Source organism: Hordeum vulgare, chromosome 5H (genome assembly GCF_904849725.1).
Source record: "Hordeum vulgare subsp. vulgare chromosome 5H, MorexV3_pseudomolecules_assembly, whole genome shotgun sequence".
NCBI classification, from domain to species: domain Eukaryota; kingdom Viridiplantae; phylum Streptophyta; class Magnoliopsida; order Poales; family Poaceae; genus Hordeum; species Hordeum vulgare.
Genome location: NC_058522.1, coordinates 302,562,192 through 302,706,370, shown reverse-complemented (window position 1 = coordinate 302,706,370; position 144,179 = coordinate 302,562,192). Strand labels below are relative to the sequence as shown.

Below are 144,179 nucleotides of genomic sequence, written 5' to 3'. Positions count from 1 at the left end.
CGAGCTCACGACAGAGTTGTTGCACAAGGGGACTATGCCTGTCGGCAGCCTAAATTTTCCCTTAGCCCTGAACAGCTTCTGGCAGAGGGATGTGTGTTGCATAACCGTCAGGTTGCCGTTCAGCCCAGGGCACATCCTCATGATATTTGTTGCGTTCTTGAACTCCCGAGCCGACCTCCCCTTGTTCAGCAGAGGGGTGATGCGCCGGTGAAGGAAATCTGCACCCACCATCTCTATGGTGAGCCCGGCAGCCTTGAGGCGCATGATCCTCGTGACTGCGACTGAGAGCTTATCGTCTTGAGGGTCGAGATTGCTCCAATCATCGTCGCGCATCATCTTGGTTGTCCGCAGCAAGCAGAAAGGTTGGGGCTTCCTCCACGATCTAGCACCACTTCCCACGCCATTTCTCCCACTTCTTGTGGAACAACCCTTCTGGGTATATCTCCTTGCTCCCTGGCCTCGGGATCCAGGTGATGGAACCACAGAGGGCGTCTCCCTTCTGAATCAGGGGGACGAAGTAGTGGTGGAAGAGGGCCGTGTTGGGGTGACTCAGGCGAAGTTCTCGTAGAGTTGGGCAAAGACAGACATACACGTTACGCATTCAGCGTGAAATCTAGCAGCCGGAAGCAGTACGTGTACATAACATTGACGAAGAAGTCAGAGAAGGGAGAGCACAGACCGCAGTAAACATAGTCTGCGAATAAAGGAAATTTATCTCGGCCGCCATCGATAGAACCTGGATGCACGCAAGTGGCGGGGTGCTCCTTCGTCTCCCTCGCCCACATGAACAAGTAGCGATCCTTCAAGGCTATCACATCAAGCCCTGGGGGAAGAAAGCCAGCTTCTTCCGCAGATCGCTCTCCATGAAGACGCCTTTCCCCTTGCTTGGCTTCAACGCCATGGCGACAATGGGGGCGGAAGCCGGAGATGGTTCGGGCTGGGAAACGACGGAGAAGTGGAAGAACTCTGCTTCGTGCTCGAGAGAGGAAGGTGACGGCAGCTCCAATATTGGAAAGAACAAGAGGTAATGAGTAAGGGCCTCTACTGTTTCCCCTTTATGTGGAGGACGCAGGGTCGCCTCTTGGCAAGCCAGAAACCGCCCCTGCATGCGTGCAGGCGTTTCGGCCACTCCGCCCACATCCCCCACGTCGCGCATTCAACGTGTGTCGTGGGGAGGCACGGGCGCACTAACAGTAAAATATTTACACACACAGATCTTGGCCATGCGTGCACGTGCATTGTTTGGGCCTAGCCCAACAACGCCTCACATTCATATATGGCCTAGGCCCGGGGCTCTTGTCGCTGCACTAAAGTTTGAGCCTTTAGTCCCCCTTACTTGTGCATGGGTAGTCGTAGCCGCACCCGGGCAAGGCTTGCCAGGAGACCGCGGAAGACAAACCCGAAGACATCCAAGTCAACAAGACTGAAGACTGAAGGCTCGGACCCCGACAAGATCCTTGCCGGGGGAGGAGCTAGCAAAGCCTCGGCAAGGCATGCTCCCGGAAAGATTTCACTCCGTCACCGCTCCAGCACAGCGACCAGCTGTCCCTTTTTCCCTTGATACGTGTCAATCCGCCAGGACGCGTGTCAGGGCATTAGCAATAGTGCGGAGTTGAACAACACCGATGGGACAGATCTCTCTCCCGTGTCACGAAAGGTGTCGGAACCATACGAAGGACTTAATGCGCTTGCCATGCGCATCAGTAGGCATAGTAAGCATTGTGCACCCCGTATGCACCCTGTTTCGCCATTGTTGGTGACCCCTTTGGCATATAAAAGGAGGCCCAAGGCATAGCTTAGAGGGGGGCATCAACCATATGGCAGTTAGCATACGTCGATCAACCATCCACTCCAAAGGGTTTTAGCTTTTCAGTATGTAGTTGTTGTGCATGGCATAACGCTCCTGTAGCTCGAACCCTAGAACACACACAATACACAAAGCAAGAGTAGGTTTTACGCTTCTCAGGGGCCCGAACCTGGGTAAAATCTCCCTTGCGCTTGGTTGTTGGTTCTGCTCTTGGTGCAACTCTCTCCCACGTCGAACCATAAAGGGATCTACAGATCCCATAGGTGTCGTCTGCATTCGTTGCCCCGACAAGGGGTTGCATACAACCAAACACCATGTCTTGGGTTTGTCCACTAACATGCAGGCAACCAAACACCACACAGTGTGGTTCAGCCCATGCGGCCAAGAGGGCATGCAGGCAAGCAAACAACTTACAAATGGTGCATTTGAGGCTGTTTTTTCTCAACCAGGGTGAGTTCAGAAGGCTATGCAATACAGGTAATGTAGATGAAAGAAACCAAACACGCCCTAAGATACCTAATGAAAGAAGTACAAATACCCCCTGAACTGTCAAATTCTGAATAGATCACCCCCAACCGCAAAACCAGAATCTTAATCCCCTGGAGTGACAAATACCACGCAAATCACTCCCTGAGGCCGTTTTGGTGGTTTTGAGCACCCGGTTTTGCATGCGTGGCAGGGTCAGTTGAGCACTTTAATTGAGGGGGTTGCCAGAACAGCAATACTTGGTCTAACTCGCCCCATCCACTGCCTCGACCGCTCCGCTTCACTTTTTCTCCTCCCGCTCCTGCTCCCCTCTCTCTTCGAAGACACGGCGGTGATTAGGGAAACGACGATGGCACGGCCGATGATCGTCGGCATCTTTTGAACAACTGGAACGGCGACGATGATCAGGTTAGTGAGCCGTAACATTGTTGTGCAAATTGTACCTTTTTGTTCGCATTGGTCCTGTCCGATTGGGGTTTCTATTGATTTTATTTGGGGGCTAGGGTTAGTTCATGTTTTGGGGGGACTTTGTATACATGAAATCGATGTGCATATGCTCTGTTTTGATGTGAAGAAAGAAGACTGTTTTTTGTAGAAAACTCCAGTACTTGTACTTAGCCCTGTTTTTGTGTGAATTTTTGTTTAGGAATGGATCCACTGGACTATCTGTCTGTCAGATTTCACTTCAGTGGGGATTTTGAGAATGATGGAAATGATTGGGTGTATTTGGGAGGAAAAACTAGGATGTCCAGCATTGAGCACACAAATTTATCACTGTCTGAACTGAAGAAAAAATTTGTAGATCATGTAGCCTGCTTTGAATCTGTTTTAGAAAACACCAAGTTGTAGTGGAAATATCCAGGTGGTGATATGGCAAATGCTTTGGTTGTACTAGATGATCAACAATCAGTGGAGATGATGGCTAATCATGTGACTGGTGCTGGTGTGATTGACATATATGTTACCATTCCTGCTGAGGAAAGTCCTGAAGCAAGTGATTGGGAGTTTGAATTTGTAGAGGATCACCAAGCATAGCAAACAGAGGAGGTGCAGGCACAGGAAAGAAATGCAGAAGAGGATTAATATAGAACCAAATTTCATGTGTTTAGGAGTGCAAGTTCAGTATCTGAAAGAGAAACAGGTGTTGCGATTGAGGAGGTGCAGGTTTCAGGTGACTCACACAGTGACAGTGATAGTGACAGTGACTGTGTTATGCCTCCTGCAGAGAGCAATAGTTCTGCTGAAGATGATGAAATTAATTAGCATAGAAAATATGCTAGAGATTTCAAGTTGAAAAAGAGAGAGAGGATGCTTGGGGAGGAAGAAGCAACAACTTGCAATGTTCTCGAGCAGTTCATTGTACCAGAAACCTGTAAGTTGGATGATGATGTAGATGACACTCCTTATTCTGAAAGTGATGATGATCTCTCGTATGATGAGGCCAATGATGGATAGGTTAATGTTGTCAGAAGGAGAAAGGCAAACCATAAGGTGTATGATGACACTTCAGATGCACCCCAGTTTGAGGTTGGCATGGCTTTTTCAGACAGCAGAGAATTCAAAAATGCTTTGGTTAAATATGGACTGAAGAATTTCCACTATTTGATATTTCCCGAAGATGAGTAGCTGGAAAGGTTGCAATTGGAGTATATATGGGTCAATAAACAGCAAATCTGACTGGCTGATAGTTCACAGGTACTACAATGTCCATACTTGTGTGCCTAGAAGAGATAATAAGTTGGTGACAAGTACTGTGATTGCTCGGAAATATTTCAGACAAATCAGAGATAACCCAACTTGGAGGGTGGATAAAATGCAAGAGGCTGTACTAGAAGATATGCTAGCTAATGTGAACATATCCAAATGCAAGCAGGCAAAGAAGCTTGTAATGGAAAAGCTCATAGATTCAACTAATGGTGAGTATTCTAGAGTATTTGACTACCACCTGGAGTTACTTAGGAGCAATCCTGGAAGTACTGTTGCACTCACATTGGACCCTGATGTACATGATAGACATGTATTTGAGAGGATGTATGTCTGTCTAGATGGTTGCAAGAAAGGTTCTATGGGTGGATGTAGAAGAGTTGTTGGGTTAGATGGTTGTTTCCTCAAGGGGGCACTGCATGGACAAATTCTTTGTGCTATTGATACGTCCATTTTGCATCATGTTTTCATGTTGATATTTATCGCTTCTTTGGCTGTTATTTCACTTCACGGTACAATTCCTCTGCATTTTCTCTTATTTTGCAAGGTTTACATGAAGAGGGAGAATGCCGGCAACTGGAATTATGGCCTGAAAGTGGAGCAAAGTTGAGATACCTATTCTGCGCAACTCCAAACGCTGTAAAAATAAACGAGGATTTTTTCCGGATTTATCAAAAATACTGGGTCGAAGAAGTGCCACAGGGGCGCCAGGGGTTGGCCACAAGCCTGCACGGCGCGGCCACCCCCCCCCCCCCAGGCCGCGCCATGAGGGCTTGTGGGCAACCTGCTGGCCCACTTGCCCCCCTCTTTTTCTATATGAAGGGTTTCATCCAGGAAAAAATCAGGGAGGAGCTTTTTCGTGGATTCGCCGCCACCACGAGGCGGAACATGAGAAGAACCAATCTAGAGCTCCGGTAGGACGATCCTGCCGGGGAAACTTCCCTCCCGGAGGGGGAAACTGTCGCCATCGTCATCACCAACACTCCTCTCATCGGAGGGGACTCGTCACCATCAACATCTTCATTAGCACCGTCTCATTTCCAGACCCTAGTTCATCACTTGTAACTAATTTCCGTCTCGCGACTCCGATTGGTACTTGTAAGGTTGCTAGTAGTGTTAATTACTCTTTGTAGTTGATGCTAGTTGGATTACTTGGTGGAAGAGTTTATGTTCAGATCCTTGATGCTACTCATTACCTCTCTGGTCATGAATATGATTATGCTTTGTGAGTAGTTACTTTTGTTCCTGAAGACATGGGATAAGTCATGCTAATAGTAGTCCTGTGAATTTGGTATTCGTTCGGTATTTTGATATGTTGTATGTTTTTTATCCTCTAGTGGTGTTATGTGAACGTTGACTATATAACACTTCACCATTATTTGTGCCTAGAGGAAGGCATTGGGAAGTAGTAAGTAGATGATGGTTGCTAGAGTGACAAAAGCTTAAACCCTAGTTTATGCGTTGCTTCGTAAGGGGCTGATTTGGATCCACTAGTTTAATGTTATGGTTAGACTTTGTCTTAATTCTTCTTTCGTAGTTGCGGATGCTTGCGAGAGGGGTTAATCATAAGTGCGATGCTTGTCCAAGTAAGGGAAGTACCCAAGCGTTGGTCCACCCACATATCAAACTATCAAAGTAACGAACGCGAATCATATGAACATGATGAAACTAGCATGACAGGAATTCACGTGTGTCCTCGGGAGCGTTTTTCCTCCTATAAGAATTTGTCCAGGCTTGTCCCTTGCTACAAAATGGATTGGGCCACTTTGCTGCACCGTTGCTACTTTTGTTACTTGTTGCTTGCTACGAATCATCTCACCACACAATCACTTGTTACCGACAATTTCAGTGCCTGGAGATTTTACCTTGCTGAAATCCACTTGTCAGATCCTTCTGCTCCTCGTTGGGTTCGACACTCTTACTTATCGAAAGGACTACGATTGATCCCCTATACTTGTAGGTCATCAAGACTCTTTTCTGGCGCCGTTGCCGGTGAGTGAAGCGCCTTTGGTAAGTGGAACTTGTTGAGGAAACATGCATATAGTGTGCTGAAATTTATTGTCACTTGTCACTATGGATACTAATCCTTTGAGGGGCTTGTTTGGGGTATCTTCACCTCGAACGGAAGCACAAATAGTTGCTCCTCAACCTGTTGCACCTACTGAAAATATTTGCTTTGAATTTCCTTCGGGTATGCTTGAGAAACTGTTGGCTAATCCTTTTATAGGAGATGGAACATCACATCCAGACTTGCATCTAATCTATGTAGATGAAGTTTGTGGTTTATTTAAGCTTGCAGGTTTGCTCGAGGATGAGGTCAAGAAGAAGGTCTTTCCTTTATCTTTGAAGGATAAGGCGTTGACATGGTATAGGCTATGTGATGATAGTGGATCATGGGACTACAATCGGTTGAAATTGGAATTTCATCAAAAGTTTTATCCTATGCATTTAGTACATCGTAATCGGAATTATATTTATAATTTTTGGCCTCGTGACAGAGAAAGCATCGCTCAAGCTTGTGGGAGGCTTAAATCAATGTTATATTCATGCCCCAATCATGAGCTCTCGAGAGAAATTATCATTCAGAACTTCTATGCTCGGCTTTCTCATGATGATCGCATCATGCTTGACACTTCTTGTACCAGTTCTTTTATGAAGAGATATATTGACTTCAAATGGAATTTATTGGAGAGAACTAAACGCAACTCTGAAGATTGGTGATGTCCCACAAGCGTATGGGATCGCAGCAGTTTTCGAGGGTATAGTATTCAACCCAAATTTGTTGATTCGCACCACGGGAAGTGAAAGAATATTCTCAAGTATTAGCAGCTGAATGTGTCAGATTCAACCACACCTGAAAGATTAGTGTCTGCAAGAAAAGTATCAGTAGCAAACTAGTATGATAGCAACGGTGCCAGAAACGATCTGTTGACACGGCAGACTATTCCTAACTGTTGTATTAATGGCGCCAGCATGTTGACGGGAGATTATTCTTGAGAAGAATGCTTCCCCGGCTACGGCTCCAAAAAAGTCTTGCAACAAGTAACGGCGGAGTAGCAAGGAACAGCAATAGCAGCAGCAGCAAAGTAACAAGTAACAGCAATAGTGACAGCAGCTGCAAAGTGGCCCAATCCCTTTTGTAGCAAGGGACAAGCCTAGGCAAAGTAAAGTAGCGAGGACCAGTAGTAAAAGACTCGTAGGCAGTGGATCGGTGATGGATGAGTATGATGGATGTGATTCATCATGTAACAGCTATAACACGGAGAGATATGTAACTAGCTCCAGTTCATCAATCTAATGTAGGCATGTGTTCTCTATGTAGTCATACGTGATAAGGGAAAAGAACTTGCATGACATCTATTGTCCATCCCTCCTGTGGCAGCGGGGTCCTAATGGAAACTATGGGATATTAGGGTTCTCCTTTTAATAAAGAACCGGACCAACGCTTTAACACGCGGTGAATACATGAACTCCTCATACTATGGTCATCTCCGGGAGTGGTTCCGGCTATTGTCACTCCGGGTTTGCCGGGTCATAACACATAGTAGGTGACTACAACTTACAAGATAGGATCTAAAACACACATATATTGGCGACAACATAATAGGTTCATATCTGAAATCATGGCACTCGGGCCCTAGTGACAAGCATTAAGCATAGCCAAGTAGTAGCAACATCAATCTATAACATAGTGGACACAAGGGATCAATCCCCGTCAAAAACTAACTCGATTACATGAATCCAACTCATCACCGTCCAGCAAGACTACGATGATATTACTCACGAACGATGAAGAGCATCATGGAATTGTCGATGGAGAAAGGTTGATGATAACGATGGCGACGATTTCCCCTCAAAACGGACTCCAGATCTGCCCTCCAGATGAAGAACAGGATGTGGCGGCGCCTCCGTATCGCAAAACGCGATGAAACCTTCTCTTTGTATTTTCCAGGCAAAACGGAAGATATAGAGCTGAGTTTGGGGCGATGGTGCCACGTGAGCCCCACAAGCCTGCACGGCGCGGCCATAGGGGGTGGCCGCGGCCTGTGGGCTTGTGGCCCACTCGCACGCCCCCTCAGGTGGATCTTTGTGCACATATTTTTCTTTTATTCCAGAAAAATCTCCGTAAATTTTCAGGACATTCCGAGAACTTTTATTTCTGCACAAAAACAACACCATGGCAATTCTGCTGAAAACAGCGTCAGTCCGGGTTAGTTCCATTCAAATCATGCAAATTAGTGTCCAAAACAAGGGCAAAAGAGTTTGGAAAAGTAGATACGACGGACACGTATCAATTGGGAGCTTGAAGAAGGTAAGGAGTCAAGTATGAATTTCACGTTTGATTGTGTTAAATCCTTTGTTGAGACAAATACCTTTAGTGATTTTAGGGCTAAGTATGGACTTGACTCTGAGATAGTACCTTCATTGTGTGAATATTTTGCTGCTCATATTGATCTCCCCAAAGAGAAGTCGTTTAAATATCATCCTCCTTTAGAAGTCAATGTAGTTAAACCCACTCCAGTTGAAGAGAGAGTCATTGCCTATAATGATCCTATTGTTCCCAGTGCTAACATTGATAAACCACCTTTCCCTGTTAGGATAAAGGATCATTCTAAAGCTTCAACTGTGATACGTAGAGGCTATATTAGAACACCAACACCCCCTGATCAAATTAGAGTTGAACCTAGCATTGCTATTATCAAAGATCTTCTGTCCGACGATGTTGAGGGACATAATATTCACTTCTGTGAAGATGCTGCTAGAATTGCTAAACCTCACGTTGGAGACAAACATAGGCATGTTGTTAGCATGCCTGTGGTTTCTGTTAAGATAGGAGATCATTGTTATCATGGTTTATGTGATGTAGGTGCTAGTGTTAGTGCAATACCTCAATCCTTATACGATGAAATCAAAGATGAGATTGCACCTGTTGAGATAGAGCCTATTGATGTCACTATTCAGCTTGCCAATAGAGATACTATCTGCCGTGTGGGAATTGTTAGGGATGTTGAAGTCTTGTGTGGTAAAACGAAGTATCCTACTGATTTCCTCGTTCTTGCTACCGCACAAGATAGCTTTTGTCCCATCATATTTGGTAGACCTCTTCTCAATACCATCAATGCTCATATTGATTGTGAGAAGCAAACTGTCACTTTTGGCTTTGAAGGTGTGTCACATGAGTTCAATTTCTCTAAGTTTGGTAGACAACCTCATGAAAAGGAGTTGCCTAGTAGGGATGAAACTATTGCCTTAGCCTCTATTGTCGTGCCTCCTACTGATCCCTTAAAGAAATACTTGCTTCAGCATGAAAATGATATGCATATGATGAAAGGGATGAGATAGATAGAGTTGTCTTAGAACAATATCATATCCTTAAGAATAATCTGCCTGTTGAACTGCTTGGGGATCCACCCCCACCAAAGGTGATCCTGTGTTCGAGCTTAAACAGTTGCCTGATACTCTTAAGTATGCCTATCTTGATGAAAAAGAGATATATCCTGTTATAATTAGTGCTAGCCTCTCAGAGCATGAAGAAAAGAAGTTACTAAAAACTCTGAGGAAGCACCGTGCTGCTATTGGATATACTCTTGATGATCTTAAGGTCATTAGTCCTACCCTATGCCAGCACAAGATTAAAACCGATCCTGACTTCAAACCAGTTGCTGATCATCAAAGGAGATTAAATCCTAAGATGAAATAAGTAGTAAGAAAAGAAATACTAAAGCTTCTGGAAGCGGGTACTATCTATCTTGTTGCTCATAGCGATTGGGTGAGTCCGGTGCATTGCGTCCCTAAGAAGGGAGGCATTACCGTTGTCCCTAGTGATAAGGATGAATTGATCCCACGGAGGATTATTACTGGCTATAGGATGGTGATGGATTTTAGGAAATTGAATAAAGCCACTAGGAAAGATCATTACCCTTTGCCTTTTATCGACTAAATGCTAGAAAGGTTGTCCAAACACACACACTTCTGCTTTTTAGATAGATATTCTGGTTTCTCCCAAATACCAGTTGCACAATCTGATCAGGAGAAAACCACTTTCACCTGTCCTTTCGGTACCTTTGCTTATAGATGTATGCCTTTTGGCATATGTAATGCACCTGCCACCTTTCAAAGATGTATGATGGCTATATTCTCTGACTTTTGTGAAAAGATTGTTGAGGTTTTCATGGATGACTTCTCCGTTTATGGGTCTTCCTTTGATGATTGCCTCAGCAACCTTGATCGAGTCTTGCAGAGATGTAAAGACACCAATCTTGTCTTGAATTGGGAGAAGTGCCACTTTATGGTTAATGAAGGCATCGTCTTAGGACATAAAATTTCTGAAAGAGGTATTGAAGTCGATAAGGCTAAGGTTGATGCAATCGAGAAAATGCCATACCCCACAGATATCAAAGGTATAAGAAGTTTCCTTGGTCATGCTGGTTTCTATAGAAGGTTCATCAAAGACTTCTCTAAGATTTCTAGGCCTCGTACCAATCTCTTACAAAAGGATGTTCCTTTTGTTTTTGACGATGATTGTGAGGAAGCCTTCGAAATACTTAAGAGGGCTTTGATAACCGCACATATTGTTCAACCACCTGATTGGAACTTGCCTTTTGAGATCATATGTGACAGTGATATGCTGTTGGTGCTATTCTAGGGCAAAGAGTTGATAAGAAGTTGAATGTTATTCACTATGCTAGTAAAACTCTAGATAGTGCCCAAAGAAACTATGCCACTACGGAGAAGGAATTTTTAGCAGTCGTGTTTGCATGTGAAAAGTTCAGGTCATACATAGTTGATTCCAAAGTCACTATTCACACTCATCATGCTGCTAGTAAGTACCTCATGGAGAAGAAAGACGCTAAACCTAGACTTATCAGATGGGTTCTCTTGCTACAAGAATTTGATTTGCACATTGTTGACAGAAAGGGTGCTGATAACCCCATAGCAAATAACTTGTCTAGGTTGGAGAACGTTCTTGATGACCCACAACCTATTGATGATAGCTTTCCCGGTGAGCAATTGAATGTCATCAATGCTTCACGTAGTGCACCGTGGTATGCCGATTATGCAAACTATATCGTTGCCAAATATATACCACCTAGTTTCATGTACCAGCAAAAGAAGAAATTCTTCTTTGACTTGAGACATTACTTCTGGGTTGATACTCACCTTTATAAGGAAGGAGTAGATGGTGTTATTAGACGTTGTGTACCTGAACATGAATAGGGACAGATCCTACAGAAGTGTCACTCCGAGGCCTACGGAGGACACCATGCGGGAGATAGAACTGCACACAAGGTATTGCAATCTGGTTTCTATTGGCCCACTCTCTTCAAGGATGCCTGCAAGTTTGTCTTGTCTTGTGACGGATGTCAAAGAATAGGTAATATTAGCAAACGTCAGGAAATGCCTATGAACTATTCACTTGTCATTGAACCATTTGATGTTTGGGGCTTTGATTATATGGGACCTTTTCCAAAATCCAATGGGTATACTCACATCTTAGTTGATGTTGATTACGTCACTAAGTGGGTAGAAGCTATCCCCACTAGTAGTGCTGATCACAACACCTCTATCAAGATGCTGAAAGAAGTTATCTTCCCTAGATTTGGAGTCCCTAGATATCTAATGACCGACGGTGGTTCACACTTCATTCATGGTGTTTTCCATAAAACTCTTGCTAAGTACGATGTCAACTATACAATTGTGTCTCCCTATCACCCTTAGTCCAGTGGTCAAGTAGAGCTAAGTAATAGAGAGATTAAACTAATTCTGCAAAAGACTGTCAACAGGTCTAGAAAGAATTGGTCTAAGAAGCTTGATGATGCATTGTGGGCTTATAGAACTGCCTATAAGAATCCCATGGGCATGTCTCCGTACAAAATGGTGTATGGGAAAGCATGTCACTTACCTCTTGAGCTAGAGCATAAAGCTTATTGGGCAATCAAAGAGCTCAACTTTGATTTCAAACTTGCCGGTGAGAAGAGGTTATTTGATATTAGCTCGCTTGATGAGTGGAGAACTCAGGCATATGAGAATGCCAAGCTGTTCAAAGAGAAGGTTAAGAGGTGGCATGATAAGAGGATACAAAAGTGTGATTCTTTGCAGGCAAGCTTCTCTCTAAATGGGAAGGTCCCTATGTTGTTGAGGAAGTATATCGTTCCGGTGATATCAAGATCAACAACACAGAAGGTAATTGTCCGAGAGTTGTAAATGGGAAGAGAATCAAGCATTATATCTCAGGTACTCCCATAAATGTTGAAAGCAATATTATCAATACCATAACTCCCGAAGAATACCTAAGGGATATTTATCATCCTGGTTCAGACTCCGAAAACAAAGAGGTATGTGATTCGGTAAGAAAACAGAGTCCAAAACTTTTCCAGTAGGAAATTTTCTCCGTTTTGGAATATTTGAAAAAATACAAAAATTGGGAGTAGTCCGGAAAGTCCACGAGGAGGCGACAAGCCTGCACGGCATGGGCCCACCCCCTGGTCGCGCTGTGAGGGCTTGTGGCCACCTCGTGCGCCTCCCGGACTCCGTTTTCGTGCAGGGTACTCCTGGTCTGAAAAATATTCATTAAATATACTTCCATTTGGTCTGACACGTGCATCAAACAGATTTCCTCTGTTTTTTGTTTCGAGCCTGTTTCTGTTGCAGATCTAGATCGCCATGACTTCCCCAAAAGCTCCGAAGGAGAAGATCTTCGAGAAGGTCATCAATCCCTACCTCATGGGAGTGCTGCAACACCCTCAATCTATCGAGATGCGTGAGGGGTGTTGGAATTATGCCCTAGAGGCAATAATAAATATAGTTATTATTATAATTCCTGTATCAAGATAATAGTTTATTATCCATGCTATAATTGTATTGAATGAAGACTCATTTGCATGTGTGGATACATAGACAAAACACCATCCCTAGCATGCCTCTAGTTGGCTAGCCAGTTGATCAATGATAGTCAGTGTCTTCTGATTATGAACAAGGTGTTGTTGCTTGATAACTGGATCACGTCATTGGGAGAATCACGTGATGGAATAGACCCAAACTAATAGACGTAGCATGTTGATCGTGTCATTTTGTTGCTACTGTTTTCTGCGTGTCAAGTATTTATTCCTATGACCATGAGATCATATAACTCACTGACACCGGAGGAATGCTTTGTGTGTATCAAACGTCGCAACGTAACTGGGTGACTATAAAGATGCTCTACAGGTATCTCCGAAGGTGTTAGTTGAGTTAGTATGGATCAAGATTGGGATTTGTCACTCCGTGTGACGGAGAGGTATCTCGGGGCCCACTCGGTAATACAACATCACACACAAGCCTTGCAAGCAATGTAACTTAGTGTAAGTTGCGGGATCTTGTATTACGGAACGAGTAAAGAGACTTGCTGGTAAACGAGATTGAAATAGGTATGCGGATACTGACGATCGAATCTCGAGCAAGTAACATACCGAAGGGCAAAGGGAATGACATACGGGATTATACGAATCCTTGGCACTGAGGTTCAAACGATAAGATCTTCGTAGAATATGTAGGATCCAATATGGGCATCCAGGTCCCGCTATTGGATATTGATCGAGGAGTCTCTCGGGTCATGTCTACATAGTTCTCGAACCCGCAGGGTCTGCACACTTAAGGTTCGACGTTGTTTATGCGTATTTGAGTTATATGGTTGGTTACCGAATGTTGTTCGGAGTCCCGGATGAGATCACGGACGTCATGAGGGTTTCCGGAATGGTCCGGAAACGAAGATTGATATATAGGATGACCTCATTTGATTACCGGAAGGTTTTCGAAGTTACCGGGAATGTACCGGGAATGACGAATGGGTTCCGGGAGTTCACCGGGGGGGCAACCCACCCCGGGGAAGCCCATAGGCATTGGGGGAGCCACACCAGCCCTTAGTGGGCTGTTGGGACAGCCCACAAGTGCCCAATGCGCCAAGAGAAGAAAAAATCAAGAGGAAAGAAAAAAAAAAGGAAGGAGGTGGGAAGGAAGGGGGACTCCTCCCACCAAACCAAGTCCAACTCGGTTTGGGGGGGAGTCCTCCCCCCCTTGGCTCGGCCGACTCCTTGGGGGTCCTTGGACCCCAAGGCAAGGCCCCCCTCCTTCCCACCTATATATAAGGAGGTTTTAGGACAGATTTGAGACGACTTTCCCACGGCTGCCCGACCACATACCTCCATAGTTTTTCCTCTAGATCGCGTTTCTGCGGAGCTCGGGCGGAGCCCTGCTGAGACAAGATCATCACCAACCTCCGGAGCGCCGTCACGCTGCCGGAGAACTCTTCTACCTCTCCGTCTCTCTTGCTGGATCAAGAAGGCCGAGATCATCGTCGAGCTGTACGTGTGCTGAACGCGGAGGTGCCGTCCGTTCGGTACTAGATCGTGGGACTCATCGCGGGATTGTTCGCGGGGCGGATCGAGGGACGTGAGGACGTTCCACTACATCAACCGCGTTCTCTAACGCTTCTGCTGTACGGTCTACGAGGGTACGTAGATCACTCATCCTCTCTCGTAGATGGACATCACCATGATAAGTCTCCGTGCGCGTAGGAAAAATTTTGTTTCCCATGCGACGTTCCCCAACAGTGGCATCATGAGCTAGGTTCATGCGTAGATGTCTTCTCGAGTAGAACACAAAAGTTTTTGTGGGCGGTGATGTGCGTTTTGCTGCCCTCCTTAGTCTTTTCTTGATTCCGCGGTATTGTTGGATTGAAGCGGCTTGGACCGACATTACTCGTACGCTTACGAGAGACTGGTTTCATCGTTACGAGTAACCCCCTTTGCTCAAAGATGACTGGCAAGTGTCGGTTTCTCCAACTTTAGTTGAATCGGATTTGACCGAGGAGGTCCTTGGATAAGGTTAAATAGCAACTCATATATCTCCGTTGTGGTGTTTGCGTAAGTAAGATGCGATCCTACTAGATACCCTTGGTCACCACGTAAAACATGCAACAACAAAATTAGAGGACGTCTAACTTGTTTTTGCAGGGTATGATTGTGATGTGATATGGCCAACAATGTGATGTGATATATTGGATGTATGAGATGATCATGTTGTAATAGAAATATCGACTTGCACGTCGATGGTACGACAACCGGCAGGAGCCATAGGGTTGTCTTTATACTAACGTTTGTGCTTGCAGATGCGTTTACTATTTTGCTAGGATGTAGCTTTAGTAGTAATAGCATAAGTAGCACGACAACCCCGATGGCAACACGTTGATGGATGATCATGGTGTGGCGCCGCTGACAAGTAGATCGTGCCGGTGCTTTGGTGATGGAGATCAAGAAGCACGTGATGATGGCCATATCATGTCACTTATGAATTGCATCTTTTATGCACCTTATTTTGCTTAGAACGACGGTAGCATTATGAGGTGATCTCTCACTAAAATTTCAAGACGAAATTGTGTTCTCCCCGACTGTGCACCGTTGCTACAGTTCGTCGTTTCGAGACACCACGTGATGATCGGGTGTGATAGACTCAACGTTCACATACAACGGGTGCAAAACAGTTGCGCACGCGGAACACTCGGGTTAAGCTTGACGAGCCTAGCATGTGCAGACATGGCCTCGGAACACATGAGACCGAAAGGTCGATCATGAATCATATAGTTGATATGATTAGCATAGGGATGCTTACCACTGAAACTATACTCAACTCACGTGATGATCGGACTTGGGATAGTGTAAGTGGATCATGAACCACTCAAATGACTAGAGAGATGTACTTTTTGAGTGGGAGTTTAGCATGTAATTTGATTAAGTTGAACTCTAATTATCTTGAACATAGTCTAAGTCCACTTTGAATATATTTGTGTTGTAGATCATGGCTCACGCAACAGTCATCCTGAATTTTAATACGTTCCTAGAGAAAGCTAAGTTGAAAGATGATGGAAGCAACTTTGTAGACTGGGCTCGTAATCTTAAGCTAATCTTACAAGCTGGGAAGAAGGATTATGTCCTTAATGCTGCGCTAGGAGATGAACCACCCGCTACGGCTGATCAGGATGTTAAGAACGCTTGGTTAGCACGTAAGGAGGACTACTCAATAGTTCAATGTGCAGTCTTGTATGGCTTAGAACCGGGACTTCAACGTCGCTTTGAGCGTCATGGAGCATTTGAGATGTTCCAGGAGTTGGAGTTTATCTTTCAGAAGAACGCCCAGATCGAGAGGTATGAGACCTCCGATAAATTCTATGCTTGCAAGATGGAGGAAAACTCGTCTGTCAGTGAACATGTGCTCAAAATGTCTGGGTACTCAAACCGTCTAGCTGAGCTGGGGATTGAACTCCCGCAAGAAGCTATCACTGACAGAATCCTTCAATCACTGCTGCCAAGCTATAAAGGCTTTGTGTTGAACTACAACATGCAAGGGATGAACAAGTCTCCCGGCGAGTTGTTTGCGATGCTGAAAGTCGCAGAGTCTGAACTCCGTAAAGAGCATCAAGTGTTGATGGTGAGCAAGACCACTAGTTTCAAGAGAAACGGCAAAGGCAAGAAGGGCAATTCGAAGAAGAGCGGCAAGCCTGTTGCCAATCCGTCGAAGAAACCCAAGGCTGGACCTAAGCCTGAAACAGAGTGCTTCTATTGCAAGGGTATGGGTCACTGGAAGTGCAATTGCCCCAAGTATCTGGCAGATAAGAAGGCGGGCAAAGAAAAATCAGGTATATTTGATATACATGTTATTGATGTGTACTTAACTGGCTCTCGTAGTAGTGCCTGGGTATTTGATACCGGTTCTGTTGCTCACATTTGCAACTCGAAGCAGGGACTGCGGAATAGACGAAGGCTGGCGAAAGACAAAGTGACGATGCGCGTAGGAAATGGTTCCAAGGTTGATGCAATCGCCGTCGGCACAGTGTCACTTCAGCTACCATCGGGATTAGTGATGAACTTAAATCATTGTTATTTAGTGCCTGCGTTGAGCATGAACATTATATCTGGATCTTGTTTATTGCGAGACGGTTACTCTTTTAAGTCTGAGAATAATGGTTGTTCTATTTCTACGAGTAACATCTTTTATGGTCATGCACCGAATGTGAGAGGATTGTTCATATTGAATCTTGATAGCGATACGCATATACATAACATTGAGACCAAAAGAGTTAGAGTAAACAATGATAGCGCCATATTTTTGTGGCACTGCCGCTTGGGTCATATTGGTGTAAAGCGCATGAAGAAACTCCATGCTGATGGACTTTTGGAGTCACTTGACTTTGATTCACTTGACATGTGCGAACCATGCCTCATGGGCAAGATGACTAAGACTCCGTTCTCCGGAACAATGGAGCGTGCAAGTGACTTGTTGGAAATCATACATACCGATGTGTGTGGTCCAATGAGCGTAGAGGCACGCGGCGGATATCGTTATTTTCTCACCTTCACTGACGATTTAAGTAGATATGGTTATGTCTACTTGATGAGGCACAAGTCTGAAACATTTGAAAAGTTCAAGCAATTTCAGAGTGAAGTGGAAAATCATCGTAACAAAAAGGTCAAGTTCCTACGGTCTGATCGTGGGGGTGAATATCTGAGTTTCGAGTTTGGTGCTCACTTAAGACAATGTGGAATTGTTTCGCAGTTAACACCGCCTGGAACACCACAGCGTAATGGTGTGTCCGAACGTCGTAATCGTACTTTGTTAGAGATGGTGCGATCGATGATGTCTCTTACTGATTTGCCGTTATCATTTTGGGGTTATGCATTAGAAACAGCTGCATTCACTTTAAATAGGGCACCATCAAAATCCGTTGAGACGACACCACACGAACTGTGGTATGGCAAGAGGCCAAAGTTGTCGTTTCTTAAAGTTTGGGGATGTGATGCTTATGTCAAAAAGCTTCAGCCTGAAAAGCTGGAACCCAAAGCGGAAAAGTGCATCTTCATAGGTTACCCAAAAGAGACAGTTGGGTACACCTTCTATCTCAAATCCGAGGGCAAAGTGTTTGTTTCTAAAAACGGAGCTTTTCTCGAGAAGGAGTTTCTCTCGAGAGAATTGAGTGGGAGGAAGATAGAACTTGACGAGGTTGTAGAACCTCTCATCCCTCTGGATGGTGGCGCAGGGCAAGGGGAAACCTCTGTCGTTGCAACGCCGGTTGAGGAGGAAGTTAATGATGATGATCATGAAACTCCAGTTCAAGTTTATGTTGAACCACGCAGGTCGACGAGATCACGCGCTCCTCCAGAGTGGTACGGTAATCCCGTCTTATCAATCATGTTGTTAGACAACAATGAACCTGCAAATTATGAAGAAGCAGTGGTGGGCCCAGATTCCAACAAATGGCTAGAAGCCATGAAATCCGAGATAGGATCCATGTATGAGAACAAAGTGTGGACTTTGGAGATACTACCTGAGGGCCGCAAGGCTATTCAGAACAAATGGATCTTTAAGAAGAAGACGGACGCTGACGGTAATGTGACCGTTTATAAAGCTCGACTTGTGGCAAAGGGTTTTTCACAAGTTCCAGGAGTTGACTACGATGAGACTTTCTCACCCGTAGCGATGCTTAAATCCGTCAGAATCATGTTAGCAATAGCTGCATTTTTCGATTATGAAATCTGGCAGATGGATGTCAAAACGGCGTTCCTTAACGGTTTCCTTAAGGAAGAGTTGTATATGGTGCAGCCCGAAGGTTTTGTCAATCCTAAAAATGCTGACAAGGTGTGCAAACTCCAGCAATCCATTTATGGACTGGTGCAAGCATCTCGGAGTTGGAACAAACGCTTTGATGAGGTGATCAAAGCATTTGGGTTTATACAAGTGGTTGGAGAATCTTGTATTTACAAGAAAGTGAGTGGGAGCTCTGTGGCGTTTCTAATATTATATGTAGATGACATATTACTGATTGGAAACAACGTAGAGCTTTTGGAGAGCATAAAAGGTTACTTGAATAAAATTTTCTCTATGAAGGACCTAGGAGAAGCTGCTTACATTCTAGGCATTAAGATCTATAGGGATAGATCAAAACGCCTGATAGGACTTTCACAAAGCACATACCTTGATAAAGTTTTGAACAGGTTCAAAATGGAACAGTCCAAGAAAGGGTTCTTGCCAGTTTTACAAGGTACGAGATTGAGTATAACTCAGTGCCCAGCAACTGATGAAGATAGAGAGCATATGCGCTCCGCCCCCTATGCTTCAGCCATAGGTTCTATCATGTATGCGATGCTGTGCACTAGACCGGATGTTAGCCTGGCCATAAGTATGGCAGGTAGGTTCCAGAGTAATCCAGGAGTGGATCACTGGACAGCGGTCAAGAATATCCTGAAGTGCCTGAAAAGGACTAAGGAGATGTTTCTCGTGTATGGAGGTGACGAAGAGCTCGCCGTAAAAGGTTACGTCGATGCAAGCTTTGACACAGATCCGGACGACTCTAAGTCACAAACCGGATACGTATTTATTCTTAATGGGGGTGCAGTAAGCTGGTGCAGTTCCAAGCAAAGCGTCGTAGCAGATTCTACATGTGAAGCGGAGTACATGGCTGCCTCGGAGGCGGCTAAGGAGGGTGTCTGGATGAAGCAGTTCATGACAGATCTTGGAGTGGTGCCAAGTGCACTGGATCCAATAACCTTGTTCTGTGACAACACCGGTGCCATTGCCTTAGCAAAGGAACCACGGTTTCACAAGAAGACCAGACACATCAAACGACGCTTCAACCTCATCCGCGACTACGTCGAGGAAGAGGACGTGAATATATGCAAGGTGCACACGGATCTGAATGTAGCAGACCCGCTGACTAAACCTCTTCCACGGCCAAAACATGATCGACACCAGAACTGTATGGGTGTTAGATTTATTACAATGTAATTCACATGGTGATGTGAGGGCTAGATTATTGACTCTAGTGCAAGTGGGAGACTGTTGGAATTATGCCCTAGAGGCAATAATAAATATAGTTATTATTATAATTCCTGTATCAAGATAACAGTTTATTGTCCATGTTATAATTTTATTGAATGAAGACTCATTTGCATGTGTGGATACATAGACAAAACACCATCCCTAGCATGCCTCTAGTTGGCTAGCCAGTTGATCAATGATAGTCAGTGTCTTCTGATTATGAACAAGGTGTTGTTGCTTGATAACTGGATCATGTCATTGGGAGAATCACGTGATGGAATAGACCCAAACTAATAGACGTAGCATGTTGATCGTGTCATTTTGTTGCTACTGTTTTCTGCGTGTCAAGTATTTATTCCTATGACCATGAGATCATATAACTCACTGACACCGCAGGAATGCTTTGTGTGTATCAAACGTCGCAACGTAACTGGGTGACTATTAAGATGCTCTACAGGTATCTCCGAAGGTGTTAGTTGAGTTAGTATGGATCAAGACTGGGATTTGTCACTCCGTGTGACGGAGAGGTATCTCGGGGCCCACTCGGTAATACAACATCACACACAAGCCTTGCAAGCAATGTAACTTAGTGTAAGTTGCGGGATCTTGTATTACGGAACGAGTAAAGAGACTTGCTGGTAAACGAGATTGAAATAGGTATGCGGATACTGACGATCGAAACTCGAGCAAGTAACATACCGAAGGGCAAAGGGAATGACATACGGGATTATACGAATCCTTGGCACTGAGGTTCAAACGATAAGATCTTCGTAGAATATGTAGGATCCAATATGGGCATCCAGGTCCCGCTATTGGATATTGACCGAGGAGTCTCTCGGGTCAGGTCTACATAGTTCTCGAACCCGCAGGGTCTGCACACTTAAGGTTCGACGTCGTTTTATGCGTATTTGAGTTATATGGTTGGTTACCGAATGTTGTTCGGAGTCCCGGATGAGATCACGGATGTCACAAGGGTTTCCGGAATGGTCCGGAAACGAAGATTGATATATACGATGACCTCATTTGATTACCGGAAGGTTTTCGGAGTTACCGGGAATGTACCGGGAATGACGAATGGGTTCCGGGAGTTCATCGGGGGGGCAACCCACCCCGGGGAAGCCCATAGGCATTGGGGGAGCCACACCAGCCCTTAGTGGGCTGGTGGGACAGCCCACAAGTGCCCAATGCGCCAAGAGAACAAAAAATCAAGAGGAAAGAAAAAAAAGGAAGGAGGTGGGAAGGAAGGAGGACTCCTCCCACCAAACCAAGTCCAACTCGGTTTGGGGGGGAGTCCTCCCCCCTTGGCTCGGCCGAATCCTTGGGGGTCCTTGGACCCCAAGGCAAGGCCCCCCTCCTCCCCACCTATATATACGGAGGTTTTAGGGCAGATTTGAGACGACTTTCCCACGGCTGCCCGACCACATACCTCCATAGTTTTTCCTCTAGATCGTGTTTCTGCGGAGCTCGGGCGGAGCCCTGCTGAGACAAGATCATCACCAACCTCCGGAGCGCCGTCACGCTGCCGGAGAACTCTTCTACCTCTCCGTCTCTCTTGCTGGATCAAGAAGGCCGAGATCATCGTCGAGCTGTACGTGTGCTGAACGCGGAGGTGCCGTCCGTTCGGTACTATATCGTGGGACTGATCGCGGGATTGTTCGCGGGGCGGATCGAGGGACGTGAGGACATTCCACTACATCAACCGCGTTCTCTAACGCTTCTGTTGTATGGTCTACGAGGGTACGTAGATCACTCATCCTCTCTCGTAGATGGACATCACCATGATAGGTCTCCGTGCGCGTAGGAAAATTTTTGTTTCCCGTGCGACGTTCCCCAACAAGGGGATGTTGCACATCCGTGATGCTGAGGGGCCTAAGAAGACCGGAAGCATGGAGACGAGGCTCTAAGCAATGGAGCAACAAGTCTTCAAGTGCCAAGGGATGGTGGAGCGTGGACTCAACGCCAACCACATGATGATCATGGAGTTCACCAACAAGCACAGGGTTGATGCCAATGACATTGGGAAGCATCTGTCCAGGCTCTATGACAGGATTGATCAACTCCAGGCCCAGATCTATGACCTGCAGAACCAAAACTGTGAGTATGAGTATAGATTTAAATCAATACGTTTGGCTGCAGATTTGAGGGTTCCGGAGACTCGTTCGTCTTTCCATGATGGAGCACCTATGCCTTGGAAGACGGAGGATCAAACTCATGTTGCAACAACTCCACCTTCACCACCAAAGGAAGACAACTCAGCATTGGTATGGGCAATCCCCTTGGCTTGTGCCTAGCTTGGGGGAGTTGCCCCGGTATCGTATCACCATCACATCTTTTGCCTTTACCTTTGTTTTAGTTTTTCCTTTTCAATTTTCTCTTTCTCTAGTAGTTTAAAAGTCTTAGTGTTTTAGTCTTCAGTTTTGCTTTGTGTCACCCCCGATGTATTCGAGCTCGTGAGCCATATAATAAAGAGTGTCTTAGTTGAAGGGCTTTGCCTCTTGCCATGATCAAAAGAGTGAGAATAGAACAAAAGCATGAAAGATCATGTAATGATCTTATGGGAAGTGATGGCTTCACATATAAAAAGAATGAGGATTGAAACTTGTTGAGGGTACGCAAACGTAGACCTTGGTCATTGTTGCAATTAATAGGAAGTGATAAAGAAGGAGAGGTTCACATATAAATATATCATCTCTGACACCATCTATGATTGTGAACACTCACTAAACTTTGCATGCCTAGAAGTAGATGTTGGACAAGGAAGACAACATAATGAATTGTGTTTGCTTGGTTCCGAACAATGTTATATGATTAGAGATACCTTAGCATGTGAAGATTGCTTCCACCTCATATTAGCCAAAACATCTCGCACCAAGTAGAGATACTACTTGTGCATCCATAAACCTTCAAACCAGTTTTGCCATGAGTGTCCACCATACCTACCTATGGATTGAATAAGATCCCTCAAGTAAGTTGTCATCAGTGCAAGCAATAAAAATTGCTCTCTAATATGTATGATCTATTAGTGTGTGGAAAATAAGCTTTGTACGAACCTATGATGAGGAAGACATAAAAGCGACAGACTGCAGAATAAAGTTCTTTATCACAAGAGGCAATATAAAGTGACGTTCCTCCACACTAAGAGGACACGCATCCAAACCTCAAAAGCGCATGACAACCTCTGCTTCCCTGTGCGAAGGGCCTATCTTGTACCTTTACTTTTTGTCCCTGAAAGAGTCATGGTGATCATCACCAATTCCTTATTTTGCCTTTATCTTGGCTAACGTCATATGCTTGGGAAAGATCTATATTCCTATGTCAACTTGGAGGTAGGCATTCATGAATTATTATTGTTGACATTACCCTTGAGGTAAGTAGTTGGGAGGCAAAAGTGTCCAGCTGAAACTTTGATCTCATGAGTACCACGTGAGTTGTAGCAATTGTAGAGAACGAAAGAATGATTGAGTATGTCTATTTGCTTTACAAGCTCTTATTTGACTCTTTCTGATGTTGTGATAAATTGCAATTGCTTCAATGACTAAAGGCTATCAGTTGTTACTTCTCTGTAAGGTTCTTAATTCATGCTTTACTTTGTGAAGAAATTATCACTTTAGCATGAGACATTATATGTTAGTATTGTTGTTCTGATCTTGATCATGATGCATGCATGTTCGTATCTTGTTTTGTCGAAACCTCTCTCCCTAAACATGTGGACATATTTATCGAGCTAGGCTTTCGCTTGAGGACAAGGGAGGTCTAAGCTTGGGAGAGTTGATACGTCCATTTTGCATCATGTTTTCATGTTGATATTTATCGCTTCTTTGGCTGTTATTTCACTTCACGGTACAATTCTTATGCCTTTTCTCTCTTATTTTGCAAGGTTTACATGAAGAGGGAGAATGCCGGCAACTGGAATTCTGGCCTGAAAGAGGAGCGAAGTTGAGATACCTATTCTGCGCAACTCCAAACGCCGTAAAAATCAACGAGGATTTTTTTTCCGGATTTATCAAAAATACTGAGCCGAAGAAGTGCCAGAGGGGCGCGAGGGGTTGGCCACAAGCCTGCACGGTGCAGCCACCCCCCCCCCCCCCCAGGCCGCGCCATGAGGGCTTGTGGGCAACCTGCTGGCCCACTTGCCCCCCTCTTTTGCTATATGAAGGGTTTCATCCAGGAAAAATCAGGGAGGAGCTTTTTCATGGATTCGCCGCCGCCACGAGGCGGAACTTGAGAAGAACCAATCTAGAGCTCCGGCAGGAAAATCCTGCCAGGGAAACTTCCCTCCCGGAGGGAGAAATCGTCGCCATCATCATCATCAACACTCCTCTCATCAGAGGGGACTCGTCACCATCAACATCTTCATCAGCACCATCTCATCTCCAAACCCGATTTCATCACTTGTAACCAATCTTCGTCTCACGACTCCGATTGGTACTTGTAAGGTTGCTAGTAGTGTTAATTACTCTTTGTAGTTGATGCTAGTTGGATTACTTGGTGGAAGAGTTTATGTTCAGATCCTTGATGCTACTTATTACCTCTCTAGTCATGAATATGATTATGCTTTGTGAGTAGTTACTTTTGTTCCTGAGGACATGGGATAAGTCATGCTGATAATAGTCATGTGAATTTGATATTCGTTCTGTATTTTGATATGCTGTATGTTGTTTTTCCTCTAGTGGTGTTATGTGAATGTCGACGACATAACACTTCACCATATTTGGGCCTAGAGGAAGGCTTTGGGGAGTCGTAAGTAGATGATGGGTTGCTGGAGTGACATAAGCTTAAACCCTAGTCTATGTGTTGCTTCGTAAGGGGCTGATTTGGATCCACTAGTTTAATGCTATGGTTAGACGTTGTCTTAATTCTTCTTTTGTAGTTGCGGATGCTTGGGAGAGAGGTTAATCATAAGTGGGATGCTTGTCCAAGTAAGGGCAATACCCAAGCGCCGGTCCACCCACATATCAAACTATTAAAGTAATGAACGCGAATCATATGAACATGATGAAACTAGCATGACAGAAATTCCCGTGTGTCCTCGGGAGCGTTTTTCCTCGTATAAGACTTTGTCCAGGCTTGTCCCTTGCTACGAAAGGGATTGGGCCACTTTGTTGCATCGTTGCTACTTTTGTTACTTGTTGCTTGCTACGAATCACCTCACCACACAATCACTTGTTACCGACAATTTCAGTGCCTGCAGATTTTACCTTGCTGAAAACCACTTGTCAGATCCTTCTGCTCCTCATTGGGTTCGACACTCTTACTTATCGAAAGGACTATAATTGATCCCCTATACTTGTGGGTCATCAGCTATCGGGAGAGATGCCAACAACCAAATGTACACAATTGCATGGGCAACTGTTGAGGTTGAGAGTTATGACAGTTGGTACCGGTTTGTGTCATTTCTTTAGAAGTACATTCAAATTAATCATCATGGTGATGGCTGGGTTTTCATCTCTGACCAGCAGAAGGGCCTCATGAGAGCAGTAAATGAAATATGTCCACAAGCAGAGCATAGAAGGTTTTCATCTTTTTTCAAACTTGGCTCATATAGTGATTCTGTGGAAAACAATATGTTTGAGTCATTCAACAACTCCATCATGATAGCAAGGTTTTATCATGTACTAGTCATGAGATCATAAGAAAGAAGGTCATGGCTAGAATTCAGGAAAACGGGGCAAAACCCGAGAAGTGGAGTGGAACAATATGCCCTGATATTTTCAAAAAGTTGCAGCTGAACATAAAGAGATCTGGAAGATGCTATGTGCTATGGAATGGCAAAGAAGTATTTCAAGTGCGGGAAGGTGATTACAGAAGATTTACAGTTAACCTTGACATGTGGACTTGCTCATGCAGATATTGGGAGCTCTCTGGATTGCCTTGTTGTCATGCAATTAGTGCAGTATACACTAAAGGTTTGACCCTTGATGACTTCATTGCACCTTGTTACTTCATCAACGCATATAACAAGATTTATGACCATGTGCTACAACTAGTAGAGGGCAAAGAGAGTTGGCCTATATCTACAAACCCTAGACCAGACCCTCATGTTAGAGTTAAGAACAAGCCTGGGAGGAAGAAGATAGAAATAACTAGAGAGGAGCAGGAGAAGCCCAAAAGCAACGAAATTTCAAGAAAAAGGAGTTAAGATGAGATGTTTAGTAAGTGGAAGTACACAACACAATAAGAGCAAGCATTTGGAAAAAAACCAGATGACAGCTATGTAAAGGCAGCAAAGAGAAGGAGAGCAAAGTCACAAGTTGCAGGCATGCCTCGGGTATCTTTGTATTGTTGTTGCTGCTTTGTTGTTGCCATTCTATAATTCTTTGTGATGTACTAATGCACTATTGTTGTTGCTGCTTTGTAGGACCAGGCACCAAAAACTACAAGGAAAGCAAGAAAAAAAAAGTAGAAAATCATCTCAGCAAGTAGGGCCATCCTCTCAGCCAACAACAAGTTCACAACCACCCACATCCCAGCCATCACAGAAATCACAACCGGCTCAAAGGGCAACAACACTTCTAGCAGCTCCAAGGGCTGCACCACCTCCAAGGGCAACAACACCTCCAGCAGCTCCAAGGGTTGTACCACCTCCAAGGGCTCCCAGAACAGCACCAACAACAAGACCATTTGTGGCTCCGAGGGCTTCAAACTCTCGGCCAAGCACATCAAATATTCCATCTTATGGTGATGGGAGGTTGGAGTGGCTTCTAACAGGGAGGAGGGGATAATTTGCCTATGAATCAGATCATTGGTGAAGTGTAGCATCAGTGATAAGCCTGAGCTTTTGTTGATGTAAAACTTCATCTTTAATTATGTGTTTTTCTCATGCAAACCTTAATTATGGTGTATGTTGAATGACAGTGCAAAACAGCTCCATTATGTCAGAGCTATTTTGGCATTATGTCAGTGCAAAACCTTCTGCTCATCTTGAATTTAGTTATGGTGGATGATGAATGACATAGCTATTTCAATGGAAGAACAATATGCCATTATCATATTCTAGAGCAATTTCCTGTGTTAGGTTACTACAATTTCAACTGCTATTTTTTCATGAAACTAACTCTGTTATTGCATCTCAGCTCCAAAGGTTCTTGAAACAACATACTGAAAATCATACATAGCAACACTACTACATAGATACAATCTCATTATCCTGACATCGAGAAAATGCAAAAGAACAAAACCATTGCAAATGCAACAGGAAAAAACCATAAAATCTTTCTAAACAGCCATGCATCAGACTAGATCTTCATCTTGAGTGTATTGATTTCAGTAGCTTGGATGTCAATCTTATCCTGCAGTTTTTGCATCTCCATCTTCTCAAACCTCTCTTTCTCCAGATCTTCCATCAACCTCTTGTTCTCCTCCCTCTTTTCCCATACAGCATTGCGTAAGTCCACAATAAGCCGCGTGAAATATGGTGGTGTTGGATCATCCAGCCAGTAGTACAAGTCACAACCATGAGTGCCACCAATCTTGTGCAATTTCAACAAAGGATCCAATATGAGCAACCAAAACACGGCCAATCAAATGGAATAAGCAAAATGTTGCAAAAATATACTTGCCGAAACCTGCACTTGTGATATCTTCTTCCAGTGTTGTCATTTCTCCATGATATCCACCTTGGCATTTTAGATCCGCATTCACAATTAATCGGTGGCTCGTAATCCATTGGATGCTCCATGTATGGCATTGGCGGGCCCAAACTACGGCAATTCCTACAGGAGGATGAACCGCGAGAAGAGCTCGAGCCCGCCATGGCGGAGAAGGATGAGCAGAGGAGAAAAAGGGGAATGAAGACTGAGGATGAATCCTAGCAATGGAGGGGGCGAATTAGACCAAGTATTGCCGATGTGGCAACCCCCTCAATTAAAGTGCTCAACTGCCCCTGCCACGTATGCAAAACCGGGTGTTCAAAATCATCAAAACGGCCTTATGGAATGATTTCCCTGGTATTTATCAGTCCAGGGGATTAAGATTCTGGTTTTGCGGTTGGGGGTGATCTATTCAGAATATGATGGTTCATGGGGGTATTTGTATTTCTTTGGATACCTAATGCATGGAGACCGTGGGAGTAGCACCTCCCCGCGTATTTGGGTCGTATCCGATCTAAAAGAAAATCGTATTGGCTATACACGTACCGGCTGTATCGACCAGACGACGTGGATTGTCTAATTATTCGAAGCCTCGCGCATTCTGGGTCCCCAGTCCCAAACTCTAAAAGTTTTCTTCCCACCTTTCCGCACCATCCAAACGACCGCCCAATCGCTGCACCGCGTCGCCTCGTGCATAACGCCCCCCCAACCCCCACTCTTCCTCTTTGAATCACATCTGCTTCTCGTCGGTTGGGTCCTTCGAACCTTGCGCAACGAGATGATCCGCTCGTTGCGAAATCTGTACCATGTTCCTCGGTGCGTTTGACATTTTAAACTTTGGGCCTTTGAACTCTTATTATTGGTTCTTGCAGTTCCATTATTTTGAAGGATTTCCCCCCTCAACATTCGTTTGAATGAATTTTGTTTCAATACATCTGTCCTCGTCCCACCATACAGCTGCCAGCCAATATTATTTCAAAGCACTTATGTAAGGTGAAAGATTGGGAAAAACTGCAATAATTATTTTTGTTTTTTTGATGAATCGATAGAGATTTTGGAACGGAGGTTCCCAAGTACGGGGACATATATAGTGACACGATTGGAGTAGTATGATTACAATTTCAATCCACGTATCTTATTTTAGCCGAATTCTAAGATTGCTCTTTGGTGATAGATCTGCTTATCAATCCTCGATCATGGCACGAAACATAATGGGAGTAAAAGACAAGAAGACCTTGGGTAAACCGAATTGTCTTCACCACATCACTGAAGGGATAAGTAGAGAAGAACAGAGGTGGGGAACCAAGGAGGTCCTTGTTATCCATCCCACTGACAATGTAAGCTCGACCTTCATATTTAAGAACAGCAGCCATCGGGATGGTGCCATATACAAGAGAAGCTTTGCTCTTCGAAAATTATGTCGTGTTACTGACCGTGATGAGAGTAAGTGATGCAAATCTCTTTCCTACTATGTTCCGGTTGATTTATAGGATATTTGACAATGATTAGCCAATTGATTGAAAGTTTGAGGCTGAATGTGCATTATTTTTTAGCAGTATGCAATGTAGCTGATGCTTTAGTAGGGAGTGTTAGTATGTTATAGTTAAAAGAGTAGAAGTCCCAAGTATTTAGTTCTGAAGTAGTTTTTTTATTGCAACATCTCTTCATTGTAAGTTGGTTGACTTTAGTTCTGAGGCCTTAGATCATATACCCAAAGTTGGTTGTCAACCTTTATTCCAACATCTCTTTATTGTAATCTGGTTGACTTTAGTTCTCAGGCCTTAGATCATATACCCAAAGTTGGTTGTCAACCTTTATTCCAACATCTCATTTTTGGTGCAATTAACACAACCATTATTTGTGGTAAGTTGCTTAATGCACTCCCTGTGCCATTAGGGAAAGCGGCCTTCAGTACATTCTCCAGAACCATGTAAGCATATGTGCACACATCTAGTACGCACAACCAATACAAAAGGATACAAGAACCACCTAGCCTTTCAGTCTCAAACAAGTTGGGTTAGGCTAGAGTTTGAAACCCATAAGTTCTCAAAAACAAGGCATGGTTCTCGCACATGAATAGCTAACTTTGATGCACCCCTATCCATAGCTTAGTTCTTTGGTGATATTCCAGTCTTTAAGATCTCCCTTTACGGACTCTTCCCATGTCAAGTTTGGTTTATCCCGACCTCTGTTGACATTATTAGCACATTTTATCCTTCCGCTATGCACCGACATTCATTGACGATTCTAGAGGCCTACATTGTATATGCCCAGGCCATCTCAAACAGTGTTGGACAAATTTCACTTCAATTGTTCTACCCCAACTCTATCACAAATATCATCATTCGGACTATCCTTTCTTGTTTGGCCACATATCCATCTCAACATGAGTATCTTTGCTACACCTAATTGTTGGAGACGTCGCCTTTAAGTCGACCAACATTTTTGCGTCATACAACATCGTAGGTTGAATGACAATCCTATAGAACCTGCCTTTTAGCTTTTCTGACACTCTCTTGTCACAAAGAATGCTAGAAGCTCGATGCCTTTTCATCCATCAAACTTTGATTTTATGGCTCACATCGTTGTCAATGTCACCATCCTTCTGGATCATTGACCCCAAATATTGAAAGGTGTTCTTTTGAGGTACCACCTGCCCATCAAAACTTAACCTCCGCATACCTAATAGTACTAAAATCACACATCATGTACTCAGTTCTAGTTCTACCAAGCCTAAAACCATTTGATTCCAAAACTTATCTCCACAACTCAACTTTCCGTTAGGCTCTATGTGATTATCGTCGACCACATTGATGACCCACAAGTATAGGGGATCAATCGTAGTCCTTTCGATAAGTAAGAGTGTCGAACCCAGCGAGGAGCGGAAGGCTCTGATAAATGGTTTTCAGCAAGGTAATAACTGCAAGCACTGAAAGTAGCGGTAACAAGTGATGGTGTAGTGAGGTGAAACGTAGCAAGCGAAAAGTAACAAGTAACAAGTAGTAGCAACGGTGCAGAAAGTGGCCCAATCCCTTTTGTAGCAAGGGACAAGCCTGAACAAAGTCTTATAGGAGGAAAAACGCTCCCGAGGACACACGGGAAATTCTGTCATGCTAGTTTCATCATGTTCATATGATTCGCGTTCGTTACTTTGATAGTTTGATATGTGGGTGGACCGGCGCTTGGGTACTGCCCTTACTTGGACAAGCATCCCACTTATGATTAACCTCTCTCCCAAGCATCCGCAACTACAAAAGAAGAATTAAGACAACGTCTAACCATAGCATTAAACTAGTGGATCCAAATCAGCCCCTTACGAAGAAACACATAGACTAGGGTTTAAGCTTATGTCACTCCAGCAACCCATCATCTACTTACGACTCCCCAAAGCCTTCCTCTAGGCCCAAATATGGTGAAGTGTTATGTCGTCGACATTCACATAACACCACTAGAGGAAAAACAACATACAGCATATCAAAATACAGAACGAATATCAAATTCACATGACTATTATCAGCATGACTTATCCCATGTCCTCAGGAACAAAAGTAACTACTCACAAAGCATAACCATATTCATGACTAGAGAGGTAATAAGTAGCATCAAGGATCTGAACATAAACTCTTCCACCAAGTAATCCAACTAGCATCAACTACAAAGAGTAATGAACACTACTAGTAACCTTACAAGTACCAATCGGAGTCGCGAGACGGAGATTGGTTACAAGAGATCAACTAGGGATTGGAGAGGAGATAGTGCTGATAAAGATGTTGATGAAAATGCCTCCCCTCCGACGAGAGGAGTGTTGGTGATGACGATGGCGACGATTTCCCCCTCCGCGAGGGAAGTTTCCCCGGCAGGATCGTCGTGCCGGAGCTCTAGATTGGATCTGCTCAAGTTCCGCCTCGTGGCGGCAGCGAAACCACGAAAAAGCTCCCAATTGAATTTTTTTTCTGGAACGAAACCCTTCATATAGCAAAAGAGGGGGGCTAGTGGGCCGTCATGGAGCCCACAAGCTTGCCATCCGCCACCAGGGGCTGGCGGTGGCAGGGCTTGTGGCGCCCTGGTAGCTCCCCTCTGGTACTTCTTTCGCCCAGTATTTTTTATATAATCCCAAAAAATTCCACGTAAATTTTCAGGGCATTTGGAGATGTGCAGAATAGTGGACTAAGATTTGCTCCTTTTCCAGTCCAGAATTCCAGCTGCCTGAATTCTCCCTCTTCAAATAAACCTTGCAAAATAAGAGAGAAAAAGCCATAAATATGGTACCACAAAGTAATATAACAGCCCATAAAGCAATAAATATCAACATGAAAGCATGATGCAAAATGGACGTATCAACTCCCCCAAGCTTAGACCACGCTTGTCCTCAAGCGAAAACCAAGTTCCATAAACATGTCCACATATTTAGGGACGAAGGTGTCGACAAAACATAATACAGACATGAGGGCATCATGATCACACATAGAACAACAATACATCATAAAGATTCTTATGGGAAAGTAACAATTCCTTCTCAAAGCAAAGCATGAAGCAAAAACCTTACCGAGAAGTAACCAACAACAGTCCAAAGTCATTGAAGCAATTGCAATTTATCACAACATCAGAAAGAGTCAAGTAAGAGCTTGTAAGGCAAACCCACATACTCAATCATCTCTTTTGTTTTCCACAATTGTTACAACTCACGTGGTATTCATGGTGTCAAAGTTTCAGCTGGACACAGAGGAAGATAGGGGCTTATAGTTTTGCCTCCTAACTATTTACCTCAAGGGTAAAGTCAACAATAATAAAGCATAAGTACTCAACTCCAAGTTGATATATGAATATAGATCTTTCCGAAGCATGTGACGGTAGCCAAGACAAAGGAGAAAATAGGGAATTGGTGAAGATCACCATGATCCTTACAAGGGAAAAAAGTAAAGGTACAATATAGGCCCTTCACAGAGGGAAGCAGAGGTTGTCATGCGCTTTTGAGGTTTGAATGTGTGTCCTCTTAGTGCAGAGGAACGTCACTTTATATTGCCTCATGTGATAAAGAACATTATTATGCAGTCTGTCGCTTTTATGTCTTCCTCATCACAGGTTCGTACAAAGCTTATTTTCCACACACTAATAGATCATACATATTAGAGAGCAATTTTTATTTCTTGCACCGATGACAACTTACTTGAAGGATCTTATTCAATCCATAGGTAGGTATGGTGGACTCTCATGGCAAAACTGGGTTGAAGGTTTATGGATGCACAAGTAGTATCTCTACTTGGTGCGGGAGTTTTGGCTAACATGAGGTGGAAGCAATCGTCACATGCTAAGGGATCTCTAATCATATAACATTGTTTGGAACCAAGCAAACACAATTCATTATGTTGTCTTCCTTGTCCAACATCTACTCCTAAGCATGTAATAGTTTGGTGAGTGCTCACAATTGTAAAAAGTGTCTAAGATGATATTTATATGTGAACCTCTCTTTCCTTATTAATTCTTATTAATTGCAACAATGACTGAAGTCTATGTTCATTTATTCTCAACAAGTTTCAATCATCATACTTGTCATATGTGAAGCTATCACTTTCCATAAGATCATCTCATGATCTTTCATGCTATCGTTCTTTTCATACTTTTGATCATGGCACAAAGCAAAGCCCTTGACTAAGATACTCTTTATTATATAGCTCGTAAGCTCGAATACATCGGGGGAGAGACAAAAGCAAAAGACTCAAGCTAAATACTAAAGACTTATTCCTCTAAAAGAAGAAATAAAAACTGAAAAGGAAAGAACTAAAACAAAGGTAAAAGCAAAAGATATAAAGGTGATACGATACCAGGGCAACTCCCCCAAGCTTGGCAGAAGCCAAGGGGATTGCCCATACGAATGCATAGTTGTCTTCCTTTGGTGGTGATGGTGGTGGAGTTGTTGCCTTTGATTCCAAGAGAGCTATCAATCTTTGATTTATACCTTTGAGATCTGCGACATGGTTTTCCAGCAAAACAACTTAACGAGAAAGGGAAATATTGTGAGCACGAGTTGTTTCGCAAAACCTTAAGAGTTCAATCAAGGATGGAGACAACACGTGGAGGAAGGGTTGGAGGAAATCTACTCCTTCAACATCTTCAATGTTGAACATAGGTTGAACTTCCTCCCTAGCTTGGGTTTTCTCCTTAGCTTTGTCCCTGGCTTCCGTGACTTCTACTCTTTTCAGATCAGCATCTACTTCTTCATGAACTTGGGGAAGATCATTCTCCCCAACAGATTCCTGAGACATCTTTGCTCCAAATCTGCGGCAGGCAACAGGCTCGAAACGAAAACAGAGGAAGACTGCGCGATACGGAGATCAAAACCTTCGGGCGAATATATATTGATTTTTTCTGGACCAGAAGGAGTGCTCCGCAAGAAAACGGAGTCCGGGAGGCACACGAGGTGCCCACAAGCCCTCCCTCCGCCACCAGGGGGTAGGTGGCGGCTTCCAAGCTTGTGGCCGCCTCGTGCGCTCTCCGGACTGCTTTTTATTTTTCTAATTTTCCAAAAAATCCAAAACGGAGGAAATTTCCTATCGGAAAAGCATCGGACTCCAATTTCTTAACGAAACAGACACCTCTTCATTTTCACGGTCTGAAACAGGCTGATAAACATCCCTTATGTACTCCTGTGGAGTTATGACATTGATGATATTGGTCTCAACATTTATGGGAGTACCAGAGATGTAATGCTTGATTCTTTGCCCATTTACCACTCTAGGAAAATTTCCTTCCATGTTATTGATTTTGATGGCACCGGAACTATATACTTCCTCGATAACATAAGGACCTTCCCATTTAGAGAGAAGCTTGCCTGCGAAGAATCTTAAACGAGAATTGTATAGCAGGACATAATCACCTACATTGAACTCTCGTTTTTGTATTCATTTATCGTGCCATCTCTTAACCTTTTCCTTGAACAACTTGGCATTCTCATATCCCTGGGCCCTCCATTCATCTAATGAACTGAGATCAAACAACCACTTCTCACCGGCAAGTTTGAAATCGAAGTTGACCTCTTTGATTGCCCAATAAGCTTTGTGTTCCAACTCAAGAGGTAAATGATAGGCCTTATCGTAAACCATTTTATACGGCGACATGCCCATGGGATTCTTATAAGCAGTCCTATAAGCCCATAGTGCATCATAAAGTTTGCTAGACCAATTCTTTCGAGATCTATTGACGGTCTTTTGTAGGATCAATTTGATCTCCCTATTACTCAATGTCACTTGACCACTAGACTGAGGATGATAAGGAGATGCAACTCTATGGTTGACATCATACTTAGCGAGCATCTTGCGGAAAACACCATGAATGAAGTGTGAACCGCCATCATTCATCAAATATCTAGGGACTCCAAATCTTGGGAAAATGACTTCTTTAAGCATCTTAATAGAGGTGTGGTGATCAGCATTTTTAGTGGGGATAGCTTCTACCCACTTAGTGACGTAATTCACAGCGACTAAGATGTGAGTGTACCCATTGGAACTCGGGAAGGGTCCCATATAATCAAAGCCCCAAACATCAAATGGTTCAATGACAAGTGAATAGTTCATAGGCATTTCCTGACGCTTACTGATGTTCCCTATTCTTTGGCATTCATCACAATACAAGACAAACTTATGGGCGTCCTTGAAGAGAGTGGGCCAATAGAAACCTGATTGCAATACCTTATGAGCAGTTCTATCTCCAGCGTGGTGTCCTCCGTAGGCTTCGGAATGACACTTCTGCAAGATCTGTCCCTGTTCATGTTCAAGCACACAACGTCTAATAACACCATCTACTCCTTCCTTATAAAGGTGAGGATCATCCCAAAAGTAGTGTCTCAAATCAAAGAAGAATTTCTTCTTTTGCTGATAGGTGAAGCTAGGTGGTATGTATTTGGCTACGATATAGTTTGTGTAATCAGCATACCACGGTGCACTATGTGAAGTGCGGATGACATTTAATTTCTCATCAGGAAAGCTGTCATCAATAGGTCGTGGGTCATCAAGGACATTCTCTAGCCTAGTCAAGTGATCTGCTACAGGGTTATCACCACCCTTTCGGTCAACGACGTGCAAATCAAATTCCTGTAGCAGGAGAACCCATCTGATCAGCCTAGGCTTAGCGTCCTTCTTCTCCATAAGGTACTTAATAGCAGCATGATCAGAGTGAATAGTGACTTTGGAATCAACTATATAAGATCTGAACTTTTCACATGCAAACACGACTGCTAAAAATTCCTTGTCCGTAGTGGCATAGTTTCTTTGGGCATTGTCTAGAGTTTTACTAGCGTAGTGAATGACATTCAACTTCTTGTCAACTCTTTGTCCTAGAACAGCACCAACAGCATAATCACTAGCATCGCACATGATTTCAAAGGGCAAGTTCCAGTCAGGTGGTTGAACAATAGGTGCGGTTATCAAAGCCTTCTTAAGTATTTCGAAAGCTTCCTCACAATCCTCATCAAAAACAAAAGGAACATCCTTCTGCAAGAGGTTGGTAAGAGGCCTAGAAATCTTAGAGAAGTCTTTAATGAACCTTCTATAGAAACCAGCATGACCTAGGAAACTTCGCATACCTCTGATATCTGTGGGGCAAGGCATTTTCTCAATTGCATCAACCTTAGCCTTATCAACTTCAATGCCTCTTCCAGAAATTTTGTGTCCTAAAACGATACCTTCATTTACCATAAAGTGGCACTTCTCCCAATTCAAGACGAGGTTGGTATCTTCGCATCTCTGTAAGACTCGATCAAGGTTGCTGAGGCAATCATCAAAGTAAGACCCGTAAACGGAGAAGTCATCCATGAAAACCTCGACAATCTTTTCACAAAAGTCAGAGAGTATAGCCATCATACATCTTTGAAAGGTGGCAGGTACATTGCATAAGCCAAAATGCATACGTCTATAAGTAAAGGTACCGAAGGGGCAGGTGAAAGTGGTTTTCTCCTGATCAGATTGTGCAACATGTATTTGCGAGAAACCTGAATAACCGTCTAGAAAGCATAAGTGTGTGTGTTTTGATATCCTTTCTAGCATTTGGTCGATAAACGGCAAAGGATAATGATCTTTCCTGGTTGCCTTGTTCAGTTTCCGGAAGTCTATCACCATCATATAGCCAGTAATAATCCTTTGTGGGATTAGTTCATCCTTATCATTAGGAACGACGATGATAGCTCCCTTCTTAGGTACGCAATGCACTGGACTTACCCAATCACTATGAGCAACATGATAAATGATTCCTGCTTCCAGAAGCTTTAATATTTCTTTTCTAACGACCTCTGTCATCTTAGGATTTAATCTCCTTTGATGATCAGCAATTGGTTTAGAATCAGGATCGGTTTTAATCTTATGTTGACATAGAGTGGGACTAATACCCTTAACATCATCAAGAGTATATCCAATAGGAGCACGGTGCTTCCTCAGAGTTTTTAGTAACTTCTTCTCTTCGTGCTCTAAGAGGAGAGCACTAATAATAACAGGATATATCTCCTTCTCATCAATATAGGCATACTTAAGAGTATCAGGCAACTGTTTAAGCTCGAACACAGGATCACCCTTTGGTGGGGGAGGATCCCCAAGCAGTTCAATAAGCAGATTATTCTTGAGAATAGGATATTGTTCTAAGACAATTTTATATTTCCTCCATATGCATATCATTTTCATGCTCAAGCAGATATTGCTCTAAAGGATCCGTAGGAGGTACGGCAATAGAGGCAAGAGCAATAATTTCATCCCTACCAGACGACTCTTTTTCATGGGGTTGTCTTCCAAATTTGGAGAAGTTAAATTCATGAGACACACCCTCGAAATTAACTGTGACAGACTGCTTAATGCCATCAATGTGAGCATTGACAGTGTTGAGAAAGGGTCTACCGAATATGATGGGACAAAAGCTATCTTGTGAAGTACCAAGGACGAGGAAATTAGTAGGTTACTTCGTCTTACCACACAGGACTTCTACGCCTCTCACAATTCCCAGAGGGCAGATAGTGTCTCTATTAGCTAGCGTAATAGTGACATCAATGGGTTCTAGCTCAGCAGGTGTAATCTCATCTTTGATTTCATCATATAGAGAACGGGGTATTGCACTAACACTAGCTCCCATATCACATAAACCATGGAAACAGTGATCTCCTATCTTAACACAAACAAAGGCCAGGCCAACTACAGGTCCGTATTTGTCTTTCACGTGAGGTTTAGCAATTCTAGCAGAGTCCTCGCAGAATTTGATAACATGCCCGTCTACGTCTTCGGTTAAGAGATCTTTAATAATAGCAACACTAGGTTCAACTCTAATCTCCTCAGGGGGTGCAAGTGGTCTAATGTAACCCCTACGTATCACGGTTGGAGCTTTAGAATAATCCTTTATCCTAGCAGGGTATGGTGGTTTTTCAGTGTAGGCACAAGGAACAACAGGATCACTAAAAGCAATGATTTTCTCCTCAACTAGATTGGTTTTGACTATGTTGCTTTCTACAGGACGATGATACTTAAACCACTTCTTTTTGGGAAGATCAACATGAGCAGCAAAAGATTCACATAGAGAAGCTACTATCTCAGAGTCAAGTCCATACTTAGCGCTAAAATATCTAGAAATGTTTGTCTCAACAAAAGATTTAACACAATCAAACTGGAAATTCATACCTGACTCCTTACCTTCCTCCAGCTCCCAATCTTCAGAGTTACGTTTAATTCTTTCCAATAAATTCCACTTGTGGTCAATATCCTTCTTCATAAAAGAACCGGTACAAGAAGTGTAAAACATGGTACGATCTTCATGAGAAAGCCGAGCATAAAAGTTTTGAGTGATAATTTATCTCGAGAGCTCATGATTGGGGCATGAATATAGCATTGATTTAAGCCTCCCCCAAGCTTGAGCTATGCTTTCCCTGTCACGAGGCCAAAAGTTATAAATAAAGTTTCGATCACGATGTACTAAATGCATAGGATAAAACTTTTGATGAAATTCCAATTTCAACCGATTGTAGTCCCATGATCCAGTATCATCACATAGCCTATACCATGTCAATGCCTTGTCCTTCAAAGATAAAGGAAAGACTTTCTTATTTACCTCATCCTCGGGAAAACCTGCAAGCTTAAATAAACCACAAACTTCATCTACATAGATCAGATGTAAGTCTGGATGTGAAGATCCATCTCGTGTAAAAGGATTAGCCAGCAGTTTCTCAAGCATACCCGAAGGAATTTCATAAAAGGTATTTTTAGTAGGTACCTCAGGTTGAGGAACAACTCCTCGTGCTTCCGTTCGTGGTGAAGATACCCCGAACAAACTCCTCAAAGGAACAGTTTCCATAGTGACAAGTGACAATAAATTTCAGCACAGTATAAAAATGTTTACTTACTAATTTCCACTTACCAAAGGCACTTCGCTCCCCGGCAACGGTGCTAGAAAAGAGTCTTGATGACCCACAAGTATAGGGGATCAATCATAGTCCTTTCTATATGTAAGAGTGTCGAACCCAATGAGGAGCGGAAGGCTCTGATAAACGGTTTTCAGCAAGGTAATAACTGCAAACACTGAAAGTAGCGGCAACAAGTGATGGTGTAGTGAGGTGAAACGTAGCAAGCGAAAAGTAACAAGTAACAAGTAGTAGCAACGGTGTAGCAAGTGGCCCAATCCCTTTTGTAGCAAGGGACAAGCCTGAACAAAGTCTTATAGGAGGAAAAACGCTCCCGAGGACACACGGGAATTTCTGTCATGCTAGTTTCATCATGTTCATATGATTCGCGTTCGTTACTTTGATAGTTTGATATGTGGGTGGACCGGCGCTTGGGTACTGCCCTTAATTGGACAAGCATCCAGCTTATTCTTAACCTCTCTCGCAAGCATCTGCAACTACAAAAGAAGAATTAAGACAACGTCTAACCATAGCATTAAACTAGTGGATCCAAATCAGCCCCTTACGAAGCAACGCATAGACTGGGGGTTTAAGCTTCTGTCACTCCAGCAACCCATCATCTACTTACTACTCCCCAATGCCTTCCTCTAGGCCCAAATATGGTGAAGTGTTATGTAGTCGACGTTCACATAACACCACTAGATGAAAAACAACATACAACATATCAAAATACCGAACGAATATCAAATTCACATGACTATTATCAGCATGACTTATCCCATGTCCTCAGCAACAAAAGTAACTACTCACAAAGCATAATCATAATCATGATTAGAGGTGTAATGAATAGCATCAAGGATCTGAACATAAACTCTTCCACCAAGTAATCCAACTAGCATCAACTACAAAGAGTAATCAACACTACTAGTAACCTTACAAGTACCAATCGGAGTCGCGAGACGGAGATTGGTTACAAGAGATGAACTAGGGATTGGAGAGGAGATGGTGCTGATGAAGATGTTGATGAAGATGCCTCCCCTCCGACGAGAGGAGTGTTGGTGATGATGATGGCGACGATTTCCCCCTCCGGGAGGGAAGTTTCCCCGGCAGGATCGTCCTCCGGAGCTCTAGATTGGATCTGCTCAAGTTCCACCTCGTGGCGGTGGTGAAACCACGAAAAAGCTCCCGATTGATTTTTTTTTTCTGGAACGAAACCCTTCATATTGCAAAAGAGGGGAGCTAGTGGGCCGTCAGGGAGCCCACAAGCTTGCCATCCGCCACCAGGGGGTGGCGGTGGTAGGGCTTGTGGCGCCCTGGTAGCTCCCCTCTGGTACTTCTTTCGCCCAGTATTTTTTATATAATCCCCAAAAAATTCCACGTAAATTTTCAAGGCATTTGGAGATGTGCAGAATAATGGACTAAGATTTGCTCCTTTTCCAGTCTAGAATTCCAGCTGCCTGAATTCTCCCTCTTCAAATAAACCTTGCAAAATAAGATAGAAAAGGCATAAATATGGTACCACAAAGTAATATAACAGCCCATAAAGCAATAAATATCAACATGAAAGCATGATGCAAAATGGACGTATCACACATCATCCTCAGAAGATCATACACCATTTCAGTCAAAAAAAAAGACCATACACCATGCGGTATCTCCTTTTATATCCCTTGTGACCACATCCATCACCAAAGCAAAAAGGATCTTATGGATAACAAACATCTTATGAAGTTCTCTAAAGATCAAACATCTTATGAAGTTCTCTAAAGATCAAGAAAGTTTAACATATTGTTTCATTAAACATTTTGCCATACACACATTGAAGTCTTGTTAACCACTACTCTTATAGTTTGTTTCAGTATTTCCATCATGTAGCATTGCGTCATTCTCCTCACTTCTTCGATTAGTATTTATTTTTTTGGTATTCAATAATAGTAACATTGGAGGCATTTGATTAGGTGATTATATTTGAACTCAGATATGTGCGTGAAAAGCATGATTATACTTTTAGAGTACATCTTTATTTAATATTATATATATAATGAAGCACAACTTGAGCCAATGATGCTACCGGAGCCAGCGGATTGCTTTCCTGACCGAGAAAGGTGTTGTGTGCATTATAAATGCCCGATGATGCAAGTTTTCTCATTAAAATTGGCTAGTGTCTCTATCAACACCAGTCCGGTAGAACTATATGGATATATCGCAGTGTTGGATCATTTGGACTTGTTGCTTAATTATATTGTCAACCGTAGCAGGGATGACCCCATTATTGCGCAACAGGTGCACATCATTACCTCATGCATTTTATTTTTAGCAATTTGCTTATTTTATAATGTGATCTCAATTCCATCACATTCATAGAGAAGATGAATTAAAATATAATATTGTTATTGCATACTACAACTAATTAATCTCCTTTCAGTAGTAGATTTGGAGCCAAATGTTGTATCTATACCAATATCAAAAGATTCAAAGGGGCAGATCCAACTAATCTTGGCCATGGAACCAAGTCAATCTAACGACCTAGACTGCTTCAATGGCGAGATGTCATGTGGGGTCAGCCCTATATGCGCAAGGCAGGCTCCACGCGGTCTGGGCTTGCATCGGCCTAAACTATGGCCTAGTTTAATTATAGAAGTTGTGTTAGATTAGGAGTCTGGGTTAGTTGGAAAGGTTTAGTCCCGTAGAAGGTTACCCTGCCAACTCCCAATTAGAGTAGGAGTCTAGTCTTGTAATGAGGCTTTATATAGCCAGCCTTTGGATCAATAAAATTAACCAAAAACAATCTAATCTCTCACCCCTATGCTCGTGCGCCCCGACGCCTCTCCTCACCCCCTTCTCCAGCGATAGGCCAGCGAGGGATTCGCCCTCGGCCTCGCGTCTCTCGCAACTACTACCTCCGCTCCAACCCACCAGCCCATGAGAACTTGGTATCAGATTCTTCGTCGATCAACCGCCTGTGCCGCCTGCACCCTTGCCGCAAACCCTAGAAGACCTTGTGCTCAAACAACACGAGGATCATGAGGTCGTGGTCGCCATGCTGAACAACCTCTCTGAGGAGAACCACACAGCACGGACGGAGCGTGCTGAGGACCGCGCCACCCTCAAATCCATCGCAGACATGCTCAAGGAACTCTAGGGACAGCTCGCCGATACATCCCAGCAATAGTGCGCGCATAACCTAGCCCTCCTCTGGCTTGAAGGGAAGGGCACACCCCAACTAGGCGGCCTCAGACTCCTGCGGCCACTCGAGATATCCCACGCCGCACCCCCGACTGCCATGTCCGAACCACCAGATCAAGTGCCACGCCTCTACAAGATCGACTTTCCCCTCTATGACGGGGCTGGCGATCCACGACCCTAGTTTACGCGCTGCATCATGTTCTTCCTGGGCCAACAGACGCGGGAGGGTGATAAAACCTGGCTCGCATCCTACCACCTCACCAATGTCGTCGCATTATGGTATGGCCACCTCGAGGCAAAGCTGGACCAGTGGCCATCCTGGATAGAGTTTCATGAAGTGATCACCAACCACTTCGGTCCACCAACACGCGCCAACACCTTTGGCGAGCTGATCTCCACTCGCCGCTTCGGCACCGTGCCAGAATATTCCAAGCGCTTCCTAGAGAATCTCTCTCTCTGGTGCAGCCCATTGCCGATGACGATGAGTGGGATATCTTCAACAACAACTTGGGCGAGCCCATGAAAACTCAGGTTGAGATGTTGAAACCAACGGCTTCGGACACGTCCATGGACTTAGCAATCTCCTTTGAGCACCTCAATACTGTCACCAGCACCGCGGCCCCCGCTGCACAACCCGGTCGTCCACTCCATCCCATGGGCGCACCTAATCTGACCTTACCAGACTCCTCTAGCCCCTCGCCCGTGCTTGTCTTCAAGAAACTCACGCCGACCGAGATGGATGAACGGCGCGCTAAGGGTCTTTGCTTCAACTGTGAAGAGAAGTTTGTGCGGGGCCGTCGCTGCAAGCGGTTGTTCTACATTCAGTCCGCCTATGCCGAAGATGAGCAGTTTGAGGATTTCCAGGAGGCACAAACCTCCCTTTTGGTTGTCACCGGTATTCGCACCAGCGACACAATGCAGGCAACTCTGTGCATCGGGGACCGTGACCTGGTCGCCTTGCTTGACTCGGGCAGCACTCATAACTTCAACCACGAAGAGCTAGCCATCATCATCGGGCTGCCTTTCTCCTCCAATCGTCGCATGGGAGTCACGGTCGCTAATGGCGATAAGGTGACCTGTGGGACTCCTGCAGCAAGCTGTGGTCACCATTGAGAAGGAGCGTTTCGTTTTGGATCTGCATTCCATCCCACTGGGCGGGTTCGACATCATCCTCGCTACACGATTTATTAAAGCTCATGGGCCAATTCTCTGGGATTTCACGACGCAGTGGATGTCGTTTTCGCACTCGGATCACCGTGTGGAGTGGTTGGGACTTGGCTCCCTCGGACGACCTGCCAACCTACATGCGTGTGAAGGCAAGGACCTCCTGGATAGCCTTCTGGCCACATTCGCCGACGTTTTCGCTGACCCTCAGAGTCTGCCACCGCAGCGTGCTAATGGCCATCATATTCATCTTCTTCCCGGGATACCACCGGTTGCTGTTTGCCCCTACGGCTACCCAACTATTCAGAAGAACGAACTGGAGCACCAATGTTCACAGATGTTGGCTCGTGGTCTGATCCGTCCTAGTTCTTCGGCATTTTCATCCCTAGTTCTACTCGTCAGAAAGAATGACGGGACTTGGCATTTCAGTATCGACTACCGTGGTCTCAACCTTGTCACCATAAAGGACAAAATTTGAATTCCCGTTGTCGATGAACTTCTGGATGAGCTGAAGGGCGCCCGTTTTTTCACGAAACTGGATCTTCGGTCAGGTTATCACCAGGTTCGGATGGCCCCTGAGGATATCCACAAGACGACGTTTCGCACACATGAGGGCATTTTTGAGTTTGTGGTGATGGCCTTTGGTTTGAACAATGCCCTATCAACGTTCCAAGCACTCATGAACGACGTCCTCTGTCCCTACCTCCCCCGGTTTGTGCTTGTGTTCTTCAATGACATCTTGATCTACAACTCGTCCTGGTCGGATCACCTACGTCATGTCAAGCTCGTCTTGGAGGCTATGCGCACACATTAGTTGTTTCTCAAGCGCTCCAAGTGTTCTTTTGGGGTGGAAACCATGGCTTATCTGGGACACGTCATCTCCGCTGCAGGAGTTGCCATGGACAGAGACAAGATTCTCGCTATGGTGGACTCGCCGGTTCCGCGCAATGTCCGCGATGTGCATGGTTTCTTAGGTCTGGCCGGATACTACCGCAAGTTCATCCGGGATTTTGGCACCATTGCAGCTCCCCTCACAACACTCCTCAAAAAAGACTGATTTCTTTGGACGCCTCCAGCGACTTGTCACACCCTGTTTGTCACCACAAATGTTTTGAGTTGCAAAAATCAGGGCTTGTTAAAACTTTTTCAAATGATGTTGTGAATGCCATGAATGCCTTGTATGATTGTATGCTTGTTGCTTGTTGAACCAAACCCATGGCTAAATCATTTATTTATTTAAAATGAATTTCCAAAACTCTTTTCTTTGACATCAAATCACCTCTACCTTGCTTGGGTTACACTACTAGCTCATGATGTCTAGTAGTACTCCCAACCAAAGTTGGTGATCTGAACTCAAATACTATTATGTTTTGCCAAAAACATTATTTAATGATTTAAAACATTGTTTTTCTATTTTAAATACATGTCTGTTTCTAAGGCCAAAAATGATATTCCCACAAGGAAAAATGCTTCCCTGCCTTAGAAAATTCTGAGTAAATTCACGGAAACTCAGAAGGACATATATTTTCCATACATAACATTTTCAACCCTATTTTATATTATAATTATTTGAGTAAAACCCTGAAAACCATTTCTGTGTGTTTAACCTTTTGAGATATTTCATAAGGAAATATTCTCAATAAAATCCCATTAAATTACAGGAGCCTCCCCAAGCTATATTTGGTGCCCACATAAACTCTCACCTTGATCCAAGGTGGGGAAGTCACCAAATGAGCCTAAAACCCTCTCTGTCCAGAATAGACTTGGAACAACTCTACATAGCAAAGTTTGTCCAATGGGGCTGAAACTTTGCAGGAGTGTTTTGCACCTCAAATGAGGACTCCACACTAAAAATGAGATTTGCTAGACTCTGTTTAGTCACACTCCCTTTGGAGAAGACAGATCTGGCCATTTTCATGCATTTTCAAGTTTACAAAGCTAAACTTGTGCAATGGAGCTCAAAATTGGTGGAAGCCTCTACTTTAACCCCAAGACCAAATCTGTTAAGTGGTAGTTCCAGTGGTGGAGTGGAAGCACCCCAAACCACTGTCGAACACCTTCTGACAGCAAGGTAAAAACCCACCTAGCCACTGTTTTACCCCATGTCAGAGCCTCAAACTTGTTGTATTAGTGCATCAGACCAACCTAAACACCCAGTCAACTGGCCCCTCCCCAGTTCGAAGCACAAGTGACAAAAACTCCAATTTGTGCCACAGATCAGCACTGGCAACACTAGTAAACCATGTCCCCCTTGAACAGTCGGTGCTCTCACTAGCACACAACGGCTATATACACTCCCAGCAACACCCAGGACATGAGGGACACGTCTGAAGTGCCCTAGAGCGCGCCAGCATGCCGTGGCATGCCAAAACTGCGCTCCGGACGCGCTACAGGGAGCAACCGAGAAGGGGACGACGCTCTCGGCCGGTTCCAACCTCCCGTGAAGTGTCCAAGACCTCCCTCGACAACCCCTCAGTGTAAAGTAGCCGCCAGGGACCCTCCTCCCCCGCGCTAGAGCTCGGGCGACGCGTGCCTGCTCGCACCCGACTCGGTCGAGCATGCACGAACGCTGCAGCTCGACCCCACGCTCTCTCCCTCTGCGGCCGATGCTTCAGAGCGTCCTAAACCACGTCCGGAGACCGTGGTTTCGCAGCCAGCTCCTCACTGTGCACACACGCGCGCCACGGTGGGTCACCGGCGCAAAGAGTTCGGCTCACCGTCGCTAGCCTATAAATAGGCCCCTCGGCGCCTCAGCACCCCTCCAACAGCCTCTGCACGACCACTAGCTCCCCCTAACCACCCAATCGAGCTCGCAGAGCCCCGGTACTCGAGATCGACTAAGGCCCCTCCGCCTCGGAGCTCCGGTCGATTACCGGTTACGTGCCGGCTCCTGCGACACTCAACCCGCCAGAACACTCCCCTCGACACAAGGAACCTTTTCCCCAACAGCCCCGAGGTTTTCCGTGCCCCTAGCTATCAGTTCAACCACCTCCCGAAACTCCTCCGCCACGTCCACCTTGTCGACGGCGACTCCAAGCCTCTCTGGCGCTGTCCCGACCACCTACAGGTAGGCGGAGGCATGCTGAACCCATTCCTGCCCTTAGCTAGGCCCATGGACGACGGTAGCCTCGCCGGTGTTCGTCTCCTCCTCTCTGGCTGGAGGTAGGGGAAAAACCCGACAGGTGGGCTCCACGTGTCGGCGTCCTGGAGCTGCCCCGCGCGCAGCCACTACCGCTGACTCCAGGGGCCCGCACATCAGGTTCAAACCTGGCGCACGCGCGCCTGGCAGCGTGCTGGCTGGCTGGGCCGTCCTGCTTCCCATGCCAGTCTTTGGCCTTTTCTTTTATTTTTAAAACCTGAGACTAAATAATTTTTGTAAAAATAACTATCCACTGGAAAAATATGATTCTTCAACTGATATTTTTCTAAAAATGAGTAGTATTTGATTCTGCCATTGTTGATATTTTCAAAAGCATAATCTGTTTTATAACAATATAAAGGCATTAAAAGCAATAATTTGCTTCTGTTTTGTATTTATTAAAAATGCTTTGCTAGTAAAAACAAAGAGAAGATATTTTTCAAAGTAACAACCTGATTTTTACCAAGACTTGCAACATTTTTAAAAGTGGTTTGTGATCTGTTTTTGTGTGAGCTATTTCTTATTTATTCTATTCTCGATGATAGAATTACCGAGTGACGAAGGATTCGGAGCGGAAGACCTCGAAGACCCAGGATATTTAGCTGACCAAGGCAAGCAGCCCTTTGACCATGACTTAAGCATATGAATTGATGCATGCTAGAATAGCAAGTACTTTTCCGATGCATGTGATCACAATGCCGGTTCATCATTGGTGTGATGGTACCGAAGGCTTCTTCGAAGCACTTGCATGATAGTGATGTTATACATATGGATCCTCGGAGCACAAGCATGATGAGCTTGACCCTACCATGAGGATCATGCTACTGTCATGCTGACTAGTAGAGTTACAGAATCATTGCATTGAGCTTGACCCTACCCCTTGAGGATCATGTTAATACCATGTTGACAAGTAAAGATAGAGCATATTATCATGAGCATGATGATGAGTTAAATCAAGAGTTTATAAAAAACCGTCGGGTGCCACTAATGCCCGAGGGTGATGATGAGTTGGTGATCACTTTTGGTGAAGTTATGCACCGGTGTTTTTGTGTGAGTATGGTTTCGGAAAGGGGGTTAGATTTATGATGTGTCGACCGTACCAACCTTACCAGTACGACCACGATACCCCTTTATGTGATGGGGCTTTGTTGATTACTCTGGTCGGTACTAGCAAAGAGCCACATTACTAGTGGCGGGAGTGATTGTCGTCGCTCTCGTGATGGGGTCGTGCCAGGTAGGACGACTATGCCATTATTATGAGTTCCAGGCACACCATTGGTCCCCGCATGGTTGATACTGTCCAGAGTCGGTGCTCGTAAGATGTACAACATGTGGGCTGGGTACCAATCGAGTGGACCTCCTGTCTAGTATCGTCAAGGGAAAGATGATGATCGGGTACTTACCTCGGGTATATGTGATATACCGCGAGTCGTGGATGACACGGAAGTTTCCCGGATCTCGTGGGTCCAGCGTACTACCTCTGCAGAGTGTAAACTATTCGAATAGCCGTGTCCACGGTCAAGGACAGTTGGGTAATCCTGCTTAAAATACGTCCTGATATTTCCGCATAAACCAAGTGTGAGTGTGTGTGTGGTGTTAAAAAGGTGTTGTTATAATAAAGATAATAATATGACCAAGTTCGGTGACTTGGCATATAGGGTAAACCCGGATGGTTTAACCCACAGTTGATACATTGAGGTTATGACAAGTCCAATGACTTGGCATAGAGGGTGAACCCGGATGGTTCAACCCTTAGCAGATATGTTGATATCTGTAACATGTTCTTCAAAAGTAATTCTTTAGCTTGATGCATATACATGATCATTCCACCCAGATGAGTTACACTAAAGATGCATGATATTGTTATCCTTCACTTTCATTGTTCATGTCATGGGCTGCTTGCGAGTACATTCAAAAGTACTCATTGGCTTGCCACTGGTTATAATATTGACCAGACAAGGAAGGATCGGAGTTTGGCGATGAGTACGTGTTCGAAGACGGACCTGCGATCTAGGACGCTTCCAAGTCAGAATGCTTGTCCGTGTAGGCTTGATGGCATGGGCACCCGCTTAGCCCTTATGAGTTTCCGCTACCCGTTGTACCCGCTTTATTTGGCCTTAGGCCCTGTTTGTGAACCTGACCCTTCGATCATGTGATGTAATATTTGGTATTTGGATGTAAGACTCTATTATTCAGTATCTGTGTTCAGTGAGCATTGATCCTTGGGATCACTCAGCACGGCAATCTCGACTCACCAGTCGGGGTCCCCACACGACTACTGCCTTTGAAGCTCTCAAGACAGCTCTTACCATCGCCCTTGTGCTTCAGTTGTCGGATTTTGCAGTGTCTTTTATTGTGGAGTGTGATGCCTCTGGATCGGGTTTCGGGGCAGTCCTGCATCAAGGTGGCGGCCCCATTGCCTATTTTAGCAAAACCATCGCCCCGTGCCATGCTTCACTCACCGCTTACGAGCGGAAGCTCATTGGTTTGGTGCATGTCGTGCACCACTAGCAGCCCTATCTTTTGGGATGTGCGTTCGTCATCAAAACCGACCACTACAGCCTTAAGTTTTTACTGGACCAACGCGTCACTACCATTCCTCAGCATCATTGCATGGGCAAGCTGTTAGGGTTCGACTTTAAGGTGGAATATAAACCAGGTCACCAAAACATCGTTGCCGACGCTCTTTCTCACCGTGATGCTCTTGCTGACCAGGCACTCGCCATATACGGGCCTGCTTTTGATCTGTTCGAAGCTCTTCGTCAGGTTTCTCACACGGACTCGACACTCGTCACATTACGGGAACAACTCGAATCTGGTGAGTTGGGCCAGCCTTGGGTTCTCGTGGATGATATTGTCACCATCCAGTAGCGGGCTTATGTGTCACCCGCATCACTGCTGGTCGGGGAGGTCCTGGTTGCAGCCCATGATGCCGGCCATGAAGGTATCCAGAAGTTGCGTCATAGTCTTCACCGGGATTTCCATCTGCCGCAAGCAAGGGCAACACTTCAGCAGTATATTCGCGCTTGTCAGGTTTGTCAACGCAACAAGGCAGAGCAGCTTCATCCAGCGGTCTTGTTGCAGCCCTTGACAGTTCCATCTCGTGTCTAGGAAGGCATCTTCATGGATTTCACTGAGGCACTTCCTAAGGTGGGCGGCAAGAGTGTGATCCTGACTATCGTGGACCGTTTCTCCAAGTCTGCACATTTCATACCCTTGGCGCATCCGTACACTACTGAGTCTATTGCTAAAGCCTTCTTCTCCAACATTGTCCGACTTCATGGGTTTCCAACGTCCATTGTTTCGGACCGGGATGTGGTTTTCACTTCGGGCTTTTGGACGGCTCTGTTTGCCGCCGCAGGGACGCGCTTGCACATGAGTTCGACCTTCCATCCATAGTCTGATGGACAATCAGAGGCCATCAATCGCGTCATCACTATGAATATGCGTTGCATAACGGGGGATCGCCCACGGTAGTGGCTACAATGGTTACCTTGGGCGGAGTACTGCTACAACACTTTGTACCGTTCAGCATTGAAGGATACTCCTTTCAGGGTGGTTTATGAACGGGATCCCCCCTCACTCCAGGATTATACGCCGGGAAAAATTCGCGATCAGGCGGTGGAACGACAGCTCGTCGACCGTGATCAGTTCATACTCGACATCCGTGAGCGTCTCCTTCGGGCAGCATAGCAGTACAAGCATTACTATGATGATAAGCATCGGGCCCTTTCTTTTGATATTGGCGAGTGGGTTTGGCTACGTCTTCAGCACCGGTCGGCTGCATTCCTTGGAGTAGACGCTACAGGTAAGTTGGCTCCCAAATATTATGGACCTTTCAAAGTCCTCGTTAAAATTGATACGGTTGCTTACCGTTTGGAGCTACCCCACACGCCCGCATTCACAATGTCTTCCATGTCGGGGTCCTGAAGAAATACCATGGTGAGCCATCGAAAGTTCCGTCGATGCTTCCCCGCTATTTCAAGGTCGAGTACATCCAACTCATGTCCAAGCATTGTGTGCTCGTATTGCTCACGACGTTCAACAGGTGCTCATTCAATGGGAGGACCAGCTGGAATCTCCTGCATCATGGGAGGATGTCACTACCTTCCGTGATCGTTATCCAGGTTTCCATCTCGAGGACGAGCTGTTTCAAAATGGAGGGGATATGTCATGTGGGGTTAGCCCTATCGACGCAAGGCAGGCCCCACGCAGTCTGGGCCTGCACGGCCTAAACTATGGCCTGGTTTAATTATAGAAGTTGTGTTAGATTAGGAGTATGGGTTAGTTGGAAAGTTCAGTCCCGAAGAAGGTTACCCTGCCAACTCCCAATTGGAGTAGGAGTCTAGTCTTGTAATCACGCTTTATATAGCCAGCATTTGGATCAATGAAATTAAGCACAAACAATCTAATCTCTCACCCCTATGCTCCTGCGCCTCGGCGTCTCCCGTCTCTCATGATTGCAACCTCCGCTCCAACCCACCAGCCCATGACATGAGCGTTCAACATGTTTAGCATGTAATCACATACAAATATAACACTTTGGAATCGGAAGGTTTTAGGTTTAGTAAAACTAAACCTGAGTACACGAGGTGCGGTTTTAGTACTACTAGACATCAGAAGGTTAACCTTGATGGGCAGGTGGTATCTCAGGACACCTTCAATATTTGGGGTTAATGCTTGTAGAATGATGGTTATATCAATTAAGATGTGAGCCATCAAATTAAATTCATCTCTTCGAGCATCTTTTCGCCTGTGTCCATATCTCCAACAGGTATGTGCTCTTCATATTCTTCTTTGGTCCTCTTGAAGAGATTGGCTGGAATTATGAGATTCTTTGCCTTGGATCTCTCCATTGCCATGAAAACGGAAAACATTTGAAACCATGTGTAGGACCAAATAAAGCTTTATAGTACTCAGTGCCATGCTCCACTAGATTAGCAGTCCCTTGAATCATAGCATCTTCCTTTTTCAATGACAAAACGTGATTTTTCCTCCTCCCATTAGCAATCCTGTGAAAGCAACGAGTATTATTATCACCCTTTAACTACTAATATTCACTATACCTCTTATGCTAGTCTAGATTGCACCGATATGGATTGTGTAAATATGTCATTTCTATAAGCGCCAATGCGATGATACGTTTGACTAGTTTTGAAAATAATATAAAAATATGTTATCATTTAAGCATCAAGCCTTGTAATCAAAAGGTTTTAGACTTAGTAGAACTAAAACTGAGTACATGAGGTGTGGCTTTAGTGCTACTAGACACGAGGAGGAGGAGGTTAGCCTTGACGGGCAGGTGGTGCCTCAGAAGGACACCTTTCGATATTTGGGGTCAATGCTGCAGAATGATGGGGATATCGATGAAGATGTGAACCATCGAGTCAAAGCCGGATGGATGGATTGGCTCCAAGCTTCTGGCATTTTTTGTGAGAAGAAAGTGCCACAACACCTAAAAGGCAAGTTCAATAGGATGGCGGTTCGACCCACAATGTTGTATGTCACTGTGTGATGGCCGACTAAAAGGCGACATGTGCAGCAGTTCCGTGTGGTAGAGATGCGCATGTTGAGATGGATGTGTGGTAACACAAGGAAGGACCAAGTCTGGAATGATGTTATATGAGACAGAGTTGGTGTAGCACTGATTGAAGAGAAGCTTGTCCAACATCGTCTGAGATGGTTTGAGCATATTCAGCGTAGGCTTACAGAAGCTCCACTGCATAGCAGACGGCTAAAGTGTGCTGATAATGTGAAAAGAGGTCGGGGAAGACCAAACCTGACTTGGAAGGAGCGTGTAAAGAGATCAAAGAGAGATCTGAAGGACTGGAGTCTCATCAGAGAACTAGCTATGGACAAGGGTGCATGGAAGCTTGCTATCCATGTGCTAGAACCATGTGTTGGTCGCGAGATCTTATGGGTTTCACTTCTACTCTACCCCAACTTTTTTGGGACTATACGCTTTTGTTGTTGTTGTATTTACCGAAAAAGGCTTTCGCCCCGCTTTATATATATAATAAAAGCAACTATTGGGGAACGTCGCATGGGAAACAAAAAAAAATCCTACGCTCATCCAAGATTAGTCTATGGAGACTAACATCTACGAGAGGGAGGGTGCATATACATACCCTTGTAGATCGCTAAGCGTAAGCGTATATAACGCGGATGATGTAGTCAAACGCCTTCGCGATTGAATCACGATCCGTCCCGCAATCCCATCACGATCCGTCCTGATCTAGTGCCGAACGGATGTCACCTCCGCGTTCAGCACACGTACAACTCGATGACGTTCTCCAGCGCCTTCATCCAACAAGCGATGGCGAAGAGGCAGATGAGTTCTCCGACAACACGACGGCATGGCGGCGGCGGTGGTGGAGCTGTCCCGGCACGGCTTTGCCAAGCACTACCGAAACCGGTCTAATGAAGAAAGTTGATCTATGGAAGAGACAGGGATGCGCTGTTGGAGAGTCCCCAGCCCCCTTGTGCCTACCCACCTTTATATACGCGTGGGAGGGGCTGGTAGTTTGCCCACCAAGCCCCTAGGGTCGTTGGTCAAGGGGGGAAGGAAGGAAACCGATCACTGTCCCCCTTTCTAGGGGTCTCGATCTTATCCTTTCGGGATATGATTCTATTCCTTTTAAGGGGAGATTTTGATGCGCCTAGACTAGGGGTGTGGGGACTTTCCACACTACCCATGTCCATGTGGGTCCCCATGTTGGTGGGCCCCACCCCGGAACCTTCTAGAACCTTCCTGGTACAATACCGAAAAATCCTGAACATTTTTCGGAACCTTGAATATGACTTGCCATATATAAATCTTTACCTCCGGACCATTCCGGAGCTCCTCGTGAGGTCCGATATCTCATCCGGGACTCCGAACAACTTTTGGTTATCACCATACATAACTCATTAATACCAAATCGTCAGTGAAACTTAAGTGTGCATACCCTACGGGTTTGAGAACTATGCAGACATGATCGAGACACTCTCCGGTCAATAACCAATAGCGGGACCTGGATGCACATATTGGCTCCTACATATTCTATGAAGATCTTTATCGGCCGAATCACGATGTCAAGGATTCAATCAATCACGTATACTGTTCCCTTTGTCCATCGGTATGTTACTTGCCCGACATTCGATCGTCGGTATCTCTATACGTAGTTCAATCTCGTTGTGTAATACAAGATCCTGTGACTAACTCCTTAGTCACATTGCTTGCAAGCTCATTGTGATGTTGTATTACCGAGTGGGACCAGAGATACCTCTTCGTCATACGGAGTGACAAATCCCAGCCTCGATTCACGCCAACCCAACAGACACCTTCGCAGATACCTGCAGAGCACCTTTATAGTCATCCAATTACGTTGTGACATTTGATACACACAAGGCATTCCTCCGGTGCCCGGGAGTTGCATGATCTCATGGTCATAGGAACAAATAGTTGACATGCAGAAAACAGTAGCAATAAACTGACATGATCATATGCTACGTTCATAGTTTGGGTCTTGTTCATCACATCATTCTCCTAATGATGTGATCATGTTATCAAATGACAACTCATGTCTATGGTCAAGAAACCTTGACATCTTTGATCAACGAGCTAGTCCTTAGAGGATCACTAGGGACAGTGTGTTGTCTATGTATCCACACATGTATTTGAGTTTACAATCAATACAATTATAGCATGGATAATAAACGATTACCATGAATAAGGAAATATAATAATAACTAATTTATTATTGCCTCTAGGGCATATTTTCAACAGCAACCACCAAACCACGAGTACATGCATAGTTTCAAATCCAAGCAGACACACACACCAAGGTATCACGACACCAACTACTTGGGGTTCTGTCGAGGGCACAACTCAACAAGCCCTAAAAACAAAAGGACAACAATACGCAAGTGGAAAAGACCGTGAATGCATAAGCTAATCCGGCTCGGGTGGTGAAGGAGGAAGCGGTGGCACCAAATGGATGGCCATCGTCCGGAGGTCTGCGTTGATGGAGTTGATGGCGTCCTGGTCCCGTTGCCGACTAAGCGGCCGCCAGAGCTGCATAAAGCCACACATTTTGAACACCGCGTCAGTCGCCCGTCGAAGAGACACACGTTGAATAACAAGCTTATTTCGGACCGTCCAGAGCGTCCATGCGAGGACACCAATAACCAGCCATCTAATGTGCCGCCCCGAAGAAGGGGAGGCCTGTATTTCGGTGAATAGGTTGGGGAAGTTGGTGTTATACCAAAGTCCCCCAATGGTCTCGCGGATGCAAGACCAGAGGAATTCGGCGGACACGCACGAGAATATGTGGTTGGAGTCCTCCGCAGTCGTGCAAAGGGTGCATAGACCGTCTCCCAGACCGTGGCGCTTGAGTACCTCCATTCCGAAAGGGACCCGGCCGCGGATCCATTGCCACATGAAGATTCTAATCTTCAAGGGGAGCGTGATCTTCCAAATCATTTCAAAGGGCTTCGTAACGGGATTGGCAACGATGGCCCGGTAGAGGGACTTCGTGGTAAACTTGCCCGAAGGCTCAAGATGCCACAAAGTGCGATGGATAGACTGGTCAACGCTCGGTTCGCGCAGGGCGACAGTTGCAAGGAGCTCGTGCCATGCAATGGTGTACGGGGGCCAAATGGCCTACGAAAGCCAGGCGCCTCATAGCAAACAGGTCGGGGAAGCGGGTAGCAAAGGGTGTCCCGCCCGCCCATTGGTCGAACCAGAATAGGGTGGAGGTCCCGAAGCCCACCTCATTGGAGGTCCTGATGAGGCGAACCGGGAGCAGCTGGATGACCGACTACCAGAACTGCGAGCCGCCCAATCTCTGGCGGAATGCGAGCGGCTGTCCACGCATGTATTTATTGCGGATGAGCTAGAGCCAGAGGCCACCTTTCCCATTAGCGATCCACCAAAGCCAACGGGACAAGAGGGCAATGTTCATGCGCTCGGAGGACATGATCTCGAGGCCGCCCTGGTCCCAAGGCTGGCAGATCTCGGGCCAACGGACCATATGATACTTCCGCCTATCGCCATCACCGGCCCAGAAGAATCGGGCCTGAACGGAACCAATCTCTTTGTGAAGCGTTTCGTGTAGGCTGTAGAAGCTCATAAGGAACATGAGCAGGCTTGACAGGGAAGAGTTGATGAGGATCGTCTGAGCCGCTTTAGACAGCCACCGGCCGTGCCATGGTTCGATACGATGCTGGAGCTTGAGCACCACAGGTCGCAGGTCCGCCACCGAGAGACGCGGGGGACTGATGGGGATCCCCAAATAGGAGGTGGGGAAGGTTCCCAGCTGACAGTTCAGGCGGTCCACGATGCACCGAGTCTCAGACGTAGAATAACCCATCACCATCACTTCACTCTTGTCGAAATTGATTTTCAGGCCTGACATTTGCTGGAAGCAGAGGAGGAGGAACTTCATGTTCGAGATATCAGTGTGGGAGCCTTCGACCATGATGATGGTGTCGTCGGCGTATTGCAAGAGGGACACACCGTTGCCCTCCACTAGATGAGGTACGACACCGTGGATATGTCCGCAAATTTGGCCTTATCGAGGATATTGGCTAGATCGTGTGCAACCATGTTAAACAAAAACAGAGAGAAGGGGTCTCCATGTCTAACCCCGCACAGGGTGGGGAAGTAGGGGCCGTTCTCTCCATTGATGTTAACCGCGGTTTGTCCGGACGATACTAGCTGCATGACCCGGGAGATTCAACGGTCATCGAAACCCTTCCATTGCAGCACTTCCCGAAGGAAGGGCTAACTGACCGTGTTGTAGGCTTTGTGGAAATCAATCTTCGGGAAGGCGACTTTAAGGTGTTTGGTGCGGACTTCGTGGACGACCTCATGGAATACCAGGACCCCATCCAGGATGTAGCGTCCTCGTATGAAGGCCCACTGATTGGGATGGGTGATCTGGTCGGCCAGTGGGGTCACCCTATTGGTGAACCCCTTTGCCAGGATGCGGAAGATCACATTGATCACCGTGATAGGCCAGAACTGACGGATGTCTGAGGCGCGAGTCACCTTGGGAATCAGCGTGATGATCCCATAGTTAAGGCGGTGGAGGTCGATGGAACCAACATAGAAATCCTCAAAGAGGGCCATCGTCTCATGTCTAACGGAGCCCAGAAGGACTGGAAGAACTTGACCGGCAGACATCTAAGCCCGGTGCGGAGGAAGGATTCATATCTTGATGGCAGTCCACACCTCTTCCTCTAAGAATGGGGTCGTAAGGGCCACATTCTCCTCGGCAAAGATACACTGGCGAATGGTCCAAAAATCTAGTTCCAGGGCTAAACCACTCCAAGGAGTGGAGGAGAACCAGGCCTTATAAAAGCCGTCAACATGGGCGTGAATGTCCGCAGGGCGCTGAAAGAGGGCATCTCCGTCCCAGAGCAGGGGGTGGAGTACCGTTGGCGCCAACCATTGGCAATAGCCTGGAAATATGTCGTATTGGCGTCTCCCTAAGAACCCACTTTTGGGTCTCGTGAAAGCGCCAATAAGCTTCGAAGATTGCAGCACTCAAAGCCATGCACAGAGAAAAAGGGCTATGTTTCAAATGCGCTGATATAAAATATCATCGCGGCTAGAAATGCCTGCCCTCAGTTCAAATAGAACTGATTCAAGATTTGTTGCATCTGCTGGAAGGAGCTCACCCACTCACTCTTGGTGAAGAAAATGCTGCGCAACATGAATCATCGTCTGGAAGTGAAGAGGAAGGGTTGATACATATTTCTCCATGAGCTGTAGCAGCCACTACTCGTCGCAAAATGATATGATTGCAAAGAGGTTTATGTGGGCAGCAGGTGCTAATTTTGGTTGACAGGCGGAGCTCTACTAACTTCTTCAGCAGTCACACTGTACAAAGGCTTCAGTTACCCAGGCAAGGCCCTACCTGCAACTGTGGCCATTGCTAATGGGGGAAAGTGCAAAGCATAGCTATGGTGCCCAAAGTTGTATGGACATGCTAGGTTCACACCTTCACAACAGAATTTTGTGTACTCGATCTCGGATGTTATGATATTATACTCGGCATGAATTGGTTATCTGGAATTGGTGCCATATGGGTGGATTGGGTTAGGAAAACCATATGATTTGGACACACTGGTGTACGCATCAGTCTCAAAGGTCAAAGACAATGTGAGAAAGTGTTATGAAATATGCGGTGCAACTTTTGAAGGTGATTCAGAAAGGAGAATTAGTACATCCCATTCAGTTATAGATGGTGTTTGATGAAACTAACCAACCGAAACACTGTCTCATACGGTGCTAGCCCTGTCTGATTTCGGTCACCAGTTCGTGTTCGAAAGCAGACGCGTGTGATGCTGGGATAGGCTCGGTGCTAATGCAAAGAGGCCAAGTAATGGTGTTTCTCAACAAGGCACTTGGGCCGAGGAATATGCTCTATCGATGTACAACACGGAATGCCTTGCTATCTTACTGGCAATTGACAAATGGTGCTCATATTTATAGGCTAGGGAGTACACATATCAACGTAATCTGATACATTTGGTGGATCACGAAGCAAATACTCCTATGCAACAAAAGGATTTTATCGCTTACTACGATTTTAGTACAAGATCATGTTTAAAAAATGGCTGGACAATGCAGCATCAGATGCTTTGTCATGCTGAGAACATTCAGAGGAACTAAATGCTCTATCTTTTTTCCAGCCACGCTAGTTGGGGATCATCGAAGAAGGTTATCAGCCCCAATGCCCAAGACCAACAATTGCTGGCAGAGTTAGCCCTAGCCAGCCCCAATGTGCAAGTTTTTTCTCTTCAACAAGGCATCACCAAGCTGAATGGAAGAATTTGGCTAGGAAATCACAAAGAAGCGCATGAAGCCGTGTTACTGGCACTCCATAACTGTGTCTGGAAACGTTTCTGAGGGGCTTTGTTGTTGCAAATCCAAAGAGATGGTCACGATGTGTAATGCCCCAATTGTAAAACCTTCCCTATTTGGAACCTTCCATGTGGGACCACCTTGACATTGATATGAGAGAGTCCTATTGCTTCTATGATTTCATGTGTCCTTTTGTTCCTCCCTTGCTTGCATGCATATCATTTCATGTGTTAGGTGTTGTTGCTTTGAGTCATGTGATTTCATGTGATCTTATGTGGTGATGTGAGTTATGACCTTGTGTGAAGTGTGCCTTGTGCTAGTAGGTTCAACCTTGGGATTGCATAGGTTTTAAAACCTTTCCTCTCTCTTTTATTCCAAGCTCCAGAAAACTCTTCTTCCTTTACTGTTTTAAAAATGCCTATGATCTAGGTTGATTTGAGTTGGGTGTGGTGAAGTGAAGTCTCTGTTTTGACTTTGGTTTGGAAGGTGCAGAATAATTACAAAACAGCCACATATTGCTGTTTTGTAAATATTCAGTTGTCCCTAATATTATTTTTGCATTTTATTCAAATAGGTTAGATTTTTTTCCATGGACAAGGGTATTTTGTTGTATTTTGATCCCCAGTAGATTTCCGTGAGCATTTCTTTCTTCTCTATTTTTATTCTGTAAATAGAGAGCACCAGGGATTTGTTTTTCCTTATGTGGCGCCCTGGTGGGCTTACTCCTACACAGGGTGGCCCATTCCCTTACCTTCCCGCGCGGTGGCCCATCTCCTCGTCCTCCCTTCTTCCACCTGACGTCGTGTGCACCGCGCCACCTTTCCGTCAGGCGTTGGCGAGAGGGAGCTGCCGCCGTGAGGCACAACCGTCGAGGTCCCCCCTCATATAAGTGGACGTCTGTGCCCTCTCCCTCCCTAGGGTTCTCCTCGTTCCCTATCCGTCGCCGCCACCTCTCTCCATCTCCCTCTCTTCTTCCTTCCCCGCAGGTAAGCTTCTGCAGACTCAGATCAGAGAGAGAAGAGAGCGTAGCCGGCGTCAAACCCCCTACATCCACGCCGTCCGGCGAGGCCGCCATGTCCAGGGGCGAGGGGTTGCTCCCGGCGTCCCATTCCCGACCTCACTAAGGTCGGGGAATGCCCTCCTCGATGGCCAGGAGCTCGCCACCGCCTCGGCCGCGGTTATCTTCTTCCTCCCCGTCGACCTGCAGAGAGAGCTTCTTCCGCTTCGGTCTTCTTCCCCTCCAGCGCCTCTTCCTCCACAGATCGGCCTCCTTCTTCCTTCTCTAGGTGAGGACGTCGCCCCCCTCCTTCCTCCCTCCTTCTCTTCGGCCAGATCAGCTAGTGTCGCCGGAGTTCTTCTCTGCCAGGGTAGATCGTGCTTGTGTGTGTGTTGTTGTGCATCGGTGCGCGCTCGTGTAGTTGGGTGGCAACATGTAGGCTAGTGTAGCGTGGCATGGCATCGTGCAGGAGCAGTAGAGGTGCCCTCGTGGTGCAGCAGTGATACGTCTCAAACGTTTCCATAATTTTTGATGGTTTCACGTTGTTATCTTGTCTTCTTTGGATGTTTTATGTACCTTTTTATATCCTTTTTGGGACTAACTTATTAATTCAGTGCCAAGTGTCAGTTCCTGCTTTTTCTGTGTTTTTGACTCTTTTTAGATCTGATTTTTGAACGGAGTCAAAACGGAATAAAAACCCCGAAATGATTTTTTCCCGAACAGAAGAAGATCACGGGGCCTCTAGGCCAAGCCAGGTGGGCTCCAGGGAGCCCACAAGCTCCCACTCCGCCACCAGGGGGAGGCGGCGGTGTCAGGGATTGTGGCCTCCCTGACCGCCCCCTGACCTAGATCCTTGGCCTATATATTCCCAAATATTCAGCAAAAAATCAGGGGAGCCTCGAAAATACTTTTCCGCCGCCGCAAGCTTCCGTTTCCGCGAGATCTTATCTGGAGACCCTTCCCGGCGCCCTGTCGGAGGGAACTTTGGAGTTGGAGGGCTTCTTCATCATCATCATCGCCCCTCCAATGACTCGTGAGTAGTTCACTTCAGACCTACGGGTTCGTAGTTAGTAACTAGATGGCTTCTTCTCTCTCTTGGATCTTCAATACAAAGTTCTCCATGATCTTCATGGAGATCTATCCGATGTAATCTTCTTTGGCGGTGTGTTTGTCGAGATTCGATGAATTGTGGATTTTTGATAAGATTATCTATGATATATATTTGAGTCTTTGTTGATTTCTTATATGCATGATTTGATATCCTTGCAAGTCTCTTCGAGTCTTGGGTTTTGTTTGGCCAACTAGATCTATGATTCTTGCAATGGGAGAAGTGCTTGGTTTTGGGTTTTACCATGTGGTGACCTTTCCCAGTGACAATAGGGGCAACAAGGCACAAATCAAGTAGTTGCCATCAAGGGTAAAAAGATGGGGTTTTTATCATTGGTTTGAGATTATCCCCCTACATCATGTCATCTTGCTTAAGGCGTTACTCTGTTCTTATGGACTTAATACACTAGATGCATGCTGGATAGCAGTCGACGTGTGGAGTAATAGTAGTAGATGCAGAAAGTATCGGTCTACTTGTTTTGGACGTGATGCCTATAGATATAATCATTGCATAGATATCGTGACGACTTTGCGCAATTCTATCAATTGCTCGACAGTAATTTGTTCACCCACCATCTACTTGATTACATGAGAGAAGCCACTAGTAAACACTACGGCCCCCGGGTGGTATTCACATCCATCGTTTACACCTCCGCTTTTACTTTGCTTTGTTACTCTGTTGCTTTCAGTTCTCACTTGGCAAACAATCTATAAGGGATTGACAACCCCTTCATAGCGTTGGGATCAAGCTTTTGTGTTTGTGCGGGATCTTGAGATACTCCTCCACTGGATTGATACCTTGGTTCTCAAACTGAGGGAAATACTTACCACCGCTAAGCTACATCACCCTTTCCGCTTCGAGGGAATACCAACGCAAGGCTCCAAGTCCACGGGGGAAATCCTTTGCATACTTGCCTAGGAAGTCCCTTAAGGCGTAGCCGTAGCAGAAGGATCAAGCCAAGTATTCTCCCGTCGATGTGTCTATTTATGGCGCCATTGGAAGGTCTTTTGTTGCAGTAGCAGAAGTATTTCTGGCGCCGTTGCGGGGGATACACAGCTGACATCAGAAGTATTTCTGGCGCCGTTGCCCGGGAGGAGAGATCTATCCAAGTAGGTCTCACAAACTCATCTCCTGCATTTACTTTTTTGCCAGTTGCCTCTCGTTTTCCTCTCCCCCACTTTACATTTGCCGTTTTCATTTGCCTTTCTCCTTTGCCTTTTCGTTTGCCTTTTTCATTCGCCATTTTCTCTTGATTGCTTTCTATTCGCTTGTGTGCCATGTGCCCTCAATATGCTTGCATCTTCGCTTGCTGAAAATCTAGTGATATGGATCCTCATCCACTTGCTAATCTCTTTAAGAGACCCACTTATGTGGAACGAATTGCTAGTGAGTTGAGTGCACTTGACTATCTTTATGGAGTTTTGCTTGAGTTGCGTAAATCTGAAAAATCGTGATGAAGAAACTTATGAAGTGATTCACGAGGGTTCCTTGAATGAAAAGCATGATTGCAATGGTTTCACTATAAATCCTATTAGTGACAATCATGCTAAAAATATGCAAAACCCTAAGCTTGGGGATGCTAGTTTTGCTATGTCCACTACTTGTTGCAATAATCATGATTGGGGTGATGATCTTTCTTATGATCTTGAAAATTTGTTCAAACATCATGATGAATATGATATTTGCAATAATATTGAAAGTGGGTTTGGAGAAGTCATGACTTTAGTTGATGACAATCCCACTATTTTTGAAGAGCGTCAACTTTGCATGCATGTGGATCATGAAAAGAATATCCTTTGGGATAGCTATATTGTTGAATTTGAATATGATCCCACATGAGAGAGGAAAATATTTTGGTAGAAACTTTCATGTTACCAAATTACCTCTCGTTATGTGGAGATTGCTATTGTCTCTTTCTTCTTCCTTGCATATGGAAACTATTGGTTGTCTTGACAATCTGTTTTCCTATAAAATGCCTATGCATAGGAAGTATGTTAGACTTAGATGTGGTTTCCACATGCTTTAGGATGCTCTCGTTGTGCTTCAATTCTTGTCTTTTGTGAGAGCATCATTGAATGCCTAGCTAAGGGCGTTAAACAAAAGCGCTTGTTGGGAGGCAACCCAACGAATCTATCCTTTTTATTTCTGTTTTGTGTTTTCCACACTTTCATAATTCTGTTATGATTGTGTTTTTGTGTTTCTTTTTGCGTTTGTGCCAAGCAAAACCGTTATGATTAGTCTTGGGGATGATCGTTTGGTCATGCTGGAAAAGACAGAAACTTTCTGCTCACGAAAAGAATTTTCATTTTCTTTCTGTAAGAGCTTTTGAGTTGATTCTTTTTTATGCTGATTGCTAGACAAATTATTCAGACTATCGTAATTGTTCAGAATTTTCGAAGTACCATAGGTATACAAAATATACAGATTGCTACAGACTGATCTGCTGTTAACAGATTCTGTTTTTGTTGTGTTGGTTGCTTATTTTGATCAAACTATGGATAGTATCGGGGGGTATTAGCCATGGAAGATTGAAAGTACAGTAACCCAACATCAGCACAAGTAGAATTTAAGGTTGCTACAGTACCTAAGGAAGTGGTGGTTTGCTTTCTCATACTAATCTTATCACGAGTTTCTGTTTAAGTTTCGTGTTGTGAAGTTTTCAAGTTTTGGGTGAAGTTCTTATGGACAAAGAGATAAAGAGTGGCAAGAGCTCAAGCTTGGGGATGCCCAAGGCACCCCCAAGAGATTCAAGGATGCCGTAAAATCCTAAGCTTGGGGATGCCCCGGGAAGGCATCCCCTCTCTCGTCTTCAATCCATCGGTAACGTTACTTGGGGCTATATTTTTATTCACCACATGTTATGTATTTTTGCTTGGAGCATCTTGTATCGTAGGAGTCTTTTATTTTTGTTGTGTCACAATGATCCTTGCTGCACACCTAGAGAGAGAGACATGCACACACCGTGATTTTGTCGAGCTTCACTTATATCTTTTGGTAGACAATTCAGCTCACATGTGCTTCACTTATATCTTTTGAGCTAGATACTTTTGCTCTTTGTGCTTCACTTATATCTCTTAGAGCACAGTGGTGTGTGGATTGGTAGTTGATCTATGCTTTGAAAGTAGTCTCAAAAGGGGTAGTTATCCAAAGGGATACGAAAACTTCCACCTTCATGTGCATTGAATAGTTAGAGAAGTTTGATTCATCTCAATTAGTTTTGAGTTGTGGTTATGGTAATATTGAAGTCATGCTAGTAAGGTGTTGTGGATCTAGAAATACTTGTGTTGAAGTTAGTGATTCCCGTCGCATGCACGTATGGTGAACTGCTATGTGATGAAATCTGAGCATGATTAGTATATTGATTGTCATCCTTTGCGTGGCGGTCGGGATCGCGCGATGGTTTATACCTACCAACCCTTCCCCTAGGAGTATGCGTTGAATGCTTTGTTTCGATTACTAATAAAACTTTTGCAACAAGTATATGAGTTCTTCATGACTATTGTTGAGTCCATGGTTTAGATGGACTTTCACCTTCCACCATCACTATCTTCTTGGTGCCGTGCAACTTTCGCCGGTGCACAAAACCCACCATTAGCCTCCCTCAAAACAGCCACCATACCTACCTACTATGGCTTTTTCAAAGTCATTCCGAGATATATTGCGATGCAACTACCACCATGACATGTGCCACCACGTCTACATTGCTATTGCATGATCGTAAGATAGCCAGCATGATGTTTCCATTGATGTCTATGCCATGCTAGATCATTGCCATGGTACACTGCCGAAGGCATTCCATATAGAGTCATAGTTTCTCTAAGTTTTGAGTTGAAAGTGTGATGATCATCGTTAATGGAGCATTGTCCCATGTGAGGAAATAAAAGAGGCCAAAGAAGCCCACACAAAAAAGGCCAAAGATCCCACCAAATAAAAAAATATGAGAGAAAAAGAGAGAAGGGACAATGCTACCACTTTTTCCACACTTGTGCATATTAAGCACCATGATCTTCATGATTGAGAGTCTCTCGTTTTGACACCACCATATAGCTAGTGGGAAATTTTCATTATATAACTTGGCTTGTATATTCCAATGATAGGCTTCCACAAAATTGCCTTAGGTCTTCATGAGCAAGCAAGTTGGATGCATACCCACTAGTTTTCTTTAAGAGCTTTCACATACTCTTAGCTCTAGTGCATTATTTGTATGGCAATCCCTACTCATTCACATTGATATCTATTGATGAGCATCTCCACAGCTCATTGATATGCCTAGTTAATGTGACTATCTTCTCCTTTTTTGTCTTGCAACCTCCACCACATTCCACACAATCTATAGTGCGATAACCATGGCCCACGCTCATGTATTGCGTGAGAGTTAAAAAGGTTTGAGTAAGTAAAGGTGTCAAACAATTACTTGGCTAATACCGGTGTTGTGCATGATTTAAATTCGTTGTGCAATGATGATAGAGCATAGCCAGACTATATGCTTTTGTAGGGATAACTTTCTTTTGGCCTTGTTATTTTGAAAGTTCATGATTACCTTGCTAGTTTGCTTGAATTATTATTGTTTCCACGTCAATAGCAAACTATTGTTTTGAATCTAATGGATCTGAACATTCACGTCACATAAGAGGAATTACAAAGGACACCTATGCTAGGTAGCATGAAAGCATCAAAAATTCATTCTTTATCACTTCCCTACTCGAGGACGAGCAGGAGTTAAGCTTGGGGATGCTTGATACGTCTCAAACGTATCTATAATTTTTGATGGTTTCACGTTGTTATCTTGTCTTCTTTGGATGTTTTATGTACCTTTTTATATCCTTTTTGGGACTAACTTACTAATTCAGTGCCAAGTGCCAGTTCCTGTTTTTCTGTGTTTTTGACTCTTTTCAGATCTGATTTTGGAACGGAGTCAAAACGGAATAAAAACCCCGAAATGATTTTTTCCCGAACAGAAGAAGATCACGGGGCCTCTGGGCCAAGCCAGGTGGGCTCCAGGGAGCCCACAAGCTCCCACTCCGCCACCAGGGGAGGCGGCGGTGTCAGGGATTGTGGCCTCCCTGACCGCCCCCTGACCTAGATCCTTGGCCTATATATTCCCAAATATTCAGCAAAAAATCAGGGGAGCCTCGAAAATGCTTTTCCTCCGTCGCAAGCTTCCGTTTCCGCGAGATCTCATCTGGAGACCCTTCCCGGCGCCCTGCCGGAGGGGACTTTGGAGTTGGAGGGCTTCTTCATCATCATCATCGCCCCTCCAATGACTCGTGAGTAGTTCACTTCAGACCTACGGGTCCGTAGTTAGTAGCTAGATGGCTTCTTCTCTCTCTTGGATCTTCAATACAAAGTTCTCCATGATCTTCATGGAGATCTATCCGATGTAATCTTGTTTGGCGGTGTGTTTGTCGAGATCCGATGAATTGTGGATTTATGATCAGATTATCTATGATATATATTTGAGTCTTTGTTGATTTCTTATATGCATGATTTGATATCCTTGTAAGTCTCTCCGAGTCTTGGGTTTTGTTTGGCCAACTAGATCTATGATTCTTGCAATGGGAGAAGTGCTTGGTTTTGGGATCTACCATGTGGTGACCTTTCCCAGTGACAGTAGGGGCAGCAAGGCACACATCAAGTAGTTCCCATCAAGGGTAAAAAGATGGGGTTTTATCATTGGTTTGAGATTATCCCTCTACATCATGTCATCTTGCTTAAGGCGTTACTCTGTTCTTATGGACTTAATACACTAGATGCATGACGGATAGCGATCGACGTGTGGAGTAATAGTAGTAGATGCAGAAAGTATCGGTCTACTTGTTTTGGACGTGATGCCTATAGATATAATCATTGCATAGATATCGTCACGACTTTGCGCGGTTCTATCAAATGCTCGACAGTAATTTGTTCACCCACCGTCTACTTGCTTTCATGAGAGAAGCCACTAGTAAACACTACGGCCCCCGGGTCTATTCACATCCATTGTTTACACCTCCGCTTTTACTTTGCTTTGTTACTTTGTTGCTTTCAGTTCTCACTTGGCAAACAATCTATAAGGGATTGACAACCCCTTCACAGCGTTGGGATCAAGCTTTTGTGTTTGTGCAGGATCTTGAGATACTCCTCCACTGGATTGATACCTTGGTTCTCAAACTGAGGAAATACTTACCACCACTACGCTACATCACCCTTTCCGCTTCGAGGGAACACCAACGCAAGGCTCCAAGGCCACGGGGGAAATCCTTTGCATACTTGCCTAGGAAGTCCCTTAAGGCGTAGCCGCGGCAGAAGGATCAAGCCAAGTATTCTCCCGTCGACGTGCCTATTTCTGGCGCCATTGGAAGATCTTTTGTTGCAGTAGCAAGCAGCAGTACAGAGAAGCCACGGCGGCCTCCCTGTCGCTGGCGCTTCTTTGTGTTGTGCAGGTCAGAGCTTGCAGTAGATGTAGTTAGCTTGTTTCGGTACCCTTCTCTGTCAGCCTCCCGATCGTAGCGTAGTGGTAGCGTGTTGTTGTGCCTGTTGTGAGGTCGTGGGCTCGATCCCCCCTCGGCACCCCTTTTTGTTTGATTTATTTCCTCGGCACAGTAGAGAGCGCAGCAGCACAGTTTACCCATGTGCAGGACTAGTAGGTCTGGGGTTCGAACCCAGTGCCTACCCCTTATTTATTTTTCCTTGTCTTTCCTTTATGTTCCTTTGCTGTTTTTGATTTTCTTGCAGCATTGTTCATTGTAGTATTTGAGGTGTGCTTGCACATGAGAGCTTATATTGTTTTCCTTCTCAGTCTAGCTAGTGGGAGTGGTGTTTTGCTAGCCTTGTGAAACCCATGATGGTGCACTTGTGTGTGTGTAGATACACTTGGTAGGAGCATATGTAGGTTGTTTTGTTACTTGTAAGCTGGTGTGCATTAGGATGTGTGAGTTTGCACTAGGGCAGCATGTGTAGCCACATCTTATGAGCTTTAGTGTGGGCTATGTTGTGCTTGTAGTTTTATTTGCATGTATAGATTTAGTGGAGTGTGATTATGTGTGTGGATGCCTCCCCCTCACCACATGTATTTGGTGTGTATGTGATGCACTAGGTTGCTCGCTATGATTAGCATGTGTAGATGGAGTTTGTTAGTTAAGCATGTGTAGATTCTTATGTGGGTTGCACCTTGTGGGTGACATGACACCAAGAGTGTTCCTTTGTGGTGCATGTCAGAGTGTGCACCATCACATGCCCATATGTGAGGGTGTGCATACTCTCTTGTTAGTATAGGAGTTATATTATTTGTTGTGCTTGATGCTAGTGATGGTGTGGTGATGTGCCAAAGCACATAGACATGAGGTCTACCCCTCATGTAACCCTCTTGATGTTGTGATCATGTTTACATGCTTGTGTAGGTAGCTCTAGTGATTTTGCACATGTGATGTAGCACTATTCACTATGTAGGAATCTATGTAGTTTCTTCCTGCCTAGTTTGTAATCACTTGCTCCAAGTAAGTGCGTGCTTATTATATATGACTTTGGGGTAGAATATCCCAAGGAATCCATTGGTGAACTTAGTTTTGCCATTGGAACATTTTCTGGAGATGACATATTTCATTTTTCTTCTATGATTAGAGCTTGGTTCCATGAGTTGTGGTGACCTTTGTGTTTGATTCTTGGTTGTGGTAGTAGAGGGTGACCCCCTCTACCACATGTTGGTTTCAATTCATGAGTAGGAATCCATATGTGTAAGTTGTGCCGATCCAAAGTAGGCATGTGGCTGAAATTCCAGATTAGTGAAAATCTGAGATTTTCACAAAGTCTGAGAATCTGTTTATATTTTCTTCTTTTGTTGATGAGGTTGTGCAGGTCAATGTGTTGTGATCTGGCCTTATTTTCAACTGGAAAGTTGGAGCTGATATGTTTTTCTAGCTCCCTGTAGAATTTCATCCCATTTGGAGTCCTGTAGATATTGTTTTGGCTGCTGTCAAAATGCATCAGAGCATAGACAGAAAGTGAGAATCTGGAATTTTCACTAAGTCCGTGAAAACTGATGTTTTGGGCAAGTTTGCAGCCTTGTAACTTTCTGTATCTAATTCATTTTTGTGTGATTTTTGCTTGTGCTTGTAGTATTCTTGGATAGCTACACCCACATATATTATTTGTCATATTTGGGTGGATGTAGGTGCTTTGCGTGTACCTCACAAAGTGTTATGATGCAGTTTATGGCAGATTGTGTAGTTTTGTCTTTTTGATGTTTGTGAGTGCTTAGTTGATGATGTGTTGTTATTCTTTGCTCCACTCCATCCATTATGGTTTGTTTAATGTCTTGGCAACCTGGAAATAACAGAGTTGTGCCATTTGAGTGTGTGATGATGATTTTGTCACGTAGGGTTTCGTATCTTGTTTCGTTGATTCCCGTTGATCCGTAGCTCCGATTGTAATGTTCTTTATATGCTTTTGCATCGGTTTCTCAATACGCATCTGATAATGTCATTATCATGCATGTAAAAATAGCTTAGGATGCAGTTCTATCCAGGAACATGCTTTTACTCCTTATGCTTGTGCTAGTGATAGAAATAGTGATGCATGCTCATATTCATCTCATGCATCATGTGCTTGTTGCATATTGAGGTGTTGTTGTTCATTGGATGTTATTCTTATGCTGGGTAGCACCGGGATCGGAGAACGAATACGTGGATTCACGAGAGTACGTGCAGGACGAACAAGAACCATTCCAAGCTGAGGATATCACAGGCAAGATGATATGACCTTGATTCCATCTCTAGACTTGTTATGCTAGATTACGTTTCCTTGTCATATGCTCGCTTCCTACCACTGAAATATTTGCCTCTTGTTATGCCATGAACCCAAACACTGACCCCTTCCTAGCAAACTTGAATGGCTAAGTAGGCTTTGCTCAGCTACTAATGTTAGCGTTGCTAGATGCAGGTGCTTTGCCTCATGTGATAACATGAGCTTGATATCATTATCTTAAATTTTGTTATTTACTTAATGCACCTATATACTTGGTAAATAACAGAAGGCCTAGCCTTTTTCCGGGTGCTTTATTCCGTTATTGTTGCCATAGTTACCGGCTACCGGTGTTTGATTCCATATTGATCGCTCCTAACACGTTCGGGGTTGTTATGGGGACCCCCTCGATTAATCGCGTAGTGTTAAGACTTGTCCGGCAGGACCCAACATTGGTGTTAATTTGCTAATCACTTAATAATAATCTGCATAGGGAATAGCTACCCCGAGGAATTTAATCAACAACCCGGGCCATTGCTCCTCATGAGTGTTGGTCCAAACTGGGCAGACTATGGGGCCACCACAGGGCAACCTGAGGTTTGGTATACCTGTAGTGTGACTCATCCGTCGTGTCCTAAGACTGAGATACGCGGCTCTTATCAGGGTCGTCGACACGATGGGAGGTCCTGCTAGTCTTGTCTTACCTTAGCGATATATCTTGCGTATAGGAATCCCGGTGAAGCTTTGGTTCTCCCCAGAGTTGAGGTTTTCCTCTAAGGAATCCGACGAGATCACGAGATTCGTGATAGAGGATTACTTTGCGGCCTGTGTACGTTTGTGATGGACTAGTTGGAGCACCCCTGCAGGGTTTAATCTTTCAGAAAGTCGTGCCCGCGGTTATGTGGCAACTTGGAATATTTTGTTAACATCCGGTAATAGATAACTTAAACATAAGCTAATAAAATTGCCAACTGAGTGTGTAACCGTGACTGTCCCCTCGAAGATCTCTCTTCGATCGGGAACACGATGGGGTTATGAATGACGTAGGTAGGTGTTCAGGATCACTTAGTGATCAAGTATTATCGACCACTAGTATAGACCATCTTCATACAAGTTCTACGTAAGTTAGCCACCAATTCAAGCTTAGGATGCTGCAACCATAAACACTCTACCCTATCCAACGTAATAACTTGACTAGTTCTGGCAATGAGGTCATGGATTGCTGGGTCCCCGTGGCTCACAGATTCCTTCACAACACCAATAGGTTCAGGTACCCCAGAGACAGGTGATCCCGACGGCACGCAGCTGGCGTGGTAGTACGATGAGGAGAACGACCGCCTGTACGTGAACTATCCAGAAGATTGAGGCGTGGTCGTGATCGTGGGCCAGCAGGCAGGGTAGCATAGCCATTTCCCTTGTTTTGTAGTCCGTAGCGGAACTACTTTGATTGTATGTGTGATGTACTCTGATATTATTTATGAGATGGCAATTGAACCCCTTATTGTCATTCTGTTGATATTATGTATGTGCAATGATACCTTGTTTGCGAGACGCTTAGATGCGCTCCTTTCCAATTCGGGGCCTCAATCCCCAGATCGGAAAGGACCGCATATTAGTCGTTACAAGTTGGTAATCAGAGCCTTACGACCATAGGAGCCTTTGTGCGATCGTACTTGGCCGAGTCGAGTCTAGTAAAATGTTTTGAGTCTTAGTTATATCGGAGAGTAGGATTCTTTTTTCTCCTCTTCTATGCTCTGGTGAGGTTCCCGACTTAGAAAATCTTTAATTCTACTCCTCTTCTCGCTCAAAAAAATTTAGGATCACGCGGGTATTTGTGAAATCTATATGATTTCGATGTGACGGAGTCCTGTCTTGGTGCCTCCTGTTTGCTTTGATTTCTTCCGGGGAGTTGAGCTCCAGGGGATTCTTGCGCACATCGCCATCGTTCATATTTCTGAGTATCTAAGAACGAAGGATGTTCATTATTGCTTCAATACTGGTAGTCGCGAGATAACCCCGATGTCCCCAGTACTGGTGCAGATTGTTCGGGAGTACTGCCATACTTAGTATCATAGTGATCACGAGGGTATGTTGTAGATGAAGGTCTGAGATGCTGGTTGTGTGTTGACGGATGTGATACAGGTGACGGGTTAGTATAGGAGTTGTGTGATATTACTCCTTGTATCCGTGTAGCAGATTGCATGACCAGTTATTTCGGGAATTCATAGGTGGGATATCAAGTAGTATCTTATAGGACTATCTTCCTACAGATGCATGATTGAGGTTGGGGAAATCTCGATCATATGTTTGTTCCGAGCAGTTTTAGCTCATACTTGTTTGTAGTGGTCTTAATCGGAATTTTGTCGTCTGTCACTTTGAGGAAGCATTCTTACTATTTTGTTCGAGTGCAATTGCTTATTCTTGTTTAGATATTCCTGTCTTTTGATTCAGTAATATCTTCAATTTATTTGGTGGGGTAATATGTTATCCGTCTTCACGATGGCTCCACCAACTCGTCAGAACCCAGGGCGTGAGGATATGTTGCCTCCACCTCCTCCGGAGAATCCTCCTCCGCCGCCGCCTCCTCCTGAAGAGGCCTGGCAAGCGGTGATGGCTGCTACTAACGGAAACACCCAGATGCTGCTACAGTTGTTGCAAGAGAGAGCCAATCAGCAGCAAGGCAATTTCCAGCATGGTGGCAATCAGTTTGCTAGTCTGAGTCAGTTCCTGTCGAACCAGCCAAAGACTTTCACTTCATGCGACCAGCCATTTGATGCAGAGGACTGTATCCATGATATGAATAAGCATTTCGAGTGTAGCAATGTGCGTCCTGAGGATTTCGTCAAATTTGCAACATTCCAGTTGAAGGGGCAGGCTTCTATCTGGTGGCAGCAGCTGAAGGACTCCAGAGGCGCTAGGGTGATTTCTTGGGATGAGTTCTATCGTGACTTCAGGTCCCACTACATTCCTTCCAGCTTTGTGGAGGAGATGCGTTAGAAGTTCACGCGTTTGAAGCAGGGTGGCAATTCCATGTACAAGTACAACGTTGAGTTCCACGAGCTGGCCTGTTACGCGCTGCAGGATATCCCTGACCAGAAGAGCAAGATTTATCAGTTCAGAGGTGGCTTGAAAGAAGATTTGCAGTTAGCTCTTGCCTTGCACGATCCTGAGGAGTTCGACAAATTCTAAAACCTAGCTCTTAGAGCAGAGGCAGCCTTGCTCAGGGTGGAGAATTCTAAGAAGCGCTTCAGAGATTCTAGCTCTTCCTCGACTCAGGTGGTTCAGAAGCAACAGAAGTTTTGGGTTTCTCCTCCTCACCTCGGCACTCGCAGCAGCTTAAGCACTCTGGTGGTCGTGGTTCTTCCCACCCACCCAACCCTGTCTTCCAACAAAGATTCCAGCACCAGAAGCAAGGGCCTCCTCAGATTCAGTACCGGCAACCAGCAGAGGTGACTTGTCACAAGTGTGGGCAGAAGGGTCACTATGCCAACAAGTGTACTTATCAGCTCCGACTGCCGCCTCCTCCTCCAGGCAAACCTCCAAGCAACGCTCTTGTCAAGTTCAACCCCAGATCAACTCGAGTCAACATGGTGAATGGAGCTGAGGCAGAAAACTGGTCAGATCTGATCATGGATAACCTCCTCGTCAATGATATTCCTGCTAAAGTGCTATTCGATTCTGGTGCATCGCATTCTTTCTTGTCATATCCTTTTGCGGCAAAGCATGATTTCCATCTTCAAGAGTTGGCTAGCTCTTTGGACATTGTTTCTCCGGGTATGCTTATGATTTCTCGTTGGGTTGTTCCGGATGCTTCTATCAAGATAGGAAGTTATTCTTTTCTGGCTTCTCCGTATGTCTTGGGCAATTCCGACATTGACTTGATACTTGGTATGGACTGGCTGGCCATGAACAAGGCGTCAATTGATTGTGAAGCCAAAGAAGTGAAGCTTACCCACTCTTGGAGGATGTGATTATATTCGCGGCGCGCGATGATACAACCAGTCTGTTCTCTTTGAATGAAAAGGGTGAGATCAATCCTATTTCGCAAGTCCCAGTGGTCTGCGAATATGAAGATGTGTTTCCTGAAGAGCTGCCAGGCATGCCTCCGCACAGAGAAGTTGAGTTTGTGATTGAGCTTGAGCCAGGCATAGAGCCCGTGTGCAAACGGCCGTACAAGCTAGGTCCAGAAGAATTGAAGGAACTTAAGAGGCAACTCGATGAGCAGGAGCGTTTGGGTTTGATCAGATCGAGCTCATCTCCGTGGGGTTGTGGAGTTATGTTTGTCAATAAGAAGGATGGCACGGACCGGCTGTGTGTCGATTACCATCCATTGAACAAGAAGACAATCAGGAACAAATATCCACTTCCGAACATAACTGAGTTATTCGAATAGTTGAAAGGTGTTAAGGTCTTCTCCAAGCTTGATCTCAGAATGGGCTATCATCAAATTCGCATTCGCGAGGAAGATATTCCGAAGACTGCCTTCAGGACTAGTTTTGGATCGTATGAGTATACGGTCATGTCTTTTGGTCTGGCAAATGCTCCTCCGACATTCTGTCGATTGATGAACTACATATTCTCTCCGTTCAAGAATGACTTTGTCTTGCTCTATCTCGATGACATTCTGGTCTTTTCTGAAACTGAGGAAGAACATGAAGAACATCTCAGATTAGTGCTTGATAAGCTCAGAGAGTACAAGTTGTATGCCAAGTTTTCCAAGTGCGAGTTCTGGCTGAAAGAAGTGGTTTATCTTGGGCACATTATCTCTGCCGAGGGCATTAAAGTTGATCTGTCCAAGGTTCAGGCCATTGTTGAATGGGAGCCTCCGCAGAATGTGAAGCAGCTTCGAAGCTTTCTCGGGCTTGCTGGCTATTGTAGAAGGTTCATTGAGAACTTCTCCAAGATCGCCAAGCCGCTCTCAAGTCTTCTTCAGAAGGGTGTTAAGTATGCTTGGTCTCCAGAGTGTCAGTTGGCCTTTGACACACTCAAAGAGAAGCTTACCTCCACTCCAGTCTTGGTTCCTCCGGATGATTCCAAGTCTTACCAGGTCTTCTGCGACGCTTCTCTCCAGCGTCTTGGTGCAGTCCTGATGCAAGATAAGAAGGTGGTTGCTTATACCTCCAGGCAGTTGAAGCCAGCGGATCCTATGGATGATCTTGAGCTAGCAGCTGTGGTACACGCTCTGATGACTTGGAGACACCTTTTGTTGGAACGTAAGGTTGAAGTTTTCACCGATCACAAGAGTCTCAAGTACATCTTCACTCAGCCTAACTTGAATCTTCGGCAAACACGATGGGTGGTAATGCTCCAGGATTTTAATCCGAGTGTTGAGTACACGCCAGGCAAAGCTAATGTCGTGGCAGATGCTTTGAGCAGGAAGGCATATTGCAACAGCCTGATTCTGCAACCTCTCCATCCTAGTCTTTGTGAGTCTTTCAGGAAGCTCAACCTTCAGCTAGTACCTCAAGGGTTTCCGGCAAACCTTCAGATCTCTCCTACCTTGGAAGATCAGGTCCGAGCAGCACAGCTTCTTGACGCTATGGTGAAGAAGGTCAAGATTGGCGTAGGAAAGAGTCTTCCTAAGTATAAGTGCTTCACTGTTGATGCCAGAGACACGTTGTTCTTCGAGGATCGCCTTGTCATCCCGGAAGGTGATCTCAAGAAGGTATCATGGATGAAGCTCATAACTCTCTGCTCTCTATTCATCTTGGAAGCTCCAAAATGTACCATGACTTGAAACAGACCTTCTGGTGGACTCGTATGAAGCGTGAGATTGCTCATTTCGTAAATGAATGTGATGTATGTCGAAGGGTGAAAGCAGAACATCAACGTCCAGCAGGTCTTTTGTATCCATTGTCGATTCCCGAGTGGAAGTTCGATCACATTGAGATCGATTTCGTCACCGGGTTTCCGAAGTCCAAGAAGGGTAATGATGCCATATTCGTCGTCATCGACAAGTTGAGTAAAGTGGCTCATTTTCTTCTAGTCAAGGAGTCCATTTCCGCAGCCTAGCTTGCAGAGTTGTACACCTCCAGGATTGTCTCTTTGCACGACGTGCCTATGATGATCTCGTCGGATCGCGGAAGTATCTTCACTTCCAAGTTCTGGGACTCCTTTCAGTCTACTATGGGCACGAAGATCCGCTTAAGCACAGCGTTCCATCCTCAGACTAGTGGTCAAGTGGAGAGAGTGAATCAAGTTCTTGAGGATATGCTGAGAGCCTGTGTTATCTCTTTTGGCATGAAGTGGGAAGATTGTCTGCCTTTCGCGGAGTTCTCGTATAATGACAGTTATCAAGCTAGTTCTGGCAAGGCTCCGTTTGAAATTCTCTATGGCAGGAAGTGTCGTACCCCGCTCAACTGGTGCGAGACCGGCGAGTGTCAGATCCTTGGGAATGATTTGATGGAAGAAGCTGAGGAGATGTGTTGAGTCATTCACGACAACCTCAAAGCCGCTCAGTCCCTTGAGAAGAGCTATTATGATAGCAAGCACCGTGACATGTCTTACGAGCTTGATGACTTCGTCTATCTCAAGGTGTCGCCTATGAAGGGTATGCAACGCTTTGGCATCAAAGGCAAGCTTGCGCCTCGTTTCGTTGGTCCGTTCAGAGTGGTTGCCAAGAGAGGCGACCTTGCGTACCAGCTCGAGCTTCCGTCAACCTTTGCAAATGTCCATGATGTGTTCCATGTTTCTCAGCTTCGGAGGTGCTTCAAGACCCCCGAGCGCACTGTTCATCTTCAAGACATCGACCTTCAGCCTGACCTTTCTTATCATGAGCATCGAGTTGCGGTTCTCGAGGCGACTGAGCGCAAGACCCGCAACAAGACCGTCAAATTTCTCAAAGTGCACTGGTCACACCATTCCGATAAAGAGGCTACTTGGGAACGCGAGGATCACCTCCGTTCTGAATTTCTGGAGTTCTTTCAAGCGTAGATCTCGGGGCGATATCTTTTTTGTAGTGTGGGAGAGTTTGTAATGCCCCAAGTGTAAAACCTTCCCTATTTGGAACCTTCCATGTGGGACCACCTTGACATTGATATGAGAGAGTCCTATTGCTTCTATGATTTCATGTGTCCTTTTGTTCTTCCCTTGCTTGCATGCATATCATTTCATATCATTTCATGTGTTAGGTGTTGTTGCTTTGAGTCATGTGATTTCATGTGATCTTATGTGGTGGTGTGAGTTATGACCTTGTGTGAAGTGTGCCTTGTGCTAGTAGGTTCAATATTGGGATTGCATAGGTTTTAAAACCTTTCCTCTCTCTTTTATTCCAAGCTCCACAAAACTCTTCTTCCTTTACTGTTTTAAAAATGCCTATGATCTAGGTTGATTTGAGTTGGGTGTGGTGAAGTGAAGTCTCTGTTTTGACTTTGGTTTGGAAGGTGCAGAATAATTACAAAACAGCCACATATTGTTGTGTTGTAAATATTCAGTTGTCCCTAATATTATTTTTGCATTTTATTCAAATAGGTTAGATTTTTCCATGGACAAGGGTATTTTGTTGTATTTTTATCCCCAGTAGATTTCCCTGAGCATTTCTTTCTTCTCTGTTTTTATTCTGTAAATAGAGAGCACCAGGGATTTGTTTTTCCTTATGTGGCGCCTTGGTGGGCTTACTCTCGCACAGGGTGGCCCATTCCCTTACCTTCCCGCGCGGTGGCCCATCTCCTCGTCCTCCCTTCTTCCACTGACGTCGTGTGCACCGCCCCACCTTTCCGTCAGGCGTTGCCGAGAGGGAGTTGCCGCCGTGAGCGCACAATCGTCGAGGTCCCGCCTCATATAAGTGGACGTCCGTGCCCTCTCCCTCCCTAGGGTTCTCCTCGTTCCCCATCCACCGCCGCCACCTCTCTCCATCTCCCTCTCTTCTTCCTTCCCCGCAGGTAAGCTTCTGCAGACTCAAATCAGAGAGAGAAGAGAACGTCGCCGGTGTCTAACCCCCTGCATCCACGCCATCCGGCGAGGCCGCCATGTCCAGGGGCGAGGGGTTGCTCCCCGTGTCCCATTCCCGACCTCGCTGAGGCCGGGGAACGCCCTCCTCGATGGCCACGAGCTCGCCACCGCCTCGGTCGCGGTGATCTTCTTCCTCCCCGTCGACCTGCAGCAGAGAGCTTCTTCCGCTTCGGTCTTCTTCCCCTCCAGGGCCTCTTCCTCCGCAGATCGGCCTCCTTCTTCCTTCTCTAGGTGAGGACGTCGCCCCCCTCCTTCCTCCCTCCTTCTCTTCGGCCAGATCAGCTAGTGTCGCTGGAGTTCTTCTCTGCCAGAGTAGAACGTGCTTGTGTGTGTGTTGCTATGCATCGGTGCGCGCTCGTGTAGTTGGGTGGCAACATGTAGGCTAGTGTAGCATGGCATGGCATCGTGCAGGAGCAGTAGAGGTGCCCTCGTGGTGCAGCAGCAGTGCAGAGAAGCCACGGCGGCCTCCCTGTCGCCGGCGCTTCTCTGTGTTGTGCACGGCAGAGCTTGCAGTAGAGGTAGTTACCTGGTTTCGGTACCCTTCTCTGTCAGCCTCCCGGTCGTAGCGTACTGGTAGCGTGTTGTTGTGCCTGTTGTGAGGCTGTGGGCTCGATCCCCCCTTGGCACCCCTTTTTGTTTGATTTATTTCCTCGGCACAGTAGAGAGCGTAGCAGCACAGTTTACCCTGTTAAACTGCTTTGTTTTGTCGAGCGCAAAGGCACAGCAGGGTGGTTTGCACCCATGTGCAGGACCAGCAGGTCTAGGGTTCGAACCCAGTGCCTACCCCTTTTTTTTCCTTGTCTTTCCTTTATGTTCCTTTGCTGTTTTTGATTTTCTTGCAGCCCTGTTCATTGTAGTATTTGAGGTGTGCTTGCACATGAGAGCTTATAATGTTTTCCTTCTCAGGCCAGCTAGTGGGAGTGGTGTTTTGCTAGCCTTGTGAAACCCATGATGGTGCACTTGTGTGTGTGTGTAGATACACTTGGTAGGAGCATATGTAGGTTGTTTTGTTACTTGTAAGTTGGTGTGCATTAGGATGTGTGAGTTTGCACTAGGGCAGCATGTGTAGCCACATCATATGAGATTTACTGTGGGCTATGTTGTGCTTGTATTTTTATTTGCATGTATAGATTTAGTGGAGTGTGATTATGTGTGTGGATGCGTCCCCCTCACCACATGTATTTGGTGTGTATGTGATGCACTAGGTTGCTAGCTATGATTAGCATGTGTAGATGGAGTTTGTTAGTTAAGCATGTGTGGATTCTTATGTGGGTTGCACCTTGTGGGTGACATGACACCAAGGGTGTTCCTTTGTGGTGCATGTCAGAGTGTGCACCATCACATGCCCATATGTGAGGGTGTGCATACTCTCTTGTTAGTATAGGAGGTATATTATTTGTTTTGCTTGATGCTAGTGATGGTGTGGTGATGTGCCAAAGCACATAAACATGAGGTCTACCCCTCATGTAACCCCATTGATGTTGTGATCATGCGTACATGCTTGCGTAGGTAGCTCTAGTGATTTTGCACATGTGAGGTAGCACTATTCACTATGTAGGAATCTATGTAGTTTCTTCCTTCCTAGTTTGTAATCACTTGCTCCAAGTAAGTGCATGCTTATTATATATGATTTTGGCGTAGAATCTCCCAAGGAATCCATTGGTGAACTTAGTTTTGCCATTGGAACATTTTCTGGAGATGACATATTTCATTTTTCTTCTATTATTAGAGCTTGGTTCCATGAGTTGTGGTGAGCCTTTGTGGTTGATTCTTGGTTGTGGTAGTAGAGGGTGACCCCCTCTACCACATGTTGGTTTCAATTCATGAGTAGGAATCCATATGTGCAAGTTGTGCCCATCCAAAGTAGGCATGTGGCTGAAATTCCAGATTAGTGAAAATCTGATTTTTCACAAAGTCTGAGAATCTGTTTATATTTTCTTCTCTTGTTGATGAGATTGTGCATGTCGATGTGTTGTGATCTCGCCTTATCTTTCAACTGGAAAGTTGGAGCTGATATGTTTGTCTAGATCCTTGTAAAATTTCATGCCATTCGGAGTCCTGTAGATATTGTTTTGGCTGCTGTCAAAATGTTTCAGAGCATAGACAGAAAGTGAGAATCTGGAATTTTCACTAAGTCCCTGAAAACTGATATTTTGGGCAAGTTTGCAGCCTTGTCACTTTCTGTGTTTAATTTCTTTTTGTGTGATTCTTGCTTGTGCTTGTAGTATTCTTGGATAGCTACAGCCACATATATTATTTGACATATTTGGGTGGTTGTCGCTGCTTTGCATGTAGCTCACAAAGTGCTATGATGCAGTTTATGGAAGATTGTGTAGTTTTGTCTTTTTGATGTTTGTGAGTGCTTAGTTGATGATGTGGTGTTATTCTTTGCTCCACTCAATCCATGATGGATTTTTTAATGTCTTGGGAACCTGGAAATACCAGAGTTGTGCCATTTGAGTGTGTGGTGATGATTTTGGCATGTAGGGCTTCGTATCTTCTTTCGTTGATTCCCGTTGATCCGTAGCTCCGATTGTAATGTTCCTTATATGATTTTGCATCGATTTCTCGAGACACATCTGATAATGTCATTCTAATGCATGTAAAAATAGCTTAGGATGCAGTTCTGTCCAGGAACATGTTTTTACTCCTTATGCTTGTGCTAGTGATAGAAATAGTGATGCATGCTCATATTCATATCATGCATCATGTGCTTGTTGCATCTTGAGGTGCTGTTGTTAATTGAATGTTATTCTTATGTTGGGTAGCACCGGGTTCGGAAAACGAATACGTGGATTCAGGAGAGTACGTGCAGGACGAACAAGAACCATTCCAAGCTGAGGATATCACAGGCAAGATGATATGACCTTGATTCCATCTCTAGACTTGTTATGCTAGATTACGTTTCCTTGTCATATGCTCGCTGCATACCACTGAAATATTTGCCTCTTGTTATGCCATGAATCCAAACACTGACCCCTTCCTAGCAAACTTGATTGGCTAAGTAGGCTTTGCTCAGCTACTAATGTTAGCGTTGCTAGATTGCAGGTGCTTTGCCTCATGTGATAACATGAGCTTGATATCATTATCTTAAATTCTGTTATTTAATTAATGCACCTATATACTTGGTAAATAACGGAAGGCCTAGCCTTTTTCCGGGTGCTTTGTTCCGTTATTGCCGCCATAGTTACCGGTTACCGGTGTCTGATTCCATATTGATCGCTCCTAACACGTTCGGGGTTGTTATGGGGACCCCCTCGATAATTCGCGTAATGTTAAGACTTGTCCGGCAGGACCCAACATTGGTGTTAATTTGCTAATCACTTAATAATAATCTGCATAGGGAATAGCTACCCCGAGGAATTTAATCAACAACCCAGGCCAGTGCTCCTCATGAGTGTTGGTCCAAACTGGGCAGACTATGGGGCCACCACACGGCAACCTGAGGTTTGGTATACTTGTAGTGTGACTCATCCATCGTGTCGTGAGACTGAGATACGCGGCTCTTATCAGGGTCGTCGACACGACGGGAGGTCCTGCTAGTCTTGTCTTACCTTAGCGATATATCTTGCGTATAGGAATCCCGGTGAAGCTTTGGTTCTCCCCAGAGTTTAGGTTTTCCTCTAAGGAATCCGACGAGATCACGAGATTCGTGATAGAGGATTACTTTGCGGCCTGTGTACGTTTGTGATGGACTAGTTGGAGCACCCCTGCAGGGTTTAATCTTTCGGAAAGCCGTGCCCGCGGTTATGTGGCAACTTGGAATATTTTGTTAACATCCGGTAATAGATAACTTAAACATAAGCTAATAAAATTGCCAACTGAGTGTGTAACCGTGACTGTCCCCTCGAAGATCTCTCTTTGATCGGGAACATGGTGGGGTTATGAATGACGTAGGTAGGTGTTCAGGATCACTTAGTGATCAGGTATTATCGACCGCTAGTATAGACCATCTTCATACAAGTTCTACATAAGCTAGCCACCACATCAAGCTTAGGATGCTGCAACCATAAACACTCTACCCTATCCAACCTAATAACTTGACTAGTTCTGGCATCAAGGTCATAGATTGCTGAGTCCCCGTGGCTCATAGATTCCTTCACAACACCAACAGGTTCAGGTACCCTAGAGACATGTGATCCCAACGGCACACAGCTGGCGTGGCAGTACGATGAGGAGAATGACCGCCTGTACGTGAACTATCCAGAAGATTGAGGCGTGGTCGTGGTCGTGGGCCAGCAGGCAGGGTAGCATAGCCATTTCCCTTGTTTTGTAGTCCGTAGCGGAACTACTTTGATTGTATGCGTGATGTACTCTGATGTATTTATGAGATGGCAATTGAACCCCTTATTGTCATTCTGTTGATATTATGTATGTGCAATGATACCTTGTTTGCGAGACGCTTAGATGCGCTCCTTTCCAATTCGGGGCCTCGATCCCCAGATCGGAAAGGACCGTGTCTTAGTCGTTACACGATGGCGGCCACAAGCCGAATTTTGCTACACCACATCATTTTGTTCGGCAGTGGGACACTCTCTATTTGAACTTCATTGAACTTTTGAAGTTTCTTGCTAGAAATAGTGAAGAAGTGAACAAGTATGTTTTGGACAATGCTCCAGGTAACTGTACCTTAACTAGCCCGGACATACAAAAGCAAATTATTCACTGTTGTGCCTTAGAAACTAGAAAGAAAATAATTGAATAACTTGGTGATGAACCCTATGCAATTTTAGCTGATGAGTCCAGTGATATATCACATAAAGAACAACTAGCTCTTTTCTTGCGCTATGTTGATGAATTGGGAAGGCTGTGTGAGCATTTTATTGGTGTTGTTCATGTAGATGATACTACCTCTCCATCACTTAAGGATGCAATTGAAGCTTTACTTGTTAGTCATGGCTTGACTATGACTCAAATCCATGGTCAAAGATATGATGGGGCTAGCAACATGAAAGGAGATATTAAAGGGTTGAAAACATTGAACATGCGAGAATCACCTTCTGCTTATTATATTCATTGTTTTGCTCATCAACTCAATTGGTTCTTGTTGCTGTTGCCAAGGGACATACTGATTGCAAGAGTTTTTTTTATCAAATATCTATATTGTTGAATATTGTTGGAGTTTCTTGTAAGCGTCATGACATGCTTAGAAATGCTAGGCTTGAGAATGTTAAGAAAGCACTTGATTGTGGTGAGATTGAATCTGGAAGTGGGTTACATCAAGAGATGAGTTTGTGTAGGCCCGGGGATACTCGATGGGGATATCATTACAAAACTATGTGCAACATCATTACTATGTATGAAGCAATCCATGATGTACTAGTAGATCTTGGGGATGATCCTTCATATAAGGATGCTTGGACCAAAATAGACTTTGTGCTTGGAGCATTTGAGACCTTTGAATTTGTTTTCTTTGCACACTTGATGTATATTATTCTTGGATACACAAATGGGTTATCAGAGTGTTTTCAAAGAAGGGAGCAAGATATTCTTAATGCAATATCACTTGTTAATATGGCAAAGAAAAGAATGCAAGAATTGAGGTCTGATGGTTGGGATAATTTTCTTGAGAGGGCCACTTCATTTTGTGACAAACATGGTGTTGATGTTCCTGCTATGGATGGTGATTATGTTCCTTATGGGAAATCAGCAAGGAAAGCTCGTGCTCGAAAGAAAACCAATGATGACCACTTCAGAAGAGAAGTATATATTGGTGTTATTGATCAAATAAGTCAAGAACTTGATAATAGGTTTGACGAGATTAATATGGAGTTGTTGTCTTGCATGTCAGCCTTCAATCCTTCTAATTCATTTGATTCTTTTGATACACAGAAGCTACTCACACTAGCTGAGTTCTATCCAAAGGAATTCTCAAATAATAATTTGCTCATGCTTGAATTGCAGCTACATAATTATATTGATGACATGAGACAAGATGATAGATTCAAATGTCTAAACAATATTGTTGATCTCTTAGTTAAGCTTGTTCAAACAAAGAGGCACATAGTGTATGATTTGGTTTATGAGCTCCTCAAATTGGTATTGCTTCTACCAGTGGCAACAACAAGTGTTGAAAGGGTATTTTCTACAAAGGTTTTAGTGAAAACAAAGTTACGAAGTAACATGGAAGATAGTCTTTTGAATGATTGTCTAGTCACTTTTATTGAGCGAGATATTTTCTTTCAAGTTGATGAAGATGATATTATCAAGACATTTATGTCCCTTCGAAATCATCGAATAAAATAGTCACAAAAATAGCATTGCAAGTCTCTAGTTCACATGTATATAGATATTTTAATTATCAGTATGATTTTTGAACTATTTATATTGTATTTAGTGGATGGTTTCAGCTTAATCCATGAATTTAAGCCTTATCGTGTGTGAATTATTTTTTGGCCAGCATACCCTAATCTAAAATCCTAGACTCGCCACTGATTTGAACTGCTCTATGGGCATAAGCCATGGCATTTTGGTATTCAACAACCAGTTCTATCAGTTGTCCCGGATTTGCAACAGTGGCTGAAAGAAAGAACTAACATGTAAGAAGTTATTCGTCAACACTTACACGGGCCCAATAGCGGATGAAGCGACAAGCTGATAAAAAGCATACAGAAGTACAATAAGCTTTAGGTGACTAGGTTTTCTCAAACTATGACCGTAAGTTCAACAATCCGTGACGCAATGGGCATCTCACAAGCTATCGTTCAAGTAGTTCAAACCATATCAAGTGATGCACAAAGTGGGTGCTGTGGCTTACAAGTTGTAACTGCCTCCATCCAGCCACATTGATCCAGTGACCCATGTCTCACAACTTAAGAAGGTGTTGCGTCTAAGTGAGAAAGCGCAAATTGACCTCCCCCCTCTATCACCTGACGCCACTGCCGAGTTGCAGCCATTGATTTTGCTGGATGTGCGATATTGGCACAACAAGAAACTGTCGGCACAAGTCAAGATCTCCTAGCAGGAACTGCCAACATCATATACTACGTGGGAGGTTGTTGATTGTGCTGGATTAGCGACAGATTCGACACAACAAGAAACTATCACACACAAGTCAAGGTCTCTGGCAGAAACTACCATCGTTATATACTACTCGGGAGGAGTTCCATTCCATCCGTCGTCTTCACCCGGTGGCACTAGCGTGGGGGCATGTTGGTCCCAAGGAGGGAGGATTGTCACGACCTTCCTAGCATGTGAGGCAATTCGCAAGGAAAGGCGGGCGTGCAAGCAGGCTGAGATGAGGCTGGCACTAGCTCGTAGGGCCGCTAGAGAGAGAAGCCAAACCCAACAAGCCGAGCTCACTACTGAAGGAGCAGTATAGTGTAAAATTGATGGATTGGTACCCACGAGTGGCTACAAAGTGTAACAACAAAGGCTGATTTTTCGCTCTCTCAGAACCTTTCTTCCTCAAGACACCTCTCCACATCTCTCAACGAGACATTGAGGAAGCTTGTATCCATCGTTACCATCAAACAAAGGATATCTACTAGAGTGTCACATCAATCTCCTAAGTGTTAGATTGATCTCTCACCGCGTGGGCCCAAGGGCCCACCAGGCCTTGATCTATGCGCCCCGATCGGGGGCGCCCAACCCATTATGGTTGGTGGGCCCCTGTGACCCACGCTATATAATGGACGGTGCGGTGTCAGGGCACGAACTACGAGATTCGCCACCGTCACGCCCCTACCAACATACCTATCCGATCTAGGTTAAGCGCGGTGCTCACGGGAAGCTCCACCTACGCCTAACCCTTCTTCTCCATCACCGTCGTCGCTACCACACCGATGGTGAACGGTGCGAGTTCATCCGGCTCAGGACAAGGTACAGTCACGGGTTTGTACCGGATCTATCTATGCCTAGTAGATCCACGGCTTGAACATTGGTATCAGAGCCACTAGGCAACAGATTTATTCGGTTGAATGAAATCGAAAAGCAAGTTCTTTTTCCCACCCCGACATGAACCCTGGATGGGAAAGGTACCGAAGATGGCCTCGGGCCTCGTCGGCAAAGAAGCGTCGCCGCAAGGCCGCGCCTGTCCCTCTCGATCCCCACACGCATCGGCAAGCCGAGGTGTGGGGAAGAAGAACCTACCTCCTCGGAGGCAAAGAATGGATCAAGATCCAACAAGAAAACAAAGAAATAAATCGGATCCGATCCGAAAAAGGCAAAAAAGGGAGGAAGGGAACATGCAAAGAAAATCACAAGTACCCCACGGGGGTTAAGGGCTCCATCACCAAATCCCTCAACGGCGTCGCGCTCACCGCAAGGCGGACACGCCGCCGGCGAGGGGGCTGGAAACGGAGCTATCTTCCGAGTCTCGGACATGCTTAGCACCCACTTTTCGCAGGGAAGTAGGCACCCCAACACACCACTTGACGACGACGCACTCTCCCTCGGGAGATGGCATGCACCGGCAAGGGGAGTGAAGGGGGGCTGCCGCTGCAATTGAAAGAGGAGGGAAGAAGACGGCCAGATCTGGCCACCCCTCGGCGGGGCATGAGCGCCACCGCACGAAGGCAAGGAAGGCGCGGGGCCTTCGGCCGCCACGGTCGGCTCCCACCCCAGCACCCTCCGGCGGGGCTGCAAGCCTCCGCGCGAGGAGGGGCCGAAGGGGCAAAAGAGAAGGGCGGAAAGAGCCATGGCTCCGGCGGGGCAGGAAGCCACCGCGGGCAGCTCGGGATCGAGCCACAGACGCAACGGCCGCAGGTTCTCCTCGGCGGGGCAACAGCGCCACCGGGCGAGGGCAAGGAAGCAGGGCCGAGCGGCGCGGGCGCGTGCGGGGTCCAGTGGATCGGCCGACGCATGCGGGAGCGAGAGGAGAGCGGCGGGCTGGGATGAGGGAAATGAAGTTAGGGTTTCTCCCCCAGCCGGCTCGCACCTTTTTGTTCCTCCGATGGGCGCGGAGAGCCGTCGGATCGCCGCGGACGGACAGGATTGTCCCAATCCGAAACCCTAGGAAGGGCAGGCCGAGCCGGGCCGAAAGCCATCCTCTAGGCCGAGGCCACCACGGGCCGGCCAGCCCACTTGGGCCGATGGGCCACACACGCTGGCGGGAGTCAGGCTACGGGCACAGGCCGACCTTCTTTTTTTTAGAGACTTTAAGTTTTCTGTCTATTTTAGATAGATTCCAAAATTGTTTTCTATGCATTTTTTCTATGAAAATATGTTTAGAAAAGAGGAAATAAAAATGTTCAAAGTTCCTGTTAATTTTGACAGAATTGTTATATTATTTTTCTGAAAAGAAAAGTAAAAAAGATTCCTAAGAATAAAATAGTTTTCTCAGAAAAGGAAAAATTCATGATCTTTATAAAAGCATTAATAAAGTTCACGAATTTTATATAAAATGACAGAATTATTTTCTGTAAAGTTAAAAGGTATATGAAATTTTATTTCACGTTTTCCGCTGCTAAACGAAATATGAAATGTGGTCATGTTATTATTCTGACCAACGTTGTTTAGTAACATGATCATGTTGCATATTGCAAAAGATGCATTTATTTCTATCATTTGCCCAACAGTAATGTAGATTAATTTGCATAGGCAATTGGATGATTATTTTAACCAGCGTTATTTAATGCATATAATTGTCGTACTGACTTCGCTTATATGGTGATTTCAAGAGGTTTTCGTCTGATGAGTTGCCTCAAGGACGTTCATACACTCAAAGGGGATAATTACTCTGAGTGGAGGAAGAAGGTTGACATGGCTTTGTACATTGCTGAGGTGGACTGGGTTCTAGAGGAACCACAGCCAGTTGCACCCACAAAACGAGTCAGAGATGCTGACGAGGATGAGGAGAGTTGGGAGAAAAAGCAATGGGATTGTGGCAAAGAGGAGATGTCCTACTCCATACGTAACAGGTTATGGATAAATGCCAACAAGAAATGTTTGGCGTTTATTAAGAACACCATTGAGACCACCATCGTGGGCTCGATAGCAGAGTGCCCTACTGCAAAGGAGATGCTAAACAAGATAAAGAGTCAATTTACTGGCTCTTCTAAGACCTATGCCACCCGGTTGATCAAACAACTGGTGACAGAGAGCTACAATGGAGGTGGCCATGGCATAAGGGAGCACATCCTTAGGATGAGCAACACGGCAGCCAAGCTTAAGCCCATGGATGCAGATCTGGAGATTAAGCCAGCTCTCCTCGTCCACATGGTCATGGCTTCGCTGCCTAAGGAGTTCGAGACCTTTGTTGTTAACTACAACATGCAGCCCGAGACATGGGATATTGAAAAGGTCATTGCAATGTGCTCACAAGAAGAGTAGAGGATCAAGGCTTCACATGGTGGCTCCCTTAACTATGTGAAGGAAAAGAAAAAGGTTTTCCCACCTAAGCAGAATTCTCCCTCAAAGCCACACGGCAAACTTCAAGGAAAGCCTCCCGCTTATTATCAGCCAAAGCGAATCACAGTAGACAAGGACACTTGTATGTACTGCAAGGAGAAAGGGCACTACAAGAAGGATTGTGCTGCCTGGCTAAAGGTCTTCATGGCAAAGAGAGGTAACTATATTGTTTCCTTAGTAAATGAATCTATGTATGTAAAGTTTTCAAAATCTACTTGGTGGATTGACTCAGGTGCAACTGTTCATGTTGCAAACTCTTTACAGGGGTTCGGTTCGACGAGGATCATGTGCCAAAACGAAAGAAGTATTGAAGTCACAAATGGTGTCCAAGCAGAAGTTGAAGTTGTAGGTGACGTCTCCTTGGAGCTAACCGAAGGATTCAAGCATTTGCTTAGAGATGTGCTTTTTGTGCCTTCATGTAATAGGAACTTAATAAGTGTGTCATGCTTAGACAAAGACAATTATCAATGTGTTTTTGGACATGGTAAATGTATCGTGTAGTACAATAATGATTATGTAGGCAATTCCTTTCTTCATGATGATCTTTATTTGTTATCAATTCGTGACAAAGTGAATTATGCAAATAATGTGAATGTGCAAAGTTCTTCGTCGAACGACGAACAAAAGAAAAGAAATAGAACTCATGACTCCTCGAAACTATGGCACTGTCGATTGGGCCATATTTCCAGGGGGGAGAATAGAAAGATTAATCAAAAGCAAAATTCTTCCAAAGTTGGAGTTCTCTGACTTAGAACAATGCGTAGATTGCATTAAAGGAAAATATGTAAAACAGATAAAGAAAGGTGCAAACCGAAGCACAGGAACACTGGAAATTATCCACACTCATATTTGTGGACCGTTTCCGGTGAAAAGTGTGGATGGTTATGATTCATTCATAACACAGGCGACTACTCCCGCTTCAGTTACATTTATCCAATCAAAAAAAGAAATGAGGCATTGGATAAATTTAGGATATTCAAAGATGAAGTTGAAAATCAGCTTGACAAAAAGATTAAGATTGTGAGGTCCGACCGTGGGGGAGTACTACGGTCGACACACACCATATGGCCAAGTCCCTGGAACTTTTGCAAAGTTCTTGCAGGAGACTGGCATTGTCGCCCAGTATTCAATGTCAGGCGAGCCTCAGCAAAATGGAGTAGCTGAAAGGCGCAACCGTACCCTCATGGATATGGTCCGCAGTATGATGAGCTACTCCGACATGCCATTGGGATTGTGGATGGAGGCGCTTAAAACCGCCATTCACATTCTCAACATAGTACCAAGCAAGTCGGTGCCCAAAACACCGCACGAGCTATGGACAGGAAGAGTGCCATCCCTGCAACACTTCAGGGTGTGGGGATGTCCAGCTGAGGCCAAAATGTTTAATCCAAACATTGGAAAGTAGATCCAAAGACAGTGAGTTGCCATTTCATTGGCTACCCAGATAGATCAAAAGGTTTTCGTTTCTACTATCGTGATAGATACACAAAGTTTGTGGAAACGAGATATGATGTCTTCTTAGAGGACGAAATGATGAGGGGGAGCATCAGCTCGAAAAATTGATCTTAAGGAGAAAAGGGTGCATGCACCCATTCTGATGATTCAAGAGCCATTTTTCTCGCTACCCGCTGTGACTCCAACGATCATAACTATGGGAGTAGACCCGGAACCTGTCCTTCACGAGCCGACTGAACCCGTTGTTGATCATGAAAGGGAATTGCAGCAAGAAAAAGTAGAAAGTGTGCAAGACAATGAGGCACTTAGAAGGTCTAATAGAACAAGAAGACCTGCTATTTCTACTGATTATAAAGTCTATAACACAGAAATGGTTCATATGGATGGTGATCCCACCACATACGAAGAAGCCATTAAAAGCCCTCACTCATCAAAATGGCTAGAAGCAATGGAAGATGAGATGAAATCGATGAGTTCCAATAACGTTTGGGACTTAGAGATTATTCCTAAAGGAGAAAAGACACTAGGCTGCAAATGGGTCTACAAAACAAAGTATGACTCTAATGGGAATGTAGATAAGTATAAAGCCCGACTTGTGGCAAAAGGATTCACGCAAAGAGAAGGAATAGACTACAATGAGACTTTTTCTCCGGACTCTTGTAAGGATTCCTTCAAAATCATAATGGCACTAGTTGCTCATTTTGATTTAGAGCTGAATCAAATGGATCTAAAGACGACATTTCTAAATGGAGATTTAGAAGAAGATGTCTACATGAAACAACCCAAGGGTTTTATCATGGAAGGCAAGGAAAATATGGGATGACGCCTAAAGAAATCCATTTGTGGGCTAAGGCAAGCCTCTAGACAATGGTACATAAAGTTTAATGACACAATTAAAAGGTTTGGATTTCAAGAAAATGTTGAGGATAACTACATTTATACAAAGTTTAAACTGTTGGGGAACGTCGCATGGGAAACAAAAAATTTCCTACGCGCACGAAGACCTATCATGGTGATGTCCATCTACGAGGGGGATTTCAGATCTACGTACCCTTGTATATCGCATAGCAGGAAGCGTTAATAAACACGATTGATGTAGTGGAACGTCCTCACGTCCCTCGATCTGCCCCGCGAACCGTCCCACGATCCGCTCCGATCTAGTGTCGAACGGACGGCACCTCCGCGTTCAGCACACGTACAGCTCGACGATGATCTCGGCCTTCTTGATCCAGCAAGAGAGACAGAGAGGTAGATGAGTTCTCCGACAGAGTGACGGCGCTCCGGAGGTTGGTGGTGATCTTATCTCAGCAGGGCTCCGCCCGAGCTCCGCAGAAACGCGATCTAGAGGAAAAACCATGGAGGTATGTGGTCGGGCTGCCGTCGCAAAGTAGTCTCAAATCAGCCCTAATACCTCAGTATATATAGGAGGGAGAGGAGGGGCCTTGCCTTGAGGCTCAAGGATCCCCAAGGGGTTCGGCCGAAGGGGGGAGGAGGAATCTTCCTCCAATCCTAGTCCAACTAGGATTGGAAGGTGGAGTCCTTCCCTTCCTTCCCACTTCCCTTTTTCTCTCTTTGATTTTTCTTATCTCCTGCGCACGGGCCTTCTTGGGCTTTCCCACCAGCCCACTAAGGTCTGGTGCGGCACCCCTAATGCCTATGGGCTTCCTCGGGGTGGGCTGCCCCCCCCCCCCCCCCGGTGAACATCCGGAACCCATTCGTCACTCCCGGTACATTCCCGGTAATGCCGAAAACTTTCCGGTAATCAAATGAGGTCATCCTATATATCAATCTTCGTCTCCGGACCATTCCGGAAACCCTCGTGACATCCGTGATCTCATCCGGGACTCCAAACAACATTCGTTAACCAACCATATAACTCAAATACGCATAAAAAAACGCTGAACCTTAAGTGTGCAGACCCTGCGGGTTCGAGAACTATGTAGACATGACCCGAGGGACTCCTTGGTCAATATCCAATAGCGGGACCTGGATGCCCATATTGGATCCTACATATTCTATGAAGATCTTATCGTTTGAACCTCAGTGCCAAGGATTCATATAATCCCGTATGTCATTCCCTTTGTCCTTCGGTATGTTACTTGCCCGAGATTCGATCGTCAGTATCCGCATACCTATTTCAATCTCGTTTACCGGCAAGTCTCTTTACTCGTTCCGTAATACAAGATCCCTTGACTTACAATAAGTCATATTGCTTGCAAGGCTTGTGTGTGATGTTGTATTACCGGGTGGGCCCCGAGATACCTCTCCGTAACACGGAGTGACAAATGCCAGTCTTGATCCATACTAACTCAACGGACACCTTTGGAGATACCTGTAGAGCATCTTTATAGTCACCCAGTTATGTTGTGACGTTTGATACACACAAAGCACTCCTCCGGTGTCAGTGAGTTATATGATCTCATGGTCATAGGAATAAATACTTGACACGCAGAAAACAGTAGCAAAAAAATGACACGATCAACATGCTACGTCTATTAGTTTGGGTCTAGTCCATCACATGATTCACCCAATGATGTGATCCAGTTATCAAGCAACAACACCTTGTACATAGTCAGAAGACCCTGACTATCCTTGATCAACTGGCTAGCCAACTAGAAGCTTGCTAGGGATAGTGTTTTGTCTATGTATCCACACATGTATCTAAGTCTTCATTCAACACAATTATAGCATGGATAATAAACGATTATCTTGATCCAGGAATTATAATAATAACTTATTTACCATTGCCTCTAGGGCATAATTCCAACAGTCTCCCACTTGCACTAGAGTCAATAATCTAGTCCTCACATCGCCATGCGAATTACATTGTAATAAATCTAACACCCATACAGTTCTGGTGTTGATCATGCTTTGCCCGTGGAAGAGGTTTAGTTAGCGGGTCTGCCACATTCAGATCCGTGTGCACTTTGCATATATTCACGTCCTCCTCCTCGACGTAGTCGCGGATGAGGTTGAAGCGTCGTTTGATGTGTCTGGTCTTCTTGTGAAAACGTGGTTCCTTTGCTAAGGAAATGGCACCCGTGTTGTCACAAAACAAGGTCATTGGATTCAGTGCGCTTGGCACCACTTCAAGATCCGGCATGAACTGCTTCATCCAGACACCCTCCTTAGTTGCCTCCGAGGCAGCCATGTACTCCGCTTCACATGTAGAATCAGCTACGACGCTTTGCTTGGAACTGCACCAGCTTACCGCGCCCCCATTAAGAATAAATACATATTCGGTATGCAACTTAGAGTCGTCCAGATCTGTGTCAAAGCTTGCATCGACGTAACCTTTTACGGCGAGCTCTTCGTCACCTTCATACACGAGAAACATCTCCTTAGTCCTTTTTAGGTACTTCAGGATATTCTTGACCGCCGTCCAGTGATCCACTCCTGGATTACTCTAGAACCTGTGTGCCCTACTTATGGCCAGGCTAACGTCCGGTCTAGTGCACAGCATTGCATACATGAAAGAACCTATGGCTGAAGCATAGGGGATGGTGCTCATATGTTCTCTATCTTTATCAGTTGTTGGGCACTGAGTCTTACTCAATCTCGTACCTTGTAAAACTGGCAAGAACCCCTTCTTGGACTGTTCCATTTTGAACCTCTTCAAAAATTTATCAAGGTATGTGCTTTGTGAAAGTCCTATCAGGCGTTTTGATCTATCCCTATAGATCTTTATGCCTAGAATGTAAGCAGCTTCTCCTAGGTCCTTCATAGAGAAACTTTTATTCAAGTAATCCTTTATGCTGTGCAAAAACTCCATGCCGTTTACAATCAGTAATATGTCATCCACATATAGTATTAGGAACGCCACAGAGCTCCCACTCACCCTTTTGTAAATACAAGATTCTCCAACCACTTGTATAAACCCAAATGCTTTGATCACCTCATCAAAGCGTTTATTCCAACTCCGAGATGCTTGCACCATTCCATAAATGGATCGCTGGAGCTTGCACACTTTGTTAGCATTTTTAGGATCGACAAAACCTTCGGGTTGCATCATATACAACTCTTCCTTAAGGAAACCATTAAGGAACGCCGTTTTGACATCCATCTGCCAGATTTCATAATCGAAAAATGCAGCTATTGCTAACATGATTCGGACGGACTTAAGCATCGCTACGGGTGAGAATGTCTCATCATAGTCAATCCCATGAACTTGTGAAAAAACCTTTGCCACAAGTCGAGCTTTATAAACGGTCACATTACCGTCAGCGTCCGTCTTTTTCTTAAAGATCCATTTGTTATGAATAGCCTTGCGGCCTTCAAGTAGTACTTCCAAAGTCCACACTTTGTTTTCATACATAGATCCTATCTCATACTTCATGGCCTCCAGCCATTTGTTGGAATCTGGGCCCACCATTGCTTCTTAATAATTTACACGCTCATTGTTGTCTAACAACATAATTGTTAAGACGGGATTGTCGTACCACTCTGGAGCAGTATGCGATCTCGTCGACCTGCGAGGTCCGATAGAAACTTGATTCGGAGTTTCATGATCATCATCATTAACTTCCTCCTCAACCGGCGTCGCAATGACAGGGGTTTCTCCTTGCCCTGCTGCACCATCTAGAGGGATGAGAGGTTCGACAACCTCATCAAGTTCTATCTTCCTCCCACTCAATTCTCTCGAGAGAAACTCCTTCTTGAGAAAAGCTCCGTTCTTAGCAACAAACACTTTTCCCTCGGATTTGAGATAGAAGGTATACCCAACTGTCTCTTTTGGGTAACCTATGAAGACACACTTTTCCGCTTCGGGTTCCAGCTTTTCAGGCTGAAGCTTTTTGACATAAGCATCACATCCCCAAACTTTAAGAAACGACAACTTTGGTCTTTTGTCATACCACAGTTCATATGGTGTCGTCTCAACGGATTTTGATGTTGCCCTATTTAAAGTGAATGCAGCTGTTTCTAATGCATAACCCCAAAACAATAATGGCAAATCGGTAAGAGACATCATAGATCGCACCATCTCTAATAAAGTACGATTATGACGTTCGGAGACACCATTACGCTATGGTGTTCCACACGATGTCAATTGTGAAACAATTCCACATTGTCTTAAGTGAGCACCAAACTCGAAACTCAGATATTCACCCCCACGATCAGATTGTAGGAACTTGATCTTCTTGTTATGGTGATTTTCAACTTCACTCTGAAATTGCTTGAACTTTTCAAATGTTTCAGACTTGTGCTTCATCAAGTAGACATAACCATATCTACTCGAATCGTCAGTGAAGTGAGAAAATAACGATATTCGTCGCGTGCCTCCACACTCATCGGACCACACACATCGGTATGTATAATTTCCAACAAGTCACTTGCACGCTCCATTGTTCCGGAGAACGGAGTTTTAGTCATCTTGCCCATGAGGCATGGTTCGCACGTGTCAAGTGAATCAAAGTCAAGTGACTCCAAAAGTCTACCGGTATGGAGTTTCTTCATGCGCTTTACACCAATATGACCTAAGCGGCAGTGCCATAAAAACATGGCGCTATCATTGTTAACTCTAACTCTTTTGGTCTCAATGTTATGTATATGTGTATTATCACTATCAAGATTCAGTATGAACAATCCTCTCACATTGGGTGCATGACCATAAAAGATATTACTAATAGAAATAGAACAACCATTATTCTCTGACTTAAACGAGTAACTGTCTCGCAATAAACAAGATCCATATATAATGTTCATGCTTAACGCAGGCACTAAAAAACAATTATTTAAGTTCGTAACTAATCCTGATGGTAATAGAAGTGAAACTGTGCCGACGGCGATTGCATCAACCTTGAAACCATTTCCCACGCGCCACGTCACTTCATCCTTTGTCAGCCTTCGCTTATTCCGCAGTTCCTGTTTCGAGTTGCAAATATGAGCAACGGAACCGGTATCAAATACCCATGCACTACTACGAGAGCTGGTTAAGTACACATCAATAACATGTATATCAAATATACCTAGTTTTTCTTTGGCCGCCTTCTTATCAGCCAGATACTTGGGGCAGTTGCGCTTCCAGTGACCCATACCCTTGCAATAATAGCACTTTGTTTCAGGCTTAGGTCCAGCTTTGGGTTTCTTCGTCAGATTGGCAACAGGCTTGCCGCTCTTCTTCGAATTGCCCTTCTTTCCTTTGTCGTTTCTCTTGAAACTAGTGGTCTTATTCACCATCAACACTTGATGCTCTTTACGGAGTTCCGACTCTGCGACTTTCAGCATCGCGAATAACTCGCCGGGTGACTTGTTCATCCCTTGCATGTTATAGTTCAACACAAAGCCCTTATAGCTTGGCGGCAGTGATTGAAGAATTCTGTCAATGATAGCCTCTTGTGGGAGTTCAATCCCCAGCTCAGCTAGACGGTTTGAGTACCCAAACATTTTGAGCACATGTTCACTGACAGACGAATTCTCCTCCATCTTTCAAGCATAGAATTTATCGGAGGTCTCATACCTCTCGATCCGGGCGTTCTTCTGACAGATAAACTTCAACTCCTGGAACATCTCATATGCTCCATGACACTCAAAGCGATGTTGAAGTCCTGGCTCTAAGCCATACAAGACTGCACATTGAACTACTGAGTAGTCCTCCTTACGTGTTAACCAAGCGTTCTTAACATCTTGGTCAGCCGTAGCGGGTGGTTCATCTCCTAGCGTAGCATTAAGGAAATAATCCTTCTTCCCACCTTGCAGGAGCAACTTAAGATTACGAGCCCAGTCTACAAAGTTGCTTCCATCATCTTTCAACTTAGCTTTCTCTAGGAACGTATTAAAATTCAGGGTGACTGTCGCGTGAGCCATTGATCTACAACACAAATATATTCAAAGTGGACTTAGACTATGTTCAAGATAATTAGAGTTTAACTAATCAAATTACTTGCTAAACTCCCACTCAAAAAGTACATCTCTCTAGTCATTTTAGTGGTTCATGATCCAATTCCACTAGCTCAAGTCCGATCATCACGTGAGTTGAGGATAGTTTCAGTGGTAAGCATCCCTATGCTAATCATATCAACTATATGATTCATGATCAACCTTTCGGTCTCATGTGTTCTGAGGCCATGTCTGCACATGTTAGGCTCGTCAAGCTTAACCCGAGTGTTCCACGTGTGCAACTGTTTTGCACCTGTTGTATGTGAACGTTGAGTCTATCACACCCGATCATCACGTGGTGTCTCAAAACGACGAACTGTAGCAACGGTGCACAGTCGGGGAGAACACAATTTCGTCTTGAAATTTTAGTGAGAGATCACCTCATAATGCTACCGTCGTTCTAAGCAAAATAAGGTGCATAAAAGGATTAACATCACATGCAATTCGTAAATGACATGATATGGCCATCATCACGTGCTTCTTGATCTCCATCACCAAAGCACCGCCACGATCTTCTTGTCACCGGCGCCACACCATGATCTCCATCAACGTGTTGCCGTCGGGGTTGTCGTGCTACTCATGCTATTACTACTAAAGCTACATCCTAGCAATATAGTAAACGCATTTGCAAGCACAAACATTAGTTTAAAGACAACCCTATGGCTCCTGCCGGTTGCCGTACCATCGACGTGCAAGTCGATATTAACTATTACAACATGATCATCTCATACAACCAATATATCACATCACATCGTCGTCCACATCACATCACAAGCATACCCTGCAAAAACAAGTTAGACGTCCTCTAATTGTTGTTGCATGTTTTACGTGGTGACCATGGGTATCTAGTAGGATCGCATCTTACTTAAGCAAACACCACAACGGAGATGTATGAATTGCTATTTAACCTCATCCAAGGACCTCCTCGGTCAAATCCGATTCAACTAAAGTTGGAGAAACCGACACTCGCCAGTCATCTTTGAGCAACGGGGTTGCTCGTAGCGATGAAACCAGTCTCTCGTAAGCGTACGAGTAATGTCGGTCCGAGCCGCTTCGATCCAACAATACCGCGGAATCAAGAAAAGACTAAGGAGGGCAGCAAATCGCACATCACCACCCACAAAAACTTTTGTGTTCTACTCGAGATACAACTACGCATGAACCTAGCTCATGATGCCACTGTTGGGGAACGGCGCATGGGAAACAAAAAATTCCTACGCGCACGAAGACCTATCATGGTGATGTCCATCTACGAGGGGGATTTCATATCTATGTACCCTAGTATATCGCACAGCAGGAAGCATTAATAAATGCGGTTGATGTAGTGGAACGTCCTCACGTCCCTCGATCTACCCCGCGAACCGTCCCACGAACCGTCCAGCGATCCGTCCCACGATCCGCTCCGATCTAGTGCCGAACGGATGGCACCTCCGCGTTCAGCACACGTACAGCTCGACGATGATCTCGGCCTTCTTGATCCAGCAAGAGAGGCGGAGAGGTAGATGAGTTCTCCGGCAGCGTGACGGTGCTCCGGAGGTTGGTGGTGATCTTATCTCAGCAGGACTCCGCCCGAGCTCCGCATAAACGCGATCTAGAGGAAAAACCGTGGAGGTATGTGGTCGGGCTGCCGTGGCAAAGTTGTCTCAAATCAGCCCTAATACCTCAGTATATATAGGAGGGAGGGGAGGGGCCTTGCCTTGAGGCTCAAGGAGCCCCAAGGGGTTCGGCCGAACGAGGGGAGGAGGAATCCTCCTCCAATCCTAGTCCAACTAGGATTGGAGGGTGGAGTCCTTCCCTTCCTTCCGACTTCCCCTTTTTTCTCTTTGATTTTTATTATCTCCTGTGCACGGGCCTTCTTGGGCTTGCCCACCATCCCACTAAGGGCTGGTGCGGCATCCCTAATGCCTATGGGCTTCCCCGGGATGGGCTGCCCCCCCCCTGGTGAACATCCGGAACCCATTCATCACTCCCGGTACATTCCCGGTAATGCCGAAAACTTTCCGGTAATCAAATGAGGTCATCCTATATATCAATCTTCGTCTTCGGACCATTCTGGAAACACTCGTGATGTCTGTGATCTCATCCGGGGCTCCGAACAACATTCGGTAACCAACCATATAACTCAAATACGCATAAAACAACGCTGAACCTTAAGTGTGCAGACCCTGCGGATTCGAGAACTATGTAGACATGACCCGAGGGACTCCTCGGTCAATATCCAATAGCGGGACCTGGATGCCCATATTGGAGCCTACATATTCTACGAAGATCTTATCGTTTGAACCTCAGTGCCAAGGATTCATATAATCCCGTATGTCATTCCCTTTGTCCTTCGGTATGTTACTTGCCCGAGATTCGATCGTCAGTATCCGCATACCTATTTCAATCTCGTTTACCGGCAAGTCTCTTTACTCGTTCCGTAATACAAGATCCCGTGACTTACAATAAGTCATATTGCTTGCAAGGCTTGTGTGTGATGTTTTATTACCGAGTGGGCCCCGAGATACCTCTCCGTCACACGGAGTGACAAATCCCAGTCTTGATCCATACTGACTCAACGGACACCTTCGGAGATACCCGTAGAGCATCTTTATAGTCACCCAGTTATGTTGTGACGTTTGATACACACAAAGCATTCCTCCGGTGTCAGTGAGTTATATGATCTCATGGTCATAGGAATAAATACTTGACACGCAGAAAACAGTAGCAACAAAATGACATGATCAACATGCTACGTCTATTAGTTTGGGTCTAGTCCATCACATGATTCACCCAATGATGTGATCCAGTTATCAAGCAACAACACCTTGTACATAGTCGGAGGACCCTGACTATCCGTGATCAACTGGCTAGCCAACTAGAGGCTTGCTAGGGACAGTGTTTTGTCTATGTATCCACACATGTATCTAAGTCTTCATTCAACACAATTATAGCATGAATAATAAATGAATTATAATAATAACTTATTTATCATTCCTCTAGGGCATAATTCCAACATAAACATGGGAAATATATTTTCCTAATCTTGTATGTGGATGATATCTTGCTTCCAAGCAATGTATTAGTCTACTACAAGAGACAAAGATGTTTTTATCCTCGAACTTCGACATGAAAGACCTTGGTGATGCATCATATGTTTTGGGCATTGAAATTCACCGAGACAGGAAAAATGGAGTCTTAGGACTTTCGCAGAAAGCATATTTAGAGAAAGTTCTCCAAAAGTATAATATGCATAAGTGTAAAGCCACACCTGCTCCAATAGTCAAGGGCGATAGTTTTGGGAATCACCAATGTCCCAGGAATAAGTACGAGATCGATGAAATGAAAAGAATACCGTATACTTCGGCTGTTGGAAGTTTACAGTATGCACAAGTGTGCACACGCCCTGACTTGGCATTTATCACCGGGGTACTCGGTAGATATCAAGCAAATCCAGGCCAAGAGCACTAGAAAATGGCAACGAAAGGTCTGCGTTATGTGCAAGGCACAAAAGAAATCATGCTAACATACAGGAGATCTGAGTCCCTAGAGATAAAAGGGTACTCAGACGCAGATTTTGCGGGAGATAGAGATGATAGAAAATCCATGTCTGGGTACGTGTTCACTTTCGCGCGGGGGGGGGGGGGCTATTTCATGGAAAATCTCAAAAGAGACCATAGTTGCATCATCCACGATGCAAGCAGAGTTCATAGCATGCTTTGAAGCCACCGGGCAGGTGATATGGTTAGAGAAGTTTATACCCGACTTGAAAGTGGTAGATTGTATTCACAAGCCACTAAAGATATACTGTGACAACCAGCCCGCAGTATTCTATGCTCACAACAACAAGTCTAGTAATGCTTCCAAGACAACAGATATAAAGTATTACGTTGTGAAAGATAAAATCCAGGATCAAACTATAAGTCTTGAGCATATAAGTACGAAGTATATGCTTGCGGATCCGCTAATGAAAGGCTTACCATCCAGTGTGTTCAAGGAACACCTAGCCGGCATGGGTTTGATGGAAAGCCTATGATTCATGGATTATAAGAGGCCCAAAAGTAAATGAATTTGTTTCAAGACAAAAGTGTGTTGTAGATGTATGATTCTATCGGCAATTAAGCTGTGACGATGAGACATGCTCTACATGCTTATATGTGATGGAATAAATAAAAGGTATAAAGTCAAAAGTAAAAGTCAAGATCAAGGGGGAGAGTGTTAGATTGATCTCTCACCGCGTGGGCCCAACGGCCCACCGGGACTTGATCTATGCGCCCTAATCGGGGGCGCCCAACCCATTATGGTTGGTGGGCCCCTGTGACCAGCGCTATATAAAGGACGGTGGGGTGCCGGGGCACGAACTACGAGATTCACCACCGTCACACCCCTACCGACATACCTATCCGGTCTAGGTTAAGCGCGGTGCTCACGGGAAGCTCCACCTACGCCTAACCCTTCTTCTCCATCACCGCCATCGCTACCACACTGATGGAGAACAGTGCGAGCTCATCCGGCTTAGGACAAGGTACAATCACGGGTTTGTACCGGATCTATCTATGCCTAGTAGATCCACAACTTGAACACTAAGTTCATAAGCATCGATGCAGTTAAATATAGCAGTATGACTGTTATTGTGGAAAACACCGTTGTTTTCCTAGCAGATCTAATCAAGTTGAAATCACCACCAACAAGATCAATTAGAAAACCTCTCTTGTTCTCCTCTTGAGCGGCTTCATAGAAAATGATAATGGCCCTGTTTTGATAGGAAATCTCCCTCGAGAAGTACGAGTAACGTTAAATCTACAGGATTCCAACAGAGGGAATCTAGTGCGAGGAAAAATGATCAGTATGATCAATCCTCGTGAACAAGTATGATCAATCTTCCTGAAGAAACTTGCAGAATAATTTCTCTTCATTGTTTCATGTAGCCCCATAGAATCCACTTCATTATCGCTTAATATTTCCTGCAAGTAATTAGCCAAACCCTTCTTACCTACAAGTCCATATCCGACCTATCATTTTGTCACGATCCAATCTAGAAAAGTGGGGGGAGATCGGAGATGAACTAGGGGGGAGGACGAGAGGAGCAAAGCATGTGAGGGTAAGCTTGGGAGAGGGGAAAGGAGTTCACACTTTTCTCATTCGCTGCGTTCCTCAGCCACACACACCCTTAAAATTAAGCCATAGCTGGCGGGATACACACGCACTCTCCTAACTGTGGGCCATGCTCCACACACGGGACACATACACACTCTTGACCGTGGGCCATGCATAGGATGGGATTCAACAACTCCCCCCTCCCCCCTTGATTCAAATCTACGTGCTTATCTTCCTTCTGCTCTGTAATTTTTCCATTTTCTTCTGCTTTTTCAAACTGGATCTAGAGATCTAGAGACTACCACGGTAAAATCATCAACAATATCATCTATTACAATTCTTATGATGTTATTGACCTAGCTATTTCTAGATCCCTCGTAGTATCAAATGTTCCTAGAGGAAGTAAATCACAGTCAATCCCTATTTCAAAAGCTTTAACAGATATCATCATGAGATAAAACAGAAAAGGAGTTTTTAGTGGAGATAGTATTACCTTCCAAATTATGTTCATTCACCTTCCTAGCAGCTCTCTGTCTTCAACCCTATCACGTCTCATGACCCACTCCCATTTGAGCAATTCTCGCACTATTTCTTGTTGCTCGAGCAGCTCCCCTTTGAGCTTCAGTACCATTGCGTGGAGCAGCAGCATCTCCAGTAATATCATCAGTGGATTGGACACGCACATCCTGTGAACCAACAATAAGTAAAGAGATTCCTGATAGCCACCTCCTCCTTTCCACATTAGTACCATCAAGCACAATTGGTTGTTCACACACTTCCTCTGCATCATTTTTGACAGAATTACTATTAGCAGAAGTAGAATGACCACTAGATTCATGATCAAACAGACCTCCCTCTTGTTCTTCTGGTTCCTCCATTGGGCCCAGGTGGTCCTGATATTCTTTCTTCAACATCTCTGTTTTGTCACTCCCGAACTTAAGCGATTCTTTCATAAAGAATTAACCAACTTCCCTTTATAATAATAAAGAACAAAGATGTGCGGGTTGGTGATAATGGTTCTGATAGATCCCGTGGATCTTAGGCTAGATGTGTTCGGGATGAGATAGTGATTTATTACCTTATGGTGAACTCGATGAGCTCCCTCCAGTGACTGTCGTGAGGTGATGACGATGGTGGGGAAGGAGAGAGAGATGCGGTAGCGGTGGTGATGGACTTCCCATCGCTTCAGTGCTACCCTCTGGATTGGATTAGGGTTGAGAGTGGGGAACCAGTGGCAGCGGTGAACCTCGTATCTTGTGCCATGGTCCCCACCTCCTCTTTATAGCACTGCGCGACACGGGCCCACCAGCCTTGCTTGGGCTGGACGCCCCCGATCAGGGCATGGGTCAAGGTTCCAATGGGCCAATGGGCCCATTGAACGAGAGATCAACCTAACATTCTCCCCCTTGATCTCATCATATGCTTTTAACTTTACTCCTTTTGCAACAGATCAATACATAGGGCATGTTTCATCGTCATAGCTCAATTGTCGATGGAATCAGATAGCCACAATGTACCTCTCTATTTTGAGACAGATTCTTTAACCTTGGGCCCTTTATTGTCCGGAAATATTAGACTATACCATAAAACCCGTGTCGACTGTGTGTTCTCCGAACACACTAGGCGGTAAGCCTTTGATAAGCAGATCTGCAAACACTTGTTTGTTGCTTTTATGCTTCAAGCATTTTTCCATAATTCCGGACTTTCTCCCTCACAACACGTAACTCTTTGTGAGTGTGTTTGGCATCAACACCTGACTCGTTGTGATAGGAGCGAAATATCTTAAAATGGTTATCGTTGTTGTCAACCATTATCAACTCCGGGTACACGTAACCTTAACCATTTTTCCTGTCCGTCAGCCTCATATCAAACTATAACATATCATTGCATCACATTGATGACAATCGTTTCACTCATTTGGAGATTTTCCACACAAAACTCCGAGTATGAAAGTTAGCGACAATTGTGGATTTCGCTATACATTTCACAAGTCCTCCCTTTGTACTCACGATCTTTTGAGAGCACTTATTTCTTTCAGCATGAGGCCGATATCTTTGACTCCATTCCATTGATTTATCTATGGACTGGACATTGCCAAAACAACCCGGATATATACGTGAACTGTGTCAGGGTAATATCTTGAGCTTCCAACAACTGAAGCATATGGTACCATATTCGTTTACAATCTTTTCTTATTAACTTTTGAAACACCATAGTTTCCAGTTCCATTACCCTTGACTATAAGAATAGGCGTAGGTTTTCTCGTATGCATACTTTAGAGATCTTTCTTAGCATGTCCATGCAACATTCCTAATACCCCCTTTCATTCTTTTGAACTTTGAGGACAAGAACTTCTTTTCTCCTCCTGTAGTAGATTGACATCGCCACTAGCAAGTAGGACATCATCCACATGCATAGGAATTGGGAAACGAATTTCCCATTCTATAACTTTGCATGAATGCAATTGTCCTCTCATTTTCTTTGCACAAAATCTTTCGATTTAAGTCACGTTTTACACCTTTACATATTTCCTTTGGAGTCACATTTGCCTTGTAGACCCTTCATAAAGTCTATGTTAGTGAAATTCAAATGGTGGAATTTCACTAACATAGACTTTATAGTAATCACAAGTACCTGATTTTCACATTCCTAGAGACCATCAAAGTCTCAAGTACTAGCACTTCTTTCATATGGGGTTGTCGTTGCTCTGTCATTGCCAAAAGGCAAATTAATTCTATAGTCATCCATTTCCAAAAGGCAATAGGTATTACAGGGACCTATATCACAAGATCCCTTGTAGAGCTAACAATAGCTGTTGTATAGGTCATACAACATGCTCCCCCAGATTACTCCATCTTCACTAAAGAAATGGCGTATCTTTAAACTTTCTTCTTTATGGCACTTTAAGCACCACTCTTGTATTCCTTAGTCTGCTTTCGGAACTATAAAAGATCCGGAAATACAACTGTTTCTTTTCTTTAGGGGTATCATAATGATGATATTCTAATGACTGTCGTACTCCCCTTGACAATCACATTCTTCATTAATGGATCATTTTAGATGCATAATGTGCATCACATCGTCTAAAGTACAGAGGAGTAATGTGCATCACATCATCTAAAGTACACAGGAGTCATGAAATAAACTACAATGTATTTCATGTCTTTATCTCCCCCTCGAAATGTGGCAGGAACTTTTCTGGCACAATTTTGAAACCCATTCATAGTTCTTGTGAAATGAGGAAACTTTGATTATCTAGCTCATTCATCTTATCACTTCATGTAAAATGAAGTTATAAGTTAACTAGTATGGGAGTACTTTTTCCTCATTTCATTTCAGAAACTCAACAGAGTTCTTTATAGTTGTCACTTTTGCAAGTCACACTTGCATATCATTCTTGTCTTTAGGTCCGTCTGTTACTTTTATCCTTTCTGGATTTAGTGATTGCATAATGGCCGTTACACATAAGGTGTATGGTCAATACTAGGAAAGCTTAATAGCTACTTCATACTTTTCTCCCATAGTGGGACACATTAACCGCACATGAGTCATCATAACTTTCTCCTGTCATACAGGATAAGGCCTTTGCCAAAATTTCTCCCGCCATACATGGATTGTTGACATAATACAATGTCAACTTTACCCGGTTACGCATGCATTTTTCCCAGACTTTTCCCGCCATGCGGGTAATTCCCTGTAAGGGACATAAATGCCATAATTGGCTCTTTTGACTACATCAAATTCAGAAATAAATCTGAATTCCTTTGACACACATGCTTGATCCGATGTTGGTCAAATTAAGCATGCATGTATCTCAATCGTGTTGACTGAAAAGGAAGACTTATTCATAGAGAGTACATGAAAGACATTCGTCAACCAAGACTCTCAATGATATATGTCTTTTCTTTTCTTGAATTAATATCCAATAGTTCTTTTCTTGTGAAGTCATTCTTTAGAGAGGATTTATTCCCTCAAGTTATGACCTTTCTTTCCATCTTTCGGGTCACTAGTACCCAAACATTCGCTTTCTTGAGTGAAAGCATGAAAAGAAAACTTTTAGTCTCGGAGAGCTTAGCAAATAAACAAACAATAATGAGCATAAAAAATAACCCTACGTTGGTCTGGTTAAAATTATGCACATTAAACCTTTTAAAACCCTTTTTGTATATTCTAAATCACCGTTGTGGTAGAATTAGAATAAAACATCATTCTTCTGCATTAATTCCATATCACCGTTGGGCAGAAATGGAAATAATGCATATAACTCATAAACAATGTGATGATAGTATTTCTATCGAACAACTTTGCTAAGAAATAATCATCATCATTAACCATATTGCAGCAGAAATATGCGAAATATGCATTTCTTTATCTGTGCTCTGAAAATTGATCACCTTGATACAAAAATTTATCACAGATTTAAGCTTTGAACATAAGATGACTCATACAATTATAGTATTGTTATCATCAACGTTGGTCAGAAAACAACAATACCATATCTTAACTTTAAAAACAAACATCATTCTATTGTCATAGCGGAAACTGTTTGAATCTTATTTCACCCACAAGGGAAAAACTTTGCTAATAACAGTTCTTCCAATTAAATTTTCCCATTGATTCCAATTTAATTGGAGGATTAAACATTTACTTTGCAGCGGAAAAACGTGAATATAAAAATTCATACACCTTTACAGAAAATTATTCTGTTAAAATTAAAAATTCATGAACTTTATAATCTCTTTTATAAAATCCATGAATTTTTCTTTTTCTGAAAATCTTTCTTTTATTTTCAGAACCCTTTATTTTTCTTTTCAGAAAAATCATGTTACTATTACAGAAAAATATTATGTAATAATTAAAAATTCATGAACTTTATAATCCCTTTTATAAAATTCATAAACTTTTCTTTTTCTGAAAATCTTCTTTTATTTTCAGAACCATTTATTTTTCTTTTCAGAAAAATCAACATTGCTTTTACAGGAACTTCGAACATTTTTCTTTGCTATTTTCTAAACATATTTTCGTTGGAAAATATGCATAGGATTAACTATTTTCAAATCTGCCTCAAACTGGACAGATTAGCAACTCTCCTTTTTAAAAAAGAAATTGGACAGGGCCTCTCTGGGCCGAAACTAGCCCAGCCACCCAGCACCAGAGCCTAGGGCATTGGCTTTTGCCAGCCCATTCCGGCTCAGGTGGCCCAACAGCCCGATCCGGCGCTAGGGTTAGGATCCTGACCGTCGATCTGAATCGAACGGCCGGCCGGTTCTTTCACTTGAACAAAACCGGCAGCATGAGGCGTGGGGAAACCCTCGATCCATTCTCTCCCTCCCCCACGCGCCGTTCTTTCTCGTGAGCGTAGCTCCTCCTGAACCTTTCTCGCGTCGCTCGTCTTGGCAGTGGCCTGTGACGCCCTAGCCTTGAACAACCCGAGTGGCTGCAAGCCCCAGCCACCGGCTGCGGCCACGAGGGCCACCCGGTCCATTCCTATCGCACCGCTCGCTCCTAGAGCCTGCGAGCGACAGTCGTCGGCGTCGGGGTCATGGACCGCCTCACCGCACGCACCTGCCCTCTCCTTCCTTCTCTCGCGCAGGCAACAGCCAGATCCGGCGCCGTGCACTCCCTCCGTAGCGGCGTTCCCTTCCTGTCGCCCGAGCCTCGAGGCAGCCCGCAACGATGTTCCCTTCTCGTCGCCTCTTTCCTGCGCGTCTTTGCCTTGCTCGACCAGCCCCTCCTCCCCCTTCTACTTCTGAGAGAGAGGCAGAGCGCCGGTGTTAAGTTTTCGGCACCGTGGCCTCCCTTTTCGCCGGTTGCGCATTCCCTTGCGAGGAGCGCGTAGCCGTCGAGTGGGTTGGCCGTGGTGCCTCTTCTCCTTTCGTTCCGATGCGTCGTGGTCTTTGCGCCGTTGCCTCCCATTCGCCGGTGGCGCGTTTCCCTTAGCGGAAGCGCGCCGCCGTCGAACGGCATGACAACGGTGCATGTACTTTGCCCCCGGAGGGGTGGCTTTCTTTGTTTTGCATGTTCCCCTCTTTTTTTGCCTTTTTCGGATTCAATATGATTCTTTTGTTTGTTTTCCTTTTGGATCTAATCAGATCCATACTTTGCCTCCGAGGAGGTGGGTTCTTCTTCCCCACACCTCGGCTTGTCGATGCGTGTGGGGATCGAGAGGAATAGGCGCGGCCGAGGCGGCGCTCTTTGCCGGATAGGAATCCAGTGACTTTTCTTTTCTTTTGCTTTTCATCTGGTCTTTGCCCTCTTCTAGGGTTCTTAATGGGGAGGAAAAACTTTTCTGTACATGTTTCATCCGAAAACACAACTAATGCCAACTTGGCTCATGATACCATTGATAGATCGAGTGGATCTTAGGCTAGATGTGTTCGGGATGAGATAGTGATTTATTACCTTATGGTGAACTCGATGAGCTCCCTCCAGCGACCGTCGTGAGGTGGTGACAACAGTGGGGAAGGAGAGAGAGATGCGGTAGCGGCGGTGATGGACTTCCCATCGCTTCAGTGCTACCCTCTGGATCAGATTAGGGTTGAGAGTGGGGAACTAGTGGCGGCGGCGAACCTCATATCTTGTGCCATGGTCCCCACCTCCTCTTTATAGCACTGCGCGACAGGGGCCCACCAACCTTGCTTGGGCTGGACGCCCCCAATCAGGGCGTGGGTCAAGGTTCCAATGGGCCGTTGGGCCCATTGAACGAGAGATCAACCTAACAGGTTCCACTTTGAGGATTTTTATATGTGCATACATGTGCCTTTGAGGATATTAGACAAAGATGGGGCTATCCTTGCATATATTGAGCAAGTTTATGGTTAATTATCTTTGTGTGATTTAGCAAGTGTTAAGTTTCATGTTCAGCCCGATTTATGTTTGTAGGGAAGAATTTAAATTATTCTATGCTGCCATGTATGAGATCCTTTTTCAATTGGCTAGAAAGACAAGTATATGCTTTAAGTAATACTTAATTTTATGAGCACCTACTAAATAATAATAATTTTGCAGGGTTCTCTCGTTGAGATGACAGGCCCTAAGCGACGCATCGCAATGAATTCCTCTGTTCTAGTTGAATTTGACATCAGGATCAAGACAAGAGAGAAAGAAGAAGATGATCTAACATTGATTCGCGGCGCGACAGATTACTGTGACCTAACCACGCCTTCTATGTCATTCACAAATCGCATTAATTGCGATTGTGGTGCAGTTGACAACACTTTGGCACGTGTTTACAATGCTGTGGAAGCCACGATAGATGTTCTCATATTGAAAGTGCAGAATGGATTCAATTTGTCGCTCAGTTTGTTTGTATTTGTTGGCGGGTCAGGTCAGGAAATTCCACTCTTTCATGGCACTACTGCTGAGTCATGTGGCTTAAGAAGATACGTGATTGCTGTAGAGATGGATACTTGGTTGCAGTTGAAGTTCAAGGTAGGTCAAAACGGCTCTAAAAATGACCATCTTGAACGCAGTTGCCATTTCAAAGCAAACATTCATGGATGTGCCTGTCAACAAATAATGCTTCAACATGCCTCTCTCTCTCTCTCTCTGAAGGTGACTTTGTCAACCGTGCCAGCATAAAGTCATTGTGTTTCATATTCAAATTTAAGTTGCAGTATTTGATCTTGGACTTGATTTGTGTAATTTTCGTTTTTTGAGAAACACATACTCCATTTTAATCTGCATTGGATGGATGTTTTAGTTAGTTCTTGTGTGCTAGAAGTCAGTATTGTTATACACCTTCACTAGTTGAGTGAGAAGCAGGTGATGTGTTCTATATGTTCTCTAAGCATGGCTTATCTTTACTTGAAAGATAGTACCAGGAGTTGATTTTGCGGTTATGTGATTTGTGCGCCCTTTTACTAAAAGGTTCAGGAAGTTCTGCTGAAACAAAATCTAGATAGAAAGCATCCGGACACATTGTATAAACTAGCTTAAAGTTGCAACTGTTCGCAACTATATAGATTGTTGTTGAAGCAATAGAACTATAAACAATTGGACATAAAAGTGCTAGAAAGGGGACTTGAACCCAAGGTATTCATTAGACTTTGAGCCCAATAACCAACTAAGCCACCTTTAGTTGTTGTTTATTGTATATAAACAAGGTTATTTGAACCTTTTTTTCCTGTTATATCAGTGAGAATAATTTTTTTGCTTGGTAACTTTGGCATGATCAGCGTGATAACTATGACTTGAGCAACATGATAACTATACTATGATAAGCCCAAAAGCAACAAAATTTCAAGAAAAATGAGTTAAGATGAGATGTTCAGTATGTGGCAGTACACAACACAATAAGAAGAAGCATTTAGAAAAAACCCAGGATGACAGCTATGTAAAGGCAGCAAAGAGAAGGAGAGCAAAGTCACAAGTTGCAGGCATGCCTCGGGTATCTTTGTATTTGTTGTTGCCATTCTATAATTCTTTGTGATGTACTAATGCACTATTGTTGCTGCTGCTTTGTAGGACCAGGCACCAAAAACTACAAGGAAAGCAATAAAAAAACAGAAAATCATCTCAGCAAGCAGGGCCATCCTCTCAGCCAACAACAAGTTCACAACCACCAACATCCCAGCTATCACAGAAATCACAACCAGCTCTAAGGGCAACAACACTTCCAGCAGCTCCAAGGGCTGCACCACCTCCAAGGGCAACAACACCTCCAGCAGCTCCAAGGGCTGTACCACCTCCAAGGGCTCCGAGAACAACACCAGCAACAAGACCATTTGTGGCTCTGAGGGCTTCAAACTCTCACCCAAGCACATCAAATATTCCATCTTATGGTGATGGGAGGTTGGAGTGGCTTCTAACAAGAAGGAGGGGATAATTTTCCTATGAATCAGATCATTGGTGAAGTGTAGCATCAGTGTTAAGCCTGAGCTCTTGTTGATGTAAAACTTCATCTTTAATTATGTGCTTTTTCTCATGCAAACCTTAGTTATGGTGGATGTTGAATGACAGTGCAAAACCGCTACATTATGTCAGAGCTATTTTGGCATTATGTCAGTGCAAAACTGCTCATGTTGAATTTAGTTATGGTGGATGATGAATGACAGAGCTATTTCAATGGAAGAACAATATGCCATTGTCATATTCTGGTGCAATTTCCTATGTTGGGTTGGTGCAATTTCCTATGTTGGGTTACTACAATTTCAACGACTATTTTTTCATGGAACTAACTCTGTTATTGCATCTCAGCTCCAAAGGTTCTTGAAACAACATACTGAAATTCATACATAGCAACACTACTGCATAGATACAATCTCATTATCCTGACATTGAGCAAATGCAAAAGAACAAAACCATTGCAAATGCATCAGGAAAAAAACCATAAAATCTTTCTAAACAGCCGTGCATTAGACTAGATCTTCATCTTGAGTGTCTTGATTTCAGTAGCTTGGATGTCAATCTTCTCCTGCAGTTTTTGCATCTCCATCTTCTCAAACCTATCTTTCTTCGGATCTTCCATCAACCTCTTGTTCTCCTCCCTCTTTTCCCATACAACATCGCGTAAGTCCACAATAAGCCGCGTGAAATATGGTGTTGTCGGATCATCCAGCCAGTAGTACAAGTCACAACCACGAGTGCCACCAATCTTGTGCAATTTCAACAAAGGATCCAATATGAGCAACCAAAAGAGGGCCAATCAAATGGAATAAGCAAAATGTTGCAAAAATATACTTGCCGAAACCTGCACTTGTGATATCTTCTTCCACTGTTGTCATCACTCCATGAAATCCACCTTGGCATTTTAGATCCGCATTCGCAATCAATCGGTGGCTCGTAATCCATTGGATGCTCTCTGTATGGGATTGTCGGGTCCAAACTATGGCGATTCCTACAGGAGGATGAACCGCGAGAAGAGCTCGAGCTCGCCATGGCGGAGAAGGATGAGCAGAGGAGAGAAAAGGGGAATGGGGACTGAGGATGAATCCTAGCAAGGGAGGGGGCGAATTAGACCAAGTATTGCCGATATGGCAACCCCTCAATTAAAGTGCTCAACTGCCCGTGCCACGTATGCAAAACCGGGTGTTCAAAATCATCAAAACAGCCTTACGGAATGATTTGCCTGGTATTCAGAGGATTAAAATTCTAGTTTTGCGGTTGGGATGCGGTTGGGATGATCTATTCAGAATCTGACGGTTCATGGGGTATTTGTATGTCTTCCGATACCTAACGCATTGAGACCGTGGGAGTAGCACCTCCCCACGTATTTGGGCCGTACCCGATCTAAAAGAAAACCGTATTGGCTGTACCCGTACCGGCTGTATCGACGTGGATTATCTGATTATTCGAAGCCTCGCGCATTCCGGGTCCCCAGTCCCGAACCCTAATTTTCTGCCCACCTTTCCGCACCATCCAAACGACCGCCCAATCCCTGGCACCGCGCCGCCTCGTCCACAACGCCCCCCCCCCCCCACTCTACTCTCTGGATCACCTCTGCTTCTCGTCGGTTGGGTCCTCCGAACCTTGCGCAACGAGATGCTCCGCTCGTTGCGAAATCTGGACCATGTTCCTCGGTGCGTCTGACATTTTAAACTTTGGGCCTTTGAACTCTTATTATTGGTTCTTGCAGTTACATTATTTTGAAGGATTTCCCCCCTCAACTTTCGTTTGAATGATTTTTGTTTCAATACATCTGTCCTCGTCCCACCATACAGCTGCCAGCCAATATTATTTCAAAGCACTTACGTAAGGTGAAAAATTGGAAAAAACTGCAACAATTATTTTCTGTTTTTTTGCTGAATCGATAGAGATTTGGGAACGGAGGATCCCAAGTACGGGGACATATATAGTGAAACGATTGGAGTAGTATGATTACAATTTCAATCCACGTATCTTATTTTAGCCGGATTCTAAGATTGCTCTTTGGTGATAGATCTGCTTATCAATCATGGATCATGGCACGAAACATAATGGGAGTAAAAGACAAGAAGAACTGGGGTAAACCGAATTGTCTCCGCCACATCACCGAAGGGATAAGTAGAGAAGAACAGAGGTGGGGAACCAAGGAGGTCCTTTTTAGCCATCCCGCCGACAATGTAAGCTCGACCTTCATATTTAAGAACAGCAGCCATCGGGATGGTGCTATATACAAGAGAAGCTTTGCTCTTCGAAAATCATGTCGTGTTACTGACCGTGATGAGAGTAAGTGATGCAAATCTCTTTCCTACTACTTTCCGGTTGATTTATAAGATATTTGACAATGTTTAGCCAATTGATTAAAAGTTTGAGGCTGAATGTGCATTATTTTTTAGCAGTATGCAATGTAGCTGACGCTTTAGTAGGGAGTGTTAGTATGTTATAGTTAAAAGAGTAGAAGTCCCAAGTATTTAGTTCTGAAGTAGTTTTTTTATTCCAACATCTCTTCATTGTAAGCTGGTTGACTTTAGTTCTAAGGCCTTAGATCATATACCCAAAGTTGGTTGTCAACCTTTATTCCAACATCTCTTTATTGTAATCTGGTTGACTTTAGTTCCGAGGCCTTAGATCATATACCCAAAGTTGGTTGTCAACCTTTATTCCAACATCTCATTTTTGGTGCAACTAACACAACCATTATTTGTGGTAAGTTGCTTAATGCACTCCCTGTGCCATTAGGGAAAGCGGCCTTCAGTACATTCTCCAGAACCATGTAAGCATTTGTGCACACATCTAGTACGCACAACCAATACAAAAGGATACAACAACCACCTAGCCTTTCAGTCTCAAACTAGTTGGGTTAGGCTAGAGTTTCAAACAGCAACAACAACCACATCATCCTCACAAGACCATACACCATTTCAGTCAAAAAAAAGACCATACACCATGCGGTATCTCCTTCTATATCCCTTGTGACCTCATCCATCACCAAAGCAAAAAGGATCTTATGGATAACAAACATCTTATGAAGTTCTCTAAAGATCAAACATCTTATGAAGTTCTCTAAAGATCAAGAAAGTTTAACATACTGTTTCATTAAACATTTTGCCATACACACATTGAAGTCTTGTTAACCACTACTCTTATAGTCTGTTTCAGTATTTCCATCATGTAGCATTGCGTCATTCTCCTCACTTGTTCGATTAGTATTTATTTTTTTGGTATTCAATAATAGTAACATTGGAGGCATTTGATTAGATGATTGTATTTGAACTCAGATATGTGCGTGAAAAGCATGATTATACTTTTAGAGTACATCTTTATTTAATATTTATATATAATGAAGCACAACTTGAGCCAATGATGCTATCGGAGCCAGCGGATTGCTTTCCTGACCGAGAAAGGTGTTGTGTGCATTGTAAATGCCCGATGATGCAAATTTTCACATTAAAATTGGCTAGTGTCTCTATCAACACCAGCCCGGTAGAACTATATGGATATATCGCAGTGCGGGATCATTTGGACTTGTTGCTTAATTATATTGTCAACCGTAGCAGGGATGACCCCATTATTGCGCAACAGGTGCACATCATTACCTCACACATTTTATTTTTAGCAATTTGCTTCTTTTATAATGTGATCTCAATTCCATCACATTCATAGAGAAGATGAATTAAAATATAATATTGTTATTGCATACTACAACTAATTAATCTCCTTTGAGTAGTAGATTTGGGGCCGAATGTTGTATCTATACCAATATCAATAGACTCAAAGGGGCAGATCCAACTAATCTTTGCCATCGAACCAGGTCAATCTAACGACCTAGACTGCTTCAATGGCGAGATGTCATGTGGGGTCAGCCCTATAGGCGCAAGGCAGGCCCCACGCGGTCTGCGCCTGCATCGGCCTAAACTATGGCCTAGTTTAATTATAGAAGTTGTGTTAGATTATGAGTCTGGGTTAGTTGGAAAGGTTTAGTCCCGTAGAAGGTTACCCTGCCAACTCCCAATTAGAGTAGGAGTCTAGTCTTGTAATCAGGCTTTATATAGCCAGCCTTTGGATCAATAAAATTAAGCAGAAACAATCTAATCTCTCACCCCTATGCTCCTGCGCCTCGACGCCTCTCCTCACCCCCTTCTCCAACGATAGGCCGGCGAGGGATTCGCCCTCGGCCTCGCGTCTCTCACAACTACTACCTCCGCTCCAACCCACCAGCCCATGACAACTTGGTATCAGAATGGAGGGGGAGATGTCATGTGGGGTTAGCCCTATAGGCGCAAGGCAGGCCCCACGCAGTCTGGGCCTGCACGGCCTAAACTATGGCCTAGTTTAATTATAGAAGTTGTGTTAGATTAGGAGTCTGGGTTAGTTGGAAAGGTTTAGTCCCGTAGAAGGTTACCCTGCCAACTCCCAATTGGAGTAGGAGTCTAGTCTTGTAATCAGGCTTTATAGCATTTGGATCAATAAAATTAAGCAGAAACAATCTAATCTCTCACCCCTATGCTCCTCCACCTTGGTGTCTCCCGTCTCTCACGATTGCAACCTCCGCTCCAACCCACCAGCCCGTGACACGAGCGCTCAACATGTTTAGCATATAATTACATACAAATATAACACTAATCACATAATTAACACGCAAAAATATCCTACCTAATAATCACATAATTAACATGCAAAAATATCCTAGCTAATATCTGTGTGCAACTAATATACTGCCTAATATTTACGTAAGCATTTACTAGTACTATAATTGCGTACTAGTACTATAATATAATCCACTTTATCTCTGATTTCTCCTAGATTGGTGTACACAATGAAGATATTCTTGATTGCATTCTTAGTTTTGTCTGAATATTTTTTCCTTCATAAATAACACAAGCTTAGGTTATTCAATGTTAATGTATGTATAGTATATACATGAATATTTGCCTATTTTAGTTATTGCTAAATATTTGCTTCTATATGGTTAAAATTCAATCCAAAGTTATAATGGCGTTTTGCAACGAAAATACATCGGGAACCTGGGTGCGCGCGCACCCAAACTGAAAAACTTTTTGACAACAAACATGGCCTAGCATAATACTCATGTTTAAAGTTTCGGGCCAGAATGATTTATGGTGTATTTCGAGCAAAATACAACATAATCATGATTTTTGTAGCTGCACTTTTGTTTTCTCATTCAGAATACAACATAACTCGTTTTTGACCGATACCTTAAATGGATTATTATGCTAGATTGTTTCTCGCAGAAAAGTTTCTCATTTTCTGATTTTTTAACTTCTTTTGCTTAACCGGGCGCGCCTAGACCCATTCCAAAAATCTACAATGCATTTTGCAACAAGAATTTAGAAGTCACTAGTTATTGCTTAATTATGTTGTTCAGATGCCTACACATAGATCGGAGTGCAAAGAACATAGAGAAATACAATATGGCAAAGAAGACTGCAAAGCGAGCCGTGAGTGAAGCAAGGAGTCAGGCAACTACCAACACTTAGACACAAAGAAAGACGAAAGAGGCATCTATAAGATGGCCAAGATCCGAGAGAGGAAGACGAGGGATATCAACCAAGTCAAATGCATCAAGGCGGAGCAGATAAGCTCTTGTTGAAGGGCAAGGAGATTAAGCATAGATGGCAGGAGTACTTCAACAAGTTGTTCAGTGTAGAGAGTGAGAGCTCTACCATTGGGCTAGATGACTCCTTTCATGATACCAAGGTGTTTTGTGCGATGAATCCAGGAGTTTGAGGTCACGGAGGCTTTAAAGGATGAAAGGAGGCAAGGCGATGGGCTATGATTGTATCCCCATTGAGGTGTGGAGAGGCCTTAGACACATAGCGATAGTATGGCTAACTAAGCTTTTAAACCTCATTTTTTGGGCAAACAAGATGCCAGAAGAGTGGAGGCGGAGTATATTAGTACCAATCTTCAAGAACAAGGGGGTGGTGTTCAAAGTTGTACTAATCGCGTGGAATTAAGCTGAATACAATGAAACTATGGGAGAGTCATTGAGCACCACTTAAGAAGAATGACAAACGTGACCTAAGATCAATTTGGTTTCATGCTTGGGAGGTCGGCCGTGGAAGCCATTTTCTTGGTATGACAACTTATGGAGAGATACATGGAGCAAAAGGACCTACATATGGTGTTCATTGACTTGGAGAAGGCCTACGAGAAGATATCACATATTGTCATGGTGGTGGGCCTTGGAGAAACACAAAATCTCAACAAAGTATTATCCTCATCAAGGACATGTACGATAATGTTGTGATAAGTGTTCGAACAAGTGATGGTGAACTGATGACTTCCCGATTAAAATAGGACTACACCAACGGTCAACTTTGAGCCCTTATCTTTTTTGCTTTGGTGATGGATGAGGTCGCAAGGGATATACAAGGAGATATCCCATGATGTATGCTAGTCAATTGTAGTCGGACGGGGGTTATAGAAAGTTAGAGCTATCGAGATGAACTTTGGAATCGGAAGGTTTTAGGTTTAGTAAAACTGAACCTGAGTACACGAGGTGCGGTTTTAGTACTACTAGGCATGAGAAGGTTAGCCTTGATTGGCAGGTGGTATCTCAGGACACCTTCAATATTTGGGGTTAATGCTTGTAGAATGATGGTGATATCAATTAAGATGTGAGCCATCGAATTAAATTCATCTCTTCGAGCATCTTTTCGCCTCTATCCATATCTCCAACTGGTATGTGCTCTTCATATTCTTCTTTGGTCCTCTTGAAGAGATTGGCTGGAATTATGTGATTCTTTGCCTTGGATCTCTCTGTTGCCATGAAAACGGAAGACATTTGAAACCATCTGTAGGACCAAATAAAGCTTTATAGTACTCAGTGCCATGCTCCACTAGATTAGCAGTCCCCTGAATCATAGCATCTTCCTTTTTCAATCAGAAAATGTGATTTTTCCTCCTCCCATTAGCAATCCTGTGAAATCAACGAGTATTATTATCACCCTTTAACTACTAATATTCACTAGACCTCTTATGCCAGTCTAGATTGCACCGATATGGATTATGTAAATATGTCATTTCTATAAGCGCCAATGCGATGATACGTTTGACTAGTTTTGAAAATAATATAAAAATATGTTATCATTTAAGCATCAAGCCTTGTAATCAAAAGGTTTTAGACTTAGTAGAACTAAAACCGAGTACATGAGGTGTGGCTTTAGTACTACTAGACACGAGGAGGAGGAGGTTAGCCTTGATGGGCACGTGGTGCCTCAGAAGGACACCTTTCGATATTTGGGGTCAATGTTGCAGAATGATGGAGATATCGATGAAGATGTGAACCATCGAATCAAAGACAGATGGATGAATTGGCGCCAAGCTTCTGGCATTTTCTGTGAGAAGAAAGTGCCACAAAAGCTAAAAGGCAAGTTCAATAGGATGGCGGTTCGACCCACAATGTTGTATGGCACTGTGTGATGACTGACTAAAAGGCGACATGTGCAGCAGTTAGGTGTGGCAGAGATGCACATGTTGAGATGGATGTGTGGTCACACAAGGAAGGACCGAGTCTGGAATGATGATATATGAGATAGAGTTGGCGTAGCACCGATTGAAGAGAAGCTTGTCCAACATCGTCTGAGATGGTTTGAGCATATTCAGCGTAGGCTTCCAGAAGCTCCAGTGCATAGCGGACGGCTAAAGTGTGCTGATAATGTCAAAAGAGGACGGGGAAGAACAAACCTGACTTGGAAGGAGCCTGTAAAGAGATCAAAGAGAGATCTGAAGGACTGGAGTCTCATCGGAGAACTAGCTATGGACAAGGGTGCATGGAAGCTTGCTATCCATGTGCTAGAACCATGAGTTGGTCGCGAGATCTTATGGATTTCACTTCTAGTCTACCCCAACTTTTTTGGGACTATACGCTTTGTTGTTGTTGTTGTATTTACCGAAAAAGGCTTTCGCCCCGCTTTATATATATATAAAGCAACTGTTGGGGAACGTCGCATGGGAAACAAAAAAAAATTCCTACGCTCATCCAAGATCAGTCTATGGAGACTTAACATCTACGAGAGGGAGGGTGCATCTACATACCCTTGTAGATCGCTAAGCGGAAGCGTATATAACGCAGATGATGTAGTCAAACGTCTTCGCTATCCAATCACGATCCGTCCCGCGACCCTATCACGATCCGTCCTGATTTAGTGCCGGACGGACGTCACCTCCGCGTTCAGCACACGTACAACTCGATGACGTTCTCCGCCGCCTTCATCCAGCAAGCGATGGCGAAGAGGTAGATGAGTTCTCCGACAACACGACGGCATGGCGGCGGCGGTGGTGGAGTTGTCCCGGCAGGGCTTCGCCAAGCACTACCGAAACCGATCTAATGAAGAAAGTTGATCTATGGAAGAGACAGGGCTGCGCAGTTGGAGAGTCCCCAGCCCCCTTGCGCCTCCCCACTTTTATATACGTGTGGGAGGGGCTGGTAGTTTGCCCTCCAAGTCCCTAGGGTCGTTGGTCAAGGGGGGAGGAAGGAAACCGATCACTATCCCCCCTTTTTAGGGGTCTCGATCTTATCCTTTCGGGATATGATCCTATTCCTTTTAAGGGGAAATTTTGATGCGTCTAGACCAGGGGTGTGGGGACTTTCCCCACTACCCATGTCCATGTGGGTCCCCATGTTGGTGGGCCCCACCCCGGAACCTTCTAGAACCTTCTTGGTACAATACCGAAAAATCCTAAACATTTTCCGGAACCTTGAATATGACTTCCCATATATAAATCTTTACCTCCGGACCATTCCGGAGCTCCTCGTGATGTCCGGGATCTCATCCGGGACTCTGAACAACTTTTGGTTATCACCATACATAACTCATTAATACCAAATCGTCACCGAACCTTAAGGGTGTGTTTGGTTGGAGAACCAACTGTCATGGAATGGAATGGTTCCATTCCAGAGGAACGGGTCGGTTCCGTTCCTGTGTTTGGTACGAGCAAAAAAGTGGAACGGGATGGTTTCGTTCGAGTGTTTGGTTGGGAGGCATGGAATGAAAAATGGAATAACAAAAATTCGAAATTTCAGCAGCATTTCGTTTGTATTTTGAAGAAAAACAACACAACAATATATGTATTGACATGTAACACAATTTGCAGCAACATTTCGTTTGGTTCGCTGTGTTGCCGCGCCGGAGTAGCACCTTCTTCACCTTCTACTTGTAGATCAAGACATGGCAGGAATCAGCAGAGAGGGAGGGAGGGAGCCGGCGGCGCAGCGCGGCAGCAGAGAGGGAGGGGGCCGGCGGCGCGGCGCGACAGCAGAGAGGGAGGGGGCCAGCGACGCGGCGCGGCAACACAACAGAGAGGGAGGGGGCCGGCGGCGCGGCAGAGAGGAAGGGAGAGGGCCGGCGGCGCGGCGCGGCAGCAGAGAGGGAGGGGGCCGGCGGCGCGGCGACGCAGCAGAGAGGGAGGGAGAGGGCCGGCGGCGCAACGCGGCAGTAGAGAGGGAGGGGGCCGGCGGCGCAGCGCAGCAGCAGAGAGGGAGGGGGTCGGCGGCGCAGCTCGGGAAGGAGGAGCTCGAGCGGCGCAGCTGGGGAAGGAGGAGACGAGTTGCGCGAGAGGAGAGGCTCGTTCCGTGTGATTCCGTCGATTTCCTGGTACTAGCACGTTCCGGATCTGAGTGGAATATTCCCTAAAGTGGAATGAGTGGGTTCTGTTCCAGTTGGTAAACCAAACGCAGGAACGAGGACTAGGAACGGGTCCGACCCGTGACATTCCAGCCCATGACAGCAACCAAACACACCCTAAGTGTGCAGACCCTACGGGTTCGAGAACTATGCAGACATGATCGAGACACTCTCCGGTCAATAACCAATAGCGGGACCTGGATGCACATATTGGCTCCTACATATTCTACGAAGATCTTTATCGGTTGAACCACGATGTCAAGGATTCAATCAATCCCGTATACTGCTCTCTTTGTCCATCGGGATTCGATCGTCGGTATCTCTATACAAGATCCTGTGACTAACTCCTTAGTCACATTGTTTGCAAGCTCATTGTGATGTTGTATTACCGAGTGGGCCCAGAGATACCTCTCTGTCATACGAAGTGACCAATCCCAGCCTCGATTCACGCCAACCCAACTGACACCTTCGTAGATACCTGCAGAGCACCTTTATAGTCATCCAATTACGTTGTGGCATTTGATACACAAGGCATTCCTCCGGTGCCCGGGAGTTGCATGATCCCATGGTCATAGGAACAGATAGTTGTCATGCAGAAAACAATAGCAATAAACTGACACGATCATATGCTACTTTCATAGTTTGGGTCTTGGTCATCACATCATTCTCCTAATGATGTGATCCCAACTCATGTCTATGGTCAAGAAACCTTGACCATCTTTGATCAACAGGCTAGTCCTTAGAGGCTCACTAGGGACAATGTGTTGTCTATGTATCCACACATGTATTTGAGTTTCCAATCAATACAATTATAGCATGGATAATAAACGATTACCATGAATAAGGAAATATAATAATAACTAATTTATTATTGCCTCTAGGGCATATTTTCAATAGCAACCACCAAACCACGAGTACATGCATAGTTTCAAATCCGAGCAGACACACACACCAAGGTATCACGACACCAAGTACTTGGGGTTCTGTTGAGGGCACAACTCAACAAGCCCTAAAAACAAAAAGACAACAACACGCAAGAGGAAAAGACCGCGAATGCAGAAGCTAATCCGGCTCGGGTGGTGGCGGAGGAAGCGGTGGCGCCAAACGGATGGCCATCGTTCGGAGGTCTGTGATGATGGAGTTGATGGCGTCTTGGTCCCGTTGCCGGCTAAGCGGCCGCCAGAGCTGCATAAAGCCACACATTTTGAACAACGCGTCAGTCGCCCGTCGAAGAGGCACACGTTGAATAACAAGCTTATTTCGGACCGTCCAGAGCGTCCATGCGAGGACACCAATAACCAGCCATCTAATGTGCCGCCCCGAAGAAGGGGAGGCCTGTATCTCGGTGAATGGGTTGGGGAAGTTGGTGTTATACCAAAGTCCCCAATGGTCTCGAGGATGCAAGACCAGAGGAATTCGGCGGACACGCACGAGAATATGTGGTTGGAGTCCTCCGCAGTCCTGCAAAGGGGGCATAGACCGTCTCCCGGACCGTGGCGCTTGAGTACCTCCATTCCGAAAGGGACCCGGTCGCGGATCCATTGCCACATGAAGATTCTAATCTTTAGGGGGAGCGTGATCTTCCAAATCATTTCAAAGGGCTTCGTAACGGGATTGGCAACGATGGCCCGGTAGAGGGACTTCATGGAAAACTTGCCCGAAGGCTCAAGATGCCACAAAGTGCGATGGATAGACTGGTCAACGTCCGGTTCGCGCAGGGCGACGGTCGCAAGGAGCTCGTGCCATGCGATGGTGTCCGGGGGCCAAATGGCCTACGAAAGCCAGGCGCCTGATAGCAAACAGGTCAGGGAAGCAGGTAGCAAAGGGTGTCCCGCCCGCCCATCGGTCGAACCAGAATAGGGTGGAGGTCCCGGAGCCCACCTCAACGGAGGTCTTGATGTGGCGAACCGGGAGCAGCTGGATGACCGACTGCCAGAACTGCGAGCCGCCCAATCTCTGGCAGAATGCGAGCGGCTGTCCACGCATGTATTTATTGAGGATGAGCTGGAGCCAGAGGCCACCTTTCCCATTAGCGATCCACCAAAGCCAACGGGACAAGAGGGCAATGTTCATGCGCTTGGAGGACATGATCTCGAGGCCACCTTGGTACCAAGGCTGGCAGATCTCGAGCCAACGGACCATATGATACTTCCGCCTATCGCCATCACCGGCCCAGAAGAATCAGGCCTGAACGGAACCAATCTCTTCGTGAAGCGTTTCGTGTAGGCTGTAGAAGCTCATAAGGAACATGAGCAGGCTGGACAGGGAAGAGTTGATGAGGATCGTCTGAGCCGCTTTAGATAGCCACCGGCCCTGCCATGGTTCGATACGATGCTGGAGCTTGAGCACCGCAGCTCGCAGGTCCGCCATCGAGAAACGCAGGGGACTGATTGGGATCCCCAAATAGGAGGTGGGGAAGGTTCCTAGCTGACAGTTCAGGCGGTCCGCGATGCACCGAGTCTCAGACGTAGAATAACCCATCACCATCATTTCACTCTTGTCGAAGTTGATTTTCAGGCCTGACATTTGCTGGAAGCAGAGGAGGAGGAACTTCATGTTCGAGATATCGGTGTGGGAGCCTTCGACCATGATGATGGTGTCGTCGGCGTATTGCAAGAGGGACACACCGTTGCCCTCCACTAGATGAGGTACGACACCGTGGATATGTCCAGCAGATTTGGCCTTATCGAGGATATTGGCTAGAGCGTCCGCAACCATGTTAAACAAAAACGGAGAGAAGGGGTCTCCCTGTCTAACCCCGCACAGGGTCGGGAAGTAGGGGCCGTTCTCTCCATTGATGTTAACCGCGGTTTGTCCGGACGATACCAGCTGCATGACCCGGGAGATTCAGCGGTCATCGAAACCCTTCCGTTGCAGCACTTCCCGAAGGAAGGGCCAACTGACCGTGTTGTAGGCGGAAATCAATCTTCAGGAAGGCGACTTTAAGGTGTTTGGTGCGGACTTCATGGAGGACCTCATGGAATACCAGGACCCCATCCAGGATGTAGCGTCCTTGGATGAAGGCCGACTGATCGGGATGGGTGATGTGGTCGGCTAGTGGGGTCACCCTATTGGTGAACCCCTTTGCCAGGATGCGGAAGATCACATTGATCACCGTGATAGGCCGGAACTGACGGATGTCCGAGGCGCCAGTCACCTTGGGAATCAGCGTGATGATCCCGTAGTTAAGGCGGTGGAGGTCGATGGAACCAACATAGAACTCCTCAAAGAGGGCCATCGTCTCCTGTCTAACGGAGCCCCAGAAGGACTGGAAGAACTTGACCGGCAGACATCCGAGTCCGGTGCGGAGGAAGGATTCATATCCTTGATGGCAGTCCACACCTCTTCCTCTGAGAACGGGGCCGTAAGGGCCGCATTCTCCTCGGCAGAGGCACACTGGCGAACGGTCCAAAAATCTGGTCCAAAAATCTAGTGCCATGGCTAAACCACTCCAAGGAGTGGAGGAGAACAAGGCCTTGTAAAAGCCGTCAACGTGGGCGCGGATGTCCCCAGGCGGCTGAAGGAGGGCCTCTCCGTCCCAGAGCAGGGGGGTGGAGTACCGTCGGTGCCAACCATTGGCAATAGCCTGGAAATATGCCGTATTGGCGTCTCCCTTAAGAACCCACTTTTGGGTCTCGCGGAAGCGCCAATAAGCTTTGAAGATTGCAACACTCAAAGCCATGCACAGAGAAAAAGGGCTATGTTTCAAATGCGGTGATATAAATATCATTGTGGCTAGAAATGTCTGCCCTCGGTTCAATTGGAACTGATTGAAGATTTGCTGCATCTGCTGGAAGGAGCTCACCCACTTACTCTTGGTGAAGAAAATGCTTCGCAACATGAATCATCGTCCGAAAGTGAAGAGGAAGGGTTGATGCATATTTCTCCATGAGCTGTAGCAGGTCGTCGCAAAACGATCTGATTGCAAAGAGGTTTATGTGGGCAGCAGGTGCTGATTTTGGTTGACTGGCGGAGCTCTACTAACTTCTTCAGCAGTCACACCGTACAAAGGCTTCAGTTACCCAGGCAAGGCCCTACCTGCAACTGTGGCCATTGCTAATGGGGGAAAGTGCAAAGCATAGCTATGGTGCCCAAAGCTGTATGGACATGCCACGTTCACACCTTCACAACAGAATTTTGTGTACTCGATCTCGGATGTTATGATATTATACTCGGCATGAATTGGTTATCTGGAATTGGTGCCATGTGGGTGGATTGTGTTAGACCTTTCAACCTGAGCATTGATAGTTGTGGATGACACTAGGAGAGTTGGGACAATTTTCGTTGGTTTATTTCTCACACAATGCCATGCCAACCTGAGGGGTTGGGGATACATATTTATAGGCTGCTAGCCAGCCAAGCATATGCTAAGATGCTAGTCTAAGATGCTGCTAAGATGCTAGTCCAAGATGCTATCCTAACTGCTAGTCCTTGATGGTCAAGGATTCTATCCTAACAGCCACAAGGACCATGTGCTGCAGCCCCACAAAGGACTATGTGCTGCAGCCCCACAAAGGACTATCTGCTGCAGCCCCACAAAGACCATAGTACATAGACTTATCCATCATTCCCCCCTAAGTCTTGTACGTCGTCTTGTGGGAGAGTCGAATCATCCCAATCCTGGAGCAGAGTTCGAGGAACTTGATCCTCCCAAGAGGCTTGGTGAGCAGGTATTCTAGCTGGTCCGTGGTGTTGATGTAGCTCGCCTCGATGCTCCCTTCTTCCAAGCAGCTGCGGATGAAGTGATACCTCAATCGGATGTGCTTGCTCCGTTCGTGAAAAACGGGGTTCTTTTCCAGGGCCAGGGCGGACTTGCTGCCCACCAGGAGCTGCACCGTTCTGGTGTCTCGGACGAGGAGATCACCAAGCAATCGAGCGAGCCAGAGCGCCTGAGTGCAGGCGGTGGAGGCTGCTATGTACTCGGCCTCACAGCTGGACAGGGCCACCACCTGCTGCTTGACCGATTGCCAGCTCACGAGACACTTGCCGAGGAAGAAGAGGATCCCGCTCGTGCTCTTGCTGGTGTTGATGTCGCCGGCGTGGTCGCTGTCGCTGTACCCGACGAAGTGTGCCACCCCCGGACACCTAGGGTAGTGGAGGCCGTGGTCGAGGGTCCCTGCCACGTAGCGGACGATCCTCTTCACTGCCTGCTGGTGCTTCGACGTCGGTCGCTCCATGAACCGACTGACATAGCCGACGGAGAATGCCAAGTCCGGCCGTGTGTGGGCGAGGTAGCGAAGGCTCCCCACAAGGCGTCGGTACTGCGTAGCGTCCACTTCCTCCGTCGTGCTGTCGCGGCTCAGTTTCAGCCTCTCCTCCATCGGAGTGAGAGCTGGGTGGCAGTCGGTGAGCCCAGCTAGCTCAACGATGCGCTTGGCGTAGGCGGACTGTCGAAGCGCGATCCCGGAGTGATCCTGGTGCGCCTCGATCCCTAGATAGGAGAGGAGCCCCAGATCACTCATCTGGAAGGTGGCCTTCATGTCTTCCTTGAACGCCGCCACCTTTGCATCTTTGATGCCGGTGATCACCAAGTCGTCAACATAGACGCCCACCAGCAGGGCATTTCCTCCACTGCCCCGTCGGTAGACGGCCGCCTCATGCGGGCTTTGCTCGAAGCCCATCTTCTTTAGCGTGGAGTCCAGCTTGGCGTTCCACGCCCTAGGTGCCTGTCGTAGGCCGTAGAGAGCCTTACGCAGGCGCAGTACCTTGCCCTCCTGGCCAGGGATCGCAAATCCCGGTGGCTGATGCACATAGACTTCCTCCTTCAAGTCGCCGTTGAGGAATGCCGACTTGACATCCATGTGATGGACATGCCAGCCCTCCTGGGCAGCTAGCGCAAGGAGAAGTCGCACGGACTCCATCCGTGCCACGGGAGCGAAAGTGTCGTCGAAGTCGACTCCTTCCTGCTGCAAGAAGCCTCGGGCCACCAAGCGAGCCTTGTGCTTGATGATGGCGCTGGCTCCATCCCTCTTCAGCTTGAACACCCACTTAAGGGTGATTGCGCGGTGACCACGAGGGAGGTCAGCGAGCTCCCAGGTGCGGTTCTGCTCGACCGCATCCATCTCCAATTGCAACGCGGCGCGCCATGCTGCGTCTCTCTCGGCCTCTGCAAAAGACCGAGGTTCGCCGTCCTCACACGCGAGTTGTAGCTGCGCCTCTAGGTCGCGTGGCACCAGTCCTGGCACCGGCTGGTCGCCAAGTAGATTATCCATCGTACGATACCGTAGCGGTTCTCCGCTATGATACGCGTCGATGCGCTCCTCGTCGTGAGTGAGCGGGGAAGCGAACTTCATCGGGTTGTGCTCTGCGTGAGCTGGTGCTGATGAAGACGAGCCCGGAGTGGTGACTGTCGGGGCTGGAGTATGCGGCGTCGCCGGTTGTGGTGCCGTCGGCGTAGCAGGCACCGGAGTCGATGTAGTTTTGGGGGCTGTTGTAGACGTGCTCGGCGAAGAGGAGCTGCTTGCTCCCCCAGCTTCCTTGAAGTGGACGTACTTGACAATGAAGTCGTCATACGTCGGCGTCGAGCCGTCGTCCACCGCCTTGTCCCATTTCCACCCTCGCCCTTCGTTGAACACGACGTCTCGCGCCGTGCGCACACGCTGTGTCTCTGGGTCGAGGATGCGGTAGGCCTTTGAGCCCTCCGCATAGCCGATGAAGACTCCCGGAGTACTCCTGTCGTCGAGCTTGCCGATGTGGCCGAGCTCTTTGGCGAACGCAAGGCAGCCAAAGACCCGCAAGTGAGAGACCGCCGGCTTCCGCCCATGCCAGGCCTCGTACGGCGTCCTGCCGTCGAGTGCCTTAGTAGGCAAGCGGTTGAGGATGTAGACGGCCGTTAGCACCGCCTCTCCCCAGAAAACAGCCGGCATCCCTCTCTGCTTGAGGAGAGCCCGAGCCATCCCCACAACCGTCTGGTTGCGCCGCTCGACGACGCCGTTTTGCTGCGGGCTGTACGGCGCGGAGTAGTGGCGCTGGATGCCCTCATCAGCGCAGTACGACGCGAATTCAGCCGTCGTGAATTCGCCACCGTTGTCAGTGCGCAACACGCGCAGTTTGCGGCCGCTCTCCGCCTCCACAGTAACCTGCGCACGCCTGATGGCGTCTGGCGCCTCTCCCTTACTGCCGAGGACCATCACCCACATGTAGCGAGAGAGGTCGTCGACGAGCAGCAGGAAGTAGCGTCGACCTCCTGGTGTGGCTGGCGTCACCGGGCCGCACAGATCTCCATGCACGAGCTCCAGCCTCTCCTTGGCCCGAAAACTCGCCTGCTGGGGAAAGGGGAGTCGTCTCTGCTTCGTAAGCACACAGATGTCGCAGAACTGCTCCACATGGTCGAGGCATGGCAGGCCTCGCACCATCTCCTTGGCACTTAGACGCTTCAGGGCCTCAAAATGAAGGTGCCCAAAGCGCTCATGCCATTGCCACGCCTCGTCGTCCCGATGGACAGCGAGACAGACCGGTTGTGCCACCTGCACATCAAGGACGTAGAGTCGATTTTCACCTCTGGGTACCTTGGCGAGAAGGCGACGCTGGCGATCCCAGATGCGTAGGACCCCATGCTCAATCAGCACGCGTGAGCCGTTCTCATCCAGCTGTCCCAAGCTGATGATGGAGTTCCTTAGCGCGAGGATGTAGTAGACACCGGTGAGCAGCCGGTGCTCTCCTGTCTTGGTGGTGAAGATGACGGAGCCGACGCCCTTAATTTCCATAGCCGAGGCATCCCCAAACTTGACGGAGCCTCGCGCGTCGGAGTCGAGCTCGGCGAAGAATTCCCTTCGACCGGTCATGTGGTGGGTGGCGCCGGTATCGAGGCACCACCCCGCAGTCTTGTCCTTCCCGGAGCCATCGCCGAGAAGAGCGTGTGCTTTCGGCTCGTCGAGGTGGAGGGGAGCCTTTGCGACTGGTGTCGCTGAAGGTAGTTCGATGCTTGCATGCGTCATGAACAGAGCTGTCTCCTCCTCCGCCGCCTGTGCGACGTGAGCCTGACCTTGTCGTGGTTGTCGACACTCATTGGCCCAATGGCCAAGCCGGCCACAGTTGTGGCAGCTGTTGTCCTTTGCTGGCTTGGGCTTGCCAGCGACGCCGTCCTTGGCGCCTCCGCGGGCGTCACCTTCGGCACGTCCTTGTGCCTTGCCGCCCCTTCGCGCCTTGCGCTGCTTGCCGCGCTTGCGGCCGCTCGTCGTGGAAGAAGGCTCCCCCTTCTTCTTGTCACCAAGGCTGGCATCCCACTGCTCCCGAGTTAGGAGCAGCTTCCCGCCGGCGGTGATGGGCCCCGAGGGAGGCTGTGGCTCGTCGGTGTCGACGACCTTGAGGCGACCCATCGCCTCCTCGATCGTCATCGTGGAGAGGTCCAGCAAAGACTCGATCGAGCGAGCCATCTGCTTGTACTTCTCGGGAATGCACCGGAAAAGCTTCTCGACAGCTCTCTCCTTGGTGTAGGTGGCATCGCCAAACTTCACCATCTTCTGCAGCAGAGTGTTGAGACGGAGAGCAAAGTCATCAACGTCCTCACCTGGCTTGAAAGCCAGGCTCTCCCACTCCTTACGAAGTGCCTGCAGTGTGGACTTGCGAGCACGGTCGCTGCCGATGCGTGCCGCGGCGATGGCGTCCCAAGCCTCCTTGGCAGTCCGCTTGTTGGAAAGCGAGAACTGCATCTCGGGCGGGACTGCGGCGATGAGGGCGTCCAGCGCCCGTCGATCTTCTTGGTGGTCGACGTTGCTGTCCTGGACTGCCTCCCACAGCCGCCGCACCTGGAGCCTGATCTTCATGATCGCGGCCCACTCGACGTAGTTGGTTTTAGTGAGGGTAGGCCACCCAACACTGGGACCAACATCCCTGACCACAGTCCGGACCTCGTAGAGGCCGCGGTCCTGGTCGTTGCAGCCGCCGTCGCCGTGCGCACCTTCACCTGGAGCGCGGGCATGCTCGGCTGCCCACTGCGCTGTCCGCTCTTGCGCCACTTTGGCGCGGTCTGCGTCGGCGCCGTCGTCCGCAGGTGCGGAGCCGTTGGAGCTGCCGGAGCCGACGCGGAGTGCCTTGGCATCCGCTGTAGCCTCACGTGCTGCCTCCGCTGCTGCTGCTGCTGCTTCTACCTCCGCCCTGGCTGCTGCCAGCTCCGCTGCAGCCAGCCTTGACACCCTTGTTGCCGCGGCAGCTGCTCGCTCACGCTCCTCTGCCACGGCGCGCTCGGCCTCTTGCCGGCACCGTATGCTCGAGGTAGCCGTGTGCTGAGAGCGACCTGCAGACATGGCTCGCTGCAGGGGGCTGTTGCGTGAAGAGGGGGCTGTTGCTGACGAGCTGCTGCTCGACAGTCCGGAGGGAGGGAGGTAACTAGGGGCAGTCGGAGCAGCTGCTGCTACCGGCTTAGGCTGCTCAGCTCCCGGTGAGAGAGGTGAGCAGGAAATGCTCAGGTACAAGATAACGAGGCTCTGATACCACTTGTTAGACCTTTCAGCCTAAGCATTGATAGTTGTGGATGACACTAGGAGAGTTGGGACAATTTTCGTTGGTTTATTTCTCACACAATGCCATGCCAACCTGAGGGGTTGGGGATACATATTTATAGGCTGCTAGCCAGCCAAGCATATGCTAAGATGCTAGTCTAAGATGCTGCTAAGATGCTAGTCCAAGTTGCTATCCTAACTGCCAGTCCTTGATGGTCAAGGATTCTATCCTAACAGCCACAAGGACCATGTGCTGCAGCCCCACAAAGGACTATGTGCTGCAGCCCCACAAAGACCATAGTACATAGACTTATCCATCATTCCCCCCCTAAGTCTTGTACGTCGTCTTGTGGGAGAGTCGAATCATCCCAATCCTGGAGCAGAGTTCGAGGAACTTGATCCTCCCAAGAGGCTTGGTGAGCAGGTATTCTAGCTGGTCCGTGGTGTTGATGTAGCTCGCCTCGATGCTCCCTTCTTCCAAACAGCTGCGGATGAAGTGATACCTCAATCGGATGTGCTTGCTCCGTTCTTGAAAAACGGGGTTCTTTTCCAGGGCCAGGGCGGACTTGCTGTCCACCAGGAGCTGCACCGTTCTGGTGTCTCGGACGAGGAGATCACCAAGCAGTCGAGCGAGCCAGAGCGCCTGAGTGCAGGCGGTGGAGGCTGCTATATACTCGGCCTCACAGCTGGACAGGGCCACCACCTGCTGCTTGACCGATTGCCAGCTCACGAGACACTTGCCGAGGAAGAAGAGGATCCCGCTCGTGCTCTTGCTGGTGTTGATGTCGCCGGCGTGGTCGCTGTCGCTGTACCCGACGAAGTGTGCCACCCCCGGACACCTAGGGTAGTGGAGGCCGTGGTCGAGGGTCCCTGCCACGTAGCGGACGATCCTCTTCACTGCCTGCTGGTGCTTCGACGTTGGTCGCTCCATGAACCGACTGACATAGCTGACGGAGAATGCCAAGTCCGGCCGTGTGTGGGCGAGGTAGCGAAGGCTCCCCACAAGGCGTCGGTACTGCGTAGCGTCCACTTCCTCCGTCGTGCTGTCACGGCTCAGTTTCAGCCTCTCCTCCATCGGAGTGAGAGCTGGGTGGCAGTCGGTGAGCCCAGCTAGCTCAACGATGCGCTTGGCGTAGGCGGACTGTCGAAGCGCGATCCCGGAGTGATCCTGGTGCACCTCGATCCCTAGATAGGAGAGGAGCCCCAGATCACTCATCTGGAAGGTGGCCTTCATGTCTTCCTTGAACGCCGCCACCTTTGCATCTTTGATGCCGGTGATCACCAAGTCGTCAACATAGACGCCCACCAGCAGGGCATTTCCTCCACTGCCCCGTCGGTAGAGGGCCGCCTCATGCGGGCTTTGCTCAAAGCCCATCTTCTTTAGCGTGGAGTCCAGCTTGGCGTTCCACGCCCTAGGTGCGTGCCGTAGGCCGTAGAGAGCCTTACGCAGGCGGAGTACCTTGCCCTCCTGGCCAGGGATCGCAAATCCCGGTGGCTGATGCACATAGACTTCCTCCTTCAAGTCGCCGTTGAGGAATGCCGACTTGACATCCATGTGATGGACATGCCAGCCCTCCTGGGCAGCTAGCGCAAGGAGAAGTCGCACGGACTCCATCCGTGCCACGGGAGCGAAAGTGTCGTCGAAGTCGACTCCTTCCTGCTGCAAGAAGCCTTGGGCCACCAAGCGAGCCTTGTGCTTGATGATGGCGCTGGCTCCATCCCTCTTCAGCTTGAACACCCACTTAAGGGTGATTGGCGGTGACCACGAGGGAGGTCAGCGAGCTCCCAGGTGCGGTTCTGCTCGACCGCATCCATCTCCAATTGCATCGCGGCGCGCCATGCCGCGTCTCTCTCGGCCTCTGCAAAAGACCGAGGTTCGCCGTCCTCACACGCGAGTTGTAGCTGCGCCTCCAGGTCGCGTGGCACCAGTCCTCGCACCGGCTGGTCGCCGAGTAGATTATCCATCGTACGATACCGTAGCGGTTCTCCGCTATGATACGCGATGCGCTCCTCGTCGTGAGTGAGCGGGGAAGCGAACTTCATCGGGTTGTGCTCTGCGTGAGCTGGTGCTGATGAAGACGAGCCCGGAGTGGTGACTGTCGGGGCTGGAGTATGCGGCATCGCCGGTTGTGGTGCCGTCGGTGTAGCAGGCACCGGAGTCGATGTAGTTTTGGGGGCTGGGGTAGACGTGCTCGGCGAAGAGGAGCTGCTTGCTCCCCCAGCTTCCTTGAAGTGGACGTACTCGACAATGAAGTCGTCATACATCGGCGTCGAGCCGTCGTCCACCGCCTTGTCCCATTTCCACCCTCGCCCTTCGTTGAACACGACGTCTCGCGCCGTGCGCACACGCTGTGTCTCTGGGTCGAGGATGCGGTAGGCCTTTGAGCCCTCCGCACAGCCGATGAAGACTCCCGGAGTACTCCTGTCGTCGAGCTTGCCGATGTGGCCGAGCTCTTTGGCGAACGCAAGGCAGCCAAAGACCCGCAAGTGAGAGACCGCCGGCTTCCGCCCATGCCAGGCCTCGTACGGCGTCCTGCCGTCGAGTGCCTTAGTAGGCGAGCGGTTGAGGATGTAGACGGCCGTTAGCACCGCCTCTCCCCAGAAAATAGCCGGCATCCCTCTCTGCTTGAGGAGAGCCCGAGCCATCCCCACAACCGTCTGGTTGCGCCGCTCGACGACGCCGTTTTGTTGCGGGCTGTACGGCGCGGAGTAGTGGCGCTGGATGCCCTCATCAGCGCAGTACGACGCGAATTCAACCGTCGTGAATTCGCCACCGTTGTCAGTGCGCAACACGCGCAGTTTGCGGCCGCTCTCCGCCTCCACAGCAACCTGCGCACGCCTGATGGCGTCCGGCGCCTCTCCCTTACTGCCGAGGACCATCACCCACATGTAGCGAGAGAGGTCGTCGACGAGCAGCAGGAAGTAGCGTCGACCTCCTGGTGTGGCTGGCGTCACCGGGCCGCACAGATCTCCGTGCACGAGCTCCAGCCTCTCCTTGGCCCGAAAACTCGCCTGCTGGGGAAAGGGGAGTCGTCTCTGCTTCGTAAGCACACAGATGTCGCAGAACTGCTCCACATGGTCGAGGCATGGCAGGCCTCGCACCATCTCCTTGGCACTTAGACGCTTCAGGGCCTCAAAATGAAGGTGCCCAAAGCGCTCATGCCATTGCCACGCCTTGTCGTCCCGATGGACAGCGAGACAGACCGGTTGTGCCACCTGCACATCAAGGACGTAGAGTCGATTTTCACCTCTAGGTACCTTGGTGAGAAGGCGACGCTGGCGATCCCAGATGCGTAGGACCCCATGCTCAATCAGCACGCGTGAGCCGTTCTCATCCAGCTGTCCCAAGCTGATGATGGAGTTCCTTAGCGCGGGGATGTAGTAGACACCGGTGAGCAGCCGGTGCTCTCCTGTCTTGGTGGTGAAGATGACAGAGCCGACGCCCTTAATTTCCACAGCTGAGGCATCCCCAAACTTGACGGAGCCTCGCGCGTTGGAGTCGAGCTCGGCGAAGAATTTCCTTCGACCGGTCATGTGGTGGGTGGCGCCGGTATCGAGGCACCACCCCGCAGTCTTGTCCTTCCCGGAGCCATCGCCGAGAAGAGCGTGTGCTTTCGACTCGTCGAGGTGGAGGGGAGCCTTTGCGACTGGTGTCGCTGAAGGTAGCTCGATGCTTGCATGCGCCATGAACAGAGCTGTCTCCTCCTCCGCCGCCTGTGCGACGTGAGCCTGACCTTGTCGTGGTTGTCGACACTCATTGGCCCAATGGCCAAGCCGGCCACAGTTGTGGCAGCTGTTGTCCTTTGCCGGCTTGGGCTTGCCAGCGACGCCGTCCTTGGCGCCTCCGCGGGCGTCACCTTCGGCACGTCCTTGTGCCTTGCCGCCCCTTCGCGCCTTGCGCTGCTTGCCGCGCTTGCGGCCGCCCGTCGTGGAAGAAGGCTCCCCCTTCTTCTTGTCACCAAGGCTGGCATCCCACTGCTCCCGAGTTAGGAGCAGCTTCCCGCCGGCGGTGATGGGCCCCGAGGGAGGCTGTGGCTCGTCGGTGTCGACGACCTTGAGGCGACCCATCGCCTCCTCGATCGTCATCGTGGAGAGGTCCAGCAAAGACTCGATCGAGCGAGCCATCTGCTTGTACTTCTCGGGAATGCACCGGAAAAGCTTCTCGACAGCTCTCTCCTTGGTGTAGGTGGCATCGCCAAACTTCACCATCTTCTGCAGCAGAGTGTTGAGACGGAGAGCAAAGTCATCAACGTCCTCACCTGGCTTGAAAGCCAGGCTCTCCCACTCCTTACGAAGTGCCTGCAGTGTGGACTTGCGAGCACGGTCGCTGCCGATGCGTGCCGCGGCGATGGCGTCCCAAGCCTCCTTGGCAGTCCGCTTGTTGGAAAGCGAGAACTGCATCTCGGGCGGGACTGCGGCGATGAGGGCGTCCAGCGCCCGTCGATCTTCTTGGTGGTCGACGTTGCTGTCCTGGACTGCCTCCCACAGCCGCCGCACCTGGAGCCTGATCTTCATGATCGCGGCCCACTCGACGTAGTTGGTTTTAGTGAGGGTAGGCCACCCAACACTGGGACCAACATCCCTGACCACAGTCCGGACCTCGTAGAGGCCGCGGTCCTGGTCGTTGCAGCCGCCGTCGCCGTGCGCACCTTCACCTGGAGCGCGGGCATGCTCGGCTGCCCACTGCGCTGTCCGCTCTTGCGCCACTTTGGCGCGGTCTGCGTCGGCGCCGTCGTCCGCAGGTGCGGAGCCGTTGGAGCTGCCGGAGCCGACGCGGAGTGCCTTGGCATCCGCTGTAGCCTCACGTGCTGCCTCCGCTGCTGCTGCTGCTGCTTCTACCTCCGCCCTGGCTGCTGCCAGCTCCGCTGCAGCCAGCCTTGACACCCTTGTTGCCGCGGCAGCTGCTCGCTCACGCTCCTCTGCCACGGCGCGCTCGGCCTCTTGCCGGCACCGTATGCTCGAGGTAGCCGTGTGCTGAGAGCGACCTGCAGACATGGCTCGCTGCAGGGGGCTGTTGCGTGAAGAGGGGGCTGTTGCTGACGAGCTGCTGCTCGACAGTCCGGAGGGAGGGAGGTAACTAGGGGCAGTCGGAGCAGCTGCTGCTACCGGCTTAGGCTGCTCAGCTCCCGGTGAGAGAGGTGAGCAGGAAATGCTCAGGTACAAGATAACGAGGCTCTGATACCACTTGTTAGACCTTTCAGCCTGAGCATTGATAGTTGTGGATGACACTAGGAGAGTTGGGACAATTTTCGTTGGTTTATTTCTCACACAATGCCATGCCAACCTGAGGGGTTGGGGATACATATTTATAGGCTGCTAGCCAGCCAAGCATATGCTAAGATGCTAGTCTAAGATGCTGCTAAGATGCTAGTCCAAGATGCTATCCTAACTGCCAGTCCTTGATGGTCAAGGATTCTATCCTAACAGCCACAAGGACCATGTGCTGCAGCCCCACAAAGGACTATGTGCTGCAGCCCCACAAAGACCATAGTACATAGACTTATCCATCAGATTGGGTTAGGAAAACCATATGATTTGGACACACTGGTGTACGCATCAGTCTTAAAGGTCAAAGACAATGTGAGCAAGTGTTATGAAATCTGCGGTGCAACTTCCGAAGGTGATTCAGAAAGGAGAATTGGTACATCTCATTCAGTTATACATGGTGTTTGACGAAACTAACCAACCGGAACACTGTCTCATACGGTGCTAGCCCTGTCGGATTTCGGTCACCAGTTCGTGTTCGGAAGCAGACGCGTGTGATGCTGGGATAGGGTCGGTGCTAATGCAAAGAGGCCAACTAATGACGTTTCTCAGCAAGGCACTTGGGCCGAGGGATATGCTCTATCGACATACAACACGGAATGCCTTGCTATCTTACTGGCAATTGACAAATGGTGCTCATATTTATAGTCTGGGGAGTACACATATCAACGTATTCTGATACATTTGGTGGATCACGAAGCAAATACTCCTATGCAACAAAAGGGTTTTATCGCTTACTAGGATTTCAGTACAAGATCATGTTTAAAAAATGGCTGGACAATGCCGCATCAGATGCTTTGTCATGCTGAGAACATTCAGAGGAACTAAATGCTCTATCTTCTGTCCAGCCACGCTGGTTGGGGATCATCGAAGAAGATTATCAGCCCCAATGCCCAAGACCAACAATTGCTGGCAGAGTTAGCCCTAGCCAGCCCCAATGTGCAAGTTTTTTCTCTTCAACAAGGCATCACCAAGCTGAATGGAAGAATTTGGCTAGGAAATCACAAAGAAGCGCATGAAGCCGTGTTACTGGCACTCCATAACTGTGCCTGGAAACGTTTCTGAGGGGCTTTGTTGCTGCAAATCCGAAGAGATGGTCACGATGGCTGCCACAAGCCGAATTTTGCTACACCACATCATTTCGTTCGGCAGTGGGACACTCTCTATTTGAAGTGCTCTATGGGCATAAGCCATGGTATTTTGGTATTCAACAACCAGTTCTGTCAGCTGTCCCGGATTTGCAACAGTGGCTGAAAGAAAGCACTAACATGTAAGAAGTTATTCGTCAACACTTACACGGGCCCAACAGCGGATGAAGCGACAAGCTGATAAAAAGCATACAGAAGTACAATAAGCTTTAGGTGACTAGGTTTTCTCAAACTACGACCGTATGTTCAACAATCCGTGACGCAATGGGCATCTCACAAGCTATCGTTCAAGTAGTTCAAACCATATCAAGTGATGCAGAAAGTGGGTGCTGTGGCTTACAAGTTGTAACTGCCTCCATCCAGCCACATCGATCCAGTGACCCATGTCTCACAACTTAAGAAGGTGCTGCGTCTAAGTGAGCAAGCGCAAATTGACCTCCCCCCTCTATCACCTGACGCCACTGCCGAGTTGCAGCCATTGATTGTGCTGGATGAGCGATATTGGCACAACAAGAAACTGTCGGCACAAGTCAAGATCTCCTGGCAGGAACAGCCAACATCATATACTACCTGGGAGGCTGTTGATTGTGCTGGATGAGCGATAGATTCGACACAACAAGAAACTATCAGACACAAGTCAAGGTCTCCGGCAGAAACTACCATCGTTACTCGGGAGGAGTTCCATTCCATCTGTCGTCTTCACCCGGTGGCACTAGCGTGGGGGCATGTTGGTCCCAAGGAGGGAGGATTGTCACGACCTTCCTAGCATGCGAGGCAATTCGCAAGGAAAGGCGGGAGCGCAAGCAGGCTGAGATGAGGCTGGCACTAGCTCGTAGGGCCGCTAGAGAGAGAAGCCAAACCCAACAAGCCGAGCTCACTACTGAAGGAGCAGTATAGTGTAAAATTGATGGATTGGTACCCATGAGTGGCTACAAAGTGTAACAACAAAGGCTGATTTTTCGCTCTCTCTGAACCTTTCTTCCTCAAGACACCTCTCCACATCTCTCAACGAGACGTTGAGGAAGCTTGTATCCATCTTTACCATCAAACAAAGGATATCTACTAGAGTGTCACATCAATCTCCTAAGTTCATAAGCATCGATTGAGTTAAATATAGCAGTATGACTGTTATTGTGGAAAACAACATTGTTTTCCTAGCAGATCTAATCAAGTTGAAATCACCACCAACAAGATAAATTAGAAAACCTCTCTTGTTCTCCTCTTGAGCAGCTTCATAGACAATGATCATGGCCCTATTTTGATAGGAAATCTCCCTTGAGAAGTACGAGTAACGTTAAATCTACAGGATTCCAACAGAGGGAATCTAATGCCAGGAAAAATGATCAGTATGATCAATCCTCGTGAAGAAGTATGATCAATCTTCCTGAAGAAACTTGCAGAATAATTTCTCTTCATTGTTTCATGTAGCCCCATAGAATCCACTTCATTATCGCTTAATATTTCCTGCAAGTAATTAGCCAAACCCTTCTTACCTACAAGTCCATATCCGACCTATCATTTTGTCACGATCCGATCTAGAAAAGTGTGTGTGTGTGGGGGGGGGGGGGGGGGGAGAAGATCGGAGATGAACTAGGGGGGAGGACGAGAGGAGCAAAGCAGGTGAGGGTAAGCTTGGGAGAGGGGAAAGGAGTTCACACTTTTCTCATTCGCTGCGTTCCTCAGCCACACACACCCTTAAAATTAAGCCATAGCTGGCGGGATACACACGCACTCTCCTGACTGTGGGCCATGCTCCACACACGGGACACATACACACTCCTGACTGTAGGCCATGCCCAACACATGGGACTTGGTCGTTGCGAGTTCAGGGTTCTGAACCTGAACTTGCACTTCTTCGGTCCGCTGTAGCTTGGTGTACAGGCGTGACAATTTATACTTGCTATTTTTTTCTGCTGGGCCTAGTTGCTGGAAGATCACCATGCATAGGATGGGATTCAGCAACTCCCCCCTCCCCCCCTTGATTCAAATCTACGTGCTTATCTTCCTTCTGCTCTGTAATTTTTCCATTTTCTTCTGCTTTTTCAAACTGGATCTAGAGATCTAGAGACTACCTAGGTAAAATCATCAACAATATCATCTATTTCAATTCTTATGATGTTATTGACCTAGCTATTTCTAGATCCCTCGTAGTATCAAATGTTCCCAGAGGAAGTAAATCACAGTCAATCCCTATTCCAAAAGCTTTAACAGATATCATCATCAGATAAAACAGAAAAGGAGTTTTTAGTGGAGATAGTATTACCTTCCAAATTCTGTTCAGTCACCTTCCTAGCAGCTCTCTGTCTTCAACCCTATCACGTCTCATGACCCGCTCCCATTTGAGCAATTCTGGCACTATTTCTTGTTGCTTGAGCAGCTCCCCTTTGAGCTTCAGTACCATTGCATGGAGCAGCATCATCTCCAGTAATATCATCAGTGGATTGGACAAGCACATCCTGTGAACCAACAATAAGTAAAGAGATTCCTGATAGCCACCTCCTCCTTTCCACATTAGTACCATCAAGCACAATTGGTTGTTCACACACTTCCTCTGCATCATTTTTGGCAGAATTACTATTAGCAGAAGTAGAATGACCACTAGATTCATGACCAGACAGACCTCCCTCTTGTTCTTCTGGTTCCTCCATTGGGCCCAGGTGGTCCTGATATTCTTTCTTCCACATCTCTGTTTTGTCACTCCCGGACTTAAGCGATTCTTTCATAAAGAATTAACCAACTTCCCTTTATAATAATAAAGAACAAAGATCTGCAGCGTTGGTGATGATGGTTCCACTTTGAGGATTTTTATATGTGCATACATGTGCCTTTGAGGATGTTAGACAAAGATGGGGCTATCCTTGCATATATTGAGCAAGTTTATGGTTAATTATCTTTGTGCGATTTAGCAAGTGTTAAGTTTCATGTTCAGCCCGATTTATGTTTGTAGGGAAGAATTTAAATTATTCTATGCTGCCATGTATGAGATCCTTTTTCAATTGGCTAGAAAGACAAGTATACGCTTTAGGTAATTCTTACTTTTACGAGGAGCTACTAAATAATAATAATTTTGCAGGGTTCTCTCATTGAGATGACTGGCCCTAAGCGATGCATCGCAATGGATTCCTCTGTTCTAGTTGAATTTGACATCAGGATCAAGACAGGAGAGAAAGAAGAAGATGATCTAACATTGATTGACGGCGCGACAGATTACTGTGACCTAACCACACCTTCTATGTCATTCACAAATCGCATTAATGGCGATTGTGGTGCAGTTGACATCACTTTGGCACGTGTTTACAATGCTGTGGAAGCCACGATAGATGTTCTCATATTGAAAGTGCAGAATGGATTCAATTTGTCGCTCAGTTTGTTTGTATTTGTTGGCGGGTCAGATCAGGAAATTCCACTCTTTCATGGCACTACTGCTGAGTCATGTGGCTTAAGAAGATACGTGATTGCTGTAGAGATGGATACTTGGTTGCAGTTGAAGTTCAAGGTAGGTCAAAACGGCTCTAAAAATGACCATCTTGAACGCAGTTGCCATTTCAAAGCAAACATTCATGGATGTGCCTGTCAACAAATAATGCTTCAGCATGCCTCTCTCTCTCTGAAGGTGACTTGGTCAACCGTGCCAGGATAAAGTCATTGTGTTTCATTTTCAAATTTAAGTTGCAGTATTTGATCTTGGACTTGATCTGTGTAATTTTCGTTTTTTGAGAAACACATACTCCATTTTAATCTGCATTGGATGGATGTTTTAGTTAGTTTTGTGTGCTAGAAGTCAGTATTGTTATACGCCTTCACTAGTTCAGTGAGAAGCAGGTGATGTGTTCTACATGTTCTCTAAGCATGGCTTATCTTTACTTGAAGATAGTACCAGGAGTTGATTTTGCAGTTATGTGATTTGTGCGCCTTTTTTCTAAAAGGTTCAGGAAGTTCTGCTGAAACAAAATCTAGATAGAAAGCATCCGGACACATTGTATAAACTAGCTTAAAGTTGCAACTGGTCGCAACTATATAGATTGTTGTTGAAGCAATAGAACTATAAACAATTGGACATAATAGTGCTAGAAAGGGGACTTGAACCCAAGGTATTCATTAGACTTTGAGCCCAATAACCAACTAAGCCACCTTTAGTTGTTGTTTATTGTATATATACAAGGTTATTTGAAAAAAAAAATTTCTGTTATATCAGCGATAATAATTTTTTTGCTTGGTAACTTTGACATGATCAGCGTGATAACTATGACTTGAGCAGCATGATAACTATACTATGATAAGCCTGATAACTATACTATGAGAAGCATGATAACTTTAGCATGGGGTAATGGTAACTTCACACTGGGTATGTTTCGACATAAAAAATATCTACTGGGACATGTTTCAGTAACATTTTTTACATGGATAAAAAGTTAACAATGTGTTGTATGTAAGTTATCGGGTGTTTGGTGCGTAAATTATCATACTATTTGCACTGGTTATTAGAGCATATTTCTAGAACTTTTCGTCCAAGGTGAAAAGTTACCAATACGTTTATATGTAAGTTATCAGATTAATTGTACGTAGTTATTATCTTATTTACACAGAAGTTATTGGAGGTAACAACGTTTCCACCTCGGATGGTCAAAAAGTGGTATTTTATTTAAACTTGTTAGGAGCCAAGCAGTGGATGAGTTAGCTAGTGTGTTAAGATCTTAATATTAAAGTCTTGAGTTTAATTCTCAGCTTTGGCATAATTTTTTAGGCTATAAAACTACAATATGAAAACTATTAGCATCAAGATTTGTTTTCAATATCTTTTTCTTCGAGGATCGTTATCATGTGGTTCATGCCAAAGTTATCAAGCCATTTATTATTATTTTTTTGGATTTTTTGCTGTTCAAATCCCATCCTTGTTCGCCTTGTGATTTACCATATGATTTTTTAACACTCTTTCTCCACAAGTCAAAAATAGTTATCATGTTTTGGCTAAGTAAGTTATTAAAGTTGATGTGCATAGATTATCATGCTAGGAGACATGACTTCAGGGAAAGGCGGTTCCACAACTTTTTCCCCTTGTTAAAAAATTACCACAGTTCGGTTAAGTAAATTATCAGCTTTATTGTGCGTATATTATCATGTTATTTTTTTCATATAAGTTATCAGTGTATATTTGTCAACAACTTTTTTCTTGGGTCAAAGGTTATCACAATGTTTGCGCGTGAGTTATCAATCATAATGGACGTTTATTATCATATATTTACATGAAAGTTATCGGGCATGTTATTAACATTTTTTTTGTCATACAAGTCCGTCTGACAAAGGCTTGTTTCTTGCTGCAACTCCCTTTCGTCTATCTTTTTCTGCTGGCAGAGGAGCACCTTGACAATGTCACTCATTTCTCTTTGTATTGGCACGACGTGCAAGGCACAAACCCCGTATATAATCACAAATGTTTCTGCTATAGCTCTGCCACCTCTGTACTTCCACTCTGCTGGCATTAGAGTATTTATTAGAAAGAAAGCGCTCATAGTACAAATAGTCGAAAGTACTTTACCATAGTGAACATCAAAGGGGACAAGGACGGAGCTGGAGCAAATATTACCCGATGCAACATTTTAACAAAGCATAATTTTTTAAGCAACAATGTATTGAATAAAGGTGTATTTATCACTTCCAGCACATATTATTAAATATAATCGAAGGTGATTTGTAAACACAAAAGGTTGCCATCAAAATGCTTGCAATAATGATAAAACAAGGGACATAATTACTTGAAAAGTATGCCTTGCATTTCCAAATTCCAACATACATTGTTCAACAACAAGGTTGGATAACCTACAAAATAAAAATAGAATTAAACTTACTAGTAGGACATAATAAAAATGCCCAAATGAAAGTACTTATACATGGCTAAAAATCTGAAAATTACCACTCGAGCATTGGTGACCTTTTAGATTTCTTCTTTCAAAACATAACAAGTAACATCATCGCTCAAACTTTCATCATTGAGGCGATTGCGCAAGCAAGTTTTAAACAGTTTTATAGCTGAATATCACCTGCGATGGTGCTTTTCTTTTGAGAGAATCTTGTCCATAGCATCTATTTTTCTAACATAAATTACAGATGAGGTATTTACAGATAAATAAAATACACCATAATTAGAAGTTAACCCTAGAAAATGCCCCACACTTTGTTAAAATATAATGATCCCTATTATATTCGCTACAAGTTTATACAAGATTGTTGCAGTTTGTAAAGAAAATTAGGAGAAGTAAGACAAAGCCCCTATCACAACAGGCCTGATGGAGATGAAGGTTCAAGACGGAAGAGCCCCGCTTCGGTACACCCTCCCCACAAAACGTAGAAGGATAGAAAGGTCATTTCCTTCAAACGTATTCGCGTAGAGTATATACGTACGCCGCCACGTCGGCCCTCCCCGTCCCCGCCTCGCCACGTCGGCACCGCTGACGTGGAAAACCGTCGCCTCGTCACGTCGCACCCCACGCCCCCGACCCCCGGTTGACTCGTCGTTCATGCTGGGCCAGCCCGTCGCTTGACCTAATTCACGTCGCCCGCGATTGACCTCGCTGCCGCCGATGCCCGTGACGATCGGCCCCCGCCGCACCTTCTCCACATCGGCCCCCGCCGCACCTTCTCCACATCGCCGACGACGACACTGCCCCGTTCCGGACCATCACATCGTCGCGGATCACCCCGTCGCCGGCCCGTCCACGCGTTCGCCAGTGCCGCCCATCTACACATCGCCGCCTACGACGCCGCCCCGTTCCCGGCAACCACTCTGCCGCCGACCCGTCCACGTTCACCACTGCCGACCACCTGGCAATCGCCGCCGACGACGTCACCCCGTTCCCGACCGCCACTCCGCCACCTGTTCCCGATCACCAAGCCGCCGCCCCGTCAAGGATCATCCCCTTCCGCCCGAGTCATCGTAGGTTTGCAACCTAAGTTGTTGAAATAAAACCGAGTCTCATACAAAAATTTAATTGTAATTTTTTATATCTTTACTGTTGTATAGTGCTTGACGTGTTTGAATGGAGGAGTACACTGGTTATTCGAAGGATGAGTATGATATAGATACCGATGATGCAACTGACAACAGTTCTATTAATGATGATGATTATAATAACGCCAATGAATCATGGTCTTCATATGATAATTTACCTTCAGAGGATTTTCAAAATAATGAAGATGATACATGCAGTGAAAACGTAAGTGATATATATTTAGATTTTTAAGTTTGTAAAATACAATACAATGTTTATTTCATGTGTGTATTTATTGTACAGGAAGATGTGGATGTTGAGAATGCGAAACATAATAAGGATGACTCTTTCTACAATAATGTAAATCAGGTATGTTCAATCATTTTTGTACGGTAGCCAGTAGTGTGAGCTAGATTATGATAGAGCATAACTCTCATGGTTTTTTATGTATTTCTTTAGGAGGACATAAATGATTGTATCGATGATGACGGTGAAGTAGAGATTGACATTGCAGAGACTGAGAAGTTGGAAAAGATGCTGGATACGCATTGTAAGGTTATAGAAATGACATTTAAATCCCAAGGGGATGCGTACATGTTCTACAACAATCACGTGAAAGAGCGTGGGTTCGACATTAGGAAAGAGAAGGTGAAACGAGGAAAAGGTCATGCAGGAATTATAAGGTTCAGGAGGTTTGTTTGCTTCAGAGAAGGAAGACGGCGGAGGAAATTTATAACCATGGATGGCCGCACCCGCAGGTTAAGGGGGGAGACTCGTTGCGATTGCAGTGCACACTTGGTGGTGAAACTGGATAAAGCCCGTGGAGTTTGGTTCGTCGCGGCATTTTTTGATGAGAACAACCATGACCTCGCTCGACCCGATGAGGTGCCATTTTTGTGGTCACATAGACGGATAGATGATTTCCAGAAGGCGGAGATTTTAGCGCTATCAGGGAAGGGGATCCGAAAGCACATCATAGTTGATAACTTTATCAACAGATACGGTTCGTATGATAAATGCGGACTTGTGAGGCGTGATGTGTACAACCTATGTTGCACAGAGAAAAGGAAGCTCCTTGCTAAAGGTGATGCTGACACAGTGATTGGTATAATAAGGAGTAGAAAGGAGAAAGATCCGGACTTATTTTTTGAGTATATGCTGGATAAAGAGGGGAGATTGAAGAGCATGTTATGGTGTGACGCACAGTCTAGGCGAGACTATCAGGATTATGGAGACGTGGTTGTGTTTGATAGCACGTATAAGATGAACAGATACGGTATGCCGTTCATCCCATTCGTCGGTGTTAATAATCATCGTTGCACCACCGTGTTTGCTTGCGCCATTGTGTCCGACGAGACCGAAGGAACCTATGTGTGGCTGCTCGAGACCTTTCTGAAAGCAAATTGTCAGGTAAAACCAAAATCAGTAATCACAGATGGAGACGCTTCAATGATTCGAGCTATTCGTACTGTTCTTCCGGATATTTTCCATCGTCTTTGTTCATGGCATGTGGAGAAAAATATGCAGAGGCACCTTTATCACAAATCATTTATGGAGTTCAAATAATTAATTTATTATGCGACCTCGCCAGCCAACTTTGAGAAGAGATGGAATGCTTTCATTGTTAGGTGGCACACACCTAAAACTGAACAGTGGCTTAACAGGATGTACAGAAAGAAGACACTATGGACAGCTTCATATCTTTCAGATGGATTTTTTCTTGGTATGCGTAGCAATCAGAGAAGCGAAAGTCTGAACTCCTCCCTTCATCTCCATTTGGACTATGTTATGACTATTGTTGATCTGGTAGTACATTATGAGAACTGTGAAAAGGACGTGGATGTCGCCTAGAGGGGGGGTGAATAGGCGCTTTAAAATAGTTAAGGTTTAGGCTTGAACAAATGCGGAATAAAACTAACGTTTAATATGTCAAGCACAAAACCTACAAACAACTAGGCTCACCTATGTGCACCAACAACTTATGCTAAGCAAGATAAACAACTAAGTGATAGCAAGATATATTACAATAAACAATATGTCTATCACAAAGTAAAGTGCATAAGTAAAGGGTTCGGGTAAGAGATAACCGAGGCACGGGGAGACGATGATGTATCCCGAAGTTCACACCCTTGCGGATGCTAATCTCCGTTAGAGCGGTGTG

General features: G+C 45.8%; 2 protein-coding genes across 2 annotated transcripts; both read left to right on the top strand.

Annotated features, from left to right (window-relative positions):
- The first annotated feature begins 28,210 nt into the window (after positions 1-28,210).
- Positions 28,211-108,372, top strand: LOC123395928. The gene is made up of 4 exons (XM_045090952.1): positions 28,211-28,248; positions 28,607-28,875; positions 40,842-41,077; positions 107,676-108,372. The coding sequence occupies exons 1-4, from the start codon at positions 28,211-28,213 to the stop codon at positions 108,246-108,248; spliced, it is 1,116 nt and encodes a 371-aa protein (XP_044946887.1). The 3' UTR covers positions 108,249-108,372.
- A 2,594-nt stretch (positions 108,373-110,966) lies between these two features.
- On the top strand, positions 110,967-138,796 carry LOC123399003. Its single transcript, XM_045093438.1, has 4 exons — positions 110,967-111,187; positions 111,547-111,815; positions 112,876-113,111; positions 138,106-138,796. Exons 1-4 carry the CDS (start codon positions 111,150-111,152, stop codon positions 138,670-138,672), a joined length of 1,110 nt encoding a protein of 369 aa, XP_044949373.1. The 5' UTR covers positions 110,967-111,149; the 3' UTR covers positions 138,673-138,796.
- Positions 138,797-144,179: the final 5,383 nt, after the last annotated feature.

Coding starts and splice junctions, on each gene's coding strand:
- LOC123395928 (XM_045090952.1), top strand. CDS start 28,211: ATGATCCGCTCGTTGCGAAATCTGTACCATGTTCCTCG. Junction 28,249..28,606: donor AATCTGTACCATGTTCCTCG/GTGCGTTTGACA, acceptor CTTTGGTGATAG/ATCTGCTTATCAATCCTCGA. Junction 28,876..40,841: donor TGTTACTGACCGTGATGAGA/GTAAGTGATGCA, acceptor TATATAATGAAG/CACAACTTGAGCCAATGATG.
- LOC123399003 (XM_045093438.1), top strand. CDS start 111,150: ATGCTCCGCTCGTTGCGAAATCTGGACCATGTTCCTCG. Junction 111,816..112,875: donor TGTTACTGACCGTGATGAGA/GTAAGTGATGCA, acceptor TATATAATGAAG/CACAACTTGAGCCAATGATG. Junction 113,112..138,105: donor ACCCCATTATTGCGCAACAG/GTGCACATCATT, acceptor ATAATTTTGCAG/GGTTCTCTCATTGAGATGAC.